The sequence below is a fragment of the Carcharhinus amblyrhynchos genome, chromosome 4, assembly GCF_965287045.1.
Source record: "Carcharhinus amblyrhynchos chromosome 4, sCarAmb.v2.hapA, whole genome shotgun sequence".
Lineage (NCBI taxonomy): Eukaryota > Metazoa > Chordata > Chondrichthyes > Carcharhiniformes > Carcharhinidae > Carcharhinus > Carcharhinus amblyrhynchos.
The window spans coordinates 42,037,958-42,171,864 of NC_137327.1; the positions used below are offsets into that span (position 1 = coordinate 42,037,958).

A 133,907-nucleotide genomic window follows, 5' to 3' on the forward strand; every position below is an offset into this window, starting at 1 on the left:
TTACCCAGTTGCGGCAGTGTGTGGCTTACTGAACTGAGATTTCTTCAAATAATATATCAGTTTTTTTTTCAAGTAGCTCATCAGATTCTGTGATTGCATTTTCTGGCTTGTGTCCCATTGTTGTGTTCATTGTCATGTTACAGACTGGAGAGAGGGAGATGAGAGAGGCAAAACTGAACTCCTTTATTTCCTCACAATCAGTCCAGAAGCAGAGGTGCTTTTGTTTTAAAAAGAAGCTGTGGCATGTATTCCATTCTTTGTGTAGTTAATTTTAATCTTAGGATTAAACTGGAGGTTTAGTTTACTCACTCATTCAAACCAAGAGGATGATTGCAACGTCACACAAAAACACACACCCACATACAGACGTACACGTGTACAGATATACAGTAAGGGGGGCGGCGATGGAAAAGTGGGGTTTTACAAGAATGAATAGTAGCAGTGAAAAGAACTTCAAAATAGTAATCATTTCAGATGATTTACAGTATTCAAAAAGTACAAATCTAGATGGGACTCATTCACAGAGAAGTTCTAGTTCAGGCAGGTTCTTGGCTGAAGGCAGAAGTGCAAAATTACTTAAAGATAAGTTATTATCCATTTTTATGACACTGTTCCAGGTAGTCAATGTTAGATTCTGCTGGAGAGATAAGCTAACAAAGATGCAACTAGCATCCATTTCCAATCAATAGCTCCTCTTTGAAATGGACCTTGATAGTCACAGGTGTGATATTCCATGTCAGGACATATTTCTGGAGCAATCATATTATGCCTTGGTGGTCACCTTAAAATTCCAGGCATCAGGTGACTTGCGACAGCCACATTTTAATTCAGTACAGCTTATTTTTTTAATAAGCAGAAGAATAAAGTTTGATTTACATAGTTCATGATTTCTTTCATGTCTTAGGGATATGTCACTTGTTTCTGTTTAAGTTGGTAATACTTTTTCTGAAAAGTGTTTTGGAACATTTATCAATGTCTAAGGCAGCACGTGCACTGGGACATTCGGGACACGCCAGTGCCATACTTTATGATTGACACTCTCAGAAGATCATCTTCAGAACAGTTGTTGTGTAAGGCCTATCATTCAGCATTGGATCTTTACTTCTGCATTGCATTCATACCAACATGGCATCCACCAAAAATATGTGAAGTGGATTAAATTGCCCTGCCATCAATATTTTACTGGGGCTAAGAGGGGGAGTGCCCACAGTAAAGAGCAGGCCATCAATTTTAATGATGCTGGTTGAAGGATAATGGTTGGCCAGAACAGCATGGAAAACTTTCCTGTTTTTCTTCAGATAGTGAGTGCCAGGGAATCTTTTACCTCCAGTCGAGAAGGCAGTCAAAGCCTTGGTTTAATCTAAAAGACGGACCCTCCACAGTTCAGCACTTCCTCAGTACTGCACTGAGATGCCAGCAAAAATTCTGTGCTCAGGCCTTTGGAATGAAGCTTGAACCCACAATCCTATGATTCAGTGAGAGTGCTGAGCAAAGCTGAAATGTACACCAGTTCAGAAGGTCTAAAAATAATTACATCCTTTTCTATGTTTGAAAGCAATCAATTATCCAACAATGTGAATTAAGCACAGTCAGAGAAACTGCAAAGTAGGAATTCAGAACAACAAAATTGAGAACAAGAGATAATTTGAATTAGCAGACTGAATTAAAAGTGTACTGTAAGTGCACAGCTCCTTAAACAAAATTTTTGGAACATCGGTCAGAAAGAAATATAAAGACACAAATAGATGGTATTTGAGAGACTGTGTTGGGATGTGTAGAAAAAGATGGTTTGGGCAGGGTTACTTTATGGATGTGGGCTTGAAACATGCAATAGTTTAAACACTCTTGAAAGGCATCTTGGATTGGTGGATAGCAGTGGAGTAGTATAGGAGGCCAAGGACAAGGAGGGAGTAAGACAGAGAGATAAATGGGTAGCAGCTGAAAAGCTGAATGAAACAGATTTATGTTGATGGCAAAAGCGACTACTTAATCAGAAACTTCACTTACAGGAGTCTGTTGCATGAACAGAAAATGCATTATACAAGATCAGAAGGAGCACAACGAAATAAGAACTTGGTTTATTTAGGACATTGCATATTGTGATGAAACTGTGCCTTTAAGAAACGTATTGGGATCATGCTTTTGTGCAGGATCTGTTTTAACACTCCATTCTAACTAGTGCCATGTTGTCTATATCTGGCAGCCTTGTATTGTTACTGCAGTAGCATAATGGTTCCTAATTGCTGGAGTGTTTGTTTTCATCTGAACTACTGTTGTTTTTAATGGTCCCCTGGGTTTTGCAGAGTAGGGCTTGATTAGGATGATTGATAGATGATTGAGTGGAGCTAGGCTTAAACAGAGAAATCAAAGGCTATCTGTTGTTTGGGATCTTTAGAGACAGGTCGCTTTCTTAGTGTCAATTTTTCTCTCTAGCTTTAGAGATTGGAATCTGTCAGGAAGTATGTCTCTTTCCCTGAGATTCAGCAGTTTGGAATGGATGTTTCTGAAGGTTACTGTACGAGAATTAGATGACAGGTGTCTGTCTAGATCTCTGTTCAGAGTGTTAAAAGGATTGAAATCTAACATCCATATGAACATATTGGTTTTTAATGCTAACTGGTTCTGACAAAGGGATTTAGTCAATGGGGCATGTTGCTTAAATTGGAACTATAGAGATTGCTAGCTGTTAAGAACTATACTTTGATTGTGGACAAGTCCCCAGGACCGGATGGAATGCATCCGAGGGCGAAAAACTGCAGCAGGCGACGGTGCAGAGGGACCTCGGGGTCCTTGTGCATGAGTCGCAAAAACCCAGCCTGCAGGTGCAGCAGGTGGTCAGGAAGGCGAATGGGATGCTGGCCTTCATAGCGAAGGGGATTGAATATAAAAGTAGGGAGGTCTTGCTGCAGCTGTATAGGGCATTGGTGAGGCCGCAGCTGGACTACTGTGTGCAGTTTTGGGCGCCGCACCTGCGCAAAGATATTTTGGCCTTGGAGGGAGTGCAGAGGAGGTTTACTAGGCTGATACCGGAGTTGAGGGGGTTGAGCTATGAGGAGAGGCTGAATAAACTAGGCTTGTACTCGTTGGAGTTTAGAAGAATGAGGGGAGATCTCATTGAGACGTATAAGATGATGAATGGGATGGATAGGATAGAGGTGGAGAGACTCTTCCCGCTCAAAAAAGACAGTAGGACTAGGGGGCACAGCCTCAAGATAAAGGGGGGGCGTTTTAGAACGGAGTTGAGGAGGAACTTCTTCACTCAAAGGGTGGTGAATCTCTGGAATTCTCTACCCGTTGAAGTGGTGGAGGCTGCCTCGCTAAATATTTTCAAGAAGCGGGTTGATGGGTTTTTGATAAGAGAGGGGATTAAGGGTTATGGGGAGAGGGCCGGAAAGTGGAACTGAGCCACGACAGATCAGCCACGATCTTATTGAATGGCGGGGCAGGCTCGAAGGGCCAGATGGCCTACTCCTGCTCCTATTTCTTATGTTCTTATGTTCGATTATTTTAATTGGTTAATGTTAGGCTAATTCTTTTTGTTATACTCTAACTGTGTTCATAAATGAAGTTTGCTTTGATAAAAGTTTCCTACTGGATCATTTGAATTATACTTGAAGCAGAATACTGTATGCTTGCCCTAATGCCAAAATTAAATGAAAAAGTTGGGGTCAAGGCTAACTTGATAATACACCTGGGAGTTTCTGATCTGGTCCCTAACAATATGGATATTCAAAAGCATTTCATGCTAATAAAGTGAATTTGAAATATAGTGAATCTTGATTCATTGCAAACATGACAGCCAGCTCATGCACTGTTAACAACAACAAATAGCAATGAGACAAATTACCAGTTAACAAATTCTGATGATGTTGGATTGGCAAAGATGCCAGGAGAATTCCCCTGCTCTATGAATAATGCCACAGGATCATTTCTGACCATCACAGGGGGCAGATCAGATCTTGGTGTAAAGTCTCATCCAAACTGCATCACCTGTACTGAAGCATCAGACCAGAGCTCTCAGCTGACGGCAATAAAATGTGTTTCTAGAGAAACACATCTTCTTGAATGGTGTGACTTCAGAGAACAGACACAAAGCAAATTTTATTATAAGTTTGAATAAAACTTATAACATTTTTAACATTTATTTTCACAACACCTGGAATGTAAACATGATACCCACTCTCTCCCCAAACACACAAACAAGGAAAAATTATTTATAAAGAGGTAACATGCACTTAGATTACAAAAAGAATGAAAAAAAGCAGGTCACTGGTTTACACAACCATAAAGATGATGATTGAAATGTTACAGATTGAAGGATTCTCTCTTGGTTCACTGGAGATAATGGTAGTTGGAAGTTTCTAACTATTTCAGACACAATTATGGCTGAATTGGAGTGAAAAACATACAGACTTGTGGGGATCATGTTAAGTTAAACCTCTGGAGAATGTTTGCTCAGGCCTTGGGAGGGTTTGGGCCTGGTCGCGAGTCAGGCCTCGGCGGGTTTGGGTTAGGCCTCAGTTAGGGGGACGATCTAGGCCTTGAATCAAGAGGAATAGGTGAGACTTGGGTACAGCTGGCTTGGGCCTTGGCAGGAACAGGTTGGGTTGGGTCGTGTCAGGCATCAATGGTTGTGGTGCATCAGGTCAGACCCCAAAGTGTGTGGTAAAAGCCTAGCATATGGCCTTGGAGAGGATCCCAATGGTTTGGGATAGATGTAAGAGACACAAGGGTGGGACCATCAGGGGCAAGTTCTGTGGGAGGGCAAGTCATATGGGGAGTGGAATCCCATGGAGATGGTGAAATCCCATGGGGGGATAATTCAGTGAGGATTGGGAGTCTTCGTTGGGGTGGGAAGTCCCGTTGAAGGATAGTGTGAGGAGAGTTCTGTGGGGAGGATAATGTGGCTCTGTACAATAGTTACCCAGAGATTTTAATTCCTCCAATATTTTCTGCTTAACTATTGATGTCATACAGTCAGAACCATCTGAAGTTTTCGGGTGGTTCCCTGGGCAAATGCCTAAGTGAAGTTTGCACTTTGCAGGCAATTATTATCTGGGAAAGACCAGAGAGAGTGGGGTGGGGAAGAGAAAGAGGATCCCCAGCACATCTCTGGAAAAGTCCAGAGGGAGTAGGGTTAGGGAGAGAGATTCCCCAGCACACCTTTGAAATACTCCTCAGTTACACATACATTGCCCTTGGAGTTGGAAGTTATAGCCCAATAATCCAGTAAAGTATTTCTCTCTAATAATTAGAGAAAACTCAGAAGTATTGGGAACCATGTATAATTTTGAAGTTGAATACATAAATATACATACTTGTGAGTTTAGAATGGCAAAATAGTTTCAGTTTCATTTTTGGCTGTCTGTGAACCTTAGAGCTTTGAGTCTGGATGGATTTGTGGCTGAAAGTTTAGTCTAATCAGTGTGTTTGTTAAGTTTTACAACGTCTGAAGTTAAAGAGAGTTCAGAAGGGGGTAGAAGTTTTGTGATTTTGGGAAAAAACACAAAGTAGAAAAAATTGCTTAGCAACAGTTATCAAGTTTAGTTTAAAGTTTATTTATTACTGTCACAAGTAGGCTTACATTAACACTTTAATGAAATTACTGTGAAAATCCCCTAGTCGCCTGTTCGGGTGCACTGAGGGAGAATTTAGCATGGCCAATGCACCTAACCAGCATGTCTTTTAGATTGTGGGAGGAAACCAGACCACCCGGAGGAAACCCACGCAGACACAGGGAGAACTTGCAGACTCCACACAGGAAGTCTGTGGAATTGAACCCAGATCCCTGGCATTGAGAAACAACAGGGAAGAGCTCAGAGTGTGCCAGAATGTGAAGACAGGGATTTTTCAGCTCTCCGAGATGAGAAAATTACAAGGACAGTAGTTAATTGAATAGTCAGATATAGGCCTCAATAACGTGATTAGTTTAGTGCTTCTGCTACTGGAACAGTGAGTTTAAAATGTGGTTATTTCTGTGTGTCTTGAGAAGGGAGACATGTTGGATGAGAAGTTATAAATGAATGCTGAAGAATTGACTGGAAGAAAACCATTTGTACATGTGCCAGTCCCAAGCAAGGAATCTTTGTGCCAAGTTAGTGGTAACTCTTCACTGGTTTATACATCTGTAAAGATACCGCTGACTAAAGGAACACTGGAAAATTGAATCATTTCCTTGTGTTTGTACTGAGATGTTTTTGAATAATATAGTCCTTTTTTCTTGTTTAATAAACATTTTATTCTGAGTGTTAAAAGTTCATCAGTGGACTCTTATGAATGTGTTCAGTAACCTTTCTTTACAATTTCTAAAAATAAGATAAAGATCTATCAAGCCAGGTTTCACCTAGGGCCTGACTTGCCCACAATTAACATTTAGTGGGATTGTAAGAAAATGGGGTCTTTTGCAGGATCAAAAAATCGTAATGTTTTGGTGTGATCTGTGAATCCTTAAAGAAATGAGTACATTGAGATACTGGACATAGGAACAATGTTTGCTGTAAAATATATTACACTGATTCAAACTCAAAAATGGCTTTGACTATTGCAGAAGACATTACAATAGATTATTTGAAATGCTTGAATAAGGCTATACACTGAGAAAGTTAGCATGTAAATTGAATATTGAAATGAAAGCAGGACTTTATAAGGATGCCCTGATTAAAACAATTACCCAGCATTTAGAATTAAAAGGAGAGAAACCCAAAACCAATGTATCACAGCAAGAGTTAGCTAAAATTCAAAGCAGCTCGGGATAGAAAGAGAAAGAGAAAAGCAGAAAGTTCAACTTGAAAAAGTAAAAGAAATGAAGAAACTTGAACTTGACCTCCAGGGAGAGGAGTTAGCAAAAGGGGAAAGCAATAAGGAATGAGATTGAGAGCATCAAAGAGCGAGTAAACTCAGGTAGATGAACTGGTGAAACAGAAGCTTAGATAAAAGAAAGAAAGAGGGATAACAGTTCAGAGGGTGAGTCTGATTCCACTGAAGATGATTTGACCAAAAATCTTGTGCCTAGGGTTACAGAAGATGGAGTTGGAAGGTATTTCACCTCGGTTGAAAAGAACAGCTATATAGTTGAAGTGGCCAAAAGATGCTTATACCTTAATGATACATTCTATCCTAATAGGTACAGCTATGACTGTGTACATTAATCTGGTGGAAGTGCAAACTGCAGACCATGAAGCAGTTAAAAGGGCAATATTCAATGTTTATAAGTTTGCCTCTGAAACCCATTAATTAAAGTTTGGGATAATAAGGAAAAAACCTATTCAGACACGTGCTGAATTTGCAAGCGAAATAGAACTCTGTGTGAACCATGATTTTGCTCATTAAAGTGAGAAAACAATTTTGAAAATGTGAGGGAAATTATGATTATGGAATAATTCTGAAGCAGCATTCCAGTAATCATTAAGACTTATTTAGATGAGTGTCAAGTATCCAAGATCCAAGAAGCAGTAGTTTTAGCTGATTACTTTGATATCTCACAGAGACAGTTAGATATTGGGAAATAGTTAAATGTGAATCAACAGGGGAAATTAGAGGCATAGAAAATCTGGTGATGGAAATGGTATTAATTCTCAGAAACTGACAGAAGGAAGCCAAATAATAAAACAGATAGACTCCAACCTAAAAGCAATGTAAAAAAGAACTATGCATCCACTGCAATTAAACTGGACATGCTGAAGCTAATTGGTGGAAATTAATTGGGAGACCTATTACAGTTATAGGGATGTCTGAAGAAACTTGAAGAAAATCTAACGTAGGGAAGGAGACAAGTGACAGATCAGTAGCCACGGTGCAGTTGCACAGTGAAGGCTCACAATCTACTAAACTAGTCAAGTAAATTCAGAAAACTAATTGCAGTAGAGTTTTTATTGAGGAGAAGTGTTTCCTTACTCTTCTAATCAAATAGGTAAACCAATAATGATATTGTGAAACACTGGAACAAGCCAATCACTGATGCTGGCTGATGATAAAATTTGTCTTCCAGAAGGTTTGAAGAAGGAAAAAGTGTTAATCAGATATATCCATTGGATTTTATAAAGTGTTTCCATTATTTGGAGTTGGATTAAAGACTGATTTGGTTAAATAGAGAGATTACAGTTGGAGCAGTGCATAAAATTTATATAGCAGGAATTGATTTTATCTTGGGGAACAGCCTGGCTAGTTCGAAAATATTAGCTTCACAAAAGTATTAGAACAACCAGTGGAAAACGGAAGTGAAAGAAACTGATGCCATAGGAGGAAAATCCTGGATTGTTTCCTGACTGTGTTGTGGCCAGATTGGGCCCATAAAATTAGACAGGAAAAGGAAGAATCTATCTGAAAGGGAGATGAAGAAGTTCAGTTGTCTGACATTGTTTTTGAAAACCTGATCAGAAATGAGGAAGATAAAGAAAATGAGGCTGACATGTTTAGCCCCCTCCACACCCCCGCCCCTTGTAGAAATGCAACAGGCTGATCCTGAGTTGCGAGAGCTGTGTCAGTCTACTTAGAGACTGAAACTTTTAAAGTTTTTGTTTATTTATTAGTGTCACAAGTAGGCTTACATTAACACTGCAATGAAGTTACTGTGAAAATCCCCTAGTTGCCACATTCTGGCGGCTGTTCCAGGACACTGAGAGAAGAGTTCGCGTGGCCAATACGCCTAACCAACATGCCTTTTGGACTGTGGGAGGAAACCGGAGCACCCGGAAGAAACTTACGCAGACAGAGAGAGGACATGCAGACTCCACACAGACACTGATCCAAGACAGGAATTGAATCCAGTTCCTTGGCGCTGTGAGGCAGCAGTGCTAATTATTGTGCCAAGTATCTGAATGTTTTTATTTAAAAGACAAGGGTGAATGAGGAAATGGAGACCACCTCAAATGGTAGCTGGTGAGGAACAGGCAATAGTTCATCAGGTTTCATCTGGGTATTGTAATGAAATTTTACAAGGGGCTCACAAAATTCACTTAAGTATTAGGAAAATGCAAGCTAAAATAATGAGTTACATAAATAAGTTAAATAAATAAATAAATCAGTTAAGTTGTACCAGACATGTTATGTATGACAGGTAGTGTTGAATCAACAATTAAACATGCACCTTTATTCTGAAACCAGCTTTCCAGTAATCATTTAGTAGGGTCGTATAGACTTTGCAGGACCCAGACCTAAAACCCGAAGCAGGAACCAATATCTTTTTGTAATTATGGATGTTTTGGCACAATTTCCTCAGGCAGTGTCTTAGGGAAAATGACAGCAAAAGTATTAGTGGTAAAGTTAGTTCATTTTTACAAGATTGGCAAGATCTGCAAGATATAACAGGCTACAACATGAAGGCATGAAGAACTGCCAGCGCCTGTGCATCACTCCCCGCTAAACTCAATGCATTCTGTGCCCATTTTGAGCAAGAGGTCAGCGAGAGCAAGTCCTCCACTCCAGAAGCCCAGGATAAATCTATATCCAATGTCACTGTCGCAGACATCAGAGCAGCCTTTTCGAAAGTCAACCCATGGAAAGCAACTGGCCCGGATGGGGTACCCAAAAGGGGAATCAGATCCTGTGCGGACCAGTTGGCAGGGGTACTCATAGACATCTTTAATCTCCCTTTACACCAATCTGAGGTCCCTATCCGCTTCAAGAAAATGACCATCATCCCTGTACTAAAGAAAAGTCAGGCAGCGTGCCTTAATAACTATTGTCCGGTGGCTCTGACATCCATGATTATGAAGTACTTCAAAAAGTTAGTCATGGCATGAGTCAATTCCCAGATTGCCTAGATCCACTACAGTTTGCCTATCACCCCATCATGGCCACAGCAGATGCCATCTCCCTAGCCATACACTCAACACTGGAACACTTAGATAACAAAGACACCTATGTCAGACTCATATTTATTGACTATGGCTCAGCCTTCAACACCATTATTCCTACAAAACTCATCTCCAAACTCCCTGGCCTGGGATTCGGCTCCTCCCTCTGTGACTGGATCATAGACTTCCTAGCCCACAGGCTGCAATCAATAAGAATAGGGAACATCACCTCCTCCAAGATCAGCCTCAACAGCGGTGCCTCACAAGGTTGCGTCCTCACCCTCTTATTATAGTCCTCATACACCTACAACTGTGTAGCCAAATTCCCCTCCAACACAATTTTCAAGTTTGCTGATGACACCATCATAGTGGGTCAAATCTCAAAGAACGATGAAGCAGAGTACAGGAAAGAGGTAGAGAATCTGGTGAGCTGGTGCAACGACAATAATCTTTCCCTCAATATCAAGAAAACGATTAAGATACTCATCGACTTAGGAGGCGTATTGGAGAACATGCCCCTATCTACACCAATGGGGACAAAGTGGAAATGGTCGAGAGCTTCAAGTTTCTAGATGTCTTGTTCTGGTCCCTCCATGCTGATGCTTTAATTCAGAGAGACAACCAATGCCTCTACTTTCTCAGGAGACTAAGGAAATTTGGCCAACTTTTACAGATGCACCAAAGAAAGCATTCTTTCTGGTTGTATCGCAGCATGGTATGGCTCCTGCTCTGTCCAAGATGGTAAGAAACTACAAAGAATCATGAACGAACCCCAGTTCATCACGCAAATCAGCCTCCCAACCATTAACACTGTCTACACTTCCCACTGCCTCAGAAAAGCAGCCAGCATAATCAAGGACCCATGCACCCTTGACAGTCTCTCCTCAACTTCTTCCATTAGGAAAATGATACAAAAGTCTGAAGACATGTACCAACCGACTCAAAAACAGCTTCTTCCCTGCTGCCATCAGACTTTTGAATGAACTTACCTTGTATTAAGCTGGTCTTTCTCTACACCTTAGCTATGACTGTAACACTACATTCTGCACTCTCTCCTTTCCTTCTCTATATATGGTATGCTTTGTATAGTGCACAAGAAAAAAATACTTTTCACTATATATTAATACATGTGGCAATAAAAAATTAAATCAAATCAAAAGATTGGACTACATAAGGAAACACAATAAACTTGAGGCTCAAATGTTATGTCACAATTATTTAAAGAAATAATGAAGAGTTTAGGAATCAAACAATTTAAATCTTACGACTTTATCATTTGCAATCACAAGGAATGTTATAAAGATAGCATCAAACTTTAACACTGTGATTAAAGCCTATTGTCAGGAATGTCCTTATGATTGAGATAAAAGAATTATATTTACTCTTTGCCACCAGAGATGCCCTGATTGAATCAGCAGGACTCAGTTGTTTTGGACTGATATGTGGGTCTGACGTTAAGGAATAAAGAAAATTAAGGAAAAATTTATAAACCAAAGTATATGAATTAGCCAAAGAGTGATTGAAAATTGCTCAACAAACAATGAAAGTTAGAGCAGATAAAAATGCTGAAGCTTGAAATGGGGACAAAGTGTGAGCATTATTATCAGTCTCTGAACCATCAAAAGGAAGATTCACTGGAGCTTATCAAATCAAAAAGAATCCCAATGATGTCAGTTGCATAATGAGCACTTCAGACAGGAGGAATCCCTACAGTGCAGGAAGGGGCCATTCAGTCCATCAACCCTCCACTGACAACAATCCCTCCCAAGGCCCTATCCCCATCACCCCTTGTATTTACCCTGCTAATTCCCTGATAATTTACCATGGCCAATCAACCTAACCCACACATCTTTCAGCTGTGGGAGGGAAATGAAACACATGCAGACATGGGGAGAACATGCAAACTCCACACAAACAGCAACCCAGACTGGAATTGAACCTGTTTCCCTAATACTGTTAATCAGCAGTGCTAACCACTGTATGTTAAAGTACCATTATGACAGGGAAGGTAGTCAATATAGGAGTGTGTTTACAGTGGTAAAATAATGAGGGAGTGAAATAAAAAATGTCAGGGAAATTTGAAATGAATTAGAGGTGGAAATTTTAATCTAAATTTTCTATTTGGTAGTAATCCATTGATCATCTTAGGTTTTATTTTGATAGTCCGTCATAAATTGCAGGTGTACTATGTAAATCACTGCAGTAAAAACTGAACAGCACCACACTCACAATGTGGCTTTAGCAAGGCTAAATAAAATCAAAGCTGTTTTTGATATTAAACACTTTTCATCCACAAGGTGGCAGACCAATCCCACAACATAGACAAAGCAATTCTAATTCTAGCACTACTGTTGTTCCACAGGGAATATGCTGCTATGAGGACTTTGAACAAAGATAGATGCGAACAAAATATATTTCTCCCAATGGGGTCATTCACAAAATTTTATAACAAATTCCACTTACAAGATCAAATGGCTAAATTACATGAAAAAATAAATTAAATGTAATGCAGTGAGCTCCATCCATTGGATCACAACTGTCAATATCATTTGTTCGCTTCACATTTTAAATCTATCCAACTGTGATGGTCTCCTTCACAATTTTCAAATTACCTCAAAATTAATACCATTATTAATATGCAATTTAGTAACTTGGGAGTAAATAATCTGTCGACTTCAAGAAGTGTAGTGGAGGACATGCCCCTGTCTACATCAACAAGGGCAAAATGGAAATGATCGAGAGCTTCAAGTTTCTAAGTGTCCAGATCACCAACAACCTGTTCTGATCCCTCTACGCCAATGATATAGTCAAGCGAGCCCACCAATGCCTTTATTTTTTCAGGAGATGAAGGGAATTTGGCATACCTGCCACAACTCTCACTCTCTTTACAGATGCACCATAGAAAGCATTCTTTCTGGTTGTCTCACAGCGTGGTATGGCTCCTGCTCTGCCAAAATCATAAGAAACTACAAAAGGTCATGAATGAAGCCCAGTCCATCACGCAAACCAGCTTCCCATCTATTGACTCTGTCTACACTTCCCCCACCTCGGAAAATCAGCCAGCATAATCAAGGACCCCACGCACCCCGAGCATACTCTCTTCCACCTTCTTCTGTTGGGAAAAAGATACAAAAGTCTGAGAACACGTATCAACTGACTCAAGAACAACTTCTTCCCTGCTGCTGTCAGACTTTTGAATGAACCTACCTTATATTAAATTGATCTTTCTCTATGCCCTAGCTATGACTGTAACATTACATTCTGCACCCTCTCCTTTCCTTTTCGATGAACGGTATGCTTTGTCTGTATAGTGCGCAAAGAACAATACTTTCATTGTATACTAATACATGTGATAATAATAAATCAAATCCAATCAAATCAGCCCCTTCAACCTGACAGTAACCTTCCCTGATAGTGTGGCTCAGATAAGCATGGGTCAGATTTAGTACAGAATATATTTTGACCCATTAAAACTGATGAAACGGAGCAAAGGGTTGTAACTTGTACTCTCTGTGAGGGTCGCTCCTTACTGTGAATGCTTGATTGTGGGCTCAGCCAAAATGGTGGCACAGTGGTTAGCACTGTTACCTCACAGCACCATGGACCCGGGTTTGATCTCAGCCTTGCGTCACCATTTGTATGGAGTTTGCCCATTCTCCCCGCGAATGCACGAGTTACCTCTGAGAGCTCCAGCTTCCTCCCACACTCCAAAGATATGTGGATTAAGTCAATTGGCTATGCTAAATTGATCCTTAGTGTCAGCTGTATTCACAGAGTAAATACATGGGGTTGCGGAGATAGGGCCTGAGTGGGATTGTGCAGGCTTGAACAGACGAATGGCCTTCTTCTGCACTGTAGGGATCCAATGATTCTATGACTCTATTCAGGGTCCATTAGTTGTTGAATTCTTTGGATGCTGAAGTTGTGGAAAAATAAAAGTCAGCAGGGAAGTGCCCAAATATAGAGGGAGTCCTCTTCCTGCTATTGATCAGAATAATGTGCAACCAGTACTGCCAGAGAAGAACAGTTTCTGCAGATAAAGAATCATCTAATTCGACCTACAAATACTCTCATTCAAAAGGAACGCGGTAAAACTTCAATGTGTCTGGCTCTTTTCAGGCTGATTCAGAAAACACATTTGTGATCGCTTTCAATCAGGCGTGCACAGATTCAACCATTGTATTCAAACACCTTTAGGCAGCAGTAAGCAGGGCACTTCCAATCTTCACAATGCTCAAAATCCAAATCATCAGTGTGTGCCTAAAGTGCTCACCAGGTTTCTAAGCACAATGTTATAAGGTTCATAAATCATTAGGAGTTCTCTTGCACCAAAGTCCAGGGCGGTGATGATCAGTAAAACAGGATCATGTAGGTCAGTACAGGATTCACAAGTCATAATTCTTTCATTTGAACAGCTATGTTTTTGAAGAAGAGTCAGGTGTGAAATATGGTTTGGTGACCAAAGGATAGTATTTTTAATACCTTTGTTCTTGTTTGTTCTTATAAATGAAATCAGGTCTGGAAATGAACGCTCACATTAGTGTTATCATAAATAAAATCAAATTGGTTGCTGCATTTCCCACATTATAACAGTTCATAGAATCCCTACAGTGCAAAAGGTGGACATCTGGCCCATCAAGCCTACTCTCTGACAGAGTTTCTTTTACCCAATCCGTCTCCCTACTCTATCCCCATAACCCCACACATTTACCCTGGATAATCGATCTAACCTTCACATCTTGAGACACTAAGGGGTAATTTAGCATGGCCAATTCACCTAACCTGCACATCTTTGAACTGTGGGAGGAAACCGGAGAATCTGGAGGAAACACACCTAGACACTGGGGGAATGTCCAAACTCCACACAGACACTAACCCAAGATCTGAATTGAACCCAGGTCTCTGGAGCAGTGAGGTAGCAATGGTAACCACTGTGCCACTGTGCCATTCCTATAACTATAGCTATAGATATATATATAGTGTAATATAGTTACAACGCCATAAAAAGTTTCACTTGCTGTAAATCACATCGTGACATCCTGACTTGTGTAAGGTACTCAGTAAAAATGTGACAACTTCTTTTTCTTATGAAACCAGCCTTAGGAAATTGATCAGACTGTCGAGTGACACCATAACAGAATATTAGCATCTTGAAGCATTGTTTCACTTGCCTGAACTGTTCAGAGGCACTGTTGCAAAATCACTGTGAGCTGTTGAATAATTCAGAATCAGATCATCTAGCAAGGAGGGATTGCTATGCCTGACGCAGTGGAGGAGGTCTGCCTGTAGCTGGCAGTATAACTTCATGGTTATCCCGAGGATGCTGTGGGATATCATGTTTAGAAAATGCAGTGTCAAATACAAGGTAGGAGCATAAAGCATTAATTAGGGTAGACATTTCTTACCCTGTAATGAGGCCATGGTGCATGAACAATGCAGTTCTCTTGAATACATCAAGCAGTACAGGCAAAAAAAAACTAATGCCAGTCTCCATACAATTTTGGAAGAATAACTCTTTTCCAAATTTCTGATCCCCTTAGCCCCACCTGTTCATGCCAGGCTTATGCATCACAAGCAACAGCAGTAGAAATATTTCTTGAGTCATTTCCTTAATTTCTTAATATTGATGAACACAAATTGTGCTCCCCAAAAGGAAGAGGATTACAAGAAACACTCGCAATCTTTTAGTGCAATTGTGTGATAAGATTTTCCAAGAATTATCACAGATGAAAGAACAGATGGATGGAGAAAGAAAATATAAAATGTAGGATAGTGTACCATTGGGGGCAATTCTCCTAAAAGTGCTGAATTGGTAGGAAAACTGTTCTAGATCACATCTGTTTCTTTCAGTGCAACCTCAGACCCGAATCTCTCCACTCTGTACAACGCAGAGGTCACAATCATGAACATTATTAAAAACCTGGGGGATCAGGCCCTATTCGTGCCAGAGTTTGACAGCTCTGGAATTCTGCACATGTGCAGCGGCTCCAATCTGTCAGTCTCCCTGTTTGCTGGTCAGCTCAATCGCTGGCCAGCCTGCGACCCCTGCAATGCTGCCCCTCCAGCCCCCCCACAGCCCGATTGTGGCCTCCATAACAATCCTCGGGTCAGCCCTGACCCTCCCCCACCCCTGTCCCGGAGCGCCCCAATATCCAAGCGCCCCCCCCCCCACCCCCGACCCCAGCAGAGGTGATCACCCCGACCCCCTCACCTCAGCAGAGCCCCTCCTACCACCCCACTGAACCCCCGGGGTTAGACCCTCCCCCCGGAAGACAGGTGCCCCTCCAGCAGACCATCCTCTCCCCCCTGCCCAGCCTGCCCCAATCGCTGTTCTCTTTCCATCCCCGGCCGAGACCGATCCCAATGCAGAGTGGCAGTGGGACCCCCCAACCCCACCAATCGCCCCCTGCGCCCTGCCCACAACAGACCCTGCCCCTTTGGCATTGCCCTATGCCCAGTGGGCAATGCCAAGGTGCCCCTGGGTATGGGCACTTTGTCCCTCGGGCACTGTCAGGGGCACAGGCTGGCACTGCCAGCGTGCCCATGCCTGGGGGCACCACCCCTCTCTGCCCAAACACCTGGGGGGTCCTAATTACACCCCCCCCCTTCATTCCGACAGGGTCTCCTGCCAGTTTCCTGAACATGGGGAGTTAGTCTAAACCCCACCAGAATGAAGTACTCCTGGCGGGGTGGGAGATTCTTTTGGGCTTGGCAAGTTCCCGATAATGACATGCAAAACGTATTTAAACTACATTAAAAAAAGATTCAAATGACTTACGTGTCTTCCTGTCGGTTTCCAACACGGTCTCACCTGCGACTGCAGACTCTGGGAGACGCACTAGCATTCCCAGCGCATGCACAAATCCTGGAAAAAAGCTGATGATGTGATTCTCCAACCGGACCTGCCAGAAAAGTTGCTGGTCGTGATGGGAGAATCGAGCTTATTGATTCAAACTTACACGAGGAAAGGTGAGTTATGAGATAAGACTTGACAGGATCAAATCTGCACCCCCGTGCCACAACTGTGAGTTATTCAGTTCAAATGTGCCCAAGTATCCTCTGTCTGTTCCGATCAGAAACCTGCATTTGTAGGTTCACTTCATTAGCTTGAATTAGAAATGGAATGCAGGAGATTCCAAAGAATCCTAGAGCAGGATAAAGACTCCAGGTTTAATTTATTCTAGCCAAAACTGATCCCCAAAGCCCTGAAAGAAAAAAGGGCAGGGCAATTGTAACCCAACTCTCTGGGTGGAGAAATTCATAGGGTCAACGGAACACTGATCTTACTCTTCAACTTCGATAGAGATCAAAATTGGGCAGTCTGAAAACCAACGCAGCATCAAATCCCAGTTTGCAAACGGATGGAATAGGTTAAAATTGCCCATTGTTTTTTGTTATTCATTCGTGGACATGGGCATTATCGATTGGCCAGCATTTATTGTCCATCCCTAATTGCCCAGGGCAGCTGAGAGTCAACCACATTGCTGTGGTTCTGGAGTCGTATGTAGGCCAGACCAGGTAACAGTGGCAGTTTTCCTTCCCTAAAGGACATTAGTGAACCAGATGGGTTTTTCCTTCAATTGACAATGTTTTCATGGTCATCAGTAGATTCTTAATTCTAGATATTTGTATAATTGAACTCACATTTCACCAGCTGCCATGGCGGGATTCAATCCAGGGTCCCCAGAACATTAGCTGAGCTTGTGGATTAATTGGCTAGCGATAATACCCTGAGATCATTGCCTCACCATTGTTAGGGTGCACACTCCAATCAATCCCTTGGATCTTCCAACCAGCATGTGCGGTTAAAACTTTCCCCTGAAACTTTTTATCTTCTGCTTTTTGTTGCCTGCCCCATTTCCTTAATAGAGCGTCTGTACGATCACAAGCAGGGCAGGTGTCTGTTTTCCTCGATGATGCCTTTATATTGGTCAATTGTCAGATATCCACTCTTTAATTCTGCACAATATGTAAGATGCTGGCCACTTGGACATCAGGGCTGTCTCTTTAACATTTGACTCATCAGTCTCTCCATCAAGCAAGTAATTAACAGTGCGTATCTTTTCTGTGCTATGTTTGAACCCTTGTCTCCTGAAATTGTGGCAATCTCAAACATGTTATGAGGGTTTAAATTAATGATGACTTTAAGAATCTTCATTATTTGCAGAGTATTCTCCTGAGCATTCTCCCTTCAAGCATAAGCAATCCTAGGCTTTTCAACATCTTCAGTGACTTGGAAGCCCTGGCCTAAAATCTAAGTTTTGGTGACTATCTTATGCACTGCCTAAAACAACTTCCAGATAGAATTCCAACTGTGGCCATTCCCATTTTTTGTACAGACTCACTCCGTCCAGTAGTGGAGTCTGGTTGGTGACCACACGACTGCTATGCCGATCAACTGAGGTCAGCTCATTAACATATTTGGAGGAAGGTCACAGTGTATTGCAGTGGGAGCAGAAAGGGGGGATTTCCTGTGCCAACCCCGGCATGTGGTTGCCCTTAAATGTCAACTTTATTTTCTTGACAAGTTTGGTGGAGAATGTCACCTGTAAGTAAAGAACATGACCACACAAGCAAGAAATGGTGGTGATGAAGCACATCAGTACAGTTTCATATTTCACTGTGGGACTAGATGAGAAAGGTACAATCTGGCTTAAGTGAAGGTGCAAACCTCCTTTATTGATTGTCTTGTGAAGCTTCTTTATTACTAATCATAGTAAAGCTAGTTCACCATCACAGAAAGAGAATGCAAGAATTATATCAACATTTTTCATGAGCATTCTCATTTTCATGCATCATTCTATGCCACATGATTTTATTAAGCATTGCTTAAGTTGACCTTTAAATGGGCCAGTTGTCAAAGTTTCTTTATTAGTCACAAGTAGGTTACTTGAAAGTCCCCAAATCATTCCACTCCAGCGCTTGTTCAGGTACACTGATGGAGAATTTAGCATGGCCAATGCACCTAACCAGCATGTCTTTTGAACTGTGGGAGGAAATTAGAGCACCTGAAGGAAACCCATGCAGAGAGAGGGAGAGCATACAGGGAGAGCATGCAGACTCTGCATAGACACCCAAGTCAGGATTCAAGCCCGGGTCCCTAGAGCTGAGAGGCAGCAGTGCTTACCACTGTACCTCTGTGCCACCCTCATACATAGACAGAGGTATTCTATGTCTGCAGTTGCTTTGAGTAGGAAATATCAAGGAGCCAGTGGCTGCCTAGGAGCTGAAGAACAATTCCTTGGCCAACTTTCAACTCAACTTTCAACTCAATTCCTTGGCCAACTTTCAACTCATACTTCCTTCAGCGAGTTTAGCCAGAAAGTTGCTGCATAGCTAATAATTAAAAATGTGAGAGCTGCAGTGTAAAACAAACAAACTTATCCACACGTTGATCAAGAAAAATTTCAGATAATGAGTAACTATAAATCAATAATTCCTAAAACATTTACTGATTATTGTTTAAATGAAACAATGTGAGCTTTTAGGAATACCTATAAAGCTAACACTTTAATTCATACTGACACCACATATCAAATTATATGAGTATTTTGAACAGAGAATGATGAGTCAAATGTTTACCTGTGTCCTCTGTTTGAACAGAGGGGAGTACAATAGGATGAGAGAGGAATTGGCAAATGTAGATTGGGGGCGCAGATTGGTTGGTAGGACGGCTGAGGAACAGTGGAGGATTTTTAAGAACATCTTATTCGGTACTCAGCAGAAATATATTCTGATGGTAAAGAAGGAATGTAGGAGAAGGGATAACTAGCCATGGTTATCGAAGGAAATAAAAGAGAGTATTAAATTAAAAGCTGATGCGTTCAGAGGGGCCAAAAGTAGTGGGCGATTAGAAGATTGGGAAAGATTTAAAAATCAACAAAGAATGACGAAGAAGTTGATAAAGAAAGGAAAGATAGACTATGAAGCTAAACTAGCACTAAATATGAAAAAGGACAGTAAGAGTTTTTACAAAAATATAAAGAAGAGGCTGGCTAGAGTGAATGTTGGACCCTTAGAGGATGAGAGGGGGGATTTAGCGGTGGGAGATGAGGAAATGGCTGAGGCCCTAAATAAGTTTTTTGCCTCGGTCTTCACGGAGGAGGATATGAATAGTTTGCCGGATATTAAAGATAGAAGGATGGCAGGAGTTGAGGGCCTGACTGCGATTACTGTCACTAGAGAGGTAGTGCTTGATAAACTAACGGGACTGAAGGTGGACAAGTCCCCAGAACTGGATGGAATGCATCCCAGGGTTCTGAAGGAAATGGCAGAGGTGATAGTGGATGCCTTAGTAATTATTTATCAAAATTCGCTGGACTCCGGGGAAGTGCTGGAAGATTGGAAAACAGCTAATGTTACACCGCTGTTTAAAAAAGGTAGCAGACAAAAGGCAGGGAATTATAGGCCGGTTGGTTTAACATCTGTAGTTGGAAAAATGCTTGAATCCGTCATCAAAGAAGAAATAGCGAGGCACCGAGAAAAGAATGGTTTGATAGAGCAGACGCAGCACAGATTCATTAAGGGGAAGTCGTGTTTGACGAATTTATTGGATTTCTATGAGGATGTGACTAGTGCGGTAGACAGAGGGGAACCGGTGGATGTGGTGTTTCTCGATTTTCAGAAGGCGTTTGATAAGGTGCCACATAAAAGGTTGCTACAGAAGGTTAAGGTGCACGGAGTTGGGGGTAAGGTGTTAGCGTGGATAGAGGATTGGTTGTCTAATAGGAAGCAGAGAGTTGGTATCAATGGGTGCTATTCTGATTGGCAGTTGGTGACTAGTGGTGTGCTGCAGGGATCGGTGCTGGGGCCTCAGCTATTTACCATTTATATAGATCATCTGGAGGAGGGGGCTGAGTGTAGGGTGACGAAGTTTGCTGAAGACACGAAGATGAGTGTAAAGCAAGTTGCGTGGAGGGTGTGGAAAGTCTGCAGAAGGATCTGGATAGGCTAAGCGAGTGGGTGAGGACCTGGCAGATGGAGTATAATGTTAGCAAGTGTGAGGTTATCCACTTTGGCAGAAATAATATTATTTAAAGGGCGAAAAGCTGCAGCATGCTACAGTGCAGAGGGACCTGGGGGTCCTTGTGCATGAGTCGCAAAACCCAGTCTGCAGGTGCAGCAGGTGATCAAGAAGGTGAATGGAATGCTAGCCTTTACAGTGAGGGGAATAGAATATAAAAGTAGGGAGGTCTTGCTGCAATTGTACAGGGTACTGGTGAGGCCGCAGCTGGCGTACTGTGTGCAGTTTTGGTTGCCACACTTGCGCAAGGATATTTTGGCCTTGGAGGGAGTGCAAAGGAGGTTCACTAGGCTGATACCGGAGATGAGGGGGTTGGACTATGAAGAGAGACTAAATAGACTGGGCCTGTACTCGTTGGAGTTTAGAAGGATGAGGGGGGATCTTATAGAGACGTATAAGATAATGAAAGGGATGGATAGGGTAGAGGTAGAGAGATTCTTCCCGCTTAGAAAGGATAGCAGGACTAGAGGGCACAGCCTCAAGATAAGGGGGGGCAGTTTAGATCGGAGTTGAAGAGGAACTTTTTCACTCAAAAGGTGGTGAATCTCTGGAGTTCTCTGCCCGTTGAAGTGGTGGAGACTACCTCGCTAAATATATTTAAGTCACAGGTAGATAGGTTTTTGACAGACAAGGCGATTAAGGGTTACGGGGAGAAAGCGGGAAAGTGGAACTAATCCACTTCAGATCAGCCATGATCTTACTGAATGGCAGAGCAAGCTCGAAGGGCTAGATGGCCTACTCCTGCTCCTATTTCCTATGTCCTTATGTTCTTATGTTTAAGTTACAAGTGAACATATCACTTGGCAGCTTTTACACATTCTGATTGGTAAATATTAACATCAAAGAACAGTCTAAGAGATGTAGTTTCATGTCTTCACTCAACCAGGAAAACTTAGTCATCAAGAGAGGGGAGAGATACAAAGGAGTCCAGAGGGGCATTTTTTTCAGACAGAGTGTCTGGAATGAGTTACCAGAGGTAGTAGTAGAGGCAGGTACAATTTTGTCTTTCAGAAAGCACTTAGAGAGTTACATGCGTAAGATTGGTTCAGAGGGATATGGGCAATTTGGACTAGCTTAATAGTACAAACTGAGCAGCATGGACATGTTGGGGCAAGGGCCTGTTTCCATGCTGTAAACCTCTATGACACTCTGAGCCTGATTTCACCATTTTCATTCTAAGTGCTGAATCTGGGTGCAATTCAAATCCGATTTGGAAATCTGTTCTCAGGCGCCCCCATATGCACTTTACTTGAAAAAGAAGTCGTGTGTCTGAATCGCGCTGTGGGTGGGGCTTAGCGCGTCTGAAATGATCGGAGCTCTGAACTGCACATGTGCAGATAGAAAAAAAATTGAAAAAGTGCACCGCCACTGCCATCACATTGCTTCCAGGCCTCAGAAGGCGGAGAAAGCAGCCCGGGAGCGAAAAGCGAGAGCGATGGTCCCCACGGACATCACTGTCCACCTTATCCACCCACACCCCCCCGCTACCCAGACCGATTGCGACCCCCTCTGCCCCCTTCCTCCCCACCGATCACCCACAGAGTGGCAGTGGCCCCCCCCCGCCTTCTTCCCTCCCCAACTCTCCCAGCAGAGATCCATTTTACCTGCCTCCCCTCCCCCCGAGAATGATTTGGCCTCACTCTCCACCTTCCCCCAAAGAATGATTTGGCCTCACTCTCCACCTTCCCCCAAAGAATGATCTGTCCTCACTCCCCACCTTCCCCCAAAGAATGATCTGTCCTCACTCCCCACCTTCCCCCAAAGAATGATTTGGCCTCACTCCCCACCTTCCCCCAAAGAATGATTTGGCCTCACTCCCCACCTTCCCCCAAAGAATGATCTGGCCTCACTCTCCACCTTCTCCCAAAGAATGATCTGTCCTCACTCCCCACCTTCCCCCAAAGAATGATTTGGCCTCACTCCCCACCTTCCCCCAAAGAATGATCTGGCTTCACTCCCCACCTTCCCCCAAAGAATGATCTGGCCTCACTCCCCACCTTCCCCCAAAGAATGATCTGGCCTCACTACCCCCCCTTCCCCCAGAGAATGATCAGCCCTCACTGCCCTCCCCACAAGAGGTACATCTGACCTGCCTCCCCCACAGCCAGACAACGATTTGCCCTCCTCCCCCCCAACCAGACAACGATCTGCCTTCCCCCCAAAACCAGACAACAATCTGCCCTCCTCCCCCCCAACCAGACAACGACCTGCCCTCCTTCCCCCCCCCAACCAGACAATGATTGGCCTTCCTTCCTACCTTCACCCCACACCAACCGGAGAATGTTCTGACCCGCCTCTCCCTTCCATCACCATCGGTCTGAGTCAGGGAACCGTTGGAAGCTCTGAACACACCTCTTCAGCAGCTGGAGCACCCAATTCAGACTTTTATTTAGCATGTCCATTTCAGCGCGATTCCGAATCGGCAAATGCGGCAGTAACGGTGGAAATGCTGATAAAGTTTGGCGGGCAGTTCATTAACTCAATTTAAATGCATGCAAATGCAAATCAGATTGCGGCCATTCCTGGGTCTGGGTAAAGTGCCTATCTGTGCGAACGCAGACGTGGATCGTGTTAATGGCCTCACACTCGACTTTACCATGTTTCCGCACTTCAAAATGGGCACAACACAATGGTAAGATCAGGCCCTATTGCTCTATCTAAGCTGTATTATATGGTAAATATCAGCTGTCTTTCTCTTACAGAGTTAGTACATTGGATGTTGTTTGGGAAAAGGGGTTTCTCAGTGAGTTCAGGAAGCATGGAACTATTTTGGAAACTAGAGTTGAATTCAGATAAAATGTTGTGTTTAGTGCTTAATATACTTAAGTATCACAGTGTATATTAGTCTTCCTTGTTGTATGTTTCTTTTCTTTTACTTTAATAAATACTCGTTATTAAAAGTTTACACAATGAGTGGACTGGTTACTCACTGGGTTGTATATTGGTCCTCCCATTATTCCAAACAAATATACACCACTGAAAACCAGTGCATCAGGTTATCCTTCGGGGTTCTGCAGTTCCAGTATTAATGGGCAAACACGTTCACAAAAGTTCAAAAAAAATTGCAGTTAAATAAAGTTGACTTTCAATAATGTTCCCAGTGTGCATAATCTCAATTATTTAGTAATGAATATCAACCAGACCAAAATCAAACCTGAACTACCCAGGATTATTGTGAAAAAATGAATTTTGTCTTATTTAGTTACCTTTTGATTTATTTTTCACTTTACAAAATGGCAGAGTGCATACTATCTCAATATTAAAGTATAACATTATTTTGAGAATAGCATCAGAACTAAGTGTATCCAGTTGTTAGTGTTCTATTATCATGATTGTGAGGAGGTGTGGTTTATTTAATTGATTAATGGGGTATATATTATCCCACAGATCCCCATATTATCAATACATTTTGAAGTACACACCTACTTTCCTCTGGATCTGGTAAGGATCCAGCAAATTATTCTTCTGGGTCTTGCGAGGCAACATCAGTGGGATTCTTCATACAGTCAACCCTGCATCCTTTGAATGAATAAATAAAAATAAGCACTCACTAGCCTAACAAACCTCGAGTTAATTTGGCCATTCATAAGAACAAAGATAATTCTTTGTCATTGTTAAAGAGGGACATCACAAACTTCTCTTTAATCCTTCTTTGGGAAGAATGCAACTGATGACTTTTTCTCTAATCAAAATAAAATAGAATTTCTGATAGCTACATTAAGTTGCTTCCACCTCTTGATGAGAAGCAACAAGATTTGAAAAAAGAATGAATCTCAGTGCTGAAGGGTTGAAGTAATTTTATATGTTTTGATGAATTGCTTACTTTTGAGTCAATATAATGCCAGTGATGGAAGATCTAAGTCAGAACATTGAAATCAACCCTGGTGAAAGTAATCCACTGTATCAAGAATTTCTTTGTCAAATTAGAGCTGAACATGCAAATAAAACAATGTATATTGCAAAGATATCTGCATCTGTTAATCCAATAATGGACTAGTTCCAGTATTAATTAACAATCAAATTCACAAAAGTTCAGGGAAAATTCCAACTGAAAAAAGTTCACTTTTGATAATGTTCCTACTGTGCATAATTTCAAATTGATTAGGAATATCAACCAGATCAAAATCAAACCTGAACTACCCAGAATTATTGTGAAATACATGCTTCTTGTCTTATTCATCTACCTTAGGATTTGTTTTGCATTTTACAAAATGGCAGATGCATACTATCACTATATTAAAGTGAGAACATGTTTTAGAGATTAGCATCAGAATTATGTGTACCCTGTTGTTAGTGTTCTATTATCATGATTGTAAGGTGATGTAGTTTATTTGATTGATTAAGGGGGTATATATATTATTCCTGTCAAAGTACACACCTATTTTCCTCTAGATCTACTAAGGACCATCTACCTGGGCCATTGTTGTCGGTCTAGAAGTGAAGACTACCTGACTTTTAGCTGCAGGCAGGGCTCTTTCCTTAGGTGCACAGTAAAGGGTTTTGGTGACAGGAAACTGGCATTTGGTTGAATTACTACAAGTTTGAAAAACACTGCAAATAAAGTTTTTTTCACTGTTCTTTTCAACCTTTGACTTACCTTTTCAATCCTAAAGTCCATTTCTGTGCCAATGTTTGCCACATTACATAATTCGAAACCTCCATTTAACCACAACTAGCCATTTCCTCTTATCAACCAGTCTGATACTTTGGCCATCTCACCAGAAGTAGGCCTTCCTCTGACTTTGACATTGGCTGTACTTCCAGACAACCAAACTCCAGCATGGTCAACACTTGCTCCTCATAAGGAGTCAGGACTTCCAGATTGGATAGACCCCTGCATGTATGGGCTCTCCCAAGGGCTCTCTCCTTTCCATTGTGGGCTCACTTTTTCTGAAAAGATTCAACATAGATTTCATCCAAATTTTTAAAGTATTATATGGTGTGCATTCAACCCATGAGCAGATTGGTGCCGTAAGAAGTCTCACAACACCAGTTAAAGTTGGACTTTAACCTGGTGTTGTGAGACCTCTTACTGTGCTTACCCCAGTCCAACACTGGCATCTCCACATCAAGATTGGTGTCTGCAAACCTGGAACACACGCTCCTGTGTCAGACAGAGTTCCTGCCAACTATTTGCAGTACAACTAGACCATTGCTCAACATACACAATAGCATAGTTTAGGAGAGTCTTCTCCCTGTGGAACCACCTTACTTTTGACAAGCAGCTAACTTCAATTGTCTCCTGTGTTCACCAGCGTATCACACTGAATCAAGATCGCTCATACTGATGCCACACTGACCCTGGATGACCTCATGAAGTCACTGAGCCTTTTGTGGTAGTGGGACCAAGTCCTTCAAACCACATAAATACTGTTGACCTCTGCGGCTTCCTCCTGGCATGCTGCATGGGCCTGGCTGGGCTTCCTTCTCTTGCCAGCACTTGGCATAAGCTGATCGCATTGATGATATACTGGACGCAAGAGAGCACCAAGAGTAGCCTCACTGAATCTGGGGGCAGATTTGTCCCTTCTAAAGCCTCTCCCTCACTGCGCTGATGGCACAGACATCAATGCATGGAAATGTGTAATAAATATATACAACTCCCCAATGCCAAAATGTAAGTGAATTGCTGATTTTTAACATTTTTGCCACCCATGAAAATTGACATGGTTTGCAGAGATTACTTAAATTGTAAATTCACTTACCTGGTCAAACTGAAAAATTCACAAATCTTCTCTATGTATAGTCGATCCACTTATCTGCTTACTAGATAGGTCACCCGACAGCGTCATTTGCTAGGGGGCCCTTTCAAGTGTTGGCCATGACTTTGTTCTGGGTCATGGCCTACAGCCTCTGAGGACAGATATTCTGCTTTCCCAGACTCATTGGGCAAGATGACGGTCTGTAATCGTCCTTGCCACTAATTGGCAGCAATTAACATATTGTAGGTTGAGCTATGATGGCGAGCCCAGATGTCAGAATGCCATCTACCTCCAGGTGCATAACCCCCCGTCGATGCACTACCATATTATTCAGCCCAAAATCCTGAAGGACAGGGAAAAGCCTGAATATTGTTCTTGCTACTGATCCTGCAAACAGCCACAGGATGGCAATAAAGTTTCCAACACTCAACTGGAAGTCAGTTTCTCTGAGTTTACTCTGTTCTGACAATGCATAGAGCTGTTTTCTGAACCTCAATATTTCCAATCCGGCTAAGCAACCCATAAAATCTAAAATTGCTATAAGCACTGAAGGTCTCCAAAGAAAGAACACTTCTGATCTGGAAGACGATTCCCTTAAAAATCCAGACAAAATATGGTCAGCACTTGAATCTCAGTTACAAGTGAAACTCAAGTTCAGAACATCTTGTCTGAAATTCATATCCTTTAGACAACAACTGACGAAGACGATTGATCAATTCGCAAGAAGATGCAGAGACAAGGGGTGTGATTGCAACTTTGCAGCAGCAGTGCCAGCCGACAGAGTAATTAAGCATCTACCCCCAAAGAATTATTCCAAATATATCTCTTGAACCAACCCAAAAGTTAAAGCACAGAAGAATTATTACTAAGTGACTACTCGGGTGAGAACAGAAATCTCCGCGCAAGGTCAACTGAGATTTCCGTTGTCAGACTCCCGCCCATGCTGATTCTGTGGCAGGTGAGGTGGTGGAGTCCTGCCATAGTCTCCAGGTGGGATTTTCTGGTTTTGGGGCGAACGCGGCCAGACAATCCTGCCCAATGTAATTTTCTTTTGCTGTCACGTAAATAGCTATTCATTCATTAAGGATAAAACATCTAGTTTAGAAATTGTGTTATGAAGTTAGAAGTTGTGTTATGATGTTCATGTACCTTGAGAGAAGCATATCTTAAACTGCTGTCAAACACTACCCACCTTGAGATAAGAAGTGATATATTCATCCCATGACTCTCTACAGAATGCAGCACCATTCGTCAAGATCAGACATGTCTACATAGCTTCCTGGTTAACATTGTATGTTATAGCAATATTTTCAAATAAAAAAACTGAAATGTTTGTTTTACCAGTCCTTGTTGTAACGTTGGTACACTTGCAATAAATAGAAAAATTAACACTCTACCCCCTCTGGATCCAATTTGCCAAAGCATTGGATGTGAAATGTATATGTCCGAATTGAAGAATGCCTGAATCTATTCGGATTAAGGTGATTAAGACGCTAAATTCATCTGTCCATTTTATCTGAGGAATATTGGCACAAGTCAGTGCACCTCCAGCACCAGTCTCTCCTTTCCAATACTACCAATGAGCTCATGAAAGCTGCAGGAGGCCCAGGCAGATTGCAGAGAAGACATGTGCAGAGTACATTGTACTGATAGCATGCTCTTTCATAAATGCAGGCTGGCTCTTAAAGGAAAGTTGCACAAAAGGATTGCTGAAATGAAAATTCTTGCAAACTGAATACCAGAGCACACAGGGATCCTGCTGATGGAGGCAGCATTGAAGGCTTTAGTGGTGGAGGTGAGCAAGAGATGAGATGCCCTGGCCCTGTGGGAGGGTGGCTAAAAGACCTTTAAGGACCACCATCAGAAGCAAATGGGAGCAGCTGTCTGAACTCAAGGATCAGATAGCAATGCCACAAGAGGTCTAACGTCCTCATACAGGTGCTTGAGGTCAGTGAACGCACCTTCACCTGAAGTCTCCTTCTCATCACTCCAACAGCCAGTCATGCTGCTCAATATACCACACGCTATCACTCATCCTCCAGCACCCTGGGCATTCAGAATTAATGCCTAGCATCCAGATGCTTCACCTCTCCCTAACCTGCCTAGCTTAGACCCACCACTAACTGCTTCTGCAAACATCCAGCTTCTGCATATGTCCAGCAATAGCAGGCACATCATCCAACACACTGATACACAATTACTGCCATTCTGCCTTCTTTCTTGCGGGACACAGGGCACAGTGGTTAGCCCTGGTGCCTCACAGCACCAGGGACTGGGTTCACGTCTGTGTGGAGTTTGCACATTCTACCCGTCTCTGTGTGGGTTTCCTCCGGATGCTCCAATTTCCTCCTATTGTCCAAAAATGTACAGGTTAGTTTGATTGGCTGTGCTAAATTTTCCCTCAGCGTCAGGGGGATTAGTGGGTAAAATACTTGGGGTTACGGAGATAGGGTCTGGGTGGGATTGTTGTCAGTACAGGCTCAATGGGCCGAATGGCCTCCTCCTGCACTGTAGGGATTCCATGATTCTATGATTCTATGACACGATGGCACAAGAGGAGTTGAGCAAAGCTGGAAGGGGTCAAGGAAGTCTGGATTTCCTGAGCCTATCAAATAAATTGGTCGGACTTTAACCTGGTGTTGTGAGACTTCTTACTGTGTTTACCCCAGTCCAACGCTGACATCCCCACATCATTTCTGGAGCCCCACAGAGCAGATGGCATCATTGGGTTGGCTGCATTAAGTTTGCAACTGGTGTCACTGAGAACAAGGTAGACAATGGTATTTTCCTGCCTTATGCCCCTTCTCAACTCCCAGCTCACCATCATCCTACTATCTGGCATGTTGAACAAGTTGCTGATGGTCCAACCATCTCTTGCTTTCCATTGCACTCCATGACCATCACAGCAATCTTCCTCTTCTGAGTGCCTGCTTCCAGATACCTAAGAGCTGTCACCAGCCCAGCCACAAGAGCTGAACATAAGAAATAGGAGCAGGAGTAGGCTATCTAGCCCTTCGAGCCTGCCCCGCCATTCAATAAGATCATGGCTGATCTGTCGTGGCTCAGTTCCACATTCCCGCCCTCTCCCCATAACCCTTAATCCCCTCTCTTATCAAAAACCCATCAACCCGCGTCTTAAAAATATTTAGCGAGGTAGCCTCCACCACTTCAACGGGCAGAGAATTCCAGAGATTCACCACCCTTTGAGTGAAGAAGTTCCTCCTCAACTCCGTTCTAAACCACCCCCCCTTTATCTTGAGGCTGTGCCCCCTAGTCCTACTATCCTTTCTGAGCGGGAAGAGTCTCTCCACCTCTATCCTATCCATCCCATTCATCATCTTATACGTCTCAATGAGATCTCCCCTCATTCTTCTAAACTCTAACGAGTACAAGCCTAATTTATTCAGCCTCTCCTCATAGCTCAACCCCCTCAACTCTGGCATCAGCCTAGTAAACCTCCTCTGCACTCCCTCCAAGGCCAAAATATCCTTGCGTAAGTACGGCGCCCAAAACTGCACACAGTACTCCAGCTGCGGCCTCACCAATGCCCTATACAGCCGCAGCAAGACCTCCCTACTTTTATATTCAAGGATTGCACAAAACACCATTGCAGCAATGAAGGGGCCCCACCCACTTGCAGATACCAGCTGAAACAATGCATTCTCCTTGGAGGCTAGCATAGAGTTAAGATCAGCTCATGCTGGATCACTAAGCTCTAAGTAATCTGCAACTAGGCCAGGGTGAAAGGACAATTCATTTTCCAGCTCACCAGAGGCCAAGGTAGCAACAAGTACTGTTACAGAGAAATCAGAAGAGGATCTTAATGGAGAACCACATAGGAAAAGTGAATGGATAAGCACCTCAAGATGCTGCGTGCATTGACAGGGCTGCCAATCAGCCTCCTTCTATTGTCACGGTGCATGAAGGAGTTCAGTGCCAACTTGGCGCAGGGCATGGCATGGAGCCAGCACTCTTTGCAGCCTTTGCTCCTTCTCCTTGTTGTGCTGCAGGTCCAGGGGCAATGTCTTGGCTGCCCACATAAATGTTGCAGCCTTTGTGTAGTCAGGTTACCTATTCCTCATTAGTCAGTATAAATATCTCCCACTTTCTATGCCTTTTAGCTTTGACAAAGGGTCAGCTGGACTCAAAACGTCAGCTCTTTTCTTTCTTTACAGAAGCTGCCAGACCTGCTGAGATTTTCCAGCATTTTCTCTTTTGGTTTCAGATTCCAGCATCCGCAGTAATTTGCTTTTACCTATCCCTCATGATTTGTATGAAGGCACTGCAATACTTGGTTGGCAAATGGATGAAAACTATCTCTAAAAACTCTACAGAACACTGTCAGACAGCTTTGAACAGAAAATATTGCAAAACATTTAACTTATCTGCAATCAAGTCCCTTAGCCACAGGTTTCATCATGCTGCTTCACAATTTTATTTCAAAGGTGGACAACATGGGCACTGCCAAGGTTTGCATTGTTCAAATTTGGAATCCTGGCATCACATCAGTCAGCTGGGTCATCTGAGATAATGAAAGAGCCAGTGCATTGTGCAGAAATGTACACAGGGACATACCTACATTCAGACATCCCCTGGGGAATGCCACATGGACTGTGAAGGTGGTGGTATTGATGCAGTCTGCCCCAGGAGAAACCAGATCCATGTTTGACTACATGATGCAATGTCATGGCCACTGTACCATCTGTATTTCATCCAATATCTCAGCATTTCATGAATAAATTTGATGTTCAACTTGTCATCTGGATATAAAACTAGCATTGTTGATCATATGCCCAGTGTACAGTCCACCTGATTTCATTTTCATTGAAATATTGCATGGTTTCCATAATGGGTGGCCAAACTTTGATGCCATTTTTGTGCCAGGGTGACAAATTGAAAACTTACCCACATCTGTTCTTCAACCATCCAGTTCACATTGTCTCTCTCTTCACTCTTCAGCTCAATTTGTCACTGTTCTCCCTTTCCTGTTGCTTTTCTTTCACTCTTCCCCATTCATTTCAATAGTTTTCCTTTCCTTGCCACCCCATCAATAAGAGTTAATGCTGGGAACTTTGACCTCCTTTGTAAATCATGCCAGCATTCTTCTTATCCACTGCCAATCAATTCACGCTAGCACTCTGCGTCCACCTCACCCCATCCTAATTCCACTCTCTTCTTTCTTTCTTTTCAAATGCTCCCAGTTTCTGACCTTTATTGTATTCTCCATGCAATTCCCTTTTTCCTTTCTGGCTTTCCATTTACTCCCATATTGATCGCCATTTATTTTCCCCTTCCTCTCCCAACATAGTCATGCAATGTTGCCTCTTCTAATGCATTCCACTCCATCCCTTCTTTCCTGGTTATCTATTTCCCCTTCCCCGTCAATTTGCCTCTTGCCATATGCTCTGTCCATTCCCTTTCCTCTACCAGACATTTGCCTAACTTGCTAGCCTTGGTCTTCTTTCCTCTTAGTTTCTGCTCGCAATGCTTTGTTCTTTCCTTTCACATTGACATGTCCTTGCAACTCAGACTCACATCTGGCAGCTACTGCAGTGAACAGGTCCTGCCTCTCCATGGCATGCTGCCTGCAGCATGAAAATGGTCTGGCTCACTGCCTCTGTAAACTGGAGGAGTGTTCTTGTATACACAAAAGGTGCTAAGCTGGCAGTTTGCAAAGAGGAGAAGGGCTTTGCTTATGCATCAGTGATCAGACTAAATGGGTGCAGGGGGTAGAGGGCAAATGGATGGTTATTAGGTGAAACAATATATAACTTAAAGAAGAAATAAAGACATGTTGATAACACCATGAAAATGCCTTAATATTTACAATGGCAGTTTGAGTTCTGAAGGTATTTCAGAATCTTTAATATTACTGAACAGAAAGGAAATATTTTGAGAAATAATTGATAATCCAATAAAACAATATCCTTATGATCATAAATAGATGTGCACAATAACGTGTGGAAATATTTAGTCTCTTTTTTAAATTTAAAATGCTTTTTTATTGACTGCTGCTAAGAAGCAGAACCCAAATTAAGCCAAGGGGCCAGGGGGTGGAAATTTTTCCATCCCGCCCGCCATGAGAATCGTAGAGGGCAGGGCATGGGCCATGCAAAGGTCCGTTGACTTCGGGTGGGATTTTCCAGTTTTGGGGTGAGCACGACCGGAAAATCCCGCCCAAGAATTTTTCTGTTCTTTGGCATTACGAGAGCCTCGTTGTTAAATATGTTGTAACAATCTTTGTATTTGCATTGTACTTCTGATCTGTTTAATATTCTTTATGCTTTTACACCTAATACCTTTGGATGTCCCTCTTGGGATGTCCTGAAGCCATGGAGGAAGCTAAGTAAATGCAACTTTTCCTTTTTAATATTTGCCATGGTAAAGCCATGTTAATTCTAAATGATCTGCGCCACTTTGCAAATAAAATAACAATAAATTTTGCACTTTACAAAAATGTCCAATTTACCATGTCAATAGCCATTACAACAGAAGCCAATGTGCAAATCATGCTCATTGTTTCTCATATGTTATGAACAATTAAATTTTCCTTCCAACATTCATTGCATGGAAAAATGTAAAAAATCATAGCATTTCCTTTTCCTATTAACTGATCTCTCCAACTGGTACATTCTGTAGAAACAATGATGCAAGTTTATTTCTGAGTTCCACCATTAGCAATGGGATAAGTCACAACCTTAATGTACTTTAGCAATTTGTAAAGGAAGTAGCTATTTCCTCAAAATGCTAAAAATATTTTCAGATGACTTCCAGTCACATCACTGTTTATCAAGCTTCTCCAGGTACCATTTTCAGCCTGAAATTCTTCTGCAAAACGCAAATGGTCCACCAAAGGCAGGAAGCACATCTCCCCAGATAACATGTCACCCCAGAAAGTAAGCAATAAGGTAGGAATCGCTCCACCAACCACACTCACCCCTTTAACTTTCTCTTCACAGACCTGTTCCTGACCTCAGAACATCACTAGCTCTGAATAAAATTCTGCATCCAGCAAAAAGGCAAATAAAGAATTCCCATTACATGTATACTTATCTGTACCATAACGAGGTAAGATTGAATAGTTGGACAGATGATTGCACCCCACAACAATTCGAACATAGATCTTCCAAATCAACATACATTACACTTGAATTTACCTAGTACCTTTAATGGAAAAATGGCCCAAGGCAATAAATAAGTTGACACCAAGCCACATAAAGAGATATTAAGACAGATGATGGTATGGTGGCACAGAGATTAGCACTACTGCCCTCAGCACCTAGGATCCAGGTTCAATTCTGGCCTCAGGTGACTGTCAGACTGGAATTTGTACATTCTCCCTGTGTCTGTCTGGGTTTCCTCCAGGTGTACCGGTTTCCTGCTACACGCCAAAGATGTGCAGGTTAGGTTGATTAGCCATGCTAAATTGTCCCTTAGTGTTCCAAGGTGTGTCAGTTGGGGGATTAGTAGGGAAAATGCGTGGGCAGGGAATAGATGAAATACTATGTTGGGGAGTCAGTGCAGTCACGATGGTCTGGTTCTGCACTGCAGGGATTTTATGAACAAAAGCTTGGCCAAAGTGGTAGATTTTGAAGAACATTCAAAGGAGGAGAGAGAGGTAAAGAGGTGGAGAGGTTTAAAATCAAGATAGCTAAAGGCACTAACATTAATGGTATAGTGATTAAAATTGTGGATCTCAAGATGGAATCATAGATTTTTCAAAGGTTTGTGGGGCTGGAGGAGGTTATAGAAGTAGGGAGAAAGGGGCCAAGCCATGAAAGCGTTTGAAATCATGGATGTGGAACTTAAAATTGGAGCTTTGCCAGTCTTAAAGCCAAAATAGGTCAATGAGCACAGTGGTGATGGGTGAAGAAGACAGCACGAGTTAAGATATTGGCAGGAGAGTATTGGTTCATGTAGGGTTGAAGACTGGGGGATGGTCAAAAGAACATTGGGATAATCAAGTCTATAGCTTCAAATATATGGATAAGGGTTTCAGGAGCAGATAAGCAGAGGTAGGTTTGAAGTTGGGTGATGTCTTGAAGGTGGAAGTAGGCAGCCATAGTGAGGGAGTAGATTATATGGACAGAGGATCATCTCAAGTCAAATGTAATGTGAAGGTTGTGAATGGTTTGGCTCCGCTGCAGGTAGTCATCAAGGAAAGGGATGAAAATGGTGGCCTGGGAATGAGGTTTGTGAAGGGGACCAGGCACAATGGCCAAGATTTCTGTTGACCAATTGGGGCAGGCCATTGACATGATTCCACGCAGTGTAAATACAAAATGTCATCATCCCCAATCCTCCCACCCCTCACCGTCATCAATGGCGGACTTTATTTCTTGCTGTCGAACATCGGGAATCTAAATATAATTAATTTATATCTCATTATAATAGCCATATGCCAGAATCATTCTCCATGTCAAACTTACATCCCACATTCACAGGCAAGTCTCCACAGCACCTTCTTCGTGGCTGCCTTGGCAGTAGCAACAGTGGAGCCAGGAAGGGAGGGATAAATTTAACCAAAAAGGTGAGTTCTTGGAGAATTATGAAGAATGGGAGATGTTTGACAGGATTAGGAAACAAGATACCCAATCCATGAAACAGTATATCATAGATTTTGATAGGGGCCATAACAGGCTAATGAAGTTTAATTTGGAGATTCCAGATACGGTATTGGCCTTTAAGTTGTTGGAGTGTGCATGTCTGTCACACATGGATGCTCTTTTAGTAATGACTGGAATACAATTAAGGGGAACAGAGCCCCTCTTCGATCAAATGACAGCATCATTAAATCTCCCCACTCTGCACTGCAGAGATCACAATCATGAATATCATTAAAAACTTGGGGGAGCGGGACCTATTCACGCCAGAGGCTGAATGCTCCGGAACTCTGTGCATGGGCAGTGGCCCTGATCTATCAGTCCCCCCATTCGCTGACCAGCTCAATTTTTGGCCTCCACGACAATCCCATCCCCGCCCTGGAGTGTCTCGATGCTGAGCACCCCGCACTCTGCAGTGGGGATCACTCCTCACCCCGGCAGACCCCACCATCCAGAAGCAGGTGTTCTCCAGCTGACCGCCACCCCCACCACCCCCCAACCTGCCTCCCTGCAGCCCAGACCAATTCCCATGCAGAGAAGCAGTGGAAACCTCCCACTCCCACCAGTTATCCCCTAGGCCCTGCCCACAATAGGTCCCACCCCTTGGCACTGCACAATGCCCAATGGACAGTGCCAAGGTGTCCTTTGGGCAGTGCCAGGGGTACAGGCTGGCACTGCCGGGGATCTATGCCCAGGGAACATGTGCAAATCCCACGGAAAGGCTGACACACAATTCTCCTGACTGGACCCGCCAGAAAACTTGTGGGTCGTGATCGGAGAATTACCCCTGATTTTCTTTATTAAACCCTTTATTTGATTTATAAGTTGGAGCAGGTTTTGTTCTATTTTTATTGTCTACATTTGAAGAATTACTTACGAAGAAAAATGTGGATCATATATTTTTAGATAAGAAATTGAAAAGAGATGAGGATGGATCCTTGGGTGACCCTAGAGGTGTGGGAGTCAGGGAGAAACTATAGCGGTTTGTTTCTGGCTATTATTTGATAGATGAGAACAGACCAGTTGAACAGTGGAAGCAAAATGTTGGAGAATATAAATGCAAGTTATTGATCATTGCTTTGTTTTCTAGAATTTATATTCATGTCTAAAATTTAAAGCTGTGATCGTGTTCAATTTTCTGTGAGAAATATAAGTACGTGGTCTTGACCAGTGTATTATACCCTATTACCAATCTGTTCCATTTTAAAATCACAGCTACTTTTGAAGCCTAGTTTACACAGCAAGATATATCAAGTATTTGCACCCAGCTTGAGTATTGCTGAAAATAGAGACATGCTCTTGGAGTTTCTCATATTGCATTTATCAGGAGAAAATCTCAAGAATACCAAATTTTAAAGAGAAAAACAAATTTATATTGCATGGGAAATGGTCCCTTGTACATTCTCAATGTTAATACCTCAACTAGTCAGAGTCAACTTGCCAACCAAATCTTTTCTCATGCAGTACAAGATTTTTGTTTCCTTCGGAATTTGGTAATCTTGCAATTCTGTCCTGGTGAGTACAAGATGAAAAGCTTCAACAACTTGTCTCTTTTGTCTCTTTTGTCAGTAATACACCAAATGGAAGGGATGAACCTGTCATTCAGAATCATTGTACATGGGGAGGGGCGGGGTATCTCATAACACAGAATCACCTAAATTGTTAGAGCACAGGAGGCCATTGTGTCTGCAGTGGCTCGCCAAATGTCCTGGCCTTTGATAGCACTACAATGAGAGTCCAAGGTTTTGTTGTATTAGAGAGGGTGCTAAATGGATATAACTGAGATGTGACGGTACCAAGTAACTTGACTGGTATATCGCAGCTTTTAGCAAATTGCAGAAGAAAAGCCTACATTTTCACAGTAATGGAGTTTGGGAGGTGCTTCTGGGCTGCACTGAAAGGTAAGCAATGAAGGATTTGGTGTCTTATAATATGATCAGAATTAATTGAAAAAAAATGGTTATTGAATTAGGGCTAATTTTCTGCCCTGGTTACCCCTGTTTACAATTCTCAAAAAAGGACAGAAATATCTGATGGAAATTTCTACACGTTGGCCAATCAGCAAAGGAAACTCAAGCCAATATTCAGATAACATCGCAACATTTCATACTTCCTGTTTTTCTTTAAATTTTTTTACTGCTAATAACAAAAGAACCAAGGTACTTTTTAGCATCATCTTTCCGGTTGTTTAAAACATCTAGTAGAAATGATAGAACCTGTGCATATTTTGATAAAGACTAAGCACTTGCTGATACTTTAAATGTACACTTTATCTGAAAATGGTAGTTCAAATTCATTTGTGAGTTTGTTTTCAAATCATTTAGTAAAAAAGAACTGCTGCAGACTGAAAAATTTCAAGTTTTACATCAAACATGCTGGAGTAGGTAAAAAATATGTACTTATCATTATTATTAAAGCAACATGGCAATTAATCAAAACTGAGTGGTATGGAATCATGCAAAATTACAACAATGCCACCCTTTAATGAGGGTGTCTCATGCAAGGCAGTGTTCTGGGGGTTGCATAGGGTTGGAGGAAGTTGAAGAGATAGAACAGAGCAAGGATATGACGGGATTAAATGTGAATGCAAGGATTTCAAATTGGAAATTGAATGGGTGATCAGATGAGGATTGGGATAGAGGTTGCAAAGTTTGGATGAGCTAAAGCTTACAAAGGTGGAATTCAAGAACTATCCAGGAAAGAATTGATTGGATCCCAAACAAAACAGAAAATGCTTGAAAACCTCAGCAGATCTGACAGCATCTGTGGAGAAAGAATAAAACTAACATTTCCAGTCTGGATGACCCTTCATCAGAGCCATCTAGAGTTATCCAGACTGGAAACATTGGCAGTTTTCTTTCTCCACAGATGCTGTCAGATATACTGAGATTTTCCAGCATTTTCTGTTTTTGTTTCAGATTCCAGCATCCACAGGATTTTGCTTTTATATTGATTGGGTCCTGTCTGATGGCGAGAAAACCATGGCAGAGAGTTCCAGAAGCAGTTAGGCTGAGGTAGCGACAGAAGAAGAAATACTACGGAGTTTCAAGTAAATGGCCTGTATGATAAAGAAGATTTGTGCTCAAAAGGTCAGTTCAGAGTTGAATCAGTCACTCAAATTGCAAAGTCTAAGATAGTGATGGAGGAGGGACAGGGTATAGGACTTCTGGCAGCAAATAACAATGATGGCCACTCATAGCCTTGATATCTTCATAAGATCATCACTTCCTTTAATCGCTCTCCACCAACATTTCCCCTCCAAGCATTTCTTCCTTCTGTATCCACCCACAGAAAAAACTCAACCCCCAATTCACTCAGAATTGCCCTCTCAAGTCCTCGATGATTTGACTTTTGGTCCCCAGTTTACCAACAACATTTCAGTACCTCTAAGTGTGAGGAGCTCAAGAACGTTCTTTGTCCCCAAGATTGAGACTGCCAATCAGTTATCCCTCTGCTTTCCCTTCCTTTCCTTTGACCTCCAGACCAATCATCCTTAATTGGGTACCCCTGCCCTAGCCACGAAACCGTTCCTTTCTCTAGTTGCTCTCATAATTGTCGTCATGGAGTAGCCATATAAAAGCTGTAGCTACAGGAACAGGCCCAAGGCAAAGAATCCTGTGGAAAGTAACTCAACTCCTAATTTCTGAAAGCCTGGCCATTAGCCTAAAAGGCACAAGTCAGGAGTGTGATGGAATACTTTCCAATTCCACTTTAGTACTGCTCCAGCGACAATCCTGAAGCTTGGCACCATCTAGGACAAAGTAGCCTTCTTAATTGGGATCCCATCTACAAACATCCTTTCTCTCCACCATGGACACACATTGGCAGTGTGTGTATTATCTACGAGACGCACTGCAGGAGTTCACTAAGGTTCCTTAGACAGCAACTTCCAAACCCACAACTGCTAACATCTAGAAGGACGAGAGCAGCAGACACATGGGAACACAATCAGCTGGAAGTTGCCCACAAAGTCTTGACTTGGAAATATATTGCTGTCCCTTTACTGTCGCTGGATCAAGATCCTGGAAATCCCTCCTTAACCGCACTGCAGGTGTATCTACACCACATGGACTGCAGTGGTTCAAGAAGGCAGCTCACAACCATCTTCTCAAGGACAACTAGGGATGTGCAATGAATGCTGGCCCAGCCAAGGGTAACCACCATCCATTTTACTTGCTCCACTATTGGTGGCAACGTCTTCAGCTGCTTAGGCTCTAAGTTCTGGCCTTTCCTCTTTATGCCTCTTTGATTTTTGACCTTGGTGTCCTCCTTTACAGCACTCCTTGAAACCTACCTCTTTGATGTGGCTTGAAGTAGGGAAAAGGGTGAGTGCATTTTGTACCTGAAGGAAAAGAGTTAATGGATTTTGTATCTAGAATATGTCACAAACATAACCCTTCATTATGACTGATCTCCTTTAGCATATATTGCTCCTGGCATTAATATAAGTTATTTGTTCATGTCTTACATGCTTTAACTCTCATTTGTATAAAGACAGATAGTTTAATGTGGCTGTTATTTTGTAGACTTTGTAAATCCTACCTATTTGTCTTAGATGGACATCATTATTCAGATGGTAGTTTACAACACTGGCTTTTGACAGCTGCTGATGGCAGATCATGATACCGGCTTTTAACAGGAAGACTCCTGCTGGGGCAGCCACAATTGCACAAGTAACTTCAAAGACAGGGATGCTGGTACTGCTACAGAAGAGCTTTCCTGTGTCCTGACTGCAGGGCTGCAATTCCTGATTAAATCTGGGGCTGCATCATGACCAAGGAAGGAAGGCCTGGCCTTCTAGCCAGAATGGGAAACTTGGGATCGTGATTGACACTAAGACTCATGATATATAAATACCCACTTGTGTTTGTGTTCTATGAGAAGTCTGGTAGTCCTACTTCTCCCAAAGTTCTGGAATACACCCCAGAGTTTTGAAGTAAAAACCACTGTATTTTAACTCACTAACAGTCTCAGAGGTATTATTTTACTTACAACAGGCTCTTAGTCATCTGTCCTTTGATGTGTCTCACTGTTTCATGTTGTATCATAACATCTCTAAAGTTAAAGTTTACTTATTAGTCACAAGCAAGTCTTACATTATCATTGCAATAAAGTCACTGTGAGACTCCCCTAGTCACCACACTCAAGTGCCTGTTCAGGTCAATGCACCTAACTAGTACCTAATATCTTTCTACTTGTTAGTGAAAAATGAATCATTTGTCCAATTATAGGCACAGTCAAATGTGTCAATTCTCATTTATTTTGAATAAGTAATGCATTTTTAACATCAATGTCACTTCAGTTGTGCTCCTGAAATCTACACCTTTTTGACTTAGGTATGTTTTTATTTTCAAAAGAACAGTACAGCACAGGAAAAGGCCCTTCAGCCCTCAAAGCCTACCCTAATCACATATCTAACCAACCCCTTATATTCCTCTATTCCCCATTTGTTCATCTGCCTATCAAGATAAGTCTTAAATATGGCTAATGTAACTGCTACAAACTTGTGAAGAGGGCAAAACAATTTTATTTAAGTTAATGTGAATTATTCATCACCTAGATTCCATTTATAGTTTAACTATAAAGTCATAGTGCCGGACAAGGAATTGACAATTAGCTGGAGCAATCATTTTTTTTTCCATATGAAGGCATATTGTCTGTCAGTCTGAAGGAGTGATGGCAGTTGTTCCTTTTAAAGGTTGATTTTAAAATGTGATTTACCTCTCCTTTCAGTTTTACATGCATCTGACAATTTTTCATTCTCTCTCAAGTTCTGGAGATATCAACATATTAAATGATCCCAAAAAAGTATATTGCTTAATGGAAAGAAGGACTAAGAACAGAAGTGAACTAACATCTTTGGAATGAAAGCAAGTTCTTTACTGAGATGGAACTCTGATCAGTTCAAGATTATTTTGCTCTGCAACCTTAGTGATAAGGATCATTATGAACATAAAACAGAAGAGAAGCAACATGAATGAGAGGTATTTTTGCAATGTTAGCATTCATTTTGAGGGTTAGATCAAACAACAACAACTTGTACCTATATAGCAGCTTCAACATTACAACATCTCCCAAAATGCTTCATGGAGGCAGCATGATAGTGCACTGGTTAGCACTGCTGTCTCAGACTGCGGGATGAAACTGGAGCACTTGGAGGAAACCCACACAGACACGTGGAGATTTTCACACAAACTTCACACAGACAGCGACCCAAAGTGGGAATCAAACCCAGGTCTCTGGCGCAGTGGACAGCAGTGCTAACCACTGCACCATCACACTGCCTCTATGAAGCATTTCGGGAGATGTTGCAATGTTGAAGCTGCTATATGAGTACAAGTTGTTGTTGTTTGATCTAGCCCTCTAGAAATGAATGCTAACATTGAAAAAATACCTCTCATTTATGTTGCTTTTCTTCTGTTTTATGTTCACAATGATCCTTATCACTAAGGTTGCAGAGCAAAATAATCTTGAACTGACCACAGAGATCCATCTCAGTAAGGAACTTGCTTTCATTCTAAAGTTCACTGCAGTTCTTAGTCCTTCTTTCCATTAAGGAATATACTTTTGGGGGATCATTTAATATGTTGATATCTCCAGAACTTGAGAGAGAGAATGAAAAACTGTCAGATGAGTGTGAAAGTGAAGGGAGAGGTAAATCACATTTTTAAATCAATCTTTAAAACAGCTCCCACCACTCCTTCAGATTGACAGACAATATACTTGTGGCTGTGTAAACTACCTTCATTTGGAAAAAAAAATTGCTCCAGCTAATTGTCAATTCCTTGTCTGGCATCATGACTTTGCAGTTAAACTAAAAATGGAATCTAGGTGCTGAATAATTCAGGTTAACTTAAATAAAATTGTTTTGCCCTCTTCACAAGTTTGCAGTAGTTATGTTAGCCATATTTAAGATTTACCTCGATAGGCATATGAACAAATGGGGAATAGAGGAATATAAGGGGTTGGTTAGATTGTGATCAGGGCAGGCTTGGAGGGCCGAAGGGCCTTTTCCTGTGCTGAAATGTTCTTTTGAAAATAAAAAAAGCACGTAAGTCAAAAAGGTGTAGATTCCAGGAGCACAACTGGTGACACTGATGTTAAAAATGCATTTGAAACAAACGAGACTTGACACGTCTGACTGTGTCTATAATTGGACAAATGATTCATTTTTCACCAACAACTGGAAAGATGTTAGGTTGTGACTTTATAGATAGAGGTCTCCGCAGCGACTTTCAGATTTTTAGAAAAGGAAACAATGTATTTCTAGAGTTACAGCCTGACAAAGCAGACTGATATGGTTTAAGATAATGGATCCGATTAGCGTTCTCAAGCAGTGCAACTTACGCCCTATCAGGCTAATTGCCCTCACTCTACATCCTCCCATAACAGGGCGTGCCTGGCTACACCACTCTGCGCACGTCCCAGGCGGAGTGGGTCGCGTCCGGACAGAGGACGCGCTCAGCATGCCCAATGGTGAGAGGGCGGGGCCAGCCAGGAGGCTGACTCTGTGCATGCGTCTGGCGTAGGAGGTCGAGCCGAGCCGGTGATGTTGCTCTGCGCATGCCCCAGGCGTGTAGGGGAGGGGAGGCGAGGCGAGGCGAGGCCGGGATTCTGTGCGCATGCCTCAGGCAGAGCCGGCCGGTGGGGCTGCTCTGCGCATGCCCCAGGCGGGGGCGCCAGATCGCTGTGCGCATGCCTCGGGCTGAGCAGCTCTCTGTCTGAGGTGAAGTCAGCCTGTTGTAGGTATGTCGGATTCTTGCAGGAATGGCAGTAGGACCAGATCCACCAGGAGGGTGTTCCCTGTCCCTAGGCAGCAGTCACTGTTCCAGCCGCCTATCATCAACCCCTTTGTTTACCACATCGAGCTCAGCGTGACTGACAAGCTGAAGGTAGGTGGTGCAGAGTGGAAGGCGATTCTGTGTTTGCGACAACCGTTAGCGGCCAGCAGTGTTGGGCCGCCGGCTGGGCACTGAGGATCAACAGAGTTCAGTGTGAGTAATGGGGCCAGTGTTGGCACTGGGGGGTTGGTGGTAACAGGATGTGGGGTCAGTGCTGCGGGGGCAACACGGGTTGGGGTCAGTACTAAAGTGAAAATATTGGAGGGGGCATCAGCGTGTGGGGTCAGTATGGGTGGGAGGCACCAGAATGTAGGGTCACTACTGGGGGGCAACAAGGTGTAGGGTCAGTATTGGGGGCAGTAGGGTGTAGGGTCAGTACTGGAGGAAGCAGTAGGGGGTGGGGGGGTCGGTACTAGGGGGAGCAGTAGGGTGGGGGGGGTCGGTACTAGGGGGAGCAGTAGGGTGGGGGGGGTCGGTACTAGGGGGAGCAGTAGGGTGGGGGGGGTCGGTACTAGGGGGAGCAGTAGGGTGGGGGGGGTCGGTACTGGGGGGAGCAGTAGGGTGGGGGGGTCGGTACTGGGGGGAGCAGTAGGGTGGGGGTGTCGGTACTGGGGGGAGCAGTAGGGTGGGGGTGTCGGTACTGGGGGGAGCAGTAGGGTGGGGGGGGTCGGTACTGGGGGGAGCAGTAGGGTGGGGGGGGGTCGGTACTGGGGGGAGCAGTAGGGTGGGGGGGGGTCGGTACTGGGGGGAGCAGTAGGGTGGGGGGGGGTCGGTACTGGGGGGAGCAGTAGGGTGGGGGGGGGGTCGGTACTGGGGGGAGCAGTAGGGTGGGGGGGGTCGGTACTGGGGGGAAGCAGTAGGAGGGGGGTGTCAGGTTTGGTATTAATACTGGGATCAAGGAGTACAAGATCAATCATGGGGTTGGAGTTTAGATTCAAATACTGGGGGTCAGCAGGATACAAGGGAAGCAATAGAGTCAACCCTGGCAGGTCAATAGGGTGAAGAATCAACAGGCTGTAGGGCTGGCGATGGGGCAACACTGTATGGTCAGTACAATATGGATCAAAATGGTGATAGTATTGAGGAGATAGCATAGTTAGTACATTTTGGGGTGGCACGGTGGTGCAATAGTTAGCACAGCTGCCTCTGTGCCAGGGACATGGGTTCGATTCCTGGTTCGGGTCATTGTCTGTCTGGAGCCTACATGTTCTCCCTGTGTTTGCGTGGGTTTCCTCAGGGTGCTCTGGTTTCCTCACACAGTCCAAAGGTGCATTGATTAGGTGCATTGGCCATGTTAAGTTGCCCCTTAGGAGGTTAAATACATGGGGTTACAGAGATAGGGCCTGGGTGGGTTTATTGTTGGTGCAGACTCGAAGGGCTGAATGGCCTCCTTCGTATGGATTCTGTAAAGACTGAGCCTGGAGACGAGAGTGGGGGTGGTGAGTTCAAAATTGCCATGGTCGGCATTTAGTTCTGCATCACTTTGCCTGAGCACAGTTCCGTGGGTCTTTGTTTGGCATGTTTTATTGGGTGTGTTACTTATTTCCTGAGTGCAGCACTTCGTGTTTTTGGGTAGTTTTATTGTTTTCTCTTTATTTTTCATGTAAATGGTTTTCTGCTGAGTGCAGTGACAGTCACCTAATGTATTTTGTTTTGTCCTTGCAGATTGCCCTGGCCAGTGTCACTCTTGTACCCTTGCGTCTCCTCTGTATGTTCTTCATTGCTCTTGTTGCTTGGCCATGTGCATTTCTGGGACGGATGTGCTGCCCACTGTGTACAACTCAAGAGCCAATTCCAAACTGGAAGCGGTAAGGTCTGGTTATTTTTGGTCAGAAGCAGATCCCAACTTCATTCATTATCCCCTGGGAAGATGATTTTAAGGTTGCTAAGGAGCTGACCTTAACTGGCTGGTTTACTTGTGCGGTTGGAAGACTTTTGTAGTGTCTGGTAGTGGGTGTGCTAGTGGTGCTGAGATAAAAAATTGGCCATGATTATATTGAATAATGGAGCAGGCTCAAGGAGCTGAATAGTTTACTGCTGCTCCTATTACTTCTGTTCTTATGTCTCTTAATTGGTATATCAAAATCATAGAAACCTTACAGTGCAGAAAGAGATCATTTGGCCCATTGAGTCTGCACCGACCACAATCCCACCCAGGGCCTACCCTATTATCGCTACATATTTACCCGCTAATCCCTCTGACCTACACATCTCAGGACACTAAGGGGCAATTTTTAGCACGGCCAATCAACCTAACCCACATATCTTTGGACTGTGGGAGGAAACCGGAGCACCTGGAGAAAACCCATGCAGATGTGAGGAGAACGTGCAAACTCCACACAGTGACCTAAGCCGGGAATCCAACCCAGGTCCCTAGAGCCGTGAAGAGGCAGTACTAACCACTGTGCTACTGTGCCACCCAAAGGTGCAATGATAATGGAGCTTTGCAAGTTCACCACTGAGATTCTAATCAAAATTTAACATTTCATGGTGGTTTAGCAGATCCCTGAGCACTTTAAAATGTGGCTTCTCTTTGAGCTGAAATTATACTACGCAGAGTAAAATTCCTCTTGGAGGGATCATGCATCAAGTGTTTAGTCTGCTCGGCTTTCATTTGGACTTGAAACTCCAGTTGCAGTTTTCAACTTTCTTGAAAGTTGATAAAAAAAACTGCATTTGTATCAGTGAGAAAGCAGTACAACATCGCCTTATTAAATTTATGACTCCTCAGAATATATTTTCTTATTCTCTGAAGGCAATGATTTGTGTTGGTGGTGCCAATAGGATTTCAGTATCTCGTGAATAAATGCAGGGCAGTACGGTGTCAGTGGTTAGCACTGCTGCTTCACAGCTGCAGGGACCTAGGTTTGATTCCCGGCTTGGATCACTGTCGGTAAGGAGTTTGCACATTCTCTCCATGTTTGTGTGGGTTTCCTCCCGTAGTCCAAAAGACTTGCTGGTTAGGTGCATTGGCCATATTAAATTCTCCGTCAGTGTACCTGAACAGGCACCGGAGTGTGGCTTCTAGGACGTTTTCACAGTAACTTCATTGTAATGTTAATGTAAGCCTACTAGTGACATTATAATAAATAAACTGAAAAAAGAACTTTGAAAACTTAAATATTTTCCCGTATAATCTAGACGTGGTGTCAGTACACTGTGTGTGTCAGAGTAGAGTCTGGTCTGGTCCTTTCTGATATGAACAAAGCTGCAGTTCCAATGTGGGCCTTAGATAAGGTAAAATAAATAAGATGGGAGTGGAAACCCAGGCTGGTTTCCAAGGTTACTAAGTTAATCCTACATTATTGCACCTTGATCTCAGATTACTGATCAAATTTAGATATGAATTATACTGTAAGTGGCAGAATCCTTAGGAATATAAGCATACAGAGGGATCTAGGCGTGCAGGTCCACAGTTCCCTAAAAGTGACAACATCGGTGGCCAAGCTGATTTAAGAAGGCATGTGGCATGCTTGCCTTCATTGGCTGGGGCATTGAGTACAAGAATTAAGAAATCATGTTGCAGCAATATAAAACCTTGGCTAGGCTGCATTTGGAGTATTGCGTGCAGTTCTGGTTATCACACTATCAGAAGGATGTGGAAGCTTTGGAGAGAAAGCAAAGAAGGTTCTCTGGGATGTTGCCTACTTTTGTGTGTTGGCTATGAGGAGAGATGGAGTAAACTAGGATTGTTTTCACAGGTAAGACAGAGACTGAGAGGAGACCTGATAAAGATCTACAAAATTATGAGAGGCATTGATGGGGTCGATAGTCAGAGACTTTTTTCAAGTGTGGAAGTGTTACTTACAAGGGGGCACAGGTTCAAGTTAGACGGGTAAACTTTAAGGGAGTTGTGCAAGGGAAGTTTTTCGCATAGAAAGTGGTGGGTACCTGAAATGTGCTGCTGGAGGAGGTGGTAGAAGCAGGCACATTAGCAACATTTTAAGAGGCATCTGAAAGGGTACACAAATGGGGAGGAAATAGAAGGATATGGACCGAGTAAGGGCAGAATGTCTTTTTTTAAGTTAGGACATCATGATCGGCACAGGCTTGGGGGACTAAAGGGCCTGTTCTTATGCTGTACTTTTCTTCTATCAAAGTAGTGATGGAATAAGTAATTTTTGGTTTAACTGATCAATTTGTGGCTTCAGTGGCACAGGCTAAGCATTTCACAGGAGCACTGTGCTTTTTAATTCAATCTTTAAAAACCAGTACTGATATTCAAGTTTGTTCAAACCTTGAATCATAATTTAGAAAATTCTCAAATGTAGTGAGTATAAAGTGAAAGAAAATGCTCAGGACTTATAAGTATTTTGTTTTTTTTGTAATGAATCAACCAATTTTAGTTATAAACTTCCCTTCTCATGGTTAATTCTTAAACAAGACCTTACCCATTTGATTTATTATTGTCACATATTAGCATACAGTGAAAAGTATTATTTCTTGCGTGCTATACCATTCATCAAGAAGGAAACGAGAGTGTGTAGAATGTAGTGTTAAATTGTAGTTAGGGTGTGGAGAAAGATCAACTTAGTTCAGGTTGGTCCATTCAAAAGTCTGACGGCAGCAGAGAAGAAGCTGTTCTTGAGTCAGTTGGTACGTGACTTCAGACCTTTGTATTTTTTTTCCCAATGGAAGAAGGTGGAAGAGACAATGTCCGGGGTGTGGGGGATCTTTAATTATGCTGGCTGCTTTGCTGAGGCAGTGGGAAGTGTCGATAAAGACAATGGATGGGAGGCTGGTTTGCGTGATGGATTGGGCTATATTCATGACCTTTTGTAGTTCTTTGCAGTCTTGGACAGAGCAGAAGCCATACCAAGCTGTGATACAACCAGAAAGAATGCTTTCTATGTTGCATCTGTAAAAGTTAGTGAGAATCGTAGCTGACATGCCAAATTCCCTTAGTCTTCTGAGAAAGTCGGTGGGTTTTTTTGCTAAAGTGTCGGCATGGGGGGCCCAGGACAAGTTGATGAACTGGACACCTAAAAACATGAAGCACTCGACCTTTTCTACTTCATCTCTGTTGATGTAGTCAGGGGCATGTTCTCCTCTACGTTTCCTGAAGTTGGTGACAATCTCCTTAGTTTTGTTTACATTAAGGAGAGATTATTGTCGCTACACCAGTTCACCACATTCCTGTAGTCTGTCTTGTCATTGTTTGAGATCTATCTCACTGCGGTGGTGTCTTCAGCAAAATTGAAAATCCAAGTTGGAGGGGAATTTGGCCACACAGTTATGGGTGTATAAGGAGTATAGTAGGGAGTTGAGGACACAGCCTTGTGGGGCACCGATGTTGAGGATGATCGTGGAGGAGTTGTTGTTGCCTATCCTTACCGATTGTGGTCTGTGAGTTGGGAAGTTCAGGATCCACCCACAGAGGGAGGTGCCGAGGTCTAGGCCATGGAGTTTGGAGATGAGTTTCGTGGGAATAATAGTACTGAAGATTTAGACCATCTGGGGTAAGACCATTACTGGGAAAGAAATGACTGCTGAAGAAAATTAGCATTTGATGTTTCAACAATTAAAACTCCTCCCAGTTTGTTATTTACCAAATGCTCTCAGAACGTTGAAGCTCAGACATTGAGTGAGCATACTGGAATCAGTGCAGTATTATGAGTAATTGATAGGCTCCAAATATTAAACATTGGGTTAATAAGTCAGCTAAAGTGATTAATGACCTTGATTTCATTGAAGAGGCTCAGACCGCCCTGTTAGTTTTAAAATGGAATCAAATGATCCTACTCAGCAGCCCAACAGGATGTGTTCACAGTTATGGTGTTTTAGAGCGTTTAGAGGGGTGGAGAAATGATCCTGCTCACTACATATATGCATGGCCATGTAGCAACCTGAAGGATACCTTGCAAGCCATGAACCATGTCAAGTATTCATGGTCGCACAAAATAGTTTAAAATTACATGTGTTGGAAAAAGTAGCTGTGTACATCAATAAAATTTTACAAAGAATATAGGGAGCAGGTGGGTGTGTTGGGGAAGTTGGACTTAATGATAGGCGATTGTATTTTGCATTTGAACATGATATGAACAGCTGTTTAACTGTCCTCAGTATTTGATAAACTAAAAGTAAAAGTTTATTTATTAGTCACATTAATGCTGCAATGAAGTTACTAGTTGCCATACTCTGGTGCCTGTTCGGGTCAATCCATTTAACCAGACTGGAAGGAAATTGGAGCGCGCGAAGGAAGCCCACGCAGCTTGGAAGAATGTGCAAACTCCACACAGACAGTGACCTAAGCCGGGAATGGAACCTGGGCCCCTGGTGCTGTGAGGCAGCAGTGCTAACCACTGTGCAAACCACTGCCACTGTGTCGTCCATTAAGTTGATGCACTTAATACAGTTAAGCAGCAGCTTTTAAATTTGACACCAGTGTTAACAGTAAGTGATCAGCATTAATCCACATATGCGCATGCACACACACATACGCGTATATGTATTACTACATACAGATGCAGTTCTCTCTGGCTTATCAGAATTTTACAGCAATACATAAAGGAGCGTAATTCACCACTCATAAACTGTCATTAGAGAGATGTAATAATATTAAGCAAATATTTAATAACTGAATTCAGGTGCTTTATGTTTAATCTTTTTGATTAAATATTTTCCCTGCAACAGCCTTGTATATATTGTGCTCAGCCAGTTCACCCTCAGGATGTTCATCCAGGACATTTTTGTCCCAGATAATATATTACTCAAAATGTCTTTGCTCCCAGTTGAATTGTCAGTTGTGGGTCTTTATATTTTGGTTCAATTCTCTTTTTCCTTCTGTAAAGATTGAACTCGGTGTACAGTGTTTCATTTTGTAATTGCAGAGGTAGGATCCAGGGGAATGAGAAAAGTTAGCACCGATTGTAGATTAGTATGTAGCATGTTTCCAGTGTAAAGCCTTGTTATTTTCTTCCCTGTTACTCTATACAAGTCAGTTTTAGAGAACTAGCTGTTCCTCGTTGATTGTTACCAATTTCCTGCAGCTCCTTCATCAATAGGAAATTGAAATCTGATGTAGTCTTTTTGTCCAGTTTGCAATCTCTTGAGTGTACCCTGCTAATTGTATTATAGAGTAAGAAAGCGTTCTACAATGATTTCTTAAGTACAAGAATGAATTGAATTTTTATAATTGCTGACATTGCTTGTATAGTTGAAAGGAGGGAAAGGATGACACTAATCCTGATTATGGGTTTCAAATATCTCTCTTAGTTCACCTGAGCTGTTTCATTATTCCACTGTACTCCCTGAGCGTATTTCAACCATCACCTATGAAAGATTTAGTTTTTAAATCTTTTATTTTCTGATTCTTTTGTGAATTCAGGATATCTTGTAGTACATAACTGGTATCTTCCCTCCCTTCAGATCCTTAACACATGTATTGCTTTGTGAATTGCCTCAATCAGAACCAACATGGGCATATTTTTAATAAAGTAAATCTTGGATAATCCTGTACAAAATTTTTGATGTCTGGAACAAATCAAAGATCACAAATTGTTTAGAATCCAATTTGATTCGTAAAGCTACAGCTCATAGAACTTATTTTCTGCTGGATTTGCACCAGAATACGTTTTGATGTGTGAATGCAATACATGAGGTAGCACAATGGCACTAATTCATGATGCTCGTTTGGGGAGCCGGTGCAGACATGATGGGCCAAATAGCTGCCTCCTGTGCCATAACAATTGTGTAATGAGCTAATTTGTTAGTCCTGGAAAGAGATTACCAGTATAAATGAATGCTTTATTTCTCTTTTACTCCACCCCAGCAACTGTGAAAAAGCATGCAGGCATTGACAAATACTGTCACAATGTAATGTTTCTTGTCTCATAGACCACAATTGGAATAGATGTAGCCTTTTTCATATAGTAGCAACTGTTAAGATAGTATACATAGGGCAGAATCTTCCTGTCCTTCCCACCATGGGAATTGTAGTGATTGGGGGTGGGGCGGATCATGTAAATGTCCATTGGCTTCAGACAAGATTTTTCGGATTTGGGGTGAGCATAGTCGGAAAATCCTGCCCAAAGTGTTTAATGAGAGAAATTCAGACTCTATATAGGACACAATAAATGTAGCTCATATACACCTTAGCAAAATATTGCACTCCACTATATCAGCATATCTTTGTTGGAGTGTCTAGGCAAACTACTAATGGCTCCAGAAATTTGCTTCATCCAGATATTAAGCAGTTGATCTAACCCAGCAAACAATTTTAAAACTCTACATTTCTCAATTTGAACGAGATAGATGTAAACACTGAGCCACATACAGCTATTGTACAGGAGATTGCCAAAAACTTTGGTCAAAAAGGTGGGTTTTAAGGAGCATCTTAAAGGACGGAAGAAAATTAAAGGGGTGTGGAAGGGGGATTCCAAAGTTTAGGACTGAAGCAGTTGAAGGTAGCACCACCTTTGTAATTAAAATCGGGGATGTTGAGAGCCAAAATTTGTTGTGAGCAGATCTCTGAGGATCCGTGGATCTTAAGATTGCAACAATGGGGGGAAAGCAAAGGCGTGGAAAAATTTGAAATTGATGGGTGGGAATTTTTACATCATTTGATCAGGAACTGGTGTAGGCCAGCTAATGCAAGGATGGTAAGTGAACTGGACTTGATATGAGGAAATGAAAAGGGTGTAGCGTTTTGGATGATCTCCAGTTGGAGGGTAGAATGTGGGAAGCTAGTCAGAAATCCTTTAAAGATAAAATTCAGTAGCATGAATGCAGATTTCAGCCAGTAAGCTGTGGCAGACATGAATGTAGGCACTGTTAAGGAAGTGGAAATAGGGCGTGGTCATTCATGGTAAAGTACAAAGTTTTACACACTAATCTTACTCATTGCATGAAAAAGTAATTTGAATATGTTGCAATACTGCATTCAAATTTTTGGATGTAGCAGATGTAAATTTGTGGGAACCTGGTTTATGTTATGCTTTCCTCTTGCTACTTGGCATCAGCTCACTTTATCAATTTTGCTCACAAATATTAAGTTTGCTGGTCTATAGTTTCCAGTTCTGCATCTTAACTCTGTTGTAAATGTTGGTGTGATGTCCCAGGACGTTTTCTCAGATTTAACTAGTATATAGAAATGTCAACATTTTACTAATTTCAATTACAAATTTCTTGGTAACACATGTTTACAGCATCTGCTGAATCTAAAGCCTTTGTTTTAATTGTACCATTGGTTGGTTGTGTGTTTTAAAAGGTGGAGACTTTTCAATAAACCATTCAACTGATGGTTTATTGAAAAAGGAATGTTTTGGATGTCTACTCACTCCTTAACCATTATGCAGAGTCAACTCATTTTGGCATCTTGCTCCTCAGTGCATATGGAAAATTCTGGTTTATCCGGCATTGATTATTATGCATTGATTAAGACTTTGTTTTTAAAAAGGCAGAACCAATCGAGTTTGTTTCTATTATTTAATCAGGAAATTGATGTCAGAAATTAAGAATACTGTTAGTGTTAAGATTACGTGAGTTTAAAATTACATTGTTGAATGTTGTAGCACATGCAACCAATTTTGAGAGTCAAAAGAAACATTTGTTTAGAATTATTCAGCTGTAAATACAACATTACCAGTTAGCCTAGTTTTGTAAATTATTTGTTAATTTCTAACCAATTTGCTAGATAATTCCATTATATTTTCCATGTTCTGTGCTCATAGCCTATGTTCTAAATGAAGTTGTGGTACACATTTTAGATTGCACAAGAATATGCTGGAACATAGTTATGCAAATGTCATTTTGTCAGGATATAGTCATTATTATCTAGCTGCTCGGTAGGTTTTATCAGTGCTTCTAGTTGCTTTGCATTTGTTTTATTACTAGACATTTAGCAACTCAAATTATTCTTCTTTTGTTCATTACTTTTGAGTTGAATCCACTAGTTCAAACTAAAATCAATCATAACATTTCGTCAAACTGTTGAAAGTTTGTAAAATTCAAGGAGAGTAATTTGTAGATAAATAACTCATAAGTGAATTTAGTGACATCATTTTGAGTTCTTGGCTGCATTATTTCCTTTTCACAGACAACTGTGCTTACCTACCTAGTAAACTTCAGGAATTTAAAAAATAAAATCACCTTGTTTAATTGTCATTTTTTTATTTTAAGTTGCATGGCAAAGGGGTTAAAAATAATTTAAAGCACATCTAAAACAAATCCCTCCAGTCTTTTACTGAAAGAAGTGTAGGTCAATATTTATTGACTAGTTGCACCAGATGGTTTGAGAGTTAATACAATAAATATGCTTAGCAGATTAAGTGTAATGGATTAGAAGATTTTATTTGCCTGTGTACATAATTTGATTACATATTTGTTACTTTGACCAATCATTTGTCTCCCCTCCACTCCCATAAACAATTGACTTTAAAATACAGTGCTATTGAATTTACTAGAACGTTGCAAGTGGCAACATATGGCAACAACAATGCTTATTTATACAGCATGTTTAACGTAATGTTTCCCAAGGCACTTCACAGGAACATTATGAAGTAAGATTAGACACTGAGTTACAAAGGTAGGTTTTAAGGAATGTCTTAAACGGGAGGTAAGGAGTTAGAGAGATCTAGGGAGGGAACTTCAGTCTATGACTTAAGCAATTGAAGGGAGCACCACTAATGACAGAGAAATTAAAATCAGGGATGTCCAAGGTCAGAATTAGATAAGAGCATACATCTTGTAGCGTCGTTGGTCTACAGAAGATTATGGAAATTGGCAAGATCACTGAAAGATTTGAAAATAAAGATTTTAAAATTGAGCTGCCATTTGACTGGAAACCAGTGTAGAAAGGCAACTATAGGACTCGTTGGTGAATGGAGCTTCTTGCAAGTAAGAACATGGGTGGTAGCATTTTGGATGACTTAAGTTTATGGAGGGCAGAATGTGTGAAGCTAACTAGCCAGAAATGTATTGCAATAATCAGTTTAAAGATTTCAGCAGCAGAAAAATCAAAGCAGGCATGACTCCGGATAGTGTTCTAATGGTAGAAATTGGCAGTGGTCCTTCATCATAACATACCGAATTTTAAATGCTGGCTTTCCCATTCTGACCTTCACAAATTCCTGGAATAGTAATTTGAATAGGCTGCAAAAACTCATGGTGCTGAATCAGGAATACCACAAGTGGTTCAACCAATGCACAACTGTTGTGATAAAAAGCTTGCTAAGTAAAATTTGATCTCAAGTCATTTGGATAAAATATTTAACACCATTTTCATTGATTTGAGAAGAAAGTAGATTAACATTTTGGGTATTTCAGAATTGAGAAAAGGAAGTGATTAAATATCTTCCTAGGGTTGACCTAAATGCACGATGGACAAGAGAGCAATGGCTAAAGATTACAAATCAAATGTGCCACCAGTTGGTGCAAAAGGAAAAGTAGGCCTGTGACTATACTTACTTCAAAAGAATACAACAGTTGAAAGTTTACACACAGTGTGGGAACTAACATAAAGGTGTTGCATCTCTGCATGCTTACATGGGAAAGACAGCTATAGTAAAGGGACAAGGAAAGTGAATGAGATTGTTGTAGAAACAACATTTCCAGAAGATGTTTATTGATGGGATCACAATGTAAATAATGGAAGTTAATCTGGGGAATGCAGAGATTTGTATATTGGAGCTCAAACTAAAGAGGACTGTTGGCCTTGTGAAAGGGAGAGAGGAGATGCAGGAAATGGGTTTGTTACAACTTAAGACTTTCCTCAACTGTGGTTATTATCAAACAAAACTGTTTCAGGCTGTCTAGCAAGAAGAAATTAAGCTATTGCTGGCAAAATGGTGAAAAAATGACATGATGAGTCTGGACTTATTCTAGTAAATATCTGTGGAAGTTTCATTGCCTAAGGTATAGTATGGGAAGAAAAATCAGATTTTTACTCCATCCTTAAAGTTACAAAGTCATTGCTCAGAATGGACCAGGCAAACCCAAATCCATTCCTTGCTTACTCCAAAAACCAAATTCAAAATCCAATTCATAGTCTGCACGAGACAAACAAAATTCAGGCTGACGAGATGTAGCCTTGCATCCCATCTTGGACTTATTGGCCAGAATTTTACCGCTCCGCCTGCCACGTGAATCAGAGTGGGTGAGGGGTGGGCAATGGGAAGATCCATTGACTTTGGGCAGGATTTTATGGTTTTGGGTCAAGCAGGGCCACAAAATCCTGCCTGTTGTAGGACTTGACCTTAGCCAAAAGGCCAAGAAGAGATTTCAGCTGCATAAAGGTGAGGGACAAGTCAAAGGGGAAATGTAATCATGAATTTCTCCAGATCTTTATGGATGTCATTTAGTGTTTAGGTAGATCTTTCCTTTTGCGGAGGTTTGCATAATTTAGTCTTTGTGTGCTATGTAGGGTGTACTGAGGAGTATACTTGCGACACGTTTAAAGGTTTTTCTGCCCCTGTTAATTTGCATACTTCTAACTATTGAGGCAGTTCCTGATGTTTTGATGCAGAACAGATCTACAAGTAAAGCAACAAAACTTAAATAAACTTTCCCTTTCCAAACTATTGGGCTGCCGAATGTTAAGCAAGCCAAACTAACCAACATAGACAAAATTGCAAACTGTTATCCATTAACTGGCTTTCCATTGTTGGACTTTTAGGGTTTGAGAACCATGTGGCACAAGAACCAAAGTTGGATGCTTAACCAGGAAGTAGAGTACAATAGGTGGTGGTAAATGTAGCTATGTGAACAAAAGCAGCCTGTAAATTACGTCTCAAAATGAAGAAAATAAATAAGTGATTTATACCATTTAATGCTCAAAAAACCAGGCACATGAACAACCAATAGAAAGAAGAAAGAGAACGTAACTAAACGGACACTTTTGCCCATTTGATTTGACCTGACCAGTGGGTCCCATAGGGCATTGACAGTATCATTGATAATACAATAAGTTTATGGTTTAGTTTGTTTATCTTTTTTGTAAATTTTAATTTAAAAAGATAATTTGTATTAATATTGTGGTATTGGTGCTCTGCTCGAGGTTGGGAAACTTGGGTTCCACTGGGTCCTCAAATGCCATTCTATTCATCATCTCCAAAAATAGTCATACACTCAGTTTTTTGAAATTTCTGGAATCTAATTTGTTTATTTTTTGGTGCAGGTGCTGTATACAGTTACTTGCATGTTGCTTTCAAGCATTTCACAATTTTTAAAAATTGGATTCCAAAATTTAAACATCACCTTGAGAAATGTCATCCAGTGCTAACCTTATGGAGGAGACACAAATACAAAATCTTCAATGCATGTTAGTTTAGTTTAAATTGTATTTTGTAACATTAAGGAAGATACTTTTTATTCTTGCCCTTCTTCACAGCAAAAAAAGCAACTATGTTACCATTGTCTGTATTGGAGGAAGTGCTAATTTTTCATATCAATTAATTTAATTTACAGCCGTATTTCAAGATTTGTGTTGAAGTCCTTGGGACGTGCATTTTTCTTCTGTGTGGGCTTCATCCAAATTAAGGTGAAGGGGACAAAAGCTGAAGCAACTGAGGCGCCAATTCTTGTGGTTGCTCCTCACTCAACTTATTTTGATGCAGTTGTGAATATTGTTGCTGAGATGCCATCAGTTGTTTCAAGAAGTGAGAATGCTGAAATACCATTGTTTGGATGTGAGTATATTTTAAATTACCATTGTTTCTAGTGCGCATTTTGCTTTACGTTCACATTGTAAAATTGTTGCTAAATGCTTCCGTTGAAATATTTGTTTGGGTTATCAGAATGTGATGGTGGTTAAATTGTAACATTTTGTAAGTATGTTTCTTGACATGTTGATATCTATATAAAAAAACATTTCATACATGTTGAAGCTTTCTTGATCCATTCCAAACATAATTATATTAAAATGTTGCTCAAAGGTCAATAGAAAATGCTTAACTTAAACTAGTGGAAACTCTCATGACAAGCAATAGTGTTATAAGTTTGTGTTCCATTTGTGAGGCTCATTTAATAATGTTCAAAATAAGATGTAGGTAATTAACTTGACCGAAGGAGATATTTATCATCTAGCAATGCTGCTGTGATATTTTTGTTCATAACCACACCATACCTTAGTGGAACTGTGAAATCAATTTCTTTCGCTTGATTTTTTTCCGCCACCAGTATTTAACAAAATTCATCAACAGAATGACATTTCAGCCCCTGATCTAAACTCTGTTCCCTAGCTACTAATTCCGTCACTCTTCCTGTCAACTGAGACTAAACCACTCTGATTGTAACCTTGGTGTTAGGCTGAAGCCTAAGCTGAACTTTAGACCACATCTTCGTACCATCAATAAGAATACCTGTTTCCATCTCTGAAGCAACACCTGACTTTTCCCCTGCTGCTCAAAAGTGAAACCGTATTATTTTTCACAATAATGATTTGTTTATTTCAGTCTTATTTTTTGATTATTTTATTTAAAATAACTTAACTAGAGGCACTCTGAAGAAAATAGCCAGCATGGATGGCATAGTGGTTAGCACTGCTGCATCACAACACCAGGAATCTGGATTTGATTCCCATCTTAGGTGACAGTCTGTGTGGTGTTTGTATGTTCTCCCTGGGTCTGCAAGGGCTTCCTCCGGGTGCTTTGGGGAAAGGGGGGCTGGATAAACTGCTGTTTCGGAAAGTCATACAGACTCGACGGCTTGAATAGCCTCCTTCTGAACTGTAGATTCTAGGCAGAGTTGAAAATACTGGGTGAAATATTCCATTAAATGCGCTTCAACATGGTATTCAATAAAATTATTCTAGTTATAATGCTGCAGATGCCATAGTAAATGAGATTCTCAGTTTGATAATTGAACTTCATTCTTTTGGTGTGACATTTTCTTTTAACTTCTGCTTTATCTGTCCTGTGTTTTCTATTTTTTTTCAAGGAAATAACACTGATTAAAAGTAATGGGAAAGTTTATAATGCCTTCTGTTTTTGTTTCAGTATTACTTCGTTGTTCTCAACCTGTGTTGGTGTCACGCACTGAGACAAATTCTAGAAAGAAAACTGTTGAAGAAATTACAAAGCGTGCATGTTCCAAAGGAAAATGGCCACAGGTATTTTAACCATGTGACCAAATATGATTATCTAAACTCTGGCAATTTTAGACATTAGTTCAGTATCAAAACTGTTTTGTTGAAGTACCATTCTTTTTCTTTCTAGCTGATGATTTTCCCAGAAGGAACCTGTACAAATCGTACTTGCCTCATCACGTTCAAATCAGGTGAGCAAACTGTTCTGGTTAAATTTTCAAGCTGAGGACCTTGTTTTAAATATTTACACTACACAAACTTTTAAATTTGTGATTGTAATTGTCAATATAACAATTGTAACTGAGAATTTACTGCTCATTTACTGGGGGAAAAGTTAAAACTAGAACGAAGAATTTGATGGAATTTAAACTTCCCTTGCTCCTGCTTTTTCAGCCTTTGTTTTACAGTCATTTTAGTGTGTTAGTAGATGGGTCTATTTAAAAAGATATCAAATCTTTCCCTTCCAGTCCTCAAACATGTGGTGATAAATTATTTTCTTTTGAAACTCACAGCAAATATAATTCACAAATAATTAAATGATTTTCTAGTAGATTTCTGGTACATAATTGATATATCACTCAGTAATATAAAACGTAATATTTGCCCACATGTAAAATGAATTACTAGTCTCCTAGAATTGCCTTTTATGGCAGGCTAGGGATAGGACAAATTTCATGCACATCAGAACACACAAATATGTAATTGATCAGCCCCATTTATTACCTTATCTTACTATATTTCTCAATCTCTGGTCTCTCCCGTCACTGTACTTAATACTTTCACTATTTTTTAAGTCAAGAAGGGCACTGTTTTACAACTTCAAGAAACTATTAGGATTTTAATTGTTTCTGATGTTTACAGGCGCTTTTATTCCTGGAGTTCCTGTACAGCCAGTACTTATTCGATATCCAAACAAACTGGTGAGTTTTTGTTCTTCATTTAATTCTTCATCTTCCATTCTCTCTTCTCACTAGACTTCTTGAATAAGTAGTAGGAAATGGGTTTCACTCTGGTTTTTACACTGCTGATTTCAGAGCATGCAGCGAGGGGAAAAAGCCATTGAACCTAACCAAACCTAATACCCGATGTACTGATACAAATTGTCCCAACTCATTCAGTCTCGGTTTAAGGGAATAGTTAGTTTTCTGTGAGCAGCATAAGGCAATTGTCCAAAAGCTTCAAGATTGTAATCTCTGTTTAACATTGAGAAGTTACTATTAACTCTTCATAAGGAAACATTTAATCCAAGATTTGTACCCTGAGTTAATCATTATATCTCAGAAGGGTAAATTTGATTGTCTTATCTGCATATTAATAATTTGGAATAAATAACAGAGATTTATCCATTAATCCAAATGTGATGGGAGAAATAACAGTCAAGATGCAAAATTCTGCTTTACAGAGTAATTTAATATTGTTACTATAATATTTCATGTCTGTGACTAGGCCCTAAACTTAGTTAGTCAAAGTCATACAGTAACAAACGTATAGCAGGAGCCAGATGTTTACTTGTTTTGGGCATCTTTGGAATCTTGCAGTTTATTGATGTAATTTATTTCTAAAATGCTTGGATGTTGAGAGGCAGTTTTCCACATTCAGGTAGATATCCATGTTGTAGCTATACTGGAATGACCTATTTTCTCCATTAGTTGTGTGAGGAATAATCTAATTTTTCCAAGACCATACTGATTGCTGTTTATATTTTCTGCGCTCTTTGTAGCAATCTGCAAAATATTCTTGTATTTCCCTCACCAACATTACAATAGTTGGTCTCACATTTGCTGACAATGAGATTGCAATTTATGATTCCCTGGTTGCAAGTCCAAGTCTGTATTTCTGGAAAATCAAAATTTAACACTGATTTATTTGTATCTTCTGGGTTTTTCCCTTCTTATCCAAGTAGGCACCTAGGAGTACAATCTTTGGATTTTTGCCTTTCTTCCACTAGAGAACCAGTAGGACATTCAAGCTATAGCAAGAGGTTAAGATGCACCTATCACTTTGTACACAGATGTGCAAACATAGAAAATAGGAGCCAGAGTAGGTAATTCAGCCTTTCGAACCTGCTCTGCCATTCAGTATGATCATGGCTAATTATCTCAAAGTCGTAGTCTTGTGCTCTCCCCATACCCCTTAACACCCTCGGAGTTTAGAAATGTACGACCGCCACAGCCTTCTATGTTGGAGAATTGCACCAATTCACCACCCTCTGAGTGAAGAAGTTTCTCCTCATCTTACTCCTAAATGGCCTACCCCATATCCTGAGGCTGTGGCTGCTCATTCCAAGCACAACCCCATTCTCCACCCCCCCCCCCCCCCAACTCCCCCACAAACCAGAGGAAATATCATCCTTGCATCCAGTCTGTAAAGCCCTGTCAGAATTTAAATGTTTCAATGAGATTCCCTCTCATTCTTCTTAACTCTAGTGAATGCAGGCCTAGCTGACCCAATCTTTTCTCATACAACGATCCTGCTGTTCCAGGAGTCAGTCTGATGAACCTTCACTGCACTCTATGACAAGTATATGCTTTTGTCCAATGCCCTTTACAGCTGCAGTGAGGCATCCCTGCTCCTGTGCTCAAATCCTCTTGCAATGAAGGCCATCCTAAGTGCATGCTTGCTTTCAGTGACTGGTGTACAAGGACACCCAAGTCTGTTTGTACATCAATATTTCCCAATTTACCATCATTTAAATAATATTCTGCCATTCTGTCTTTCCTACTGAAGTGGACAACTTCGTGCTTATCCACATTATACTGCATTTTCCATGTATTTGCCCACTCACCTTGTTTAAATTGCCTTGAAGTCTCTTAACATCCTCCTTCCCATTCACATTCCCAGTGGTCAACTGCATGTTTACAGATTTTCACACTAGCTTGGACCATCCATTCAGGACACGTGAAGATTTAATTGAACTAAGTATTGGTTCTAATTGTGACAAAGGAAGTAGAGTAACAGTTCATGTATTGGAAGAAATTGGTGAGTGGTTCATTGAGTGCTGATAAAATACTGCGTAGGAATGTTTGGGCTATGAAACTATCAAGTCATGAATCTTTCACTCATTTCTGAATCTGGCAATTCAGCTTCAATGGATATATCATCAAGTCATTCTTTACTTCATTAAGAAAATGAAACATTTAAGTTCTTCAGACAAAAATCAGCATTGTTAATGAAAGATAGATTGTATGTCAATTGGTTATGTCGTGAGCAATCTTTTCTTTCCACAAGAACCATAAAGCAGAGATTAGCATGCACATAAACTTGATATTTGGCAAGCATTAAATTGTAAATCATTAAACTAATTAAAAAATATTTTCCAACAGGACACAGTTACTTGGACTTGGCAAGGTCACAAAGCGTAAGTTCTTTTCGTATAATTTCATTTGTAATGAGGAAATAAAGTTGAATGTTAACTGGTAATAAAGTAACCAGCTTTCAAGTCTATGCCAGGTTTTTAATTTTCCATTGAAAGCTAAGAAAAATTTCCTGTTAAAAGCTTTGGGGAAGGGAAGGACATAAAATACTTCTGTATGCAAACTAAATTCAGACAAATGCAAGGTGATGCATTTTGAAGGAGCAAATTTAGGTGTGAATTATATTGTAAATGCAGAACCCTTAGAGACATTAATATACAGAGGGATCTGGGCATGCAGGTCCACAGTTCTCTAAACGTGGCAATGTAGGTGGCAAAAGGCATGTAGCATGCTTCACTTCAGCTGGGGCATTCAGCACAAGAGCTGGGAAATCATGTTGCAGCTGTATAAAACTTTGGTTAGGCTGCATATGGAATATTGTGTGCAGTTCTGGTCACTACAGTACCAGAAGAACATGGAAGCTTTGGACAAGTGCAAAGGAGGTTCACCAGGCAATTGCCTGGTCTCAGCTTTCTCAAGTATATTGATAATATCCAGCTTGATCTCTCTACTACCTCTCTAATCTTTGTAATGTTTTAGTACCACTGAACTGTACATTCTGCCCCACCCTCCACTTGATGCACCATTTGTGGTGAGGCTGTTACTGGCCCTGGTCCTATTATAGAGTCAGGGGTTTACAGCATGGAAACAGGCCCTCCGGCCCAACTTGTCCATGCCACTCTTTTTTTTACTCCCCTAAGCTAATCCCAATTGCTTCCATTTGGCCCATAATATACCTCTCTTATCCAAGTAATTACCTAAATGCTTTTTAAAAGACAAAATTATACCCGCCTCTGTGACTACCTCTGGCAGCTTGTTCCAAACATTCACCACCCTCTGTGAAAATATTGCCCCTCTGGACACATTTTTGTATCTCTCCCCCTCACCTTAAACCTATGCCCTCAAGTTTTATACTCCCCAGCCTTTGGGAAAAGATATTGATGATCTACCTTATCTATGCCCCTCATTATTTTATAGGTCTCTATAAGGTCACCCCTCAGCCTCCTATGCTCCAGAGAAAGAAGTCCTAGTCTATCTGGCCTCTCCTTATAAGTCAAACCATTAAGTCCTAGTAGCATCCTAATAAATCTTATCTGCACTCTTTCTAATTTAATGATATCCTTTCTATAATAGGGTGACCAGAATTGCAACACAGTATTCCAAGTGTGGCCTTACCAATGTTTTGTACAACTTCAGCAAGACATCAAACTCCTGTATTCAATGTTCTGACCGATGGAACCAAATGCCTTCTTCACCACTGTCCACCTGTGACTCCACTTTCAAGGAGCTATGAACATGTACCCCTAGATCTCTTTCTTCTGTAACTCTCCCCAACACCCTGCTGAGTAAGTCCTGCCCTGGTTCCATGTACCAAAATGCATCACCTCACATTTGTCTAAATTAAACTCCATCTGCCACTCGTCAGCCCACTGGCCCAATTGACCGCGATCTTATTGCAATCGGAGATAACTTTTTTCACTGTCCACTACGCACCTTCAATGTGTCTCTACCTTCCCAATAAGTTTGAATTTGTGCAGCTCTGTAAACTGTAGTACACTTCCTGGAAGTCAAGCCGCTCCTAATTTCCTTATAGTTTAGTTCCAATCACACACATGCTAAAATGTTGTCAAAATATTAGGTTGAAAAATTTGTTACAAAACTCCAAAATGCATTCACCTTTTTTGTAACAAACTGTACTTTTGAGTGCATGATTGATTCCTTTACAGGTTTCTAATACTCTTGTGTTAGTTGCAGTAATGCTGCCCAACACAATTCACTTGAAACCCTTTGTATCACTATGTGAAAGTAGGTGATCTCCTAGGGGAGAATAAACAACTGGCTGAGTTTTAGGGGAGTGGGGGGGAGGGGGGGGGGGTGCGAAATCGAAGTTGGGGCAGTAGCTTATGCCAATTTCCTACATCTAAAAATAACTGGAAAGATTTTTCCCAAGCTGTCATGTTCCATTATCCTCATTTACCCAATCTCAACTTCACTATATGTAAATATTGATCAGTAGGAAGAGCTCACTTCTCTGCACAATTTTCTTAACACTAAAACATAATGGCAGCATGTTAGCTGCAGGTGTAGGACAGTGACGAAGCATTTAGTATAGGATTTAAAGAGCTGCGAGCATTTATTTTATATTTTCATTATTTGGAATAAAGACTTTTCCTGGACACGAGACCATGATAATTTCAGTAACAAATTAAATGTTAATGAAAGCATTCCTGGGCTATGGAGTTTCCACTGTTCCTCTGTTATAAGGAAGAGAATGATGTTAGAAGTGAACAGAGGCCAAGCTAATTCAGCATAAAAATTACCATGTACCCACGAGATGTAGACATCCATGCTAGAGATTGTATTGATAGTATCTTTTCTGAATATTATCATAGGGATTGACAAGATATTGGCAGGCTTAAAAGTGGACAAATCTCCAGATCCTAATGAATTGTGTCCCAGGCTGTTGTGGGAGGCAAGCGAGGAAATTGCAGGGGCCGTGATCCAAATTTTTAATTCCTTTCTGGCCACTGGGGAGGTCATGATGTGGGTATGCCGGCGTTGGACTGGCGTAAACACAGTAAAAAGTCTGACAACACCAGGTTTTAGTCCAACCTATTTATTTGATAATAGACTCACAAGCTTTCGGGGTTAGCCCCTTCGTCAGGTGAATGGAGAGTTCTGGCCTCAGACAGAGCATATAAAGCACAGACAGTTTAGAGATTACTGATTAGAATGCGAATCCTTACACCTAACCTGCTGTTCAAGACCTGAAGTGGCTGACAATGTGAGTGGAAGGAGTGCTGATCACAGTTTAAAGAGATGTGTATTGTCTCCAGACAGTACAGTAAGTGAGGTTTTGCAAACCCAGGCAAGTCACGGGGGTTACAGATAGTGCGACATGAACCCAAGATCCCTGTTGAGACCGTCCTCATGTGTGCGGAACTTGGCTATCAGTCTCTGTTCAGCGACTCTGCGCTGTCATGTGTCGTGAAGGCCGCCCGGGTAAGCATTCTCCAAAGCGGCCTTCACGACACACAGCGCAGAGTCGCTGAACAGAGACTGATAGCCAAGTTCCGCACACATGAGGACGGTCTCAACAGGGATCTTGGGTTCATGTCGCACTATCTGTAACCCCCGTGACTTGCCTGGGTTTGCAAAACCTCACTTACTGTACTGTCTGGAGACAATACACATCTCTTTAAACTGTGATCAGCGCTCCTTCCACTCACATTGTCAGCCACTTCAGGTCTTGAACAGCAGGTTAGGTGTAAGGATTCGCGTTCTAATTAGTAATCTCTAAACTGTCTGTGCTTTATATGCTCTGTCTGAGGCCAGAATTCTCCATTCACCTGACAAAGGGGCTAACCCGAAAGCTTGTGAGTCTATTATCAAATAAATAGGTTGGACTAAAACCTGGTGTTGTCAGACTTTTCACTGGGGAGGTGCCAGAGGACTGGAGAACAGCTAATGTGGTCCCATTATTTAAAAAAAGGTTGTAGAGACAAGCCAGGGAGCTACAGACCAGTGAGTCTCACATCTGTGGTTGGGAAACTACTGGAGAAGATTCTGAAGGTGAGAATCTATCTCTCTTTGGAGAGGAAAGGTTTGATCAGGTATAATCAGCATGATTTTGTTAGAGGGAGGTCATGCCTCTCAAATTTGATTGAATTTTTTGAGCGTGTAACCATATGTGTAGATTAGGATAGTGTGGTTGATGTAGTTTACATGGATTTCAGCAGTGCCTTTGACAAAGTCCCACATGGGAGATTTATTAAGAAGGCTAATGCACGTGGGATACAGGGTGATCTGACCAGATGGATTCGTAATTGATTTAGTGGTAGGAGACAGAGGGTGATGACAGACAGCTGCTTTAGTGACTGGAGGCCAGTGACCAGTGATGTACCACAGGGATCCATGCTGGGCCCCCTATTGTTTGTCATTTGTATAAATGACATAGATGACTGTGGTGGGAAGTAGGATCAAAAGTTTCGCCTATGACACAAAGATTGGCCGGGTGGTTAACAGTGAGGTTGAGTACCTTGGGTTGCAGGAAGATGTAGATGAGATGGTCAAATGGGCAGATGAATGGCAGATGGAATTTAACCCTGAAAAGTGTGAGGTGGTACACTTTGAAAGGAATAATTTGACAAGGAAGTGTACTATGAAAGGTCTGACACTGGGAAATTCCAAAGAACAAAGAGATTTTGGCGTGTTTATCCATAGATCTTTGAAGGTGGAAAGGCAGGTTAATAGGGTTGTGAAAAAGGCTTATGGCACACTTGCCTTTATCAATTGGGGTATATTACACAATCAGAGAGGTCATTATGGAGTTGTATAGAACTTTGAGGCCACAGCTGGAGTACTGTTTGCCGTTCTGGTCACCACATTATAGCAAGGACGTGGTCGCGCTGGAAGGAATGCAGAGGGGATTCACCAGGATGTTGCCTGTGATGGAACATTTAAGTTATAAAGAGAGGTTGGATAGGCTTGGGTTTTCTCTGGAGCAGAGAAGACTGTGTGGGGGGGGGGGGGGGGGGCGGGTGGTAGTAGTGTGGGGGGGGGGGGGCGGGCGGGTGGTAGTAGTGTGTGGGGGGGGGGGGGGGCGGGCGGGTGGTAGTAGTGTGGGGGGCACCTGACTGACATGCTGAAGATTATGAGGGGCATGGACAGGGTGGATAGGGAGCTGTTGATTCCCTTAGTTGAAGGGTTAGTTACGAGGGAACACAAGTTAAAAATGAGGGGTGGGAGGTTTAGGTGGGGATTTGAGGAAAGCCTTTTTACCCAGAAGGTGGTGATGATCTGGAATGCATTGTCTGGGAGGGTGGTGGAGGCCAAATACCTCATCCTTTTTAAAAAGTACCTGGATGACTACTTGGCATACCAAAACATTCAAGGCTATGGGCGAAGTGCTGGCAAGTGGGATTAGATGGGCAGGTCAGGGCCTTTCATGAATCAGTGTGTGCTGTGGGAGGCACAATAGCACAGTGGTTATAGCACTGCTGCTTCACAGCTCCAGAAACCTAGGTTCGATTCTCAGCTGGGGTCACTGTGTGGAGTTTGCACATTCTCCTTGTGTCTGTGTGGGTTTCCAGGTGCTCCAGTTTCCTCCCACAGTCCAAAGATGTGCAGGTTAGGTTGATTGGCCATGCTAAAATTACCCCTTAGTGTCCTGCAATGTGTAGATTAGAAGGATTAGCGGGTAACATAAGTAGGGATAACGGAGTAGGGCCTGGGTGGGATTGTGGTCGGTACAGACTCAATGGGCCAAAATGGCCTCTTTCTGCACTGTAGGGATTCTATGAAGACAAATCTATTGGTCACCTAACACACATCCTTTCCTGTTAGTGGATTGATTGCCTCATTGGTGAATTGAGAACGTCTCACTGGAGTTCATGGCTTAAGAGAATGTAGCCCAAGCATTCATTCATAATTCAGTGTGGCTTTGACTTCAGGTTTATCAACCCTCATCTAATATAGCATATAAATGCATGCCTTGCTCAGAGTGGGAATCTTGCTAAAAGTCTTCTGATTGAGATCAGTGGAAACTAGTTAGTGTTTTTGAAAGATAGTAAGACACTATGATTTAAAGATAGTGTAAACATAGTTTTTGGGTTAGTACCAGTAAAAAAAATTACCCAGTGATTTTCTTTTTAGTTTAAGGAAAATGACCAAATATGTTATTTTAGGAAATGGCAAAAATGGTTCACAAAAAATTGCAACTGGAATTGAAAATGGTTAAGTAGGAAACAGTTTGTTTAATGTTGTCGTTTAAAGTTTAAAAGCAATGTTTGGAATGTCCTGTTTGCTAGATTAATCAGCAACAAAGGAAGTTGCAAACAACTTGAACGCTTGCATCCATTTCCTGTTCTAACTAGAGGCAGTGGTTTCTGGTGTGGGTTTGCTTTTTTTTTAATATAAAGGTGGCAGTACAATAGTATAAGTGTGAATACTGTGGTATTATGATGTCCTATAATAAATGACAGCTGTAATTCTACAACTGGACTATGTTCATTTACAAAGTGTGCAGATTTTTTGTGGTATGTGGTAACTAATATTAGGTTGTAATTTAGACATAAGATCATATGATAAATAAATAAGGATGAGGCAAATCCTTCCATCCATTTTAAATCACCAGTCCAGAGAGATCCTAGGAGAGGGGAATGGACCTAGCCTGAAGATAATGTTACTGAACTAATGATCGCGAGACCTGGATGTAAATTCAGATCTGAGCACGGCAGCTGGGGGAATTTAAATTTGATTCATAAGTGTGGAATAAAAAGCTAATATCAGTAATGATCATCTGGAAACTATCAGATCTAATTCACCAGTGTTCTGTGGGGGAGGTAATCTGCCATTCAGACATGATCTGATCTACATTTGACTCTAAACCCACAGCAACTGAAAAATTCTTAACTATTCTCTAAAATGGCTGAACAAGCCAACCACTCAGTAGTATCAAACTGATAAAGAAAAGTTAAGAAAGACAACTGGACTTGACCTAAGCACCAAAAACAACAAAAGCACACCCTGTCCAGTCAATCCTGCAAAGCCCTCCTTATTAACATTTGGGCACTTGCACCAAACTTGAGAGAGCAGTCTCAGACAAGTCAAGGAACAGCCCAATGTAGTCATACTTTGCAACCAATGTCCCAGCCTTCTCCATCACCATCCTAATGTTGCTGAGAAAGAACATACAAGACAGCCCACTGTAAGTAATGGCTCAGTATTCCACAGTCAGGATGGAATGATCCTGGGAATCCAGAACACTGACTATGGATCCCATTATGTGTTATGGCACGGGGTCAAATAATAGAGCAGGCTACCACCTGCTGATTGCGCTGTACCACACTTGGTTCACCTGATCAGTCTGTTCCTTCATGTTGAGCACCACATGGAAGAAGCACCAAGGGTAGCAAGGATAGAGAATGTACTCTGGGAAGGGGACTTCCAATATCCATTACCAGTAATAGCTCAGTAAAAGCGCTACCTATGGAGCTGGCTAAGTCCTGAAGGCTATTTCTATCAGATTGTGTAGGTGGTGAGAGAAACAAGAAGCGAGGCAAAACCTACTTGATCTAACCTTCAGCTATCTACCTGTCTCTGATGCATCTGTCCCTGACAAATATGCTCAGAAGCTTGGGGCAGCTACCACAGAGGCACAATGGGGAAAGGCCACCCTTTAAAGCCTTTCAACCAAGGCAGACCAAGGGCCCAGTAACTGTAGAACGCCCTCAGACTGAGTAACTGCTAATCTGAAAAGCAACAGCACGCAGTGAAATGTGATGAATGTATATAGTTTAAAGAACTGAACTGTAATGAATGTAATATCTTGTAACTGAGCACTGTCAAGTATTGTATATGACTTTTTTTTGCACTGTTTGTAATTATTGGGAATATTGTTTTGCAATGACTTATTTCAGAGTTTTTATGAATAAAGTACATTTTGAAATTTAAAAATCTGTCCATGACAGAATTGGTAGGAGTGACCATCACATAATCCTGGTGCTAGCGAGGTTACATCTGAGGATGTATATTGAGGATTACTATTGAGTATATGCTCCATTGTGTTGTGCAGCACTAGCACCATGCTAAAACTGAACATCCATGAAGCACTATGGGCCATCAACAAGAGGCAGAAATCATTCAACAGCATTACATAGCCTCATGTCAGCATATCCCTCACTCTACCATTATCACTGGGCACTGCAACAACCCACCGAGCTGCCTTCAACAGCATCTTTTAAACCTGTGACCTCTACTAGCTCGAAGGAAAAAGGGCAGAAAACGTGGGAACACCACCGTTTGCAAATTTTTGTCTAAGCCACACAATATCCTACCTTAGAACCAGAGAATCTCTACAGTGCAGAAGTCCATTCGACCATCTGCACCGACTCTCCAAAAGAGCACCTCACCCAGGTCCACCTATTTTGTGCTTTCTATTGTGTAGCACTTATACCTGTCTGCCTTTCGTTTGCCATTGCTACACCAACTTGGGCACCTCTTTGCACAACTCTAAATTTAGAGCAGATTCTTCCAATTTCATTGCCCTTGGATTTTATCATTTGCATAATAGGCTATTTTGCATTGATTCTCTGATTACAGAAAAATTATGTAAATTGGAGACTGTTCTCAGAACTGAGCCTAAAGCGCATGATAGAATGCTTTTAACTAGTAATTATTTCCTTCAGCCACTTCCTTATTAAATCCAAGGCTTTACCCTGAAATCCCTCATATTTGAGTTTAATTCATAGCCTTTGATAGGAATTTTATCAAGAGTCTTTTGAAAACCAAAATATACCTCACCAAACAATTTAGCTCCACTTATTTCTCCACTTGAGCTGCCACTTCCTCAGAACTCGAGGGAATTAGTTAGTGATCTTTCCCTCCTGAATTCTTGCTGACCGCTGTTAACTAGATTTTTGATCTTCATGTTTATTCCCAGTAATCAATTCCACTCGTTTACGTGAAAGTGAAATAAGCCTACTGCTTTGTTCTCACTTTCTGTTTGATCAGCCTCGTTTGAATATGGACATCCCATTAGATTGTTTTCAATTCACTTGTACCTCTCTAGATCTATTGGCTCCTTCAGAATTGTCAGTTCCTCACAAATCACCATCTTATGCTCTGGGATCAATATCATCTTAGCCTCAGGACATTAGTTTCAAGCCCATTTAGTTTCTCTGTATCATCCTTCTTAATTATAATGATTTTACTTTTGGTATACTTGGACAGTCCTGTTTCATGTCTTCCTTTGTGAATACTTGGAAGAAATCATTCAAATAAGTGCCATTTTGTGCCTTCTCTTGGTTTCAAGCTTGGAATATCTTTTACAACTTTCACTTGTTTTCCTGATTTCACTGATGTTGCAGAGCAGAGAGAATTGTTTTATTGCTATGATTAGCTTCAGCTACTGTGATTAATCCAGGTAACTCATAGACCTCCCGATCAATCTTTTAATGCCTTTCTGCATTTATTTGAAGTCACGCCAGTGACAAACCCCGGCCACTCTCACCACCCCCCCCCCCCCCCACCACCCCCCGCCCCACCCCCCCTTTCTCCCTGCAGGATTTGGACTAGCATTCTTCCCCTCCATCTCACTTTTTAAATTTATTTAATAATCAAATTGGGGTAAAATATTTTAGTTGAGTTATTTTGTTTTAGAAATGTTTTGCATGTTTGACATAAGACTTTTAAAAGTATCCTCATTCTCTTGTAATTTGATTTATTATTGTCACATATTTACAATGAAAAAATTCTTTCTTGCGCGCTATACAGACAAAATATATTGTTCACAGAGAAGGAAATGAGAGAGTACAGAATGTAGTGTTACAGTCATAGCATAAAGAAAGATCAACATAATGCAAGGTAAGTCCATTCAAAAGTCTGACAACAGCAGGGAAGCTGTTCTTGAGTTGGTTGGTACGTGACTTCAAACTTTTGTATCTTTTTCCTAAAGGAAGAAGATGAAAGAGAGAATGTCCGGGGTGCATGGGGTCCTTAATTATGCCGGCTGCTTTGCTGAGGCAGTGGGAAGTGTAAACAATCAATGGATGGGAGGCTGGTTTGCATGATGAATTGGGCTACATTCATGACCTTTTGTAGTTTCTTGCGGTCTTGGGCAGAGCAGGAGCCATACCAAGCTGTGATACAACCAGAAAGAATGCTTTCTATGGTGCATCTGTAAAAGTTGGTGAAAGTTGTAGCTGACCTGCCAAATTTCCTTAGTTCTGGTACTGAAACGTTATTGAACAACATCTCCCTCAAAGCTACTTCCTTTAATTATTTCCAAGGTTCAATGAATTTAGCCTTTGACTCTAGTGCTGTAAATAACCATCTCCTACATTAGGTTAAACTTTATTATTCTATGGGTGCTGTCCTCTGTGGTACAGTTTCATATATTTTCTGGGCTTTGTTTGAAAATCAGATCATGACGATTAATTACAATAAAATCTATGCAATAATTTTATTATTGTATAATTAGGTAATCCAGTTTGCAACTGGGTATGTTACTAATTTTGCTGTTATGTTACTAAACTGATAACTCACTTCCAGTTGGCATTTGCATGAATTATCTTTGATCAATAATGAACAACCTCAACTTATTTCATGTCTTTGTCAACTTTGAAGTTCATTTTCTCCCTCTGCCTTCTCCAGTGCACAGCAATAGTAAATGGGTTGTTGCTGGGCTGTTGGCACCTGTGGAACAATACCTTGCACAGGAAAAAAATGACATTCTTAAGGCAATGCATCGTCTTCTAACATGTACTTACTACCTGTATTCATACACAAAATCAATTATGTAAGTAGGATGACAAGGGAAAGGCTTAAAGGAAAACGTGAAATGGTTAAATGGCTGCTGACTAACATGCGAGACAACAGAAAGAAGCATAAATGAAAACAAGATACGAATAAATTTCCTTTTCTTTGTTCGGTTTTTTTTTCAAATGTTGATCTTCATTTTTTACCTGTTCCAAAGAATCTGAAATATCATATGCTCCATCCTTTCCGTAGATACTGCATTGTTGTCCACAGATGAATGACTCAGGTCATTCCAACATTTTTGCTTTTAAGATTTACATCATTGTGGCTTATTTTCTTTTCATCCCACCTGTCCTGATCGAGTCTTTTAAGAATTTCTTTAAATCTTGGGGATTGTTTCATTGTGGTTAGTGAGCCAAAATATGCTACTGTGTAGTTCTTTCTGAATTTTGGCTTGTGGCTAGGCAGAGATTTGAAACCTATCCCCTGCTGGAAAAGCTTGGCATGAAAGCTTGAATGGGAAGAAGGAAATCTGTGTAAGCTGAAATCTGATAGCTAGGCTGAGCCGCTTTTGAAATTAAGGCTAGTTTGTGATCTGAATGAGTGTAACCCTGTAGCAGATTCAAACATAATTTCAGTATTTTTTAAAATTCTGTGAACAGTAAATTAAATAAGAATGAGTATCTGTTTATGCCAACAAAGGGTTAAATAAGTTCCTATTGAGCAAGTGAGGCACAGTAAAAGAGGAAGCTGTGGTGTAAATGTCCTAAAATTCAAATTTCAGGTCCAAATTATTTGCAACTTTCTAAACTGACCAAACTCTAAACTATTTCATTTGGTGAGGTTTTGAGGTGGTAGACTTTACAGAAGGGAGGGTTGGAAATGTTCCCTTTTTGAGTGAAAGTATTCTTTAGAGGCTTATAATACTTAGAAGGAACCAAGTAGCATGGGAAAAATCAGCTGTTACGGTTTTTTAGCAGCTATTGACAGACCTGTATAAAATACGTAATATTTTTGGTGCTTTTTCCTGCGAATCCTCAGGTAAAACAAATATCTTTAGATTTTCGCTTGCTCTGAACCTCTGGAGATCTTCAGCAGTAAAATACACTGTGTATTGATAATATTTTAGTCATTAACATAACCACTAACACTTATATCCAACCAAGGTGGTCAGACCATCCAACCCCCATCTGGTGAGAAAATCTTGTCCGAGTGGTGCTGGCTAATCAAATGACTAGCAACTCTCAGCTTCCAGCATCGTCACCAGGAATGATGGCCACTGCTAGATCTACAGATAGCCCCCAAAGATAATAGTCACTGGAACTAGCTATGAAGGCAAGAGGGTGGGGGAGGAATGGTGGGGCAAGAACTGGGGGTGACAGGTAGGAGGGGGGAGGTTTGGCCTCAGATGGGGCAGTGCATTCCAGATCAGTTGCCATAAATCTGTTTTCAGTTGGCAGTTAGGAAGACAAATGCACTGTTAGCATTCATGTCAAGAGGGCTAGAATACAAGCAGAGGGATGTACACCTGAGCCAGTATATAGCTCTGGTCAGATCCATTTGGAGTATTGTGAGCAATTTTGGGCCCCATATCTAAAAAAGGATGTGCTGGCTTTGGAAAGGATCCATGTCTTATGGTCTTATGTTTTTTAAATTTCTTCATGGGATGTGAGCATTGCTGGCTTGGCCAGCATTTACTGCCCAAGTTTAATTGCCCTTGAAAAGATGATGGTGAACTGCCTTGTTCAACCATTGCAGTCCATGTGGCATAGGAACAGTGCTATAAGGTAATTTCAGTATTTTGACCCAGTGACAGTAAAGGAACAGTGATATTGTTCCAAGTTGTGAGCAGAACATCCAGATCATAGTGTTCCTTGGATCTTCTGCCATTGACCTTAGAGTTGGTACAGGTTGTGGGCTTGGAATATGTTGTCAAAGGATCCTTGGTGATTTGTTGCAGTGCATCTTGTTGATGGTACGCATATCGTGTGTGGAGGGAGTTGGTGTTTAAGGTGGTGGATGGGATGCCAGTCAAGCAGATTGCTTTATACTGGATGTTCTGGAGCTTCTTGAGTGTTTTTGGCTTTGCACTCAACCAGACAAGTGGAGAGTATTTCATCACACTCCTGATTCTTGTCTTGGCAATGGCGGAAGGCTTTGGGGAGTCTGGAGATGAGTTACTCACTGCAGAATTCCCAGCCTGTGACCTACTGTTGTATCCACAGTGTTTATATGGCTGGTCCAGTTCAGTTTCTGGTCCATATTAACCCCCAAGGTGTTGATCTTGGGCGGGGGGGGATTCAGCTGTGGCAGTGCCATTGCATGTCAAGGGGCAATGATTAAATTCTGTCTTATTGGATATGGTCATTACCTGCCATTCGTCTGATGTGATTGTTACTTGCTACTCATCAGCCCAAGTCTGAATATTGTTCATGTATTTGTTCAGCAACACATGATGCAGGCTACTTCAGTATTTGGGGAGTCACGAATGGTGCAGAACATTCTGCAATCATCAGCAAACATTCTCAATTCTGAGTTTATAATGGAGAAAAAGTCATTGATAAAACAGCTGAAGATCGCTGGGCCTAGGACACTACCCCAAGGACGATGTACCAGGATTGCACATACAAACATACAAATTAGGAGCAGGAATATCCATTTGGCCCTTCAAGCCTGGTCCACTATTTCAGTAAGATCACGGCTGAACATATTTTGGCCTCTACTTCAAATTCTGCCTATCCTTGATAAATTTTGACTCCTTCGTTAGCCCTTGCCTCCGCCTCTCTCTGGGGAAGAGTTCACGACCCTCTGAGAGGGTCGTGCCGTATTTGGGAGACCCTTTATTATGTCCCCTTATTCTTATCCCTCTAACATGGGGAAATATCCTTTTAGAATCTACCCTATCAGATCTCCTCACGATCTTGTATGTCAGAATAAGATCATCTCTCAATCTTCTAAACTCCAATGGATACAAGCTCAGTGTCTCCAACCTTTCCTCATAAGATAACTCTCCCACTCATCCCCAGTATCAGTTAAGTAAACCTTTTCTGAACTATTGCTTCCACACTTATATCCTTAAATAAGGACACTAAAGCTTGTACACTACTCTAGACAGGAGTAAAAAGTCTCTACTTTTATAATCAATTCCCCAACAACATTCTATTTGCCTTCTTAATCTCTTGCTGTATCTACATACCAACATTTCCTGATTCATTTACCAGGACACTAGATGCCTCTATATTCCAAGAGTCTACAATTTCTCTCCATTTAAATAATATACTGCTGTTCTATGTTTGCTGCGAAAGTGGACAAGTTCACACTTTCCCACATTAACTCCATCTGCCAAATCTTTGTCCACTCTCATAACCTATCCATGTCTCTTTGCTCTTTGCAGACCACTTATGTCTTCTGCACAACTTATTTTCTTATCTTAGCAAATTTAGCAAATATACATTTGGTCTCTTCATCCAAGTCATTGATATAAATTGTAAATAGTTGAGGTCCCAGCACTGATCATTGTGGCACTCCACTCATCACATCTTGCCAACCTGAAAAAGACCAATTTTTTCCCTAAATTTTCCAATAAATTATCCAAATATGGTTTTCATAATGTATTGAAATATACAGAGAAGATTGATCTCTAGCAATCACAGCCATCTTCCTTGGTGCAAGGTATGCCTCCAACTAGTGGAGGATCTGATTCCTTTTGACTTCAATTTTGATGAAGTTTCTTGATGCCACATTCAGTCAAATGCTGCTTTGATGTCAAGAACAATCACTGTCACCACCTCTTGAGTTCAGCTCTCTTGTGCATGTTTGGACCAAGGTTGCCACGAGGTCAGGAGCTGAGTGAATCTGGTGAAATTCAATCTGAGCATCAGTGAGTAGATTAATGCTGTGTAGGAGCCGTTCATTACGAATTTTGGACAAACCTTTGGACATAAGCGGAGATCCAGTTAGGGATCAATAATGTTTTTAAAATGGTCAAAGTTTGAAATTTATGGAGCCTGTTTTGGAATAGAGTGACAACATTCCACAAGTTTTGAATAAATATTACTGTACAAGTTCTGAAAGGCAAAATAATTTATAAATCTGTCTTGCACGTTAAGTTCAGTGCAGGTATGATGTGCGTGTGAATTAACAGATGAACTGTGGTCGGACATACCAAACTACAGAGTAAATGACAAATGCAACCAAAAATGGATTCTATGGCTTTTTCAACAGCCCACCCAGATATTAGTCCTATTGGTCAAAAAATCTCATTGAAACATTGTCCTCTAACTTCCGACTACCAGCAGAAATGTATGGTCCACCAAAAATAGAAGAAAAGTTGCAGACTTGCATTTCCTGCCGAAACTCCCAATGGGTGCTGCAGCTTTGGACCCTCAGCACAGCTATCTTACCAGGCCCCAGCATGACACAAGAGATTCCTAAATACAGCCCCTTATGACGCCCATTCAGGTCCAGGTTCCAAATGGCTGTTTTGCACTGAAAACAGGATCGCCTGATTTTAAAAGTTATGTATTTGTTTTTTTTACTATTTCTTTTAAGTAGTTAATGTAACTGTTATTGGCTCACTAAAACTGTAATTTTTAAGTTTATTTTAATTATTGAACATGCATATTATTCAATGTATAAATAACAATGTTTCATTTGTTTTAAATTGTAAAAGTACTGTTTAAAGTCCTTGAATCATTGGGGCAAATTTTCCTGTTCTGTCCACCACAGGAATCATAGCAGGTGCAGGGTGGACCATGGAAAGGTCCATTGACCTTGGGTGGGTTTTTCCAGTTTTGGGGTGAACATGGCCGCAAATTCCGGCTGATAGATTTATTACGTTGTGGAAGGAGGTCATTTGGCCCATTGAGCCTGCACCAACCATAATTCCACCCAGGCCCTATCCCGTGACCCCACATATATACTCCACTAATCCCTGAAGGAGCAATTTAGCATGGTCAATCAACCTAATATGCACATCTTTGGACTGTGGGTGGAAACTGGAGCAGCTGGAGGAAATCCATGCAGATATGGGAGAATGTACAAACTCCACACAGACAGTCACCCAAGGCCAGAATTGAACCCGAGCCCCTGGATCTGTGAGGTAGCAATGCTAACCACTCTGGCACCGTGTCGTCCTAAATCTGCATTATATTATTACACAACTTTTTAATGTGTGGCATGCTTGTAAATGTTTGTTTTTTAATTTAGAATATGGTCAGGACTACTTGAACCATAATTTGGATACCTGCATAAGATTGATCAAAGGAAAGTTCACATTAGAAAACCCTAGATGTATTTATTATTAGTATTCGTCTGCCTTGCTTACTTCTGTTATAATTCTCATATTTAGCTGTTCTGAATGCTTCAATCAAGTATTTGTATAATTTAATATTTACATGTTTGGTTTCAATAAACCATAGAACCCTACAGTGCAGAAAGAGGCCCTTCGGCCCATTGAGTCTACACCAACCACAATCTCACCCAGGCCCTACCCCCATTCCCCTACATATTTTACCCACTAATCCCTCTAACCTAAGCACCTCGGGACACTAAGGGGCAATTTTAGCACGGCCAATTAACCTAACCCGCACATCTTTGGAATAAAGCATTCATAGAATTTTGTACTTTGTTTTTGTGAATAAATATTTCCCATTAATGTTATAAACACAAAACTTTGATACTTTGTTAACATTCAACTAAACATTTTGTCAGTAGCTGCACTGGCATGTTGCCTCACTTTTTCACATTTCTTACAGAATATATTTCTCTAACAATAAACACAATTTAGCACAATTCTGTTGTCGCTAAACAAGGTGAGAAATGAATATGAGGTGGGGAAGAGAGAGAAAGACTGGGGAGGGGGAAGGGAAGAGGAAGGGACTTGGATTTTACATATAGTGTGACTCTTCCATGCCTATATCAAAGTATCAAAAAGAACTTCAGATGAAAAGCGCGATGTTCCACCGGTGGTAGAACATGACTCCAGATTTTCAAGCTGCTGTGGATTCTCTAACACCAAGTTCACATCACCTTACAGGAGACTTGCATATGTCATCTTAAGTGATGTGCTTTCCTAAAGCATTTGAAGTAGCAAAGATGCATAAGGATCAATGTTGTATCAGGGAGACTCCTAAAATTGGAACAAACATTACTGCATATGTCATCTTAAGGTATAGACTTCCCTGAAGCATTTGAACTAGCCGAGTTACACAAGGATCAACATTGCATCAGAGGGACTCTCGAAATAGGATTCAAAACTGCTTAAAATATATTGCAGAATCCAAATGCTGAAATTCATTCCAGACACTGACATCCACTTTGTTATATATGAACAAACGTTTTTAATGGAATTAATTGTCATGACAAAGTTGTTTAAAAAAAATTAAATCATTCTTTTGCTTTGTGCTTATATGTTAAACAATGTTTTAAAATGTACAAAAAAACACACACAAAGAATGTCTGCTGCCCCTATGTGCTGCAGCTAGACAAAAAGGGTAAGTGCAAAGAAATAAGGGCAAAACCTCAACAACAGCGCAAGTGTCAGAAGTTTCAGCACAATTATAGTTTAACACTTCAGGACCGGCAGCTTTCAGAACCTTGGTGGGATGTTCAAAATTGCACACTTCCGTGATGTCCGACATGCATGTGTGGCGCTTAATCAACTTCAGGCCAGAAGTTTGTCTTTCTGATGAGAGTTTCTAATCTCTACCTTTGATCCTATCTTGGAATTCTCCCCAAATGTCGCTCCCACTCAGACAGCCTTAACAATAGCCCACCTCAGGTTTTCAGTCTTGCCTTCCAAGATTCCTTCTCCCTGGATTCTCAAATACTATTTTACAAGCACACTTTCAAATCTATGGCCACATCAAGCATAACACCACTGCCTCTTGCTCCAGCAGCGATTTCTCTAACTTTTCATTCAATTTCACTGGGACCTTTTGCCTATTCCTGTGTCTGTGCTACTTCTTGATTGACTGACTCCCCAAAACTGACTGCCTCAAAAAAGCTGGTTGCTAACCCTTGGATTGATCTGGTGACCTACCAATACACTCTGAGAATCCCATCCTTGTTATGACGCATGAACCAATGTAACAAGCATTGGAACATTTTGTACCTTAATATCACAATCTCCATACACTGCTAATTTAACACTCAGGGCCACAATGAATTGAATTCGTAACATACTTCATCAGTATGTCAACGACATATTCCATCTCATGCTAATGATCAAGAGTCGCTTTATAGGCAATAAATGTCCTGCATTTTGTGGACGGGACATACCTGAGCAATTTTCCACATTTATTGAGTAGATACTCGTGTGACAATTGGCTTCATTAGAAGCACAGCTAGTTCTGGATGACACGTCTTCAGTACTACTACCGGATTATTGTCAAGGCCCATAGCCTTTGCAGTATCTGGGCCCTCAGCCACATCTTGATTTCACATGGAGTGAGTTGAATTGGCTGGATACTGACATCTGTGATATTGAGGATCCCCAGAGGAAGCCAAGATGGATCACCCCCCTTGGCACCTCTGGCTGAAGATTGTTGCAAATGCTTCAGTTTTGACATTTGTTCATATGTGCTGAGTTCCCCCATCATTGTGGATGGGGATATTTATGGAGATTTCGCCGCCAGTGAGTTATTTAATTGTCCACAACCATCCTTGACTGGATGTGGCAGGACTGCAGAGCTTAGACCTGATCTATTTGTTGTGGGATTGCTTAGCTCTATCACATGCAGCTTCTGCTATTTGTCATGCTAGTAGCCTAGTGTGTAACTTAAGGTTGACACCTAATTTTTGGATATGCCTCGTGCATCTCATGGCATGCCCTGCTGAACCAGGGCCGATCCCATGGCCTGATGGTTATGGGAGGGCGGAGGACTTGCCAGGCCATGAAGTTACAGATTGTGTTTGAATACAATTCTGCTGCTGCTCTTAGCCCACAGCATCTGAAAGATTTAGCTACTTGAAATCTATCCCAATTAGCACAGTGGAATTGCCACATAACATGATGGAGTGTATGCTCAATACGAAGGGGTGATGGTGCCTAAGATATTGTATAGTTTCCTTATTAGTATCTTAAAGATAAGATACATAAACCACATCCTCTGCTGAAATCTGCAATTGCTCTTTAGTCCAATTTAATCAATTGAGGCATTTTGGCTTACAAATTGTTGACTGGTTAATGCCCTTTCCCACTAGAAAATGGTTCACTTTGTGTAACCCATTACAACCCTTCAAGATGTTGAAAACCTCTACCAAATCCTCCTTTAACACTTGCTACTGCAGAAAGAACAACTGTAATTTCTCTATTCTTTCCAAGTACTAAATAACTACATGACCGGAACAGGAGGAAAGAAGAGAGAAGTGGGACTAGTTGGATAGCTTTTTCCAAGAACCAGTACAGGCACAGTGGGCCAAATGGCTTCTGCCTCCTCCTGTACTGTTACTCCATGATCATCAACAGTCATGTTAAAATGATGCACCTCTCTTAAAGTTAGAGATTCTAAGGGAATTTTCCATATTTCAGTTTGATTTATTTATCAGATCTCTCATCAGATAAATAAACTGCCTGCTCCTTTATCCCTTAGCTGGACAGAAAGGCTAAAACCTGTCCTTGAGCCTCCAACTCGCCATGAATTCACAATTTTAAACCAATACAAAGCAGTTAAAGGCCTGACATAAGAGAGCTTCTCACATCGTGTGATTACCTAGTATGCATTCCTAGTAAAAATTACAACTCTAAAATTATTTAAGTACCAGTTGTTTGCCGGTGTCAGGGATCTTGAGGATTTGTGCACTCAAGGTGGGCTGAATGATCTTATCTGGAATTATTGATAGTCAAGCATGTCACATCACTAATGCCAGTGAGTATCTGATTCTTGTCTTTCCCTTTCCACTCGCTTTTCATTTCTAGTAAATATATTTAGTTTCTCCAGTTCCTCACCCAAACTGCTGGAAGTGATTCATTGATGTGAATCTAGAATCCCAAAGCAACATGGCACAGTGGGCTGAAGTACACATGCATGCTATTAATATATTATTTTTAACTAAAGGTGGCCTGATTAGTGAACCACCTTGATAATCTCACTGGAGTGGATCTTGCCGTTGTTGGTTGAAGTGTGAATGAGTAAATATCAGAAGAATCCTGTGGTATTTTGCTTTTCAATATCTGCTGTTTGCTATCTTGCAGGGCGGTGCTCTTTTTCTTGACACTATGCCAACCATACACAAGTGTTGAAGTTGAGGTAAGTGTATTGGTTAGTAAGTGCTTAGCTGCTGGTGTTGATTACCATCTTTCAATTTAACTTGAACCTCTTGGTTATAGAGACTTAAAAATAAACTTTCCATTGGAGGGAGAAATAGAAATGAAGAGGAGACAAGTTGTTTAAAATGGAATGGATAAATTGGCTGCAGAGCAGGTTGCTGGACTGAACGCAGAACTGGAGGACAAGAATGCACATACATTTATGTAGAAAACTCAAAACCCAGCACAGCCCCAGAAAATGAGCAAATGAATATGATAGAAAGTGCCACAGTATGATGCCTTGTTATAATTAAAGATGCATCACCGACATGTTCACACTTTTACAGCAGGCAAAAAAAAGCAAAATATATGAAACAGCACTTTGCAACTAGAGTGATTTTAGAATTTACTAAAGGGGGGGGGTTAGAAGTGCTGAAGGTATGAGACATTTGCAAAGAGACTTTCTGCAATATTTTGATTGACTTTTTGTTAATTAGATGGATTTTCTGACAATTTGTGGAGATGCTGTACTGACTACAGCTAATCTAAATATGAAAATGAAAAAGTTGGTGAGGTCTTCAATACAAACCTATCAGTATGTAGTAAATCCCACTCCAGATACATTGTTAAATGAAGCAACTCGTGCCTACAGTAATCCAATGCAGCAAAGCTTTCCGCATTCACAAAACTAAACACGCTCATCATCGCACTTATTCCTCCAATCTGTCAATCCAGAGACAAATGGTTTCATTAATTTAAATTTTAGACTTATTTATTATCAAGTAGTTTCATTGAAGAAGGTTCTTTAGAATAATGGGATATATCCAAATCTTAACTACATTTTCCCTCTTGGAGCTGATCAACCTGCCTATCATTTCAAATATTTTCAAATAGTGGGTGGAGTCCGTAACTGAACTGGAAGGAATAAATTTGATAGAGTGAATGGTCTTTCTATGTTTCATGCGTTCTTAAATTTTTGTGTTTTTCCATGCTAAGAATGGTGACCATCAAAGTTTGTTCAGTGCAACTTTGCAGACCATATCATTACTTTGGCCATCTTGTTCACTGATGCCCTTTAGGGAAGGAAATGTGCCATTCTTGCCCGGTCTGTCCTACATATGACTCCAAATCCACACCAATATGGTTAACTCTTAAATGCCCTCAGGCTGTACAATAAACACTGACTCAGCCAGCATCATTTGCATCCCATGAACAAAAAATAATCAGATCAAGAACAATTGAAGAAAGGAAGACAAATTGTCAATTGAAGTGCCCCTCCTCTGTGCTTTTAGATTTTTAAAAATACATCATTTATACCTACATTGAGCAAAAAATATGGAAGGAGATATAACCAGCAAGGAGGAATGAAAGCTTTTAACTAGATTATGTGAAATAGTTCCACCTACTTTAAGTTCACTTTTTGACTTGTTTTCAACTGGGACTGTTTTGATTAGCTAATATGGAATTCTGTAACATAAATGTGTTTGCTTTTTGCAGTTTTACACAATTCATCTCTCAATTTTATTAACAATTATTTGAGTCATAGTTTCATCTTTGAAAAGGCAACTAAACTGCTGTAATTTGTACCATCTTCAACATAAAGTCCAGCTGAACTAAAGTATATTAAAAAAGTTAACATTAAAGGTCCAATTCTATTCCTAATGTTTTCTTAAGTTCCCCACAGAGGTCTGCTGTCAAGTATTCTTTTCTGTAAATCTGAAAACTGAATGTGCAGCACGGTGGCATGGCGATTAGTATTGCTGCCTCACAGCAGCAGGAACCCAAGTTCAATTCCAGCCTTGGGTGTCAGTCTATATGGAGTTTGTACAGTCTCCCCGGGTCTGTGTGAGTTTCCTCTCGGTTCTGTGGGTTCCCTCCACAGTCCAAATATTGGCAAGTTAATTTGATTCACATTTTTAATTTTTAAGTAACCATGGATCAGAAATCTACTTTACCGGACCAGTTTGGCTCATCCATAGTGACGTTGGAGAAAGAGATTCCTTAGATACATGGCTGCTTCAGGTCTAGACAAAAAAAAACACTATGACCCATCACTACAGCAGCGGATGCTTCGGCCACAGGTCTCAGCACAGTCTGATTTCAGAAACAATTGGAAGGCCAGTGCATTACACGCACAGGACAGTCAAACACAGATACAGGATACACCGTGATCGAAAAAGGAGCCATTGTTTCAGACCACATCATTGGTCTGAGGGGGGATTGGGGTTTCCAGTGAGAGCATTAATAGTCTAGATCAAATTGTCAAAATCATGTTAAGCAGGTCTTAGACAGTAGTTCAGTGAATTTTCAATTGTGAATATCATCCTGCTACCACTCCAAACATATTGGAATAAAAGGTGGCAAGGGAGATTGAAATTGGCACTGTGTGACACACTCCATTGATGCTTTTTTTGAATCATAATGTTGCATTTTTGGTCTTATGTAAAAACAAGTAAAACATAGAGGAAGATGGGCTGAATCAGCGCAAGATGTGAATTTCTGAGTAGGTAGAATTGCATTGTTAATATATTTTGTAAATGTTTTCATATAAGGAAAGTTTCTTGGAAAATAATGTATTATGCAATGAATGGTTGGATATTTGTTGTTTTATTTTAACTTAAACATTACTGTTGTAGGGAAACATGGCAATCAATTTGCACAGACCATACTCCCACAACTAGCAATGAGATACACAATTGATTAAGCTATTTTAATGATATTGGCGAAAGAATATTGTAATAGGCCATTATACTAAATTGCAACTTGAACCCATAGCCATAAGACTCAAGTTGAGAGTGCAATCAACTAATTTGCAGCTGATCACAAAATCACCATTTTCTAATTATCTTACTCCAAGTGGACAGACCTTTGAAATGAATGATTATTTTGACATTCAGTGTACTTGGCAAATCCAGGAATGTTTATTCAGTAGTCTCTTTGTATTCTTACAAGATAGTGCTACTTTTTGATGTAATCTAGTCACTGTTTCCACTCTGTCCTCAATTAATGGTCCAAAAGAAATTTATTTTTGGATGCCACTGGTTACCATGCTTTGTTTATCTGCTCTTTCATTTATACAGGATTGTTTGATCCAATGTTGCTGGTTTGCAATTCACTTATGCTCTGGATATTTCATATCTTCATATAGACAGAATTAAATAAAATTTCATTTAACATTCGCAGTTTATGCCTGTATATGTGCCGAATGATGAAGAAAAATGTGATCCTCTCCTATATGGCAACAGAGTTCGTAGTGTTATGGCCTTGTAAGTAATCTGAAATCTTCACTTCCCTATATTGTTAATTAGTTATATATTTTTATTTGTGATATTCCTTCTCAGACATGATCATTTCATCTTGCCTTTGTATTGGATAAAAAAAATTCTGAATTTTCAATAATTACTCAGCCTCGCTCCTATTTTCATACTTTGGTCATGGTATTTAATACCTTACTGATAATTTGAGTTCTATGAATAGACGAATGTTATGTAGGTGTGTATAACATTTAATTTCATGTTTTCTGATGGTATATCAAAATATTTGCTGAATGTATTTTATTTTTGCAGAGCATTGGATGTGCCGATTACAGATCACACATTTGAAGATTGCAGACTGATGATTTCAGCCGGTGAACTGACTTTACCCATGGAAGCAGGCTTGGTGGAGTTTACCAAAATAAGCAAAAAACTCAAGTATGTGAATCTGGTTTTATGGGATGATTTAAAAGCTTGCATTGCATCCAAAGTTTGAATATTTAAATAAGAGTACAAATACTCTGATTAAAAATGTTGATTTTTCCAAGAAATTGTTGGATCAAATGAATGCCTGTCTTTCTCAAATGAGTGACAAACCACTTCTTCAATCCAATGCTTGTGCACTATATCTAACATACTTTAAAAGTCACTCCTCTCTGCTTATAGAATATTAAGCATTTTAAATGCCTCCCAAATACTTGTGAAAAGATGAAGGGAGGGAAGACAACAAAATGTTTCATCTACAAATGAAAAGGCTGTGATTTAGCACTAGTAAAGCACTATGACAATGCCTATTAAAAGATGTTTAACATTCTCTAACATGGGACATTGTCTGTTTGATCCCTTATAGTCCAATATCATACAGACATATCTGAGAGGCTTCGCTTATTTTTAGCAGTGCAGCAAAGCTTTCTTCTTCACATTATTTTCTTCAGGGTATAAATTTTAATTGCTTTATCTGAAGTAAGACCAAAAAGAATTCTGAGTCACATTAGTTTTCTGCCCCACTCCCATTCATAATTAGCAGGCTATAGAAACATTTGGTTTTATTTTCAATACTAATTTCCCCTGTGTATTTACCACTTGCTTGGTTTGCTGCCTGTCATTGGTCACTCCACCTTCCCCATACAGTTTAAGCTGAAGAGAAGTGGGATAGAAAATGGTGAGCAAATACAAATAGAGGGCCAAAGGATCAAAAGAATGGTGATGGAGAGAAGGTCAAAAAGAGAAAAAAGCAAGAAAGAAAACCAAAAAGAGGAGCAGAACAGGATTGATATTAAAAGAAATCTGAGTCATGATTTCAGATTCTGTGTTGAAACCATGCATCTAAATTTGCACACATTTGGATGTAGTTGTGCAATTGGAACATTTCCTGCCAGAACATTGTGCAACCCCAAATGCAGAATGGGAAGTACACAAGGTCTGGGTTTGCCCAGACATATCAGGAAGAGCATTTATGCTGCTGTTGGCCCCATGAAAATTATTCTCAAGGCAAATTTGAAACTTTATAAACAGCTTGTCCCACAAGGCGGAAGATGCAAAATGCATTGGGCTCCTAAAAATGATATAGGATCTCAATTTAAATATTTCAATGAGGCCACCAATTATTTTGGCTGGGAGCACTGTTACTGTCAATTTTTTTTTAAACCTCTTCCTATCCTGCTCATAGTATTTTGGGCTTGTTATTATTGTGTTTTTCTTTGGCATGTGTGTCTCCACACTTTGTATTGAATTGTGATCATTAAAATCTAACTTAACCCATGTTTTCTTTTGGGGAAGAATACTGGGTTATTTGGGGGGAGATGTGTTGAATCTGTACTCATGAAAACCTTGTCATACTGAATATGTAGAATAGGAAAAGGAAGATTATGTGAATTCTATCTCCAAACTCTCAAATTCTAATTTTTAGGGTTTTTTTTGTGTTGTCTCTTCCTATTTTGTCTATCCTTTGTATGTGACATAAAGTGTAAATATTACCAGTGATAAATACCCCTGGCAGCTATCTAGTGTCTTGGGAAGAAGTCAGTGTTTAAACTAGCAAACTTAGAAAGCAATATCCAATTATTTGCTTTACTGTTACAGTCTGAAATGGGACAATATAAGAAACCAGCTGGACACTTTTGCTGCAATTGCCAGTAAATCCAAAGGTGGAAGGATTGGTGTTGAAGAATTTGCTGATTACTTGAAACTGCCAGTTACACCTGCACTTAGAGAAGTGTTTGCTCTTTTTGATCGGGTGGGTGATTTTTCTGTAATTTTTCGAAAAATATGTGTAGCAGGGAATCCACAGTTAGGAAGGGGAAACAAAATTCTTCCCAGAATATTTAGAAACATTTTAATGAGTTTATAAAACATTGATCATACCTCCGTAAAGTAACTGAGCAACTTTGGTAATTAGGCCAAGTTATTATTTATAGCATGAATAAATCTAGGTATAGAGTTTTAAATGGGACATAATTGAAGTGGTGATTTCTCTCTGTAATGGGCATTTAAAGTGGTACTTGTACTAAAACTATACAGTACAATCTGTCATTATAGCCATAATTTCATTAGCATGACACGCGTACAATTATAATGATAGTAATTGTGATGATAGTAGTTGCTTTAATTTTTTTATGTTTAAGGGGTTTGTTTTGAAGTTCAATTTTTTTCCTACATGTAGTCAGTATGTCTGGTGGAAATGTAGCTCAGATGCTGGGGACAGAATAATTATTCATTTTAGCCATGTAGTGTTTGTTTTGGAGAGACCTTATAGATTTTTGTTTATAGGTGAAGGTTCCCCCTGGGCTTTTTTTAGGTTAAATGACTGGGTCATGTGATGGTGGTTACTGGGAGGAGCTAAGTATGTAGCAGGGAGAAACAGCTTTCAGAGCTGCCTAAGGTTTGTTTATAGACACGTCTTTAAGCTGCCCTCTGAAGCACAAAATATCCCTGAGAGCTTCAAGGCTGTTTACACTCATAGCATGTATATTTATGGTTGCTAACTGTATTTAATGTGGGTTTTGAATCTGTAAGATGAATGTTGTTTATTTGGAACTGAAACTGACAAGTTAGGAATTAGAATGGTTCCTTTTCATGTTCAAATATTGTTCAACGGGTAATAGTTAAACTGCTTCATTTGTTAGATAGTTACTCTGTGTTAAATAAAATACGTTTTATTATCGAAGATTTTTAATTTGCCAGCAGAATTATTCCTAGGGTGAAGCGTTCTATCCTCAGATTTCTGCTAAAATAGAAAAATTGTTGGGGTCTAGTCTAGCTTCCTAATGTAATTTGGGATTCTGGTCCTGGGTCCTAACACAAGAGATTTGTGATAGTGTTGCCTTAGAGTCTAGAACTACATCCATTTACTCATGTCAGATTTTGTAAAACAGATAATTGCCTAAGTAATAAACATGCAGCTTATATTTTGTCTCTTTTTTCAGAATGGTGACGGTACCATAGATTTCAGAGAATATGTAATTGGTTTGGTGGTTCTTTGTAGTCCAGCCAATACAGAGGAGACCATTCAGTTTGCATTTAAGGTAAAAATTGTACGATATTACCATGCTGTGTGATTGAGCTATTGATTTTACTGCCCCCCTGTTCATTTTCCAAACCGAAAGAGTCCATACATTTGAACTTTAAATACTTAAAAGTAGAGTTAAATAGTTAAATGCGGAGTTAAAGTTTCCTTGGAAGTATTCTGTTAAAGCAAGTAATTGCCATGTTTCCCGGCACTCTGACACTGTAGGGTCTTGCTATCAACAAACTATTTCCAAGTCAAAATGTTGAGTGGATAGGAGGAGAACTTCCAAGTTGATGGTGTTTCCCCCCTGTATCTGTGGCTTTTGTCCTCCTAGATGGCAGTGGTAAGGGTTTTGAAGGTGCTGCCTAAGAAAACTTGATGAGTTCCTGCTGTGCATCTGCTAATTTTAAAATTCACCCCATTGGTTTCCAAGTTAGTGAGTAAATTATAATATTAGCTTGGGTGTCAATATACTCTTGCCACTTTCCACACAATTACTGGTTCTTCATGGTGCCATAGTTTAATTCAACTTCTGGATCACTTTATCAAATAGCTTGTTATCATTTATCAATAGTATGTGAATACTTTATGGGGATTGTCTCTTTGTTCATATCTCAGTTGTTTGACTTGGATGGCGACGGGTATATAACTGAAGAAGAGTTTTCTGTTCTTCTGCGATCTTCTTTGGGTGTGCATGATCTTGATATTTCCACATTATTCTCAGAAATCGATGTGACTAGTTCAGGAAAGATTTCATATGGTGAGTGATTTTTAGTTGTGCAATTTCAAATACAAGAAATGGTTTGTATTTTTTTTTCTATGTTTAATGGACCTATGAAAGCATACATTTTTTTAAATGGCTTTAACAGTTTCCTGTATAATTTTTGTTCACCTCACAAAGACTGGAGCATGGTGCTTGTTTCTCTTGGATTCATTGCTCAAATAGCCAACTCTTGTGTAAATACATAAATTCACACTTTCCAACGTGATATTCCATCTGTCATTCTGTTGCCCATTTATTCAATCCATCCATATATCCTTTGTATCTTTCATGTAACTTATTTTTGTATCTGGCTTTGTATTAGCAGGAAATTTGGATACATTCTATTTTGTTTCCTCATCTAAGCCATTAATATAGTCTGTAAATCACCAAGACCCAGGGACTAATCCTTGCAGAACCCCACTAATTGCAACCTGCCAAACTCAAAATGATCTGTTTATTCCTACTCTCTTTTCTGTCATTAGCCAATCCTCAATCCATGCTAGTGTATTCTCCAATCCCAAGGGCTGTAATTTCATGTAATAATCTTTTATGTGATCACCTATTTAATCCAAAAAGATTACATCCACTGGTTCTCTCTCACTGCACGCTTATGGATTTTTGCTCATCTAGTCAAACTACGTTCCTTCTTTCCAGTTCAGAACCCATCAACCCGCTTCTTAAAAATATTTAGCGAGGCAGCCTCCACCACTTCAACGGGCAGAGAATTCCAGAGACTCACCACCCTTTGAGTGAAGAAGTTCCTCCTCAACTCCGTTCTAAACCGCCTCCCCTTTATCTTGAGGCTGTGCCCCCTAGTCCTACTGTCTTTTTTGAGCGGGAAGAGTCTCTCCACCTCTATCCTATCCATCCCATTCATCATCTTATACGTCTCAATGAGATCTCCCCTCATTCTTCTAAACTCTAACGAGTACAAGCCCAGTTTATTCAGCCTCTCCTCATAGCTCAATCCCCTCAACTCCGGTATCAGCCCAGTAAACCTCCTCTGCACTCCCTCCAGGGCCAAAATATCCTTGCGCAGGTGCGGCGCCCAAAACTGCACACAGTACTCCAGCTGCGGCCTCACCAATGCCCTATACAGCTGCAGCAAGACCTCCCTACTTTTATATTCAATCCCCCTCGCTATGAAGGCCAGCATCCCATTCGCCTTCCTGACCACCTGCTGCACCTGCAAGCTGGGTTTTTGCGACTCATGCACAAGGACTCCGAGGTCCCTCTGCACCGTCGCCTGCTGCAGTTTTTCGCCACGTAAGTAATAGTCCTTCCTACCATTCTTCCTACCAAAGTGGACCACCTCACACTTGCCAACATTAAATTCCATTTGCCATTTCCTGGCCCATTCGCCCAGCCTATCTAGATCCTTCTGCAGACTCTCCACACCCTCCGCACAATTTGCCTTTCCCCCAATCTTGGTGTCATCAGCAAATTTCGACACCCTGCACTCGGTTCCCTCCTCCAGATCATCTATATAAATGGTAAATAGCTGAGGCCCCAGCACCGACCCCTGGGGCACCCCACTAGTCACCAACCGCCAATCCGAATAGCACCCATTGACCCCCACTCTCTGCCTCCTATTTGACAACCAATCCTCTATCCACGCTAACACCCTACCTCCAACTCCATGTCCCCTGACCTTCTGCAATAACCTCTTGTGAGGTACCTTGTCAAACGCCTTCTGAAAATCCAGAAAGACCACATCCACCGGCTCTCCTCTATCCACTGCCCTAGACACATCCTCATAGAACTCCAGTAAATTTGTCAGACACGACTTCCCTTTAATGAAACAGTGTTGCGTCCGCCCTATCAAGCAATTCCCTTCAAGATGCCTCGCAATTTCCTCCTTAATGACGGATTCTAACATTTTACCTACCACAGACGTTAAACTAACCGGCCTATAATTCCCCGCCTTTTGCCTGGCACCCTTCTTAAACAACGGCGTAACATTAGCCGTTTTCCAATCTTCCGGCACTTCCCCGGAATCCAGCGACGTCTGGAAAATAACCACCAAGGCATCCACTATAACCTCCGCCATTTCTTTCAGAAATGAGAGAGGGGATTAAGGGTTATGGGGAGAGGGCGGGAAAGTGGAACTGAGCCACAACAGATCAGCCATGATCTTATTGAATGGCGGGGCAGGCTCGAAGGGCTAGATGGCCTACTCCTGCTCCTATTTCTTATGTTCTTATGTTCTTATGTAAGCTCTGGTTCCCTTCTGTCCTGGCTCTGAATGCTCATTTTTCACTTGTTTTCTATTTTCTTGCTTCCTACTACAATCTCATTTTGTCCATGTAGCTCACTCCCTGCTCTCTTGTTCCTTTTCCCACTAATTTGCCTATCTCTGATACAACCTTGCTCTGCTTGCAAATCTAGTGTCATCAATACACTCTACAAAAAATACACTTTGACTCCACTGTTCTGGTAAACTGCTACTCTGTCTGCAACTTTTGTTTTCTCTCATGGCATTGAGCTTGTTGTTGCTTCCCAAAACCATACCCATCTTTTACTCAAGTTCATATTTGAGCTTCTCCAATTGTCAGAGTTTTGCCTTTGTCACAGCCCTAATCCAAGTCATAAGTGACATTCTGTTTGACTTGTGCATTATATTTCACTATCCAGCTCAGGCTTCCCTCATTATCTCAGGCTGTCTGCAGTATTTGACGTTGTTGTCTAATCAGCCTTGTTCAATGCCTCTCTTTTGTCCAGATAGATGGAACTGCTTTGACTAGTTTCGTTCTTATCTGTTCAGTGATATCACTGCTATCTATTCAGAATATCACAGCTGTACTGCAGGAGGACATCTCGGAGGCCTCATACAGCTAGGCAATATGTGTAGAGCTTAGGAATAGGAAGGGTGTAGTCACAGTGTTGGGGGTTTAATATAGGTAACCCAACTGCCAGCGAGAGTTAGAGGACCAGATATGTAGGCAGATTTTGGCAAGGTGTAAAGCTAGCAGAGTTGTTGTGGTGGAAGATTTTAACTTCCCCTATACTGACTGGGACTCACTTAGTGCTAGGGGTGCGGATGAGCAGTTTGTAAGGAGAATCCAGGAGGGCTCCTTGAAACAATATGTGGAGAATCCAACTAGGGAAGGAACCATACTGGATCTGGTATTAGGGAATGAGCCCAGCCAGGTAATCAGTGTTTCAGTAAGGGAGCAGTTTGGTAACAGTGACCACAATTCAGTAAGCTTTGAGGTACTGATGGGTGAAGGTAAGTGTAGTCCTCAAGTTAAAGTGCTAAATTGGGGAAAGGCTAATTACAAAAATGTTAGGCAGGAACTGAAGAATGTAGATTGGGGGCAGATGTTTCAGTGCAAATCAACATCTGGCATGTGGGAGTCTTTCAAGTATAAGCTGATAAGATTCAGGACCGTCACATTCCTGTAAGGATAAAGGATAAGTATGGCAGTTTCGGGAACCTTGGGTAATGAGAGATATTGTTAGCCTAGTCAAAGAGAAAAGGGAAGCATTTGTCGAGGCTAAGAGGCTTATGTGGAATATGAGGAAAGTAGGAAGAAACTTAAGCAAGGTGGAAGGAGGACTAAAAGGGGTCACAAAAAATCATTGGCCAGCACAATTAAGGAAAATCCCAAGGCTTTTATATATATATAAAAAAAACAAGATGGTGGGGAAGGAATCTATGCGTGGAGGCAGAGGAAATGGGTGAGGTATTAAATGAGTACTTTTGCATCAATAATCCCAAAGAGAAGGACTTGGTGGATGATGAGTCTGAGAAAGGATCTGTTGATAGTTTATGTTGAGATCAAACAGGAGCAGGTGTTGGGGTTCTTGAGAAATATTAAGGTGGACAAGTCCCCAGAGCCTGATGGGATATACCTCAGAATACAGAGAGAGGCAGGGGAGGAAATTGCTGGGACCTTAAAAGAAATCTTTGTATCCTCGCTGCCTACAGGGGAGGCCCCAGAGAGTTAAAGAATAGCCAATGTTGTTTTGTTTAAGAAGGGTAGTGAGAATAGTCCACGTAATTCTAGGCCAGTGAGCCTTACATCAGTGGTAGAGAAATTATTGGAAAGAATTCTTCGAGACAGGATTTACTCTCACTTGGAAATAAATGGAGTTATTTGTGAGAGACAACAAGGTTTTGTGAAGGGGAGGTTGTCTCACTAACTTGATCGAGCCTTTTGAAGAAGTGACGAAGATGATGAGAGTAGGATAGTGGATGTTGTTTACGTGAACTTCAGTAAGGCCTTTGACAAGGTCCTTGGCAGACTGATGCAGAAGGTAAAATCGCATGGGGTCAGAGGTGAGCTGACAAGATTGATACAGAACTGGCTCGGTCATAGAAGACAGAGGATAGCAGTGGAAGGGTGCGTTTCTGAATGGAGGGCTATGACAAGTGGCATTCCTTAGGAATCAGTGCTGGGACTTTTGCTGTTTAAATGATTTGGAGAAGAATGTGACTGGTTTGATTAGGTTGATGGATTTGCAATGAGAACCATCAGAGGATACAGCAGGATACAGATCGGTTAGAGACTTGGGCAGAGGGATGGCAGATGGAGTTTAATCTGGATAAATATGAAGTAATGCATTTTGGGCGGTCTAATACAGATAAGAAATATACAGTAAATGACAGGGCCCTTAGGAGTATTGATAGGCAGAGGAATCTGGGTATAGAGGTACACATGTCACTGAAAGTGGCATGCAGGTGGAGAAGGTAGTCAAGAAGGCATATGCATACTTGCCTTTATTGGCCAGGCATTGAGTTTAAAAATTGGCGAATCATGTTGCAACTTTATAGAACCTTAGTTTGGCTGCATTTGGAATATAGTGTTCAATTCTGGTTGCCACATTACTAGAAGGATGTGGAGGCTTCAGAGAGGGTACAGAAAAGATTTACCAGGATGTTGCCTGGAATGGAGGACACGAGCTATGAGGAGAGGTTGAAGAAACTTGGTTTGTTCTCACCAGAATGACAGAGGTTGAGGGGTGACCTGATAGAAGTCTACAAGATTTTAAGGGGCATGGTCAGAGTGGATAGTCGGAAGCTTTATCCCAGGGTAGAAGAATCAGTTACTGGGGGCATAGGTTTAAGGTGCAAAGGGCAAGGTTTAAAGGAGACGTACGAACCAATTTTTTTTTCCAGAGGGCGGTGGGTGCCTGGAACACTCTGCTGGGGAGATAGTGGAAGCAGATGCAGTAGTGACTTTTAAGGGGCATCTTGACAAATATGTGAAGAGGATAGGAATGGAGGGATATGGTTCCCGGAAGGTAGGGGGTTTTAGTTCAGTCAGGCAGCATGGTTGTTGCAAGTTTGGAGAGCCGAAGGGCCTGTTCTTGTGTTGTAATTTTCTTCTTTTTTTCTTTGATAGCCAGAGAATCACCCAGAATGATTTCTGCTATCACTTTGTACTGTTACCTTTGAAGTCCCCCAGGGATCCATCTGAGTTTGATTTGAAACACAGCTGAGTTTCTGATCCCATATCCTTTCCATCACTCAGACTGTCTAATTCCTGTCCCATAATATCATCCTTCTCTGCAACTGCTTCAGCCAATTTTTACCTTCAGAATTAACTATTCCAGTAAAAGCAAAATGCTGCAGATGCTGGAGATCTGAAATGAAAACAATCTGCTGGAAAAACCCAGTAGTTCTGACAGGATCTATTCCAACCCTCTCATTCCTTCCCACTTGCTCCAGCCCTTTCCTAACTCCCTCACTGCTCACCGTTTCCTTCTCCCAACACCTGAGCTGCATCCTACAGCAGCTGCTCTCGCCACCTCAGTCTGCCCTGTCTCCCAAGCCTTCCTGCAGCATGAGAAAAGAGGGGGAAGGGGTTGGGTGAGCGAGTGGGAGAAAATGAGGAAGTCATAAAAGGGAAGTGGCTAGAAGGTTTGTGAAGGGGTTGAGAGAGAAGCAGTGAGGAGGAGGGGTGAGGGAGTGAGCAGGTCAAAAGAGAAGCACGGGGGTGTCAGACTGATGGGGTTGAGGGGGAGAAATGGTGAAGGTGAGGAAATGAGGGGTCAAGAAAGGGAAATGGTAAGCAAGAGGGAGTGAAGGGTTTATGAGGGGGCAGTGAGCAGGAGTGAGTGGCAAGTGTTAAGTTGGATGCAGTGCATTGGTGGTAAGAAAGAACAGTAAGTCTGTAATAAATGTAGTAAAAGTAAAAATTTTTGGACCAATTAGTTTTCAAGGTGGCCAAGAGCTTTTCAATGTTAAAAATCATAGGTCAAGAGCCATCATTAACCATTATTACATGCTTTCTTATGGGAATGACAGTTTTATTTAGTACATTTCCATTTAGTATGTCTTAGGGACCAGGGCAGAAACCTCAAAGAATGTTATGAAGCCTGACCAGACCTAACTACTTTTTTAGTTGGCGTTTATGTGAAGATAAGGCGTTTTGCTCCAGGTGTGATCCTCTTGATCTACCAGGAAGCTTTTATTGAAATAACTTCATTTAACAATACAGTTCAACCATAAGAAAAAGCATTAGCAAAACTTTTATCAACAGAAAACTTAAACATGAAAAGTACAATTCTTGACTGCTAGCCTATCTCTATTAGTTCTAGTTCAAATAATATTCCTCACAGACGTAAACCCTTCTTCAAAATCAGTTAGCAAACAGCAGACATACATGCTGGTAAGTGGGCTGTTAATTCTTAAACCTCTAGAACACCTCTGGAGAGCAATAACTTTTCTCACAGATTCCAGACTTCAATCTCCAGAGAGTGAGAGAAGAACTCCTGCTCCATATAAATCCAGGCAGAATCTGCCTGCTTTTCCCTCTAAGCTTAGCTCTTCCATTAGCACGCGAAACACTTTTGTCAAGCAACGTAATTAAACCATACTTGAAACCCTAGGAGACAACCCAAAAAATAAACAGCATTTACTCAGATTAAAACAAGCACCCTAATAATTTGGATCAATTACGTTTCTGCATTCTCAGCAGGTGAGCTGCCTGGAGCAGACAAAGCAGCACCATTTAAACAGAGCTGAACTTTAAGAATTCTCTTCACAAGGAACATACATATGTAAAATATACTTATAAAGGTGCAGTATCATCACACGTGTCACTTTTTAGGATGAAGGACAGCTGTCAGGATGTTGACAGGAGTTGCTCCATTAGACAGTGTTCAAAGTGTGATCTGAGTTCTATATATTCACCTTCCAGTTGTACATATAGGGCGGAATTTTCCCATCCCGTCCAATGTGGAAATCTTAGTGGGCAGAGGGTGGGCCATGCAAAGACCCATTGACCCCAAGTGGGATTGTCCAGTTTTGGGGCAAGCATGGCCAGAAAGTCCCATCCATTGTCACCAATTTTTGTCACCTCAGCTCTCACTCAATATATGGTAAGGTAGTGCTTTCGTTTGGAGTTGGTGTCTTGAAAGAATTGTTCTGGAAAAACCATGTTCTCCAAAATTGCTGGCATCCCACCCTTCTGTTATCTACTCAACCATCATGATACTTTAGGATTTACGGAGACAAAACTCTTTTTGGACGCTGCTACTTGGATATTGAAATATGTCCATGCAATTGGTAGCTGCTTTTTTCTGTCCTTTTTGCTGATGTCCTGTTTCACTGGTGGTCATGCCATTAACATAAGGCAATGTAGCAACAGAATGAGAGTTGGTTTCTAAATCTTTGCAATTTAAGAGGGTGAAATGATGCCATCTTTATCTTTAGTATAAAGATTGATATAATAGTGTGAAATACCAGGAAAATAACTATCATCTGATGAGGTATTTCTTTTCATTCACAGAAATATTTCGTGAGTTTGCTCTGACACATCCAGAGTATGCCAAGTTGTTTACCACCTACCTTGAACTTCAGCGGTATAAGGCACTGCAGACAAAATATGAGGATGACGATGTGGTAGAATTTAAAAAGAAGCAGTCATTGTCCACCTCTGAAGACAGTTTAAGCAGCTCAGACAAAAAGGATGACTGATTTCCAGTAGCTGTTTTGTACTATGAAGTAACGTTACTAAAATATCATCTTTGAAGCTCCAACAGGATTCAGAAGTTCCTATTCTAAAATCGACCAGCTGTTGTTTTACTATAATATAAATGCATTGCATCTGTCATTTTATGATGCTTCATCCTGTAAATAATATTCATGTTTTTTAAGGTAACTGCTGATAAAATTATCAACATATGGTCTGGTCATTTTAATTAAATTGCAGCTTTTTTTAAAAAATTAAAACAATCAAAACCTACCTCGTAGCTGGCATTCATAGCAGCAGCAGCTTGCATTCATACAATGATTTGAACATTTTTAAAAACAAAACCCTGAGATGCTTCACTTCAGAAATAAATGGCTACCAAGCAGGAAGGAAGAGTGGCAGAAAGTTTGCCCTTAAAATTGTCTGGAGAAAGTTTGTGGAGATGAAGAAAACTTGTGGGTGCAGAAGCCAAGCTGTGATTTACGGAGGGAATTCCTGCGACCAGAGCACTGGCCATTGCACGTTTTGTTATGAGCTATGGGCCAACTGGAGTAAACAAACAAAATATTGAAATGTTCTCATTCCTGTGCTATGCAATTGATTTTGCAATATTTTGTGGCTTGCCATAGCAAGTCCAAATTGAAAATTTAAATGAAGACAGGTTAGACCAGATCAAATATAACTTGTATATACTTTATCTCTGATATTTTAATTTGCTTTTTAGTATTTCAGCTGTAATAATGTTATTGTGCCTTCCATCTATGCAAAAATATATAATCAGATTAAGGTAGGTAAACAACATAAATGAGCAATAAATCAATATTTGGCAGGATCGATCTCTAGAAATCCAAGTTTACTTTTATTTTGAAAGTCACTTCTGAAAGTCAGTGCATAACATATTTTGGAACTTGAGTTTTATGATAACCAAGAAACAGTATGACCACTGAGCTATGTTACATTTGTTTTGCGTTCTGCCTCATATTTTTCCATATTAAAAAGGCAATCTTCAGTGACTGCCATTTTCCCATTGGCCAGCTTTCTCCCTTTATCCTACAAGCACTGCCTCTTGTCAAGTTACAGTGCAATGACAGCACTTGACCCCCTTCCATATAAAAAGTGACAAATTGGGGATATCCAATGGGCAGACAGTTGTTCCAGCTCCCCACATGGATGACAAAACCCAGTCGAGAGAGATCATGTCGGCAAGAGAGTGCCTGTTCAATCTTGGAGGGACAGTACAGCCAAATTCAATGCTAACCTACATTGACGGTATGCACACACTTTCAGCAAGGTTACTAGATAGCAGTCACTAGTGAGGACTCCAGATGTTTTCTAATTTTATCTTCTTTCCCTTGAAGTAAATTGCAACCCTTGATGAGATAGGTTAATTCAGCATAGACTGGGAATTTCGTCTAGAACCTACTGCTCCGTCCGAATTCACATTGCACCGTGCTGTGTCTTTAGAACTCGAGTTTTCTCTTTTGCTATAATGTTGAATAAATTATAACTTTTTAAAATCTTATTTCTCTTGTGGTTTATTTCCTGACAACGATGACATTTCTTGAATTTCTTATAATGTAGCTTTTATGGATTTAAAAAACATGGAAATCCACTTTTGGAGACTAAGAAAATTGGGCACATCTGCTATGACTGTCACTAACTTTTGCAAATGCACCATATAAAGCATCCTTTCTGGACGTATGACAGCTTGGTATGGCTTCTGCTTTTGACCAAGACTGCGAGAAACTTCAAAGGGTTATGAACTAAACTCAGTCCATCATACAAACCAGCCTCTCGTCCATTGATTCTGTCTACACTTTCCACTGCCTCAGAAAAGTAGCCAGCATAATCAAGGACCTCACGCACCCTGGACCTACTCTCTTCTACCTTCTGTCATGAAAAAGATACAGAAGTCTGAGGTCATGTACCAACCGAGTTGAGAACAACTTCTTCACGCTGCACTAGACTTTTGAATGAATCTATCATATATTAAGCGGATCTTTCTCTACGCCCTAGCTATGACCGGAACACTACATTCTGCACCCTGTACTCTGCATGGTATGCTTACTATGGTGTGCAAGAAACAATACATTTCATTATACAGATATTTGACAATAAATCAAATCAAAACATATTATTAATATTAACTCGTATCAATATAATTAATTAACAATATTATTAACTTATATAATTATCATGACTTACAGATCATTAAAGACTCTTGGAGAACTTTTCTGTGCTTAAACATTGGCTAGCATTGCCTTTCTGCATTCCTAAATATATGATTTAAGTCAAATAAATCCTGCGATAGTATATCCTTTGGTCTCCACTTTTTGAAAGGATGCATTTATATTGGAGGTGGTATACTGAAGGTTCACTGAATTGGTCCATGGGATGAGGATTTTTTTCTATGGTGAAAGATAAGCAAATTGAGTTTGCAAGACAAATAAAAAGCAATCTCATTGAAATCTACAAAAATTTGAAGAGGGTTGTGCTGAGAGATTGTTCCTGCTGGACAGGGAGTCCAAAACAGTAGGGTACTTCTCATGATAAGGGACCATCATTTAGAACCAAGATAAGGAGAAATTACATCATTTAAAACGCTGTGAATCTTTGGAGTTCTCTATCCCAAAGGATTATAGAAGTTCCATCATTTAAGTCTGAGTAGATAGATTTTCCATGTCTCAGATGATTGAAAGATAAAGGGAATGGATGGGATAATGAAGTTGAAGCCCAAGATCAGCCATGATTGTATTAAATAACAGAGCACTCGATGGATCATACAGTCTACTCCTATTTTTTGTATTCAACGTCCAATGTGCAAAATATAATTGCTACCTGTATGCTTTGCTAATTTTGGTGTGCAATGATGTTTGGTGCAACATCTGAAAGATAATTGTACAAACCTGAAGGATGATGTAAATATAGTTACTTGAAATTCAAGATTTGTGATGCAAGTATGGATGTACAATGCTTTATTTACCTATGGAGCTTTTTATGTGTTGCATATCTTTGAATCTGCTTTAACATGGTTATTGTATAGTCAATTGAATTGATGTTTTAAAGTGTTTAACTGTATTGCAGAACATGCATGAGTTAATTCACTGTCCTTCGAACTGGCAAATAATCTGGGATCCCTAGAGTAAAACCATTAATCTTGCATGAATTATATTCTATTCTTTGGCTACAGGATTATGAATTTGGTTGATTTTGATGAATGCTGCTCTGTGTTGCTTGGACATATTGATCATCAAATCTATTAAGTCTGCTTGGTCTCATTCAACTTCAAAGCAATTTTGTGTTCCTTTGTGATCTTTCACTCCTGGAATTAGTTGAAAATAGGACCAACTTGATTGGTGAACCAAGCCTTTTACTTTTAAACTTCCTCCATATCCAATCTGCCATCACAGAGGCTGTTGTATTTCTTCATTTTCCCATTTTCTTGCATTTCTTTATAATATTGGTGTGAATAGGAGCTTGTGAGGATTATTGTCCCTTTGGGTGCTGTGGTGATTATTATCTGATGCAAGTAAGAATTAATGCATATATTAGCAGCAGTTAACAAAGTGCAATTGAAAATTATATTAGCTTGGTATCCCCTGAGGAGAAGATGTAACATCCCTATCCTATATTACATTCACCCTCCAGGTGCTATTCTGTACTGAGAATGGTTGTAAGTTCCCCGGTTATAGCCCCAAAACATATACAATAATCTACTATTTACCTGTGGAGCTTTTCTGGGTTACGTAACAACACATGTCCCCCAAATAGAAATTTGTAACAGAATTTATCCAATCACATTTTCTCCCATACTTGCCATAGCATCCACCCTCACCACCACCCCCCCCCACCCTCCACAAAGTCTTCCTCTCTGATTGGCAACATGTATCTGCCAAATTATTGACACTGCTTGGGCTTCTCTCATCTCCATCTTCAGTCTCACCATAAGTTGCCTGGGGTCAATGGCCCGTCTTGTTGCAAATGAGGCTGTAAATTTTAGTTCGGTCTATTTTACTAATTATCTTTTAAACCCATATTTCGTCACAGGTTTTATTTAAAACTTTTCATCATGGACTTGTGTTACTGAAGTGAATTCCTAACACTTAAGAATATATTAATGAAAAGGACAGTTTAATCCACTGGTAAAAGGCAAATATTGCAAACCGTTTTACTGTAACCTTTTTTTTTCTCTCAAGGATTTAGAATTTTTGGCCACAGAAAATGTCCTACTCTTATCTAGATCCGGGAGTTCTAGAATTTCTTCTCCATGTTATAGTTTATTCCTGCCTGTCGGATCTATAACTGACCTCCTGAGATCAAGATTTTCAGGTTGCTGGTTAGACTCGAAGCTAGAGAACATGATGGCTGGGTGTGATGACTATGTTATCTTACTGGAGGTTCACAAACAGGTATCATAGTCTCAGGATAAAGGATAGGTCATTTTTGAGATATAGATGTTGGGATGAGAAATTTCTTAATTTAGAAGGTTGTGAATTTTTGGAATTCTCTACCCCAGAATCTCTGCATGCTCAATTAATGTGTGTAGTTGAGACTAAGATTGATAGATTTTTAAGCATTAAGGGAATTCAGGTATATGGGAGAGGGTGTGAAAGTGAATTTGGTGCAGAATGACAAAGAGGGAGAGGGATCATAGATTACAATTTCCTTGGAGTGGCAGTCAGTTTAGGATTGCCACTCCATACCCACTTAAATACGCCAAAAGTCTTCAGTGCTTGTCTCGCCCGAACTTGCTGACTCAGGCTGGAAAAGATCCAAGTCACGCAGTTTAAAAGAATTGGAACAGAGGACATGTGCCCTTTTTAACACCAATGCTGCCATAAAGCAGGTGAGTTTAAAGACTCCATTGAAAATAATAAGCCATAGAGCAGGTAAGTGGATGGGATTTGTGGAGTGAGGTGTCTTGCACTAGAGCCCTGCACTGGAATCATAGAATCCCTACAATGCAGAAGGAGGCCATTTGGCCCATGAATCTCTATCTCCAATAGAGCATCTTACCTAGGCCCACCCCATCCCTGTAATCCCACATATTCCCCCTGCTAATCCCCCTAACCTACACATCTTGGGACAATAAGGGACAATTCAACATGGCTAATCCACCTAATCTGCACACCTTTGGACTATGGGAGAAATCTGAGCACCCAGAGGAAACCCATGTAGACATAAGGAGAACATGCAAACTCCACACAGACAGCCAAGGCTGGAATGGAACCTGGGTCCCTGGTGCTGTGAGGCCACTCAGTAGTGAGGATCAGTACTTTTGTGTGATCTCTGTTCCCAAAGTACAATGTATTGATGGTACACTTGCGACCATATGAACTCTGCCCCCAACAACAAGCCTTTGAAAGACTAAGTTTAACCATTTACCACAACAGAATTCAGGATTAGAATAACATAGGGTATATGTTAGGTTGGACTACTCAGATGTAAGCAGGTAGAATCTACAAAATAGATCAATAGATGAGCTCAGAGTGGGATACTGTGCAGTTCAAAACTACCTAAGGGAAACTGATGAAAGGTATGAGTTATGTTGATGTGGAGGAGAATTTTGTACTGAAAGAACCTTCCCCAAGACATTTTTCAGCTTTTCAGTAAAAATTCAATACCTCATACACAGACTAAATTAAAACAGATTTGTTTTAAAACAAATACAGAAGCAAAAGAAAAATCTCTTAAGACCCCTCAGTAAAAATGTAATATCCCTTTCTGTACATTGTGCTTTCCTGTGCTGTATTATCAGCATTTTTGTAGATGTAAATGCACTGAAAGAGGGATGAGAATATGCGGGAAAAAATAATTAAATGAGAGGAAGGAGATATTTTACTTAAATGTTTTAAACCTTATATCAATCAGTCACTGAAGAATTAACATCTGCTTGAAAACAGGTTAATTTTCCCAGGAAGTATATTCAGTCAATTCAACAATACCTTGAACAGGTCACATGCTTTTCACAATTATATTTTCCCAAGTCCTGAAGTTAAGCTCTCAAGTCTCCTATCTAATTTAACTCTATAATGTTAAAACAAATACATTTTAATCCAGGTCTTTGTTCTTTAGGATATCCTTCTCAGTAGAGAATTCTCTACTTCAGTTGTTTTCATTGTGCTTTATTCTCATCCTCCACCATCAGCCTGTCCCACCTCATGCCGACACTTTCAGTAATTGCCTGCTTTTCTGCATGGAACACATCTATTATTATCATATCTAGCAATTGAAAAACTTGCAAGCAAAACAGGCGAGACCAGCACATCCAATATAATTTTGTTCCTCTACTATAGTGTTCTCTAAATTTAAACCTAAAGTAATTAATGAAAGGTTAAAAGTTTGAAAAATTGGCTATTAGGATGCACGGTGACACAATGGTTAGCACTGCTGCCTCACAGCTCCAGGGGCCCAGGTTCAATTCCTGGTTTGGTTCACTGTCTGTGTGGAGTCTGCACGTTTTCCCTGTGTCTGAGTGCGTTTCGTCCGAGTGCTCCAGTTTCCATCCACAGTCTGAAAGATGTACCAGTTAGATGCATTGGCCATGCTAAATTCTCCCTTGGTGTACCCAAACAGGTGCCGGAGTGTGATGACTAGGGGATTTTCACATTAACTTCATTGCAGTGTTAATGCCAGCCTACTTGTAATACTAATAAATAAACTACTTTACAGTGTATGATTTTAACATTGATTTTAAACCTCAGTTGTAATTAAGATTGCTTTCAGCGTACTTCGTGCTGCGTAAGCAATATTGCTTAATTTGGTACCGATGGCCCGCTCTGTTAACATTAGCCATATCACTCTGGGGGGCTTTTAACCACAAAGCTCAGTATTTTATGCAACGGTGGGTGGTTCTGAATGCCTATATGGAAATAAGGTGAGATCTAAGCCCAGACCACGGTTCTGTGGACAGTAATCCACCAATTTGGCACTATTGATCAAGATCTGGTTGTGGTCTCAACTCCACTTTCCTGAGTACCCCCCATACTTCAGCATGGTGGCACAGTGGTTAACACTGCTGCCTCACAGCGCCAGGGACCGAGTTCAACTCTGGCCTTAGGTTACATATAAGATATATAAGATATTGAGACATATAAGATGATGAATGGGATGGATAGGATAGAGGTGGAGAGACTCTTCCCGCTCAGAAAGGACAGTAGGACTAGGGGACACAGCCTCAAGATAATGGGGGGGTGGTTTAGAACGGAGTTGAGGAAGAACTTCTTCACTCAAAGGGTGGTGAATCTCTGGAATTCTCTGCCCGTTGAAGTGGTGGAGGCTACATCGCTAAATATTTTTAAGACGCGGGTTGTTGGGTTTTTGATAAGAGAGGGGATTAAGGGTTATGGGGAGAGGGCGGGAATGTGGAATTGAGCCACGACAGATCAGTCATGATCTTATTGAATGGCGGGGCAGGCTCGAAGGGCTAGATGGCCTACTCCTGCCCCTATTTCTTATGTTCTTATGTTACTGTGTGGAATCTGCATGTTCTCACTGTGTCTATGTGGGTTTCCTCCGGGAGCTCTGGTTTCCTCCCACAGTCCAAAAGCAGCTGTTCATGCTAAGCTCTCCCTCAGTGCACTCAAACAGGAGTGTGGTGACCAGGGGATTTTTACTCTAACTTCATTGCAATGTTAATGTAAGCCTACTTATGACACTAATAAATAAACTTTAGTCCTTAAATCCTTTGTCCAGCAAAAATCTGTCTAACTTAGCCCTGAGTAAATTCAATGGTCCAGCCTCCACTGCTTTCTGGGGAAGAGAAAGCCACAGACCAATGACCCTCCCGCTTTAAAAGGGAGATCTCTTATTGTTAGCCCCATAGGTCCACTTGAGCCATCTTATGGTTTTCAGTGTCATTGCAAGCCATTTGTTTGTTCTGCCCAGAGCCCTTATTCTCCCCATAGGAAGCCATCATACTGATAGGAAGTTATCATACTGATAACAGTTGGTAATTTGCTCTGCATATTCTTGCTCTTGTCTACCCTTCCTCATCCTGACCTGTGAATAGCCAGTGCTCCACTCTCTACCACTGCTAGTTGCTGACCTCTGAATCAAGAGCCAGCTCTGAAATATTTGCTCCCTGATGAATCAGATTGCCTCAAACTCTAAATTCCGGGATCTTAAGCTCAGTAATTTCAAATGTTTAACATCTGTTATTCAAGATTACAACATCCCTCAGGAGCCATATGTCACTGTTCCTTCCTGTGTTACCATTCTTCCTAAAAAAAAATGCAAACATCAAAGTTGAATTTTAAACTTGTATTCTTTACTTAAATTTCGCTTCTTTCACAACTTCGCTTTTTTTTTCAGTTCGAAGTTCCCATTTTTAAATTTGTTTCTTTCACACTAGTCCAATAATAATCCATTTCCGGCTAATTTGGAATTGAGTCCACTTTCTCGCATCATGTATTCTGTTCTTATTTTTAATCTAATGTGTCAAATTTACAGTGTTATTTAGTTAAATAGCCTAATGGCAATTTGAGAACAAAGAAATAGAGATGCTGATCTGATCTGGGGTGGCATAGTGGTTAGCACAACTTGCCACACAGCGCCAGGGACCCAGGTTCAATTCCAGCCTCAGGTCACTGTCTGTGTGGAGTTTGCATGTATTCCCAATGTCTGCGTGGGTTTCCTCTGGGTGCTCCTGTTTCCTCCCACAGCCCAAAGATATGCGGATTAGGTTTATTGGGTATGCTAAATTGACCCTAGTGTCGGGGGATTAGCAGGGTAAATATGTGGGGTTACAGGAATAGGGCTTGGGTGGGATTGTTGTCAGTGCAGTCTCGATGGGTCAAATGGTTTTATGATTCTGTGAAAGCTAATGTTTCTCCGTCTGCAGATTGCAGAATGCGGAAATGAAAAAGTGAGGATGGGCCACCAGTGTTGGGAGGATATAATCAAGAATGCGACAAGTTTGACAAGCTTCTGTTATAATTGTGGGCGTGCATGCTGGACTTGGACTGTGCACCAGCTTCATGCCAAGAAGCCCAACCACTTTCACTTAAGCTGCCTTCAGAAGCTTCTGAAGACCTGATTGTAGGACAAAAATACACCTGAGCTAACATGCCAACATTTGCACCATTATGAGGCAGTCACAAATGAGTTGGGCTGGTCTGGTCATGTAGCCAGAGTGCCTGGCATTCAATTGCCAGTATCTTCCATGGGGATTTTGAGTCTGGAGATCATTATCACAACAGTCCAACAAAATGCAACAAGGACGCTCCAGAGGCTTTGTTTCAGAGGTCCTAGGAAAAGCTTACCAAGGATTGCTGCGACTGGTGCAACCAGATATAAAATGGTGCTCCTTCCTTTAAAAGAAAGTTCACGTCTGAGGCAGAGAAAATACCCAAGGGGAGCCAGCAACTCATCAAAACATCTGCAGCACCCTTCTCTACTTACAGCAGGACCTTCCAGGTTTGCATTAGCAGTCACCAATGTACTCACTACAACCGTACCAAACATGGTCATCTTTACACTGAAGGATTAACAAAAACATATTAATAAAGAATGGAAAAATTGAGGCATTGTACAACTATTCTCGAAGATACAATGTACCATGCCTAAATATTATGTTGTGCCAACATTTGTAATGTTTCTTAAAAAATTACTTCAACTTACGAATTGTCCAGCAGATGGTGCTAGCCACAGTATTTTTTTAATTTCATTTGGTTTTTGTGGTATGAAACCTTTCCAAAAGATACTATGGTCAGTAAAGGTGTTGCAATATGTTATCAGTAATTAGTCACTTAGCCAGTTTCCTGTTACATCACACTTTGATTTTGTTTGGGGAATTTCTGTTGGTCTGACTCTAACTACTCCCTGCATCATGATTTTTTTTAAATCATAAGAACATAAGAAATAGGAGCAGGAGGAGGCCATCTAGCCCTTCGAGCCTGCCCCGCCATTCAATAAGATCATGGCTGATCTGAAGTGGATCAGTTCCACTTAACCACCTGCTCCCCATAACCCTTAATTCCCTTGTCTATCAGAAATCTAACTACCCATGACTTAAATATATTCAACGAGGTAGCCTCCACTCCTTCAATGGGCAGAGAATTCCAGAGATTCACCACCCTCTGAAAGAAGAAGTTCCTCCTCAACTCTGTTCTAAACTGCACACCCCACCGCCACCCACCCCCCTCCCCCCCCACCCCCCGCCATTCTTATTTTGAGGCTGTGCCCTCTAGTTCTGGTTTCCTTTTGAAGTGGAAAGAATCTCTCTACCTCTACCCTATCTAGCCCCTTCATTACCTTGTGAGTGTCTATAAGATCCCCCCTCAGCCTTCTAAACTCCAACGAGTACAGGCCCAATCTACTCAATCTCTCCTCATAAGCTAACCCCCTCATCTCCGGTATCAGCCTGATGAACCTTCTCTGTACTCCCTCCGAGGCCAATATATCCTTTCGCAAATAAGGGGGCCAAAACTGCACACAGTACTCCAGTTGTAGCCTCACCAGTACCCTGTACAGTTGCAGCAAGACCTCCCTGCTTTTATATTCTGTCCCCCTCGCTATAAAGGCCAACATTCCATTCGCCTTCTTGATCACCTGCTGCACCTGCAGATGAATTTTTGTGATACATACACAAGGACACCCAGGTCCCTCTGCACAGTAGCACGTTGCAACTTTTCACCATTTAAATAATATTCCATCCTACTATTATTTCTTCCAAAGTGCATAACCTCATTTGCCAACATTATACACCATCTGCCAGGTCCTCGCCCACTCACTCAGCCTATCCAAATCTCTCTGCAGAATTTCCGCGTCCTCCACGCAATTCGCTTTTGCATGTGAATGTGTGGAGTGTGGTAAAGAAGATTGGTGAGTCACAGGTACTGACTGCCATGTTGATGTTGAGGCAGTAATGAAGGACCTGCTCAAAAAGGATAGGAGTAGGCATTAGATATTCCTGGACACAAGGGGGTAGAGAAGGAAACAAAGGAGGGGTAGCAATATTGATTGAGGAAAATATTTCAGTGCTGGAGGGAGTAGATGTACCAAGTAGATCAAGAATAGAATATATTTGGTTCAAGCTCAGAAATAATAGAGGTATTCATTTGAATACTGAGTGTATTCTGTAGGACACCAACTAGTGGGAAACAGGTAGATGAACAAATTTGCAAAGAAATGACAGAGGTGCAAAAATTATAATGCAATGGGGTCTTTTATTACCCAAACACATACAGGGATAGCAGTAGTGTGTGGGGCAAAGAGGCAGTAGAGTTTCTATTATGTGCTAAGGAGAATTTTCTATGTATCTTCCCAGTCCAATAAGGAAGGAAGCATAGCTGGATCTGATCAAAAATGAGCTGGGTCAAGTATATCAAGTATAAGTAAGGGAACATTTAAGGAAAGGTTATCATGGTATCATAACGCAAGGAATAGAAGCAGGAGTAGGCCCCCAGGCGCTTCAAGCCTGCCCCGCCATTCAATACAATCATAGCTGATCTATACCGACCTCAACTCCTTTTCTGTGCCATTTCCCCATAGCCCTCTATTCCTCAAACTATCATGTATCTACCTCCATTTTAACTTTTTTTTAATTCATTCATGGGACATAGGTGTCACTGGGTGGTCAGCATTTATTGTCCATCCCTAGTTGTCTTTCAGAAGGTGGTGGTGAGCTGCCTTCTTGAGTCACTGCAGCCCACATGCTGTGGGTTGACCCACAATGCCATTAGGGTGGGAATTCCAGGATATTGACCCAGTGACTGTGAAGGAATGGTGACATATTTCCAAGTCAGGGTGCTGAATGGCTTGGAGCAGAAATTGCAGCTGATGGTGTTCCCATGTACCAGCTGCCTTTGTCCTTCTAGATGGAAGTTGTCATGGGTTTGGAAAGTGCTATCTAAGGATCTTTGGTGAATTGCTGCAGTGTGTCTTGTAGGTAGTACACATTACTGCTACTGAGTGTCAATGGTGGAGGGAATGGATGTTTATAGATGTGGTGCCAATCAAGTGGGCTACTTTGTCCTCGGTGGTGTCAAGCTCCTTGTAGCTGTACCCATCCAGACAAGTGGGCAGTATTCCATCAAACTCCTGACTTGTGCCTTGTAGATAGTGGATAGGCTTTGGGGAGTCGGAGGTGAGTTACTGGCTGCTGTAGTCCTAGCCTCTGACCTGCTCTTGTAGCCACTGTATTTATGTGGCAAGTCCTGTTGAGTTTCTGGTCAATGGTAACCTCAAGGATGTTGACAATGGGGGATTCAGTGATGGTGACACCACTGAAAATCAAAGGCTTAGAGTCTCTCTTACTGGTGATGGTCATTGCCTGGCATTTGTATGGTATGAATGTTACTTATCACTTGTCAACCCAAGCCTGGTTATTGTTCAGATCTTGTTGCATTTGAACATGGACTGCTTCAGTATCTGAGGAGTCGCGAATAGTGCTGAATATTGTGCAGTCATCGGCGAACATCCCCATTTCTGACCTTATGACAGAGGGAAGGTCATTGATGAAGCAGCTAAAGATGGTTGGGCCAAGGCACAACCCTGAGGGACTCCTGCTGAGATGCCTTGGTGCTGAGGTGACTGACCTCCACAACCACAAACATCTTCTTATATGCCAGGTATGATTCCAACCAATAGAGAGTTTGCCTCCTGATACCCATTAATTCCAGTTTTGCCAGGGCTCCTTGATTCAATGGCTGTCATTCTCACCTTACCTCTGGAATTCAGCTCTGTTGTTTGAACCAAGGCTGTAATGAGGTCAGGAGCTGAGTGACGCTGGCAAAACCCAAACTGGGTGTCACTGAGCAGGTGCTGCTTGATAGCACTGTTGATAATACCTTCCATCACTTTACTAATGATCGAGCGAAGACTAACTGGCCGGGATGGATTTGTCCTGCTTTTTGTGTACAGGACATGCCTGGGCAATTTTCCATTGTCAGATAGATGCCCGAGTTTTAACTGTACTGGGAGAGCTTGGTTAGGAGAGTGGCAAGTTCTGGAGTGCAAGTCTTCAGTACTGTTGCCAGAATGTTATCAGGGCCCATTGCTTTTGCAGTATCCAGTGCCTCCAACCATTTCTGGATATCACATAGAGCGAATTGAATTGACTGGAGACCGATATCTGAAATGGTGGGGACCACTGGAGGAGGCTGAGATGGATCATCCACTCAGCACTCCTGGTTGAAGATTGCTGTAAATGCTTCAGCCTTACCTTTTGCACTGATGTTCTGAGCTACTCCAACAGTGAGGATGGGGATATTTGTGAAAAATTCCTCCTCTACTGAGTACTTCTAATCATCCGGACTTCAGTACCCTTTGGGGCAGAGAATTCCAAAGATGCCCCACCCTCTGAGAAGAAATTTCTATGCACTTCAATTTTAAATGACTGGCCCATTATCTTATAGCTATGTCCCTTTGTTCGAGACTCTGATTTGATTTATTATTGTCATATGTATTCGTATACAGTGAAAAGTATTGTTTCTTGCACGCTATACAGAGAAAGCATACTGTTCATAGAGAAGGAAAGGAGAGAGTGCAGAATGTGATGTTACAGTCACAGCTAAGGTGTAGAGAAACATCAGCTTAATGAGAGTTGGGTCCATTCAAAAGTCTGATGGCAGCAAGGAAGTTGGTTGGTACATGACCTCAGAATCTTGTATCTTTTTCCCAACAGTAGCAGATAGAAGAGAGAATGTCCGGAGTGTGTGGGGTCCTTAATCATGCTGGCTGCTTTGCCAAGACAGTAAGAAATGTAGCTAGAGTCAATGGATGGGATGCTGGTTTACGTGATAGATTGGGCTACATTCATGATCTTTCATCATTCCTTGTGGTCTTTAGCAGAGCAGGAGTCATACCAAGCTGTGATACAACCAGAAAGAATGCTTCCTATGGTGCATCTGTAAATGTTGGTGAGAGTCGTAGCTAACATGCCAAATTGCCTTAGTCTCCTGAGAAAATAGAGGCGTTGGTGGGCATTCTTAACTATAGTTTCGGCATGGTGTGACTAGGACAGGTTCTTGGTGATCTGGACACCAAAAAAATTGAAGCTTTTGATTGTTTCTACTTCAACTGTAGCATGTTCTTCACTATGCTTCCTATTCTCCCACAAGTGAAAACATCTCATCACCTACCCTGTCAAGTCCTCTCAGGATCTTATATGTTGGAATAAGATCACTCCTCACTCTTCTAAACTCAAAATAATAAAGATCCAGACTACTTAGTGTCTCTTGACAGGACAACCCTCTTGTCCCAGGAATTAGCCTGACGAATTTCCTTTGGGGTGGCATGGTGGCACAATGATTAGCACTGCTGCCTCACAGTTCCAGGGACCTTCAATTCCTGGTTTGGATCACTGTCTGTGTGGAGTTGCACATTATCCCTGTGTCTGCATGGGTTTGCTCTGGGTACTCTGGTTTCTTGCCACAGTCCAAAGATGTGTGGGTTAGGTGCATGTTAAATTGCCCCTTAGTGTCTCAAAATGCATTGGTTAGAGGGACTAGTGAGGTAAATATGTGGGGTTATAGGGATAGGGCCTGGGTGGGATTGTTGTTGGTGCAGTCTTGATGGATTGAATGGCCTCCTTCTACACTATAGGGTTTCTATGATTCTATGACTGCTTTCAATATTACTGGATCCTTTTTTTAGGTAAGGGGAACAAAACTGTACGCAGCTTCCGGTCAGCTCTGGAAAAAAAGGAACAATTCAGACTAAAATTAATTAAGTGGGAGGAGGGTCAACATCAATGGAGTGAGAATGGATCTAGCCCAGATAGCCCAGGAATCAAAAATTGGCAGCAAAACTATAATGGTACAATATGGGCTGTCTGTAAAGAGGAGATGATTTGAGTACTGTTACATTTTTGATCCTAATAGTTTTCATGATCAATCAGTACTCAAGTAGACACAAGAGGTGATTAACATTACAACTGTTCTTTATTGCTGTCACAGTTGAATGAATAAGAAAACACATCCTGCGATCCCACATTTGCAAAGTATGGCAATCCACACAAAACATATAATACATAACTAGATCATTCCCATTTGGGGAAAAGGTAGGGCAAATAAGGTAGAGATCCTTTAATGACGAAAGAGATAGAGGAAGGTGAAGCAGAAACTTGGTGCATATGACACATTAGGTGGATAATAGAAGTGTCAGAGGAGAAGTGAAAAGCAAACTTTGAGTGATGGGAAAACAGAGGGTGCTGGCAAATGGTTGTTTTGTGGCCTGGAGGAAGATATATATCAGGGTTTGTGAGGACCTTTGAATTTTGATATATACGTTGATGACCCAGACACAGGTGCCTAGAGCACAATTTCAAAATTGGAAGTATTGTCAAATGTTAAAGATCATGTTAAACTTCAAATGGAAATATACAAGCTGATGGAATGATCAGGAAGAGGCAAATAAAATTTAATACAGCAAAGTACAAAGTGATTCATTTTGATAGGAAGAATGAAGAGGATAGTAGTAAATCACAGCTACAATTCTAAAAGGATTGCAGAACCAGAGGAACCTGGTTTACATGTGCACAAATCATTGAAGGTTACAGGACAGGTTGAAAAATAGTTCACAAAGTAAATGGAATCCTGGGTTTTATAAATCAAGGCATAGAGTAGAAAAGCGAGAGAGTTGTGATAAACCTGTGGTTGACCTCATGTGGAGTATTGTGTCCATTGCTTAGTACCACATTTTAGGACGTGAAAATATTAGAGAAGCTGCAGAAAGGATTTATAAAATTGGTTCCAGGAATAAGGAACTTCTATTATGTGGACGGAGAGGAGAAGCAGGGGCTGTTTTCCTTGAAGAAGAGAAATTAAGAAGAGATTTAATAGAGGCCTTCCAAATTAATTGGAGGAGGGGGCACTGAACACAGTAGGGAAGGACATATTATTGGCAGATAGTTGAGATTCCTTTGAGAACATCAATTTAAAGTGATTGGCAGAAGAAGCAAAAGTGACATGAGGAAAAACATTTTGATGCGGTGTACGATTGTGATGCAGAATGCCCTATCTAGGAGTGTGCAATGGAGCAGATTCAATCTAAAGTTTCATTCATTATCTGAAGAGAAATAAAATGCAAGTCTACAGGGAAATGATGGGAGAATGGAACTCGGTGAGTTGTCCTTGCTGAGGGCTAGCTATAAAGGTGTGAAGACCCTCCTCCTGAGTCGTGACTATTCTCTGATTCCAACATGAGGCATGGCACTCTGTGTGAAGACAGGACTTCATCTCCATAAGAATTGTGTGGTGGTCACTCCTATGCTATCATGGATGCACCTGTGGTGAGTAGTTTGGTTCTCTCATATCTGCAACTTGATCTAATGGCACTCAGTTACTGCACCACTCTTGGTGATAGATATTGAAGTCATTCCCCTGCCCCCCTCCCCAGAGAACATTTGCTGCCCTTGTTGCCCTCAGTGGTATTTTTTCCAATTGTTGTTCAGCATGAAGAGATATTAATTCATCAGCTGAGAGGGTGGGAGTGTGGTACCAGCAGGAGGTGTCTTTGCCAATGAGACATCATGGGATCCAGAATCAATGTTGAGGACTCCAAGGGGTATTTCTTCCTGACTGTATGCCACTGTGCTGCCGTCTCTGATGGGAGGGTGATGGAGGAGTGTGTGACATTGGCTGTAAGATTTGATTTGGTGATCACCACTGTGTCACGTAGTCCAAGTTATGTGGATTGGCCATAGTAAATGTATGTCATTACGGGGATCGGGCAGGGGAAGAGGGCCTGGATAAGATACTCTAAGAGTGGGTGTAGACTCAATGGGCCAAATGGCCTCATCTGCACTGGAGAGCTTCTTCTATGATCCTATTGCTTGACTAGTGCATTGCACAGCTCTCCTATTTTGGCACAAGCTCCCTGAAATTGAAGAGGATATTGTAGGATTGATTGATCAATGTGCACCTTTGTCACATCTGATGACTGAGTCAATGCATGGTGGTTCATCAAATGTTATTCTTATGTAGCTTTTCTGTCACGATTGAGCAGAATTTAATGACTTGCTGGAAAGTCAGCTACATTGTTGTGGAGCTGGTCAATTAAGAAGAGTACATTTTTCCTCAAAAACATCAATGAATCAAATGGAGTTTTTGTAATAACAGTCTGGCAGTTTCACGGTTATTTCTGAAACTTCTTATTCCAGATATATTAATGATTTGATTTTACATTTCCCCAGCAGGGGCATTTGAACACACTCTCCAAAATTTGAGTCTAGATACCAGTCCCAGCAACATTTCTCTATAGTTGGGCTATAGTGACACTTTAATTGGATTTTTTTAAAGTAATCGCTTCTCAGCCTTTTGGTTAAGATTAAGTGTAGTGTCGACATGCTGCACTTGGTTGGAGCTGTTGGGTTACATTTCAGCTTCATTTGAAGTAATTTTTTAAAGCAGCATCTCAGCTTTTTGGCTAAAATGCAAATGAGATCAAGCCTTGGAGGAGGAGCTACACCTACTCCAATCAGCTTGGATCAGGTAGATCAAGCCCAAGACAGGAGGTGAGAGCCCTGTCTTGTCAGCTTGGATCGGGAATGTCCCAACTTGTTGGGATTCTGAATTGGCTTTAATTTGATTGAATTGGATTGGAATAAAGTTTATATAAAAAAAAATTCGAAAGCGAACCAGTCCACTAACGACGCCGCATTTATACAATGATGTGCTCCAGTTATCGTTCTGAGTAGAATAGAGAACTGTCAAATACGATGATAATCCACGTGTACCAATATTTCGTTTTTTTTGTCTAGTTTCGGTCCCAGAAGCAAAATACCACGTACTTGAAATTGGTATAAAAAGATGTAAATCTTGGAACCACTGAATGGACTTTCTGTGTAGAGTTGTAGATGGTAAACTCTGCCACTTGGAGGAGCAATAGCCTTATTTGAGAATAGACAGCAAACTCCATATGAAATGGCAAAATATAATCACAGATATACCATCAGGCGCGCCAGCTTTCCGTTTTACTCCTGATTCTGAATCCAGCTATCATTTCAAAGTTAATGAGACACACTTTTGGGCGTTTTTTTTTGGACGCAAGGGTTTGCGAGGACTGCCCGCCCATCCTCCGAAGGCTGCTACATGCTGGCCTGTTAGATAGTAAAGAATTCCATCTGGAAGTCTGAGCCGATTTCACTCGCATTTCCCTTAAGCAAAGCTGCATTTAGCCAGGAACGTATTGTATCTTCAAACCCATCCGCAATGAAAGTATCTCAAATCGCTAAAACACTCAAATCACCAAGTTCAAAAACCTGTGTTTTGAAAGAGTGCAATTAACACTTGCCCAGGAGGACAATTATTTTACTTTTAATCTGACTTTATCATAAATTCGAAATCCATTCGTGGCTTCATTTCGAGCTGTTGTTTTGATGGTCCACCCGACATATCGATTTGCGATATATTTACAGATAGTGGGGATGACTCCGGGACTGGTGTTTAGTATAACAAAAAGATGCCAGCTGCACTCGTTTTTTGAGATGACATCTGCCAAGGCGCTCTCTGCATCAATTTATTAAAACTGTTTGTTTTAAAATATCGAATTGCTCACCTTGTGTTGTGATCAGCTGACCTCCTGATCCAATGCAAATCTTACACAAAATGATCTCTGATGTGTTAATGAAGCATTATCTCGGCTGAATAAACGCCTTTGGGGAGAATCCTTCCATTGGCGTCCGATTCATTCAATTTCAATCGATCTCAAAAAACGCTAATGACACACAAATATCCCCTGGGGGTTGTTAAAATTGGAGTTGAGTTATAATGATTTACATTGAAGTCGGCCTAAAGGGGCAGGTGGTTGAAGTTAATCTAGTAATGGAGAAACAAGACTTGTCTTTTCCAAAAAGTGCCACCTTAAGAGGATCTGCCCCGTTCAACTGGGCTGAATGCTTCTAAACGGACACATGCTCGATGGTAAAATTGTCTGAATGTGCTGTATTCTCGCCTGTATAAACAAACAGACTGTATAGCGGCATTGAAGGGAGTCAAAATCCCCCTCTGTTTTCGTGCCGACTTGAAGACTATCACTGAAACACTGGATGTTTAGTGATGAACGTAAAAGAGAAGAATGGTTATATAAACCGCACTTGATAGTATTTATTTTTTCACGAACCCCTGACTTGTAACTTGTTTATCCCGCACATGATGTGAAATTGTAAGTGTTTTTTAATACATACTTGGGATGACCCACTTTTATGGAGAAGCAAGTGGGTCGCTAATGAGTGTCGAAGAGACTGTGGCTCAAGAGTCACAGATTGCCAACCAGGGGAATGAAAGATGACACGGGGAGTTGTTATAGAGATTGAACGGCAGATCGCAAAAAGAAAAGTACAGCGGTGGAGAGACCAAAGAAAGATAGAACATTAACAATAAGGGAAAGGATTTATTTAACGGGGGAGGGGGGGGGGAGGTAATAAATCTACAAAGTGAGATTGTCTTTATGTTTACTGCCTTTTCTGTTACCCACCATCAATGGGGATGAAGTAGAAATGGTCGAGAGCTTCAAATTTTTAGGTGTCCAGATCACCAACAACCCGTCCTGATCTCAGCCCACCCCCTCCCCATTGTGGCTATGGTTAAGAAAGCCTCACCAATGTCTCTACTTTATCAGAAAACAAAGGAAATGTGGCATGTCTGCTATGACTCTTGTCAACTTTTACAGATGCACCATAGGAAGCATTCTTTCTGGTTGTATCACAGCTTGGTATGACTCCTGCATTGCCATAGACGGCAAGGAATTACAAAAAGTTCATGAACGTAGCCCAGTCCATCATGCAAACCAGCCTCCCAACCATTGACTCTGTCTACACTTCCTGCTGCATCAGCAAAGCAGCCAACACAACCAAGGACCCCACACACCCTGGACATACGCTTTTCCACCTTCTTCCATTGGAGAAAAAAGGTACAAAAGTCTGAGGTCATATACCAATTGATTCAAGAACAGCTTCTTCCCTGCTACCACCAGACTTTTCGCTGGACCTACCTCACATTAAGTTGATCTTTCTCTACACCCTAGCTATGACTGTACAACTACATTCTGCACTCTCTCCTTTCCTTCTCTATTAACAGTATACTTTCTCTGTATAGATTGCAAGAAACAATACTTTTCATTGTATTCTAATATATGTGACAATGAACAAATCAAAAACCTCCTTATTCACTTCTGATTCTTCTGTCCATTGAAGTAATTGTTTGTCTACAGAGGACAGAAACTTCTTGATCTCGTTTACTGATCCTCTGAAATGGAGTTTTATTTCATTCAATCTGCAGTTTGATTAGAAATCTCTACCATCCTGGCATCCCAAGTCTACTTTTTGTATATACAAATTCTGTCAGCTCGCTGAGAACCATCATCAACTGCACTATACCTGTCAATCCAGGAGTTATTCTTTCGCATCACCTCAGATGTTTCCTGTAACTGTACGTTTTCTGAACATTCTCTCTCTTACTGTAAGAGAAAGTAGGGAGGTTATGCTTTAGTTGTACAGAGCATCGGTAAAACCACATCTGCAGTATTGTGTACAGTATTGGTCTCCTTATTTAAGGAAAAATGTTAATGTGTTAGCAGCTCAGAGAAGGTTTGCTAGACTAATACCAGGAATGAGTGGGTTGTCTTATGAGCAAAGGTTGGAAAAGCTAGGCTTGTATTTGCCGGAATTTGGAAGAGTAGGATGTGATTTGATCAAAAGATCCTGAGGGGCCTTGATGTGAAAAGGATATTTCCTCTTGTTGGAGAATCTAGAACTGGGGGTCACTGATTAAAAATGGATTGCCAATTTAGACAGATTAGGGTGTTTTTTTCTCTCTGCAAGTGTCTTTGGAACTCTGCTTCTGCTGCCTTTTGAAGAGTCTTTGAATATTTTAAAGGCAGAGCTTAATAGATTTTTATTAGCAAGGTTTAAAGTTTAAGTTTATTAGTGTCATAAGTAGGCTTGCTTTAACACTGCAATTAAGTCACTGTGAAAATTCCCTAGTCACCACACTCCGGCACCTGTTTGGCTGCACTGAAGAAGAACTTAACATGGCCAACGCACCTAACCAGCACGTCTTCTGGACTGTGGAAGGAAACTGGAGCGCACAGAGGAAATCCACGCAGCACAGGGAGAATGTGCAGATTCCACATGGACAGTGACTCAATCCGGGAATTGAACCCTGTGAGGCAGCAGTGCTAACAACTGTGCTACAGGAGGTTAAAGATTATCAGTGGGATAGGCAGGAATGCGGAGTTAAGGTTACAATTAGATCAGCCATAATCTACTTGAAAGGCAGCGCAGACTCAAGGGGTTGAGTGGCCTACTCCTGCTCCTAGTTTGTATGTTCCTATCCTGATGGTTTAGGAGAAATAACAATCAGATCAGAAACTGATCTGGACTCACTTTTCACTCCCAACTCTAACCTTAAGGGCCTTGACAAATCATGAAAGATTCAGAAACTTCCATCACAGAAGGAGGCTATTTGTTCCATCATGCCTGTACTGCCTCTTTGATGGGGCACAGGTACTTAGTTCCTGCACTCCACTTTTTGTCAATCAACCCTGTAAGTTCTTAATTCTCAAATGCCTGCCCTATTTCCTTTTCATGATGTGGGAATGCCGGCGTTGGACTGGCGTAAACACAGTAAAAAGTCTGACAACACCAGGTTTTAGTCCAACCGATTTATTTGATAATACTCACAAGCTTTCGAGGGGACTGCCTCTTCGTCAGGTGAATGACGAAGAGGCAGTCCCCTCGAAAGCTTGTGAGTATTATCAAATAAATCGGTTGGACTAAAACCTGGTGTTGTCAGACTTTTTACTATTTCCTTTTGACATTACTAATGGAGTCAGCTTCCACCATCTTTTCAGGTAAAGTGTTCTAGAACCCAACACCTTTCTTCAACTCAACTTTCCAGACCTTAGTCTGGATCACTAATCCAACTAGTCCAATGCTTTAAAATCTTTGATTTCTGGGCCCCAGGGAATAGAGTAGATACATTTTCTCCATTTAAATTTCTCAAAATCCTAAACATGTGTTAGGTCATCTCTTCACCTCCTTTCTTTAATCCAAAGAAGATAGTCTTAACTTTTCCAAGCTCTCTGTTGCTACCCAAGTTTTGTCCTCCTTTTTTGCCAATCTATCCATTGGAAGTTCAATAATACGTTATATCTTGATGGTAAGCCTTCTACGATTCTGCTTGAGTATTCCTCTCAACCAACAGTGATTAATAAATTAAGATGGAACTTCTGACCCTGCCTGCCACTAGGATCTTCTGATCCTGCTCAAGCCAATGGGCTTTTGGTTAGCTCAGCACATCCACTGCAGCGGGCCTGGAAAATCCCAGCCAAAGGTTTTTCTTCATTTTAACTTACATAGAGTCTAACTTTCCTTTATCTTGGAAATTTGCTTGTGTTCCTCCTTTCTAAAGGAAGATTTTATTTATATTGTATATAGTCCCTCAAATACTATCATATTTTAACTTGATGTTATTGAAAGTAATACTTGTTCTCAGATCATCTATGATTCCAATGGCCATTCTTTCCTTTGTTACACAGACCTTTGGAATTATACACTTGAACATTTTAGTTTTTCATTTACCATTTATTGAGGCATCTCCAAAACCTCTGGCAGGTTCTGGCATTGTACACTTCCAAGCACATTGTTATTTATTGATGTTATATTCATAATTATTTTGTTTCCTCAGATTTCTTGCTCTATCTCACTCTCCAATATTTTTCTTCCATCGACTCAGGAAGTATCGAAGATTCATCTTCCATTCTAGTTGATGAACTCCTTTGCTCCTCAATGAAACTGCATCTAAAATGCTATCAGGGCTCTTAATTTCTGTCATAATGCAATGGTTCAATTTTAAAATGTCACACCATCAAAAAGATCAATGAAAAATATAATTTCTTGTTTCTCTCATTTCTTTAATGCGACAATTATTTTGTGTGCGTCACTGACCAGAGAGCTGCTATTGTCTCTTCCTTACCTTTGGCAACACTTAGTTATTCTTCATCTGTTGACATTGAGGCTTAACTAATTCCATTTCTAAACCTTTGTTGAACTGATCTCCAAGATATTTAATTTCAACTGAAAAATCATTTACTTCCTAGCAACAGCTCTTAATTCTGTATAAAGCCATTCTCCGGAACACTCCTTATTCTATTTCTTGCAGAATTCTCTTTTATTAGAAGCTGCAAACCATGAAATCCAACTCTACCTTTCCTCCTAACTGAGGGAGGGCATTGGTGACAACGGACTTCCATTGGAGTGGTCCTTGTTTGATTTGATTTATTATTGATGTATTAGCTTACAGCGAAAAGTATCGTTTCTTACGCGTTATACGGACAAAACATACCATTCATAGGGAAGGAAACAAGAGAGTGCAGAATGTCGTGTTACAGTCAGAGGTAGGGTGTAGAGAAAGATCAACTTAATGCGAGATGGGTTCATTCAAAAATCTGACAGCAACAGGGAAGAAGCTATTCTTGAATCATTTGGTGTGTGACCTCTGACTTTTGAATCTTTTTCCCAAAAGAAGAAGGTGGAAGGGAGAATGTCTGGGATACTTGGGGTCCTTAATTATGTTGGCTGCTTTACCGAGGCAGCGGGAGGTGTAGACAGAGTCAATGGCTTGGAGGCTGGTTTGTGTGATGGATTGGGCAACATTCATGACCGTTTATAGCTCCTTGCAGTCTTGGTCAGAACGGGAGCCATACAAAGCTGTGATACAACCAGAAAAAATGCTTTCTATGGTGCATCTGTAAAAATTGATGAGACTCGTAGCTGACATGCCAAATTTCCTCAGTCTTCTGAGAAAGTAGAGGCATTGGTGAGCTTTCTTAACTACACGATCGACATGGGGGGAACAGGACAGGTTGTTAGTGATCTGGACATCTAAAAACTTGAAGCTCTCAACCCTTTCTACTTCATCCCTATTGATGTAGAGAGGGGCATGTTCTCCTTTATACTTCCTGAAGTTGATTGCAATCTCCTTCATTTTGTTGACATTGAGGGAGAGATTATTATTGCCGCACCAGTTCACCAGATTCCCTATCTCATTCCTGTATTCTATCATGTCATTGTTTGAGATCCGACCCACTGCGGTGACGCGTCAGCAAACTGGAAAATCGAATTGGAGGGGAGTTTGGTTGCACAGTCATAAGGAGTACAGTAGGGGGCTGAGAACCACAGCCTTGTGGGGTACCAGTGCCGAGGATGATCGTGGAGGTGTTGTTGCCTATCTTTCCTGATTGTGCTTGGCAAATTACTGCAGTAGTTCACTGTTATCTTCTGAAGTATGGCTGATCAGAAGAGGATTCTTAGCGATAGGATTTATTCATATTTGGAAAAATATTGACTTATTATAATAGGCAGCATAGGTTTGTGGGGGGGGAGGGGGTGGTGAGGGGTCATATATTACAAACTTAGTTGAGTTTTTTGAGGAAGTGACAAAAATGATTGAGGGCAGGGTGGTGAATGTTGTCTTTGTGGATTTTACAAAGCCTTTGACAAGGTGCCCCATGGCAGGCTGATACAGAAAGTGAAGTCACATGGGATCCACAATACGCTGGTAAGATGGATACAGAATTGACTTGTTCATAGAGACTAACAGTGAAAGAGTGTTTTTCTGACTGAAGATCTGTGACCAGTGGTGTTCCACAAGAATCAGTGCTGCGACCTCTGTTTGTAATGTATATAAATTATTTGGGGGAGAATGTAGGTGATCTGATTCGTAAGTTTGTGGGCGACACAAAAATTGGGGGAGTTGCGGATTGTGAGGAGGATTGCCAGAGGATATAGATAGGCTGGAGACTTGGGTAGGGAAATGGCAAATGGAATTTAATCCAGATCTATGCGAGTTGATGCGTTTTAGAAAGTCTAATGCAGGAGGGAAGTATACAGTAAATGGCAGAATCCTTAGATGCATTAACATGCAGAGGGATCTAGGCATACAGATCCACAGTTCCCTGAGTGGCAACACTAGTGGATAAGGTGGTCAAGAAGACATATGGCATGCTTGCCTTCATCAGTCTGGGCGTAGAGTATAAAAATTGACAAGACATGTTGTAGCTGTATAGAACTTTACTTCAACCATATTTGGAGTATTGTGTACAGTTCTGGTCACAACACTACCAGAAAGATGTGGAGACTTTGGAGAGGGTACAGAAAAGGCTTATCAGGATGTTGTCTGGCTTGGATGGTATTAGCTATAAGGAGAGATTGGACAGACTTAATTTGTTTTTACTTGAAATTTGAAGGCCAAGGGGGCGATCTGATGGAAGTTTACAATTGAGAGGGATGGATAGAATAGATAGTCAGGAGTCTTGTTCCCAGTATAGAGATGTCAATTATGAGGGGTTATAAGTTTAAGGTAAAAGGGGAGACCTTTTACACAAAGGGTGGTAAGAGCCTGGAATATGCTGCCAGAGGAGATGGTAGAAGCGGATACAATAGCAACTTAAAAGGCATCTTGACAGATACATGAATGGGCAGCGAATAGAGGGGTATGGACCTTTAGGGGACAAAAGGTCTTTAGTTAAAAAGGCGTAATGTGTAGGCACAGGCCCAGTGGGTCAAAGACCCATGCCTCTGGTGGATTTGCTCCCAAGGAAGGTGGGGTTATGGTCTCTCATTGTCAATCATTGTGGCAACCAAATAAGTCTACATTGAGAAGGGAGATGGCTGAACACCACCTGCCTGTCCTTGCCTGCCCCACCCTTTCCCACGACACCGTCTCTGTGACCCCAATCCTGCCCATTCAGCAGTGTTCTGGGATCCAGTGGTGATCCCCAGATTAGACCTGAATTATTACTGGCAGCAAACTGGTGGTGAGGAGATGGAGTTTCTACTCCCAGGGTTCTAACTCCCTTGCAAGGACAGATGCCGACTATGATAGCAGTTCGCTGCATCAGGCTTCCCCCATGGAAGAAATATGGGTCCCCAACCAGGAGAGACTGTCCTAGAAGGCATCGAGCTTCTTGAGTATTCTTAGAGGACTCACCGAGGCAAATGGAGAGTATTTCATCATACTCCTGACTTGTTCCCTGTAGATGGTGGACAGGCTTTGGACACAGGAGGTGAGTTATTCACTTCAGAATTCCCAGTCTCTGACCTGCTCCAGTAGTCACCATATTTAGATGACTGATCCAGTATATGGTCAACGGTAATCCCCAGGATGTTGACGGTGGGAGATTCAGTGACACTAATAACATTAAGAATGGGATTTTTTGGCTGTGCTTGCTCCAAGACTGGGAAATCCCATATGAGGTCAATGGACCTTTGCATCATCCGCCCCTCACCCGCTGCAATTCCTGTGGGACGGAAAAATTCCACCCTGGATGTCAAAGTGTGATGGTTAGATTTTTTTTGTTGGGGGTGGTAATTGTCTGACACTTGGCATATATGTTACTTGCCACTTAGCAGCCCAAGCCTGGATAATATTCCAGGTCTTGCTGCATTTGAATATGAACTGATTCGGTATCTGAGGAGTGGTGAATAGTGCCGAACATTGTGCAGTCATCACTGGACAGCCCCACTTCTGACTTATGATGGAAGGAAAGTCATTAATGAAGCAATTGATGATGGTAGGGCCTAAGGAACTCCTGCAGTGATATCCTGGAACTAAGATGATGGGCGTCCAAAAACCACAACCATCTTCTCTTATGTTAGATATGACTCCAAGCAGTGGAGAGTTTGCCCTTGATTTTCATGGACTCTTTGATGCCACACTTTGTCAAATGCTTCCTTGATTTTAAAGTGCAGTCACTCTCCCCTGATCTCTGGAATTCAGCTCTTTTATTTATGTTTAAACCAAGGTTGTAATGAGGTCAGGAACTGAGTGACCCCCCCGCCCCCCCAGCAGATCCCAAACTGATAATCAGTGAACAAGTTATTACTAAGCAAGTATTGCTTGCTTGCACTGTTGATAGCCCTTTCATCACTTTGTTCATAATCAAGAGTAGATTGATGGAGTGAGAATTGGTTTAATTTGCCCTGCTTTTTGTGTACAGGATACACCTGAGCAATTGTCCACATTGTTGTGTAGATGTCAGTGTTGTAGCTGTACTGGGGAAAGTTGGCTAGGAGTTCAAGTCTTATGAGAATGTTGTCAGAACCCATAAGTTTTGCAGGATGTAGTGCCTTCAGCCAATTCTTAATAACACGTGGTCTAAATTGAATTGGCTGAAAACTGACATCTGTGATGCTGGGAATCTCAGAAAGGGGCCGAAATGGATCCGCACGAAATAGCTGGGATTGTGATTTAATAGAACTGTGATTAAATAGTGTATTTTATAACTGGCCTCCTCAGTCATCAGAAGACTCACCAAGCCTGATGGATGTCATCCTCAATTTGGAGGGAACACTGACAAGTAGAGACTAATGACATTTAAAAAATGATTTCAGCCCTGGGATGTACATTCTCTCCAGTCTATTCAACATTGTTCTCAATCATACAGTGGCAATATGTCTGTTCATCGTTTAAAAAAAATGATCTCTAAACCTGAGCAATTTTTTTTGTTTCCGTTATCTCAAATGAAGTTAAGTCTCATAAACAAGTAGAAAAAGCAACAAATGTTACAAAGAGTTTCTGGGAAATGTTGGGGAAAATCAAAGAGTGATTTTAGAGAGACTAGCAACACGCTTGAAGTCTAGGATTCAGGAATAATTTGGGTGCAAGAGGCTCATCAACTGTCCTGGTTAAGATCTGAAGCAACCATCAGATTGCACTGGCTGAAGTAATGAGGAGGCCTGCAGCAATTTGGAATTGTGAGACCTTCCTCGTGCTACACGTTTCCTGGCTTTGTAAAGGCACAAGTACAGCTTTTTTTCTCTTAAGTTATATTTGAATGTTAGTAGAGAGAAACATTTCATCCAGATTTAAGTTTTTGGTTGGGTGCGGGGTCCACTGGATTTTGATTTATTATTGTCACATGTATTGGGATACAGTGAAAAGTATTGTTTCTTTGGCACTATACAGACAAAGCAGACCATTCATAGAGAAGGAAAGGAGAGAGTGTAGAATGTAGTGTTACAGTCATAGTTAGACAGTTCAACTTAGTGCGAGGTAGGTCCATTCAAAAGTCTGATGGCAACAGAGAAGAAGCTGTTCTTGAGTCGGTTGGTACATGTCCTCTGACTTTTGTATCTTTTTCCCAAAGGGAGAAAGTGGAAGAGAGAATGTCGGGAGGCCGTGGAACCCTTGATAATGCTGGCTGCTTTTCTGAGGTAGCAGGAAGTGTAGACTGTGTCGATGGATGGGCAGCTGGTTTGAGGGATGGACTGGGCTTCGATCACAACCCTTTATAGTTTTTTGCAATCTTGGGCAGAGCAGGAGTCATACCAAGCTATGACACAATCAGAAAGGAATGTTTTCTATGGTGCATCTGTAAAGGTTGGTGAGAGTCATAGCAACAAGCCAAATTTCCTTAGTCTTCTGAGAAAGTAAAGGCATTGGTGGGGTTTTCTTAAATATAGTGTCAGCATGGAAGGACATGGACAGATTGTTGGTGATCTGGACACCAAAAAACTTGAAACTCTTGACCATTACTGAACATGATTAAAATGTAGTTTGAGTCATGGGCACCTGGTCACTGAGTACAGCTGGTCTCACAGTTGCAACGCATCAGGAATCCACGCCAAGATCTTGCTTCTTGATTTATACTGATTTTATTTTACATTGCCTGTCAAAATATCAGTTTTCATTAACAGGCAGCCATCACATGACAAGCCTCTCAGCACTGAGCATCATTAGATCAACTAATACCAAGTAAAACTTTTTTTGAAATTTAAAAAGACTCCAGGCGGTCTCTATGTTTCATGCTCGTAAAGGGAATAATTGCACCTTGGTGCTCCTATAGTCAAACAACACATGCCAAGAGTGCATCTGGAAAACTGAGTGTGTGCTGTCCACAGTTTTCCACTGATTCATTTTGAGTTGAAATATCATTGGCAGTGCATGCCTGTCATTTCAGTACTTCTTCAAAACACAACCTAACAACAGCGCTGAAGGAAAAAGTTGGGATAGTTATGATCCAAGTGGCTGCAGCTAAAATTCTTTTCACTTAAAAAATAATCACCAGCCAATGAACCTTGGATGAACCAAGAGCATGCAGGCATATATATGGCAGGTGCTCTTTTCTGGAGTAAACTTATCACGTTGGTTATGTCTGTGGGGAATTTGAAGTACCATGAAGTACACTTCGTAGCTGACTGCCTCGTAACTCAATCATAACAAGAAAAAAATGAACCTTGCAATGAATTGAACTCAGCATGTGTTTTCAAATATTTCCATACATAATTCCTTTGTCACTGAGCTTAGTGTGTGGCCCAGCAGCATAACTCAATTTCAGGGTGGTCTACTGTCTGCCTGGACACGAACAAAATGCAGTCTTGACTTGTGGACACCTGGCCTAATTCCCCAGTGGTGTGATTACTGAGTACAGTTGGTCTCATAGTTGCAGTGTAATGAGGAGCCAGACCAGGATTTGCTGTGTCAGTCATATTAATATTTTTACATTGCACATTAACACACACCAGTAACAAGGGAGTGATCGTATAATGACAGCCTCACAACACAGATGGCACCATTAGATCAGCAGACACCAAGCAAAACTTTTAAAATTTTAATACAGTTTAAAAGATTTGAAAACCCTTTTTTAAAAAAGGCCAATGAATATAATTATACTTCAGATATCAAATAGAATTCAATCTGTAGCCTAGATTTTCTTATTGGTTCCCCATTTGCTACCTGCATGATTTTCTGTCAATGATGGAGATATGGTTGGGTCTATCCAACAGCATGCAAAAGATGGAAGTGTATTATCTAATGTCTTTTTAACTCTAGCAGTGCTGGCCAAGAAGTGCCTAGTGCCTTGACTACATAAAATGCTGCAGAGAGTGGGTGAAGCAAACTCAAAATATTAAAGGAACTGAATACCAAGGTATATTTTTGTAAAAAAAGAAATACCCATTTTCACCATGGAGGCTTCTCTGTATTGTTCATAATCTCCAAAGTCTCATCTGTGTCCCTTCTAAGAAGATTTGGTAAAAGTACATTCAACAACTATGAATCCTCTTTACACTAGAATAATGCAGTGGGATCAGGAATGCCCCCTTACAGTAAGCTGTATTTCTATGGTGCAACATCTGCATGTGACCATGGCCAAGGTTTTCTGTTTGAACCAGGACTCTCAACCATGTCAGGAGCAGTCACCTGGCATTGATTTTCTCTAGTTGACCAATTAATGGCCAAAACGTGCGCATGCATTGTGTGATTTCAAAAAGAAATTAGATATAGTTCTTGGGGCTAAAGGGATCAAGGGATATGGAGAGAAAGCAGGTACAGGATATTGATTTTGATGATCAAAATGAATGGCACAGAAGGCTCAAGGGGCTGAATGGCCAACTCTTGCTTCTATTTTCTATGTTAAGGATACTAGACGGGCTCTCAAAGGTGAAGAACCAATAACAAGCCCTCGAGCAAGGAAGGAGCTGCCACCAGCTGATACAGGTAATGGAGAAAGAAAATGCTTCTTGGAGAGGCTCCCTCCCCCACCCCACTCTCAACACACACAAACACACACAGAATGGCCTGTGGCAGCAGCTGGTCTAGGTCAGCAGGAGGGCCTTAAATCTTCTTGAAGTACTAGCCTGTTACTTTGCCTCTAGAAAACTGCCCCAGGCTGCCGCTATGCTCCTGGAATTCTGCATATCAACTAGTAAATTCCAATTAGCCTTTGATCAATGGCCTTGTCTGGCCTTTTAAATTCCTTAAGCTACTTGTGGGCAGATAGCCATTCTGCCCTCCCTCCAGCCTACCCAAAAATGGCTCAGGGATAGGACAGTGCCAAATGTAACCACATGCCTGTCCACTTCTTTTCCCACCCCCACCACCTTCCAAAAATCCTTCAATTTCCTTCCCCACATGATGCATCACGTTATCTTCTTCAACTACGTCATGCGTCAATAAGTTCCACATTCACCTTGCTTTCTTTGTCAAGAAATTGTCCTTTAATAACTTTTTCTTCATGTCGATCTCATGTTTATGACTCCTGGTTCAGGACTCATCCAGAAGTGCACACAATTCTTCCACATCCATCATATTAAACATTGTGATAATGTTAACAATATTCACTTAATCTCTCCTCTTCCAGTGTAAAGAAACCTCCGCCCATTTATCTTGATTCCCTAACTCATCTTGTGAATGCTCTTTCCATCAGCTTCCCCAGCTGCAGCTCTTTACCAATTCAAACTCCTTGTTTACAATTCTCTTCAGGGCATGCTGTAATGCCTGTATTTTATTATGTGTAATAAAGATTGAAGCCTCCTAAGTCAAATCACAAAACTTGAGCTTAGCTTTGGTGTGTCTCCTTCCTACCAGCATCACATTTGATGGTAGAAATCTTTGACCGCTGTGCAGTTGTAGTCTGGAAGTCTCTTGATGTCCTCTACCGCTTGTAGCTCAAATGCCCTCCAAAAGACTTGGTCACTTCTCTTAACTTTATTCTCAACTCCTTTATTCTCAACTCCAGCCATCTGACTGGCTGACAGTTCTGGGAGGCAGGACATGCCACAATCTGACCCACTAAAAAGCCAGACAGCCATAAAATCAGATTGTGACCCTAGCCTTACAAGGGGGAGTTGCCGGTGACCTTGCAGCAAAGGGTGGATGCACCCTTCCCAAAAAAATGATGGCCATAGTGTGAGTTCTGCACTTTCTTTGGGTCCAGATTACTTATGCTGATTTGGACCCAATAACACCACCTCACTTTCGGAGAATTCTGATGAGATTCACAGTAAATTGAAGCAAACCTTGATCTTGTCCGAATGGGCACATCAAATTCCATTATACAGGCAACAGCTTAAAATCTACTTTGTCCTTCAGTGCATTAAGGAGACACTGGTGCAGGCAGCACTTTATAGATGAGGCTTTAAATGGAAGGCCCTGTCTGCCTCTCAGGTGGATGTATTTCACAAAGAAAAACTGGGGAATTCTTCCCACTGCTTTGGAAATTATCTATCTGTCAATGAGCAGATTATCTGGTCAGATGATCGCATCGCTGTCAGTGGTATTTTTGATGAGACAGTGAACCTGGGCCCTATCTGCATGCTCAAGTGGATATAGAAAGCATTGCTCTGAAGAGGAGCAGCAATGATCTCCCTGCTACAGGTCTCATCAAAATCACACAACTTTTTATATGATTGTGACCATCGTAAACTATCCTTTCTTGTCTTCCTCAGCTTTAACGTGATTGTCCATATCATTCTCCTCCAACTCTTCTCCATCTTCCAGCTGTGTTGGACTACCTCCACCTGTTTCCATAGTTATCTATCCAATTGTAATCAAAGAATAGCCTGCAGTGACTTGTCCTCCTGCTCTTACAGTGCTACCAATGGAGTCCTGAAGGATCCATCACTGGCCACATCCTTTTTCTTATCTGTATGCAGTCCCGCAATAACATCATCTAAAAATAAAATGTTAGGTCCCACTACACTGACAACATCCAGCTCCACCCCACCACCAGCTATCATTATCCCTCCAATGCCTATTATTTATTACGCTGCTTGTCCAACATCCAATGCCTGAACAGAAATGTCCTCCAATTAATTATTGGAAAGATTAAAGTCGTTGCTTTTCATTTCCAGGACAATGGCCATTCCCCAGACATTGGCTCCATCACTCTCCCTGGGTCTGAGGCCTGAGCTAAACTTCAATCACCAAGACAGCCTACTTCCCTCCATAATATTACTTAGTCCATTTACTCCCATCCATCATTGTTCCCACTAGATTAACTATCCTAATGTTCTGCTGGCTGGTCTCCAATCTTCTACCCTCTATATACTTGAGTTGATCCAAAACTCTGGCGCCTCTAGCCCAATTTGCACTAAGTCCCTTCCATGTCTGTGCTCAGTAAATTTCATTGGCTCCCAATCCAGTGACATTTTTAAAATTCTTGTCCATGTTTTTACATCCTTCCATGAGCTAGCCTCTCCCTATCTCAGTTACCAGCTCCCATCACACAACTATGGAAAATCACCGCACTCTTCCAGTTGTGTATCCCAAATTTTCATTTCTCCACCATCGGCAACCATGCCTTCAGCTACTTAGGTTTAGGGAAAGAATTTTAGAATTTAGAAGCTTTCTGTCTCTTTACCTACCTCTTCTGCATTAGAAATGTTTTAAAACTTAGCTCTATGAACAAGCTTTTGTTCGCCTGTCCTAGTATCTCCTTATGTGGTTTGGTGTCAAATTTGTTCTGGTAATACTTGAGGCGTTTTATTATGTTAAAGGCACTATATAAATACAAGTTGGTTTTGGCCAATATTCAGCCGTTAAGCAACATCATGAAAAACAGATTATCTTGTCATTATCACATTGTTATTTGTCAGAGTGTACAAATTGCTTGCCATGTTTCTTGCACTGCAACAGTTTATTTATTAGCATCAAAAGTAGGCTTACAATAACACTGCAATCAAGTTACTGTGAAAATCCCCTAGTCGCCACACTCCGGAGCCTGTTTGGGTACACCGAGAGAGAATCTAACATGGCTAATGCACCTAACCAGCACGGCTTTTGGACTATAGGAGAAAACCGGAGAAAACCCATGCTGACACAGGGAGAACATGCAGACTCTGCACAGACGGTGACTGAAGCCTGGAATCAAACCCAGGTCTCCGGCACTGTGAGACAGCGGTACTAACAACTGTGCCACCATGCCGCCCCCAGTGACTGCACTTCCTAAAGTATTTAGTCAGCTGTGAAGTGTTTTGGGGCATCTTGAGGTTTTGAAATGTGCGACATAAATGCAAGCCTTTTTTCCCCACCCAGACCCTTTTCCCATTAACCCCACGCATTTACCTCCCCAATCCCACTGAGACTAAGGGGCAATTGAGCATGACCAATCCGCCTAACACATCTTTGGAGTGTGGGAGGAAACCAGAGCACCCAGGCACAGGGAGAATGTGCAAACTCCACACAGACAGTTGCCTGAGGCTGGAATTGAACCTAAGTCCTTGGCACTATGAGGCAACAGTGCTAACCACTGTGCCACCAGTAGGTTAAAGGAACAGTGTTTAATGGAGATAGTAAAGGGACACTTCTAGAAACAGCTTGAAACCCAATTGCCTACCATCAATCCATAATAACCCCCATCCAAAAAGGGAATACATTCTCCAGTCATACTGTTCGGACAGTCCTGTGTCAGAATGCCTGTAAAGCTGCCATCTTGTCTGGGAGAATGAAATACTTACTTACTCGTGGAGGTGACCAATCATTAGATTACTGAAACACTTTCATTTACATGTCTCCTCAGGACATCCCAAAGGGCTTTGAGCCAAAGCCTTACTTCATAGAATCCCTACAGTGCAAAAGGAGGTCACTCAGCCCTTTGAGTCCACACAGATGCTCTGACACAGCATTCCACCTAAGACCTTTCCCGTAATCCTACACACTTACCTCACTAATCCCTCTAACCTACACTCCTTGGAACACTGAGGAACAATTTAATGTGGCCAATCCACCTAACCTTCAAGTGTAGTCACCACTGTAAAAGGGAACATTGCTACATAGCACAATGCAACAAACAGCAACATCATAATTGTTGGGAGGGTGTTGGTTACAAAATGGTGTGTTTTAGAAAGGTCTTTGGTGGGTTAACAAAAAGTCTTTATTAATTACCATAACTACTCCACATGTAAAGGGTACAGGAGTGGAATCCACACTTAGATTATTACATACCTTTGGTCAACACACACTGATCTCTGGGTCATAGAATCCATACAGTGCAGAAGGAGGCCATTCAGCCCATTGAGTCTGCACTGTCAACAATCCTACCTAGGCCCTATCCACATAACCCCACATATTTACCCCATGAATTTCTCTAGCCTATGCATCCTGCAACACTAAGGGGCAATTTAGCATAGCCAATCAACCTAACCTGCACATCTTTGGACTGTGGGAGGAAACCCACACAGACACAGGAGAATGTGCAAACTCTATAGACAGTCCCCAAGCCAGGAATTGAACCCAGGTCTCTGGAACTGTGAGGCTCAATCAGTAATCTGTAAACTGTCTGTGCTTTATATGCTCTGTCCAAGGCCAGAACTCTCCATTCACCTGACGAAGGGGCTAACCCGAAAGCTAGTGAATTTACTATCAAATAAATCGGTTGGACTGAAACCTGGTGTTGTCAGACTTTTTACTGTGAGGCAGCAGTGCTAACTACTGTATCGCGGGTTTGGGTAATGTACCTTCTTACTGCACTGTGGGGATGGTACTACATTCAGTCCCACATTAACCCTGTATATGTGCCAGACCCTTATACTAGAATGATGCCTAGATAAATTGCTTTTAGTGAGAACAGTGGGGAGACCCCTCCCTCCCCACTCTTGGTGCAAACTGGTGCCACCTGAGAGCGGGCAAGCCAGGTTTCAATTTAGTACCTCGTTCTGAAGGGTATTTGTGGCACGGCAGTGATACTGCGCTGGAGTGAGACTTGAACCTACAATCCTCCGATTCGGAGGTGAGAATACTCCACTGTAACCTGGGATTGATAGAGGACCAGCGGGATCTGTTTAACCGAAATCACCTTTGATTTACAAATCCTTTTGGTCATGAAAAACAAACAGGGCAGATTGAAACAATTACACAGTCCCGAACAATAAAGAACACGGCCCAGTGAATTGTTTTACCGGGAAATTGGAGTGTAAATCTGAATTTGCATCTGGGAGAATGCAATGCGCCGAAAAAGCCAAACCACAAATGCAAACAGTTCAGAGAAGTTGGAAAGTTGGTTACTAAAGCTGGGAAGTAGATTTCATCATTCACTGAAATTTACCTGAACATTTCCAAATGAAGGATATTGTAAACTCCAATTTGTTTTCAGTTTTCTACCGAAAACAGAGTATGGGTATCGTTTGATTGAATCTGCACTGATCAGGTTACTAACGATCAATTAAAAGACCCCGTGTCTTCCTCTGCCATCTGAGAGCTTGATGTATCAATTTCAGCCACGCCTGAGGGGATATGTCTAGTCAATGTCTCTCAATGGGAGCGAGCTAAATGTTTCATTTAACCATGGCCCGAGCCAAAACAAAATTATGACTTTATTTTCATATGTTTTCCTTGTAAAATTTTATTAAAAGTACGGGTGATTTGTAAATGTTGTCAATTAGAAAGTCGCGTTTTATTTGCATTGAATCCTGAGATGCGGCTGGGAAATTGCTCGTGAAAGGTTCAGGTTGAAGTCCAATTAGCTGCAAATACGGAACTGACTTGGAAATGTCAAAAGCCACTCCACGTTTTTCGAGAATTAATCTACTTTGTGCGTGCGGGAAATTTGAGAGCACCTCGGCACTCAGGGGAATGTCAGTTTAGTTCAGATTTGAAGGGAGCCTCTGACGAGTTGCAATATTCGCCTGTTTTTTTTGTCAACCCCACTTTTTTGCCAAGGTGTACCATTTGTTTGCGTTTTTTTTAAAGGCTGCCGACGTTAAGTGCAAGGATGGTCGGTAACCTCATTCTCCTCAGGAGAAGTTTATTTTAGAAGTTGTAATGTTTTTAACAGATTCAAAAGCATCAAATTGATACTAAGCTTGTAGCCACATGGCAGCTTAAAATGAACGGGCACTTCAAGCCGTGTTTTCAGTTAAATACTGCAAAAGATTGAGAAGTTGTTGAGTAACAGTTCACAGCTTAGGATGCATTGCTAAACACTAATGGCAGCATCCCAGCTTGTTTGATGCTATTAGCACACACACAGAGTTAAGGCCACACTCCAACATCCATAAAACACACACGTAAATCGCCTGCCCCAATGCTAACGTTAGTGTAGCGTTGGCGATAATTCCCCAGTTACAACATCCTCCGACAGAAAGCAGTCAGCGAAGGCTCTGCCCTTGCCCAAAAATTCGCTCATTGCATCTGCCTAGTTTGCTGGTTCCGCCCATTGAAAGCTGGGTGTAATTTTGATTTTCCTTTTTGTTTAACTTCTGCAAAATGATTGTCTTTTTTGTTCTGTCTTGATTTCTCTTGATACTGGAAGTGTATATACGCAGCAATCTGCTCTCATCCCTTCCAATAGTTGGCTTCCAGCCCTGGGCTCCCTGGAAGAAAAACTTGTAAATCCCGCTGACAATGAACGCACTGTTTTAATTTCCAGCAAGACGTCAACTCCCAGCTCTTGGAAATTCTTTTCCTTAACGACCTCCAGTTGTGTTTGATTGTTCTGCGCTTTGCAATATTTATGAAGGTGTAATTATAAGCAAAGTTCCAATGTCCCCGTTATTAATATACGTGTATCTCATCCACGTTCCTACCGCAAGGAGGAGAACTGAAACTTATTCTTATAGCTGATGAGGCTTAAAGGAAGAACCGATTCGCCTCTCGTTTTGTTCCTTCAGTGTCTTCCCTCATTTTTTTTTATTAGTGTCACAAGTAGGCTTACTTTAACACTGCAGTGAAGTTACTGGGAAATATTCATGCGCCTGTTCATGTGCGGATTTAGCATGACCAATGCATCTCATCAGCATGTCATTTGGAGAAATGTACCTGGAGGAAATGGGGAGAATGTGCAGACTCTGTACTGATGGTCACCCATGATGAGAGTCAAACCCTGGTCG

The 133,907-nt window shown here is 41.2% G+C and overlaps 1 protein-coding gene across 1 annotated transcript; it reads left to right on the top strand.

Moving 5' to 3' along the window:
* Nucleotides 1-42,819: 42,819 nt before the first annotated feature.
* lpcat2 (lysophosphatidylcholine acyltransferase 2) lies at nucleotides 42,820-97,812 on the top strand. The gene is made up of 14 exons (XM_080187022.1): nucleotides 42,820-43,014; nucleotides 44,629-44,771; nucleotides 56,368-56,588; nucleotides 57,897-58,009; nucleotides 58,116-58,176; nucleotides 58,847-58,905; nucleotides 61,309-61,343; nucleotides 80,855-80,909; nucleotides 84,092-84,174; nucleotides 84,475-84,600; nucleotides 86,245-86,398; nucleotides 87,588-87,686; nucleotides 88,289-88,430; nucleotides 96,173-97,812. The coding sequence occupies exons 1-14, from the start codon at nucleotides 42,871-42,873 to the stop codon at nucleotides 96,358-96,360; spliced, it is 1,623 nt and encodes a 540-aa protein (XP_080043148.1). The 5' UTR covers nucleotides 42,820-42,870; the 3' UTR covers nucleotides 96,361-97,812.
* The last annotated feature ends 36,095 nt before the right edge of the window (nucleotides 97,813-133,907 follow it).

Bases quoted from the DNA above. Each gene is read 5' to 3' on its own strand.
- lpcat2 (XM_080187022.1), top strand. From the start codon at position 42,871: ATGTCGGATTCTTGCAGGAATGGCAGTAGGACCAGATCCACCAGGAGG. The intron at 87,687-88,288 runs GTAAAAATTGTA...TTCATATCTCAG, and splicing joins CCATTCAGTTTGCATTTAAG to TTGTTTGACTTGGATGGCGA. The intron at 88,431-96,172 runs GTGAGTGATTTT...TTTCATTCACAG, and splicing joins TTCAGGAAAGATTTCATATG to AAATATTTCGTGAGTTTGCT.